The sequence below is a fragment of the Schistocerca serialis genome, chromosome 5, assembly GCF_023864345.2.
Source record: "Schistocerca serialis cubense isolate TAMUIC-IGC-003099 chromosome 5, iqSchSeri2.2, whole genome shotgun sequence".
NCBI lineage: Eukaryota > Metazoa > Arthropoda > Insecta > Orthoptera > Acrididae > Schistocerca > Schistocerca serialis.
The window spans coordinates 285,547,899-285,692,077 of NC_064642.1; the positions used below are offsets into that span (position 1 = coordinate 285,547,899).

General features: G+C 42.0%; 1 protein-coding gene across 1 annotated transcript; it reads left to right on the plus strand.

Moving 5' to 3' along the window:
- Positions 1-55,943: 55,943 nt before the first annotated feature.
- On the plus strand, positions 55,944-109,333 carry LOC126481903 (uncharacterized). The gene is made up of 3 exons (XM_050105860.1): positions 55,944-55,963; positions 66,842-67,172; positions 109,328-109,333. The coding sequence occupies exons 1-3, from the start codon at positions 55,944-55,946 to the stop codon at positions 109,331-109,333; spliced, it is 357 nt and encodes a 118-aa protein (XP_049961817.1).
- Positions 109,334-144,179: the final 34,846 nt, after the last annotated feature.

The following is a 144,179-nucleotide window of genomic DNA, read 5'->3' on the forward strand; positions in this document are numbered from 1 at the left end:
CATTAAAAGTGAAACAGCGATCAGTACGTACCACGAGAGCTGGCCCTCTTGTTCTGTTGACCACCATTTGCCCATACATGACTATCGTTCCATCTGTGTATCCATTTGGTGGTCATTTACGTGTCTAAATTGTCTATATTATTTATCAAAACACGCGGAGATATTGTGTAACGTATGGTTTAAGGGCACTTGGCACCTATGGGTGACTGTTGTTCAATCTTTGTACCCACTTGGTGCAAAACACAATGAACCCACAAATTAAGTGCCGCATTGTTATTGAGTTGCCTGTATTATCTCTCAAAAAGTCATCTTACTTCCGCTGAAATCAATATCCTACCTGTCAGAGTCCGATGATTAGGGCACAGCGTATGCGATTATGGGAGGCTACCTCTAGGTTCTGGAACCATCACACCAGACGCTTCGCTTATGTACATCCTGTACAACACTTCTTCTAGCAGAGAGTATTCAGAAATTTTGATATTACCTTTTATTTCCTGGATAGTAATATTGTTAACACTTTCCATATCCTCCTGGGTGCTTGTTGCCAACTCTTGTCCCATATTTTAGCGAAATTTGCATGTAAAACTTTAAGTTTTCCCCTTAAGCAAATGACTGAGCATTAAATGTAATTATTCCATAAGTTTTAAATTCTGCAAATGGCTTTTCTGTTGCTAGATGTACAACATTGTTGCTCTCACATTAGTTACAATGCAGAAATTCTTAAGCAAATCCATATGGGAATGGAGGCTAATAAACAGATTTTTCGAATATCCTTTAATACTGTAAACGAGCTTGGATCCATCATTTTCTGTGAGTACTCCAAAATATGTACATAGCTGTTTTTTCTGTAGCAGGTTGTATTCTCCTTCTGCGGAAAACTAAATTCAGAAGTCTTCTGGACGACGCCCCCTTGGATGTTACTTGCATGCAAGTGTGTGCACAGGATAGCACTCTGGTCACTGGAATATGTCATGTGTTGTATCGGTTTTAGTTGAAGAAAGAAAAGTTTTAGAGAAAATACAACGCAAATTTATACATGCAAATAATATTGTAGTGCTTAATTTTAGGGTCCATTTTGCCTTGCGACAAGTGCTTAGGAGATCAAACAATGTTTGCGTTTATGTATCAAGTATACCTGTATACCTGTAAATCACACAATTATTGCCAGTATCTTTTCGTATTTTGATAAATAATCCACACAATTTTGACATGGAAATGACGTTGTGGCACCTAATTTGGAGGTTCATTGTACCTCGCAGCAAGTGGATACAAAGATCAAGCTGCAATTATATTTGGGCACCAAGAGAACAACATGTTACTGGATACTGATTGGCTGTTTCACTTTTAATGGCGGTAATGCATTGTGCTGGTACTGGGAAAGCTAATGTGTGCGAGTGCGTGCAGCATGTGCATGTGTATGTATGTGTGCGTGTGTGTGTGTGTGTGTGTGTGTGTGTGTGTGTGTGTGTGTGTGTGTGTGTGTGTTCGTGTGTGTGTTGGTTTAGGAGAGAGCGAAATAAATGTGGGCGTATTTGTGTGTGTGCACACTTGCACCAAATCCCCAACTGTTCGCCTCTCCTCACAACCGGCCGTTATATGCACACAACTGTGGCATGTGACATATCAAAGACAGCAAAGCTTTTAAAAAGAGAGCCAGAAGCTCCATAGATGCACCACTCCAAGGAAATAAATGCAGGAAATGTGCACTAGGGTACTAAAAATAATCTGAAAAGGTATTGAAAAAGGAAGATCATGCAGAAACAAAGATATCTGTGATAATTGGTGTATAGCTGGATATACATTACGTGAACTGTACATCACTAAGGAAGAATAATTATTCTTTAGTGCAAAGTAGATGTACATCACATGAAACAACCTTCTGTTCCTTCTCCACGCGTCAACACGTTTTCTGCATCCATTGTGAAAAATTGGTGTAATTTCGACTTCATGGATGTTAATGTCAATTGACAGAACCACTACTAATTTCCTCCTGTTCTGCAGACTGTATCGTTCGCCAAGAAACACATTTAACACGACGCTTCCAGATTACAATTGTGTCATGTGTTTTATAAGGAGTATATCACAGTTGTAAATGGATGATTTTTTAAAGAATATTCAGCGTCACCCTCTTTCATAAAAAAGTAATCTTCATTTCCTACATCTACATCTACATAGATAGTTCGCAACCTACAGTACTGCGTGGAACTTACCTGCAATATATATTGGCGGCAGGGGAAACGTGTGGCAGCTACAGGGAGGAGTGGTGGTGGCCGTATTAAGTCCTACTCTCTCATATAGTTAACTGTGTGAGACGTAATATGAAGCGATTTTAAAAAACGCGCAAATTAAGCTGAGTCGGAGAGAGAGGTGGAGGGGATTGCGCCAGTTACGTTTGGCGAGAAATAGCATTGAGTTATAATGGAGCGCTCGACCTCACAGCATATTGCATACGCTGCCAAAGCATTTTATCAAAACGGTAGTTCGTACCAGCTAGCACGTCATGTATTCTGCAATCACTTCAACATTAATAGGAATCGGCCAGTGACATCTGCCTGTCTGATTAAAACGTGGTTTGAGAACTTTGAGGAGACGGCGTCAACGACAAAGAAGAAATCTGGGAGACCAAAAACTGTGCCCTGACCTGAAAAAATCGAACGTGTAAGAGTTTCCACTGAGAGAAGCCCTCGTTGCTGAGCTCGCCGGCACAGCGCTATACTTCGGATTTCAAACAGAACGATAACAAGAATTTTACACCATAATTTGCACTTGCATCCATACAAAATCCAAATGGTTCAGGCCCTTAAAGAAACAGATTATGTAAGCCGAAGCCGGTTCTGCATAGAATTTTTGGACATGATAAATCAAGACGAGGACATTGTAAACCGTTTGTGAATGAGAGATGAACCACACTTCCATGACTCCGGTTATGTGAACAAGCAGAATTTCCGAATTTGGAGTTGCGTTCATGCTAGAGAACTGCATCAGCAACCGTTGCACTCCGCAAAAGTTACTGTGAGGTGCGCCATGTCTTCATTAGGTATCATAGGGCCAAATTTTTTTTGAAGATGGCCTTCGCAATGCTGTAACAGTGACTTCGCAGACATACGCAGATATGTTGGAAAACGTTTTTTACTCCACGACTTGCACACTAAGAAGTGAACGATAAGACGTTTTCCAGCAGGACGGAGCAACCTCCCACATTGCTCGAGTACTCATGAATATTGTGAATCGTTTGCTTCCAAATCATGTGATTTCCCGAAATGGGGATATTGCATGGCCCTCTCGTTCACCGGATATTACAACATGTGACTTTCTTGTTGGGTTATCTGAAACGCAAACTTTACTAAGGTAGCCCCCTCGAACATTTGAAGTCCTGAAAGAACGGATCCGACAGGAAGTTATTTCAATCCCACTGACAAAGATGCGCAATGTGATGAGTCACTTTATCGTCTGGCTGGAGGAATGTGTGCATCCAAACGTACGCCATCTTACTGGAGCTATCTGCAAAAAATAACCGACGTTTTACTATGGCAGAAATGCTTTGCATGTATTTTAAGACTATGGAATAAAAAAATTAATGAAGTGTGTTTACTTAACTGCCTTATAAAAGCTGCTTTTTGTTATGGCTCACCCTGTGCATGCATTTTCTTTACTCAGGTACAAAGGGGCACATAGGTTCACAAATAAATATCTTGCAACACACCATTATTTGTTGGTCATGCATTCACCTACACTATGTGATCAAAAGCATCCGGAAACCTGGCTGAAAATGGCTTACAAGTTCGTGGCGGCCTTAATTGGTAATGCTGGAATTCACTATGGTGTTGGCCCACCCTTAGCCTTGATGACAGCTTCCACTCTCGCAGGCACACGTTCAGTGAGGTGCTGGAAGATTTCTTGGGGAATGGCAGTGCTGCACTGAGGAGAGGTACCGATGTCGGTTGGTGAGGCCTGGCACGAAGTCAGCGTTCCAAAACTTCCCAAAGGTGTTTCGTAGGATTCAGGTCAGGACTCTGTGCAGGCCGGTCCATTACAGGGATGTTAACGTCGTATAACCACTCCGTCACAGGTCGTGCCTTATGAACAGGTGCCCCGAGTTGCTCTTCAACAGTGGGAAACAAGAAGGTGCTTATAACATCAGTGTAGGCCTATGCTGTGATAGTGTCACGCAAAAAAACAAGGGGTGCAAACCTCCTCCATGAAAAACAAAAACACACCATAACACCAACACCTCCGAATTTTACTGTTGGCACTGGCAGATGACGTTCACTGGGCATTCACCAAACCCACAGCCTGCCATCGGATGGCCATATCTCCACACAACGTTTTTCCACTGTTTAATCGTTCAATGTCTACGCTCCTTACCACAAGCGAGGAATAGTTTGGCATTTACAGGCGTGATGTGTGCCATATGAGTAACCGATCGACCATGAAATCCAAGTTTTCTCACCTTCCGCCTAACTGTTATCATACTTGCAGTGGATCCTGATACAATTTGGAATTCCTGTGTGATGGTATGGATAAATGTCTGCCTATTTCACATTAAGATCCTGTTCAGCTGTCGACGGTCTTTGTCAGTCGACAGACGAGGTCGGCCTGTATGCTTTTGTACTGTACGTGTCTCTTCACGTTTCCACTTCACTATCACATCGGAAACAGTGGGCCTAGGGATGTTTAGGAGTGTGGTCGTGTACAGACGTATGACACATGTGACACCCAATCACCTGCCCACTTTCGAAGTCTGTAAGTTCCGCAGAGCTCCCAATTCTGCTCTCTCACGGTGTCTAATGACTACTGAGTGACGTGTCAGCACAGCATGGAATTCAACCTTTACACAACGACACAAGCTCAGCACAATACGCTGTGGGGTGGTAGGACTGGACCAAGTGACACATCAGGCAGTCACCATCTACAGTTGCACTGAACCTTTATTTGGCACATTTAAATAAGACAAATAACAAATAAAACCATCAACACATTTTTAAAATTACCATTTAGTTAAGAGCAAGTTACTTCAAAATTTAAACATTCATAAACCACGGCACTTATGGCCTATTACACATTTAGTGAAATGAGTTAAAATTTATTTACTCAAAAACTATGATCAACCTGAAGAACAATTTACTAAAATTTAACGAGAAATTCCTTTACATTCATTAAGAGAATCAATTTCAAACTATTTAAACGCACACTAACAACTGGCCTCTCAGTAACGTGTAAGAATTTATGAAACTACTCATTTAGAATTAGACTCGTGTCTCTCAGAAACACTGTCACTTCAGATAGAAACGTAACAATAATGTTATTGCAATTCGCAGCAAAATATATCCAGGAAAATTTTATCGATATATATATATATATATATATCTATAGCAATTGGCCAGCTTAACTCCGTCGCTCGATATAAATATAATAACCATGCGGCACTTAGACAAGGACCAGCAAAACTGTTTACAATGGTGGTTGACACTGACAATCTACAAGCAGAATGTATCAGCTCTCTAGGCCCTAGTAAATGTTAATCATCACATCACACACAGCCCTTACTAGAACCTTGCGTACTAAGCAAGTTGAAATTAACACATTCGAGGACAGACTCAGTAGGACTAGCAACGGCCGGCCAAGAAAATGAAGTCAATCTCTGAACCCCGTAGTCGATTCCAGCCACAATTTACAGCACAAGCGGAGACATGTAGCAAGCGAAATACACCAAAGGCTTCCCAGTAACGCGACTGCTTCCACGCCGGCGATATTTCCTATGGCGCCGTCACCCGGGTAAACAGAAAAGTTTAGATGTGCTCTTCCTGCTGCCTCGCACGGCACCTGTACTGTCCACCAGACTTGGCAAACGACGTTACTGCTAGGCGTCCCAAAGCAATATCCACGCTACTTGCTAGAGCTTACCCCTCGCTCCCCAATCGGCCCTGTAGGTGGCGCCACCGCGCGCTCTGCGGCCACCACCGGAAAGATGACCCATACCGGCGATGGGAATATCGCAGATCGAGCCACAGGATTCACTGAGGTCGCTCATATGGAGTACCTGGCAGTAGGTGGTTGCACAATGCACCTAACATGAAAAACGTTTGTTTTTGGGGGAGTCCGAATATGGTTGATCACATAGTGTATTTGTTGATCTGTTGTCTGTTGCTGTACCTGGGGATAATCCATAGTAGAATAAGTCTTAATATGCAGTTTTGAATGACATGTTTAGTAAAATGATTCCAATTTTTTAAAGTTTGTTTTTCTGTTTTAAACATGTTAAGTAATACTGCAATGATATATAGAAGCACTTTGAAAAGCAGTACTTAGTGAAAGGAATCAGAATTGTGTGTGTGTGTGTGTGTGTGTGTGTGTGTGTGTGTGTGTGTGTGTGTGTGTGTGTGTGTGTGTGAGTGAGTGAGTGAGTGTGTGGGCAGTCACCTTTTACAGTTATCAAACTATTTTTAGACAATGTGAATTGTAACAAGACATAGGATCAGTGAGGGAACGTGATAGGAAATATGTTAATTGGAACCCTACCCAAAAGTGTGAAGGAAACTGTTCCTAAAAGACCCTTACTGAGCAATGCAATTGAACATATAAAGAACCCTATTTTGCTCATTAATAATTTCAGAGTTGCACCCCTCCAGATCCTCAGCTAAACTGCAAATGAAATTGTTCTCAAGGAATTCTCATTAAACAGTGTAATTAATAATACCATTTTGTGTGATAAGAACTTTGTAAAAGCACCTACACATACCCCACCAAAGTGGAAATGTAATTGAAGTGTGTATATGAGGTTTTACTTGACAGAATGAGTGTATTTATATGTCATACACGCATCCGTAGTGTAATTTCCCAATAAATGGGACTCAGTTCGATTTAATAGCTACAATAATTGAGTAAACCCCATACAATAATGCACCCGCTCCCTTTTTCTTATGCTGGGAGCCTGGTCCAGCTTGATAAAGGTTAAAAGTATAGTTGTTGGTGTAGGGAGAGGATGGCGTAGATCTCGACCTTGACCTTGATCTTAGAGCGGTAGGTGGGGAGGGACTGCGGTTGACCCATCAGTCAGAGTGGCTCAGTATTAGTACAACCACACTACTGTAGAAAAGCCAAGGAATATCTTTACTGTAATTCATGAGATATGAAAAAGTCTACATGCCATTCTAATAAAGAGTGGCTCAATAGCACAAGGAAAGAAGCAATAGCAATGTGGATGCATGTAAATGAAGACTGTGTGGGTTATCAATACAATAATTGAGTAAACCCCATACAATAATGCACCCACTCACTTTCTCTTATGCTGGGAGCCTGGTCCAGCTTCATAAAGGTTGTGAGTATAGTTGTTGGTGTAGGGAGAGGCTGGCGTTGATCTCGACCTTCACCTTGATGCTAGAGGGGGAGGTGGGGAGGGACTGCGATTGACCCATCAGTCAGAGTGGCTCAGTATTAGTACAACCCCACTACTGTAGAAAAGCCGAGGAATATCTTTACTGTAATTCATGAGATATGAAAAAGTCTACATGCCAGCCTAAAAGAGAGTGGCTCAACAGCACAAGGAAAGAAGCATTAGCAATGTGGATGCATGTAAATGAAGACTGTGTGGGTTAGGAAAGTGTTCAGGAGGCCTTTATCGATTAGTGGATGTCAAATGGATAATGCTGTTGAAGATAACGATGATGATGATAATACATTTATAGAGGACAGAACACAGACGAGTTGAATATCGTTCTGGCCATGTTACCGAAAGTTTTTGGGCGTTTCCTCAACATCCTTGCTTCTGTCTTGCTCACCATTGTTTCTTGAAACGATGATAAAAGTTTCGATGCAGTGGAGCTTCTTAGCAAAATATTTCACCTAATGTTAATGCTTCAAGTAGAAATAATATAACTGATGGAAAACCAAATTAATACATTATAGAGCATTTTAGAAAGATTCATCAGATTTCACAGGACTGTAGCTGCTACGTCATTAAATATAGAAAGTTAGGGTAGATTTTAAAGTACGCATCGAAAAATAGAAATTTAGTGTGGCATCAGTTGTAAGTTGCTGGTAGGGATCTTTGTGGTGTAGCTAATTCGGTCATTCGCTCGTTCATTACGGATAGTGTGCCGAGATGAGACGGATCAGTATGTCAACAAAAACTGCTTTTGCTGTCCGTTTCAGCAGGTGCAATTGAGACGCAACTGTTACGCAAAATTTTAATCTAGTGTACCGCAGCGCACACCCTACAGTTCAAAGTGTTCGTCGACGGCGTCAGCAGTTTCAAGATTCTGGTTCGTTCACGTAAGGGAAAATTTACAAGTCACCCTGTGTAGCTTTTCAAGGCCCAGAATGTATTCAGCAGTGTTTTTCACAGAGGAACAGACCGTGTGACAGTTGAGAGTTAAGCGATTCTTAGGTGTCTATGTCACATTTTTTACGGCGATGTTTCAGTTGCTACAAGCCCTTCATGATCGCAACAAACAACAATGTTTAGGATTTTGTTAATTAGTTCTGGGAATGTGGATGGAAGAAAAGAACTTCCTTCACATTTGGTATTCAGTGACTATAAGTCCGCTTCAAGTGGCAAGCCGAACGATCACAACGTAGTTGATCACGAGAGTGTTTCCATAGGTTCATGAGATTTACACCGTTTCCAGAGAAAATTTTTAAGATCCGTTCCTTTTTACGGGAAAGGTTGCAGAAATTATGCTTCTGGGTATGTTGAAGACAGGGATTTTTCCATAATTATACGTCTCTGGTCACCAGCGTTCTGTGAAGAAGGTATTTCACTAATAACCAAAACTTCCTGGGTCCCAGGTTTGAACCCAGCCACTGCACAACTTTTGAATTAAAATCATCAGCAATGGCGGTCAAATGCTTCCGGCATAAAGAGTGACCCTCATTCTCCCAACGGCCTTGTCAAAGAGGGTGGAGTAGCGGGCAGTGGTTCAGGGGCCTGCCTTTCTCTTGGGGTGGGAAACTGTCCCTGCAAGGCGGAAGAACCAGCAAAAATCTAAAGCATGAGGATACTGAACTCAATGGAAAACACTGAATTAAAAACAGATAATATTTATCCTCATGACATGCGACCCGAAACTGAAACCTTTGTCATGAAGATGGTATACACCTTGATTGGGAGGAGTCAATAAAATGTTGAATGATAAACTTATTCTAATTGCTTGAATTTATTACTATATCAGAACTCAGGCAATTAAAAGTTAAGATAAAAAGATACTCAAATATTCTCATTGACAGTTAACCCTTCATACACAATAATGGCAACGTGTGCAAACCTTTTAATAAGCAATTGATAATGGTGACGTGTGGGAACGCAAATCTGACGAATTTAACATGGGAGTCGGGGGTGGGGGATGGGGGGACGTGTTGTGAAATTCGTTAATACAGAACATAACTACTGAAGGTAATATGTAGAACTATTGAAGGTAATATGTTACACCTGTTGTGCAATTTGGGAGCACACTGTTCATGCTTCTCAGTCTGCAGAGCGAGGCTATAAGATTGTTAAGTTGTTAATTGACTTGAAATTCCTTACGTCTCATGCAGTAGCAGCTCTGTCTCACGGTAATGTAGGTTTCAGTGACTGAAGTACTGGGACTTCAATCAGTGGCAGCGCCAGTGGCCCTCTCCAACAGCTAAATGATTGGTGACCTGAAAATTTTCTAAGTCCGCCAATTCATATAGTTGTTGGCTGAAACTGATGAAGGTGTCAGAGTTGTAGCAGCAGTGCTCCAGGACAAGGCTCTAATTGAACTGGTTCCTAAGATGAGACGAGGGAGACATATGAGGCAAGTGATCTCTGTGGAAAAGTGCCTGACAAGGAAACTTCGCTTTGTCGCGTTTTTCGTTACACACTTAATTTGATTGGCTGGGCTATGAACCTTATGAGCGCCGACCAATCAGAATGGTTCTTACAGAGTACACGTCCCCTTCTCTGGGTTATGTTCCATTTTGTTAACCCATGATCTCCGTTCTACCAATCTCCTCTGGAAAAAAGTCGCTCCTCACTATTCCTGTCTCTCTCCTTGATCAATGAAGCAATTTTCCGTCGTGATTGTCAGGCTTCCCAGCATCTCTGGAAAAAGCTAAGAGGAATCAATGTCTGTAGATCTCAGGTCCTTAAACTAAGTTTCTTGTAACAGCTACGCATTCGGGCGCCGTCTCAGGCTTTGCTTGGATTTCTCTTTCCACCTAAAAGATACCGATTTCCAGCGACCTTCCCAAAAGTCAGCTTAGGCATTCGGCTGACAGTAATGCACTTCGTTACAAATTTTTACCCACAGTACCCCATAAGACATTCACACCAGCAATCGGTACAGCTCGTCCTAACTGTTGCCCATCTGTTCCTTAATTTTTTTTTTTTTATCATCGAGTTAAGCCTCCTATGGACTACATGCTAACAACCAAATTCATTTTAGTGTCTAGGTCTTGTTCTTGTTCCAGCTTTGACTTCCTGCCAGTATCTTCTGAGCCCACCAAGAAGTGCCTGTTTATACTCTTCGGATAATAGTCCTCTCCGTCTTTTGGGCGTTGATGGCATTTTAAAACCTTGGTAGTTGTTCACCAATCTTCTAAATTTGTTCCACCTAGGAATTTCTCTCTCTGAGGTACCAATCTGCCTAACATCTTTTTCACATTCTTCGAACCATTTTGGCCTTGTTTTCTTAGGTTGAATGAAACTCCATATTCTTTTAGTTAGTCACCGACCATCCTCATGAGATGACCGTAAAATAACAATCGTCTCTTCTTAATGGATGCTGTGATAGGTTCTGTCTTGCTGTATAGGTCCTCATTTGCTCTCATTCGCCATTGTCCATCAACCCATCTGTTACATAGGATTTTCCTTAATATCCTACGCTCTCGCTTTTGCAGCCGCTTAGCATGACCTTGTCTATTCATGGTCAAAGTTTCGGACGCATATAGGCCCTCAGGTTTTGCAACTGTATTATAACTTCGGAACTTGGTCCCTGTACTTAAAGACTTGTTTTTATAGGTATTCTTTGTCAGTTGGTATGCTTGGTCTAACTTTCTCATCTTGGCATTCTTCTAATCCATTCTCCTGGATGACTTCACCGAGATACCTGAAATTCTTAACTCGCTCGATTTTTCCCAGATTGGTGGTCATCCATTCAGGGCCATCACAGATGTTCGTCATGGCCAGTTTCTCAATTATTACTGACACATTTAAAATTATGTTAAAATATTGTGTGCTTTACTCATGCCAGTTCATGTACAACAGTACATAGATAACAGACTACAAGAAAACAGCAAATACATAAATAAATAAATGTTGTCCATCTGCACGGTAGTACTGTGGAGTGTGACAAGGGAGTGTGTAGGCCCAGCCGTGGCAATAACTGCGTCCCAACGCTAGCCTTCTAAGAAGAGCCCAGCAGCATACCGGCGTTGGCCTCTGGAGCCATATTGTCCAATGTGTCTCCAAAAATGTATCCTTACTTACAACAAGAATGCAGTTCTGTCCTACATTACTATGTAGGCTGACAACACTTTTCCATTTATTATACATTTATTTTTCCAAGTGCAATTAATTATTCAGGTTGAAGGTGGATCGCTAATATGAATTTTCACGAATTTGCGTATACGTGTCCCACAAAAATGATCTCTCCATTGGCAAAAAGAATCTGTATTAGTTCTCCATTTAGATCTCCAGGAGGGGACTGCCGAGTACTATGTGACCACGAGAAAATGATGGAATAATCAACGATGGGATAACATCATACGAGTTGGAACATAGGATTTCAGAAGTTTGAACATAGCATAAAAGCTAGAAAATATGAAAAGGAAAATGCCAAGACTCGGTCTAGACTTGGTTGGAGCCAGTGAAGTGAAATGGAAAGAAGATAAGGATATCTGGTCAGGCGAATATAGGATAGTATCAACAGCAGCAGAAAATAGCATATGGGGGTAGGATTAGTGATGATTAAGAGGGCAGGAGAGAAGTGAGCTACTGTGAATAGCTCAGAGATAGGACTGCCGTCAGCAGATTCGGCAAGAAACCAATGCTCACAACGATAGTTCAGGACTACATGCCAACGTCGCAAGCACGGGATGAAGAAATAAAGGAAGTTGTAAGGTGGCTATAATTTCGCATTTACAAGCGCTCATGTACATACTTTGCCGTGATCTGCAACCACAATCAGGTATCATTTCATAGGTTGCATATCGTATATACACTCCTGGAAATTGAAATAAGAACACCGTGAATTCATTATCCTAGGAAGGGGAAACTTTATTGACACATTCCTGGGGTCAGATACATCACATGATCACACTGACAGAACCACAGGCACATAGACACAGGCAACAGAGCATGCACAATGTCGGCACTAGTACAGTGTATATCCACCTTTCGCAGCAATGCAGGCTGCTATTCTCCCATGGAGACGATCGTAGAGATGCTGGATGTAGTCCTGTGGAACGGCTTGCCATGCCATTTCCACCTGGCGCCTCAGTTGAACCAGCGTTCGTGCTGGACGTGCAGATCGCGTGAGACGACGCTTCATCCAGTCCCAAACATGCTCAATGGGGGACAGATCCGGAGATCTTGCTGGCCAGGGTAGTTGACTTACACCTTCTAGAGCACGTTGGGTGGCACGGGATACATGCGGACGTGCATTGTCCTGCTGGAACAGCAAGTTCCCTTGCCGGTCTAGGAATGGTAGAACGATGGGTTCGATGACGGTTTGGATGTACCGTGCACTATTCAGTGTCCCCTCGACGATCACCAATGGTGTACGGCCAGTGTAGGAGATCGCTCCCCACACCATGATACCGGGTGTTGGCCCTGTGTGCCTCGGTCGTATGCAGTCGTGATTGTGGCGCTCACCTACACGGCGCCAAACACGCATACGACCATCATTGGCACCAAGGCAGAAGCGACTCTCATTGCTGAAGACGACACGTCTCCATTCGTCCCTCCATTCACGCCTGTCGCGACACCACTGGAGGCGGGCTGCACGATGTTGGGGCGTGAGCGGAAGACGGCCTAACGGTGTGCAGGACCGTAGCCCAGCTTCATGGAGACGGTTGCGAATGGTCCTCACCGATACCCCAGGAGCAACAGTGTCCCTAATTTGCTGGGAAGTGGCGGTGTGGTCCCCTACGGCACTGCGTAGGATCCTACGGTCTTGGCGTGCATCCGTGCGTCGCTGCGGTCCGGTCCCAGGTCGACGGGCACGTGCACCTTCCGCCGACCACTGGCGACAACATCGATGTACGGTGGAGACCTCACGCCCCACGTGTTGAGCAATTCGGCGGTACGTCCACCCGGCCTCCCGCATGCCCACTATACGCCCTCGCTCAAAGTCCGTCAACTGCACATACGGTTCACGTCCACGCTGTCGCGGCATGCTACCAGTGTTAAAGACTGCGATGGAGCTCCGTATGCCACGGCAAACTGGCTGACACTGACGGCGGCGGTGCACAAATGCTGCGCAGCTAGCGCCATTCGACGGCCAACACCGCGGTTCCTGGTGTGTCCGCTGTGCCGTGCGTGTGATCATTGCTTGTACAGCCCTCTCGCAGTGTCCGGAGCAAGTATGGTGGGTCTGACACACCGGTGTCAATGTGTTCTTTTTTCCATTTCCAGGAGTGTATGAATACTTAAAGAGAATGACATTTTCACGTACGCCTTGTAAATATTTGTTAACGCTTTTGGATGAAATGTGACGGCATGTCTTTATTATCAAAACGACGTAATGAATAATTGCCTGTACTAGTAGAGGTTGGAACGCCAGTGGAGATGAAACGGCAGTCGAAACTCAAGCCCCGATGGAAGGCCCGCACAGGTGTGTTGGTCCTGCTCAAACACAGGAAGCAGCAAGACAGACATTGGAGCACCTGAGCGTTGGAGCACAATAGAGTCGTGGCCGACCTGTATTGTAGCGAGATCGGAAGGATAACCGGGAACTCTGCAAATCTTGGATGCAGCTGAGAGGAATGAGGAAGCGTCACCTCGGAAATTACGCAGGCTCTGTTGTTTCCATGGTTTTTTACTCAGCAGCGTACCATTGTATGAGTATAGGTATTTCCTCGCAAACTTTCCGCGCTGGACGACAAAAGACTAAAATATGGTTGGACGGCGTTCGCAAGAATCTGTAGAGAGGGAGAATATTCCGTGCTTTTGTGAAGATGATTCGCCTTGTGCAGCTACGAAGGAGGGGAGCCGAGTCTTGCTGGGAAGCCAGCCAAGGAGAGGGAGAGGTCTTCCATTTTGAGCGCCCACGTTGGACAGAGGCTCAGTATCAGCTTTGTTGGTACAGGCGGACTTGCCGTCGTTGCTCTCAGGAGAGTTTATAGTTAGAATGGTTAGGCACTGTACTGTTGAGAATTTAAACGATTCTGGATTTCGCCTCCGGGTTGGAAGTCGTTGTTGAGTACGCATCGTTCAGTGATTGAGAGCATTTCTTCTTCCTATATTTACGTTGAGACGTTATTTGAACTCCGTCACGTGGCTGGGAGTTCGCGTTTCTCATCTGTAGAACACAGAGAGGAGAAGACAGTATTAGAGTGTTCGCGTTTCTCATCTGTAGAACACAGAGAGGAGAAGACAGTATTAGAGTGTATTAGTCAGAGGACTGTCTTCTGCCGTCCTAGTGTTTGAAAGAGTTTTATGTTGTGGCTGGAATTCTTCCATCGTCGCAGACATGTACGAGAACCATCACGCAGACGAACCGGACGCAGTACATACGGTGATATTTCTAATTGCTTCGGCTTAGTAGGGATATAAGGCTAAACAGCTGTGACCACGCTAGTTTATTTCCACTGGGGTTCCATACCACCTTAGATCATCTTTGAAAGTAGTGTCTTCTAGTGTTTGGTACGTAGATGATGTCAGTCATTACGCGTTATTTATGTCAGATCGCGTGGCCATAAAAAGGGACGGAGTTGGGCAATTGACCAGCAAAAAAGTGTTCAAATGTGTGTTAAATCTTGTGGGACTTAACTGCTAAGGTCATCAGTCCATAATCTTACACACTACTTAACCTAAATTATCTTAAGGACAAACACACACACCCATGCCCGACGGAGGACTCGAACCTCCGCCGAGACCAGCCGCACAGTCCATGACTGCAGCGCCTGAGACCGCTCGGCTAATCCCGCGCGGCAAGTTGATCAGCAATTTTAGTCAGGAAATATAAACAACTGTAAAAGAAAGGGTTGTTTTTTTAGTCTACAATAAAGGTATAATAAGAAACAACATTTATCATTTAGTAGTATTAGTTGCCTGAATCATTCATTTATGTTATGGTTGTAATTTATATGTTAAAGAGCATTAAGAGATCCTAAGATCTGCTTCAGGGGATTGTCAGACATGTCCAGATCATCATTTTAGCGTTCAATATATTCCGTTGCGCACGTGCATTTTACACCCGCCTGGAGTAGCATCTTGGAAAGTATAAGAGATTATTAATTCATTTTGTAAAACGAGATGAAAATCTGATAGTCATAAGGGACTGTAACACTATTCTAGGGGAAGGAATAGAAAAAGGGCTACGCGAGAATATGTGATTTGCTGTAGCAATGAGAAATTAGAGAGATTGATTGAATCCTGCAATAAATTACAGGTGGTAATAGCGAATACTCTGTTGAAAAGTCACAAGGACGGGAGGGGTGGGGGGGTTATTCTTCGAAAAGGCTGAGCAGATATAGACTGAGATAACAATTTAGTAATGATAAAGTGTAGAACCAAGTTTAAGAAGATCGTCCGAAAGAAGTAGTGTGGAAGGAAGTAAGATACTGAATGTCTGAGGGATGACGAGAGGCATTTGAAGTTCACTAAGGGTGTGGATGCTGTGATAACGGACAACAGAGGAGGCAGCTCAGTTCGAGAGGAGTGGACATCTAAGGTAATGACAGATGTTGGTCAGACAAACACAGGTACAAGGAAGGTAACTGTGAAGAAACCTTGGGCAACAGCTAAAGTATTTCAAGTGAACGACGAAAGAAGAAAGTACGAAAAAGGTTCAGGGAAAGATGTGCATACCGAAATATAAATTCCATTAGTAATTAAATAAATAGAAAATTCAGGGCAGCCGAGGCGAAATGGAACCACGAAAGATGCGAAGAAATCAAGAAAGAAATCGTCATTGGGAGGACTGATTCAGCAAAGATATAAAAACCTTCGGTGAAATTAAATACAAGGGTGGTAATATTAGGAGTGCAATGGGAAGTCCTCTGTTAAACACAGAAGAGAGAGCAGATATAAGGAAAGAGCATAGTGAAGGCCTGTATGAGCGAGAGGACCCGTCTCATGAGATCGTGGAAGAAGAAGCTGGAGTCGATTGGAATGATATAGGTGATTCAGTACAGATTTGGAATTTAAAAGAACTCTGGAAGATTTGAGCCAAATGAGGCAGATGTGGCAGATGAGATTCCGTTGGAATTTCTAAAATATTAGGGGAAGTGGGTAACAAATGAATATTCAGCTTTGTGTGGGAAGTATGAGACGGGCGATGTACCGTCAGAGTACCGGAAAAAGGTTATCCACAAAATTCCGATAGTGCGAAGATAGCAAGAGCCGACAAGTGCGAGAACTGTGGCATTATCAGATCAACAACTCAAACATCCAAGTTGCTGACAGGAAGAATATACGGACGAATGGAAAAGGAAATTGAGGATCAGTTGGGTGACGAACAGTTTGGCTTTAGGAAAGGTAAAGGTGCCAGAGAGGCAGTTCCGACGTTGCGGTTGATAATCGAAACAAGAGTGATGAAAAATGAAGAGACGTTCATAGGAACTGTCGACCTGGAAAAAGCGTTCGACAGTGTAAAAATGTGCAAGATGTTCAAAATTCTGAGAAAAATTTGGGAAGCTATAAGGAAAGACGTGCAATATTCAATGTGCGCAGGAACCGTGACGGAACATAAAGAACGAGGCACTCGGATTAAAGAGGCTGTAAGACAGGCGCGTACTCTTTCACCCCTGCTGTTCAACCTGTACGTAGAATAAGCAATGACAGAAACAAAAGAAAGTTTCAAGAGTGGGATTAAAATTCAGGGTGAATGGATATCAATGATAAGATTCGCTGATGATCTTGCTATCCTCAGTGAAATTGAAGCAGAATTACAGTCTGTGCATGAGTGGAATGGACAGTGTAGTGACTACGGAATATGGGGTGAGGGAAAATCGGAGAAAGACGAAAGTAATGAGAACTAGGAGAAATGAGAACAGCGAGAAACTTAACATCAAAATTTGTATTCACGAGGAAGATGAAGTTATGGAATTCAGCTAGTTAGGCAGCAAAATATTCCATGGTGGACGGGGCAGGGAGGACATAAAAAGCAGACTAGAGCTGGAAAAAGGGCATTCATAGCCAAGAGACGACCACTAGAATCAAAAATAGGCATTAATCTGACGAATAAATGTCTGAGAAGGTACGCCTGGAACACAGAATTGTGTGGTAGTGAGTTACGGACGTTGGGGAAACCAGAGCGGAAGAGAATCGATGCATTTGAGATGTGATGTAACAAAATAATGTTGAAAATCAGGTGGACTGGTAAGATAAGGAATGAGGAGGTTCTCTGCGCAATCTGCGAGGAAAAGAATGTATGGGGAACGCCGACAAGAAGACGGACAGGATGATAGAACATTTGTTAAGAAATCATCAGTTAACTTCCTTGGTACTGGAGGGAGCTGTAGAGTGTAAGCGCTTTAGAGGAAGACAGAGATTGGGATACATCCAGGAAATAAACGAGTACGATGGTTGTAATAGCTAGTCTGAGATGAAAAGGTTAGCACAGGAGAGGAATTCGTGGAGGGGCAGCAACAATATAGTCAGAAGACTGGTGGCTCTCATAAAAAAGACCTTTCTGAAAAGCCGTCAGGTTGGTAGAATGAATTAGCATTATGCAGCGGTGTGTGTGCTGATATGATACTTGGTATCAGCGCACGCTCCGCTGGAAAGAGAAACTTCATTCTGAAAACAATCCCCCCAGTCTGTGGCTAAGCAATGTCTCTGCGGTATTCTTTCATCCAGGGGTGCTAGATCCGCAAGTTCTGCAGCAGTAATTCTGTGTGGTTGGGAAGATAGGAGAGGACGGGTCGTGAGTAGTGCTCAGATACACTCCTGGAAATGGAAAAAAGAACACATGGACACCGGTGTGTCAGACCCACCATACTTGCTCCGGACACTGCGAGAGGGCTGTACAAGCAATGATCACACGCACGGCACAGCGGACACACCAGGAACCGCGGTGTTGGCCGTCGAATGGCGCTAGCTGCGCAGCATTTGTGCACCGCCGCCGTCAGTGTCAGCCAGTTTGCCGTGGCATACGGAGCTCCATCGCAGTCTTTAACACTGGTAGCATGCCGCGACAGCGTGGACGTGAACCGTATGTGCAGTTGACGGACTTTGAGCGAGGGCGTATAGTGGGCATGCGGGAGGCCGGGTGGACGTACCGCCGAATTGCTCAACACGTGGGGCGTGAGGCCTCCACAGTACATCAATGTTGTCGCCAGTGGTCGGCGGAAGGTGCACGTGCCCGTCGACCTGGGACCGGACCGCAGCGACGCACGGATGCACGCCAAGACCGTAGGATCCTACGCAGTGCCGTAGGGGACCGCACCGCCACTTCCCAGCAAATTAGGGACACTGTTGCTCCTGGGGTATCGGCGAGGACCATTCGCAACCGTCTCCATGAAGCTGGGCTACGGTCCCGCACACCGTTAGGCCGTCTTCCGCTCACGCCCCAACATCGTGCAGCCCGCCTCTAGTGGTGTCGCGACAGGCGTGAATGGAGGGACGAATGGAGACGTGTCGTCTTCAGCGATGAGAGTCGCTTCTGCCTTGGTGCCAATGATGGTCGTATGCGTGTTTGGCGCCGTGCAGGTGAGCGCCACAATCAGGACTGCATACGACCGAGGCACACAGGGCCAACACCCGGCATCATGGTGTGGGGAGCGATCTCCTACACTGGCCGTACACCACTGGTGATCGTCGAGGGGGCACTGAATAGTGCACGGTACATCCAAACCGTCATCGAACCCATCGTCCTACCATTCCTAGACCGGCAAAGGAACTTGCTGTTCCAACAGGACAATGCACGTCCGCATGTATCCCGTGCCACCCAACGTGCTCTAGAAGGTGTAAGTCAACTACCCTGGCCAGCAAGATCTCCGGATCTGTCCCCCATTGAGCATGTTTGGGACTGGATGAAGCGTCGTCTCACGCGGTCTGCACGTCCAGCACGAACGCTGGTCCAACTGAGGCGCCAGGTGGAAATGGCATGGCAAGCCGTTCCACAGGACTACATCCAGCATCTCTACGATCGTCTCCGTGGGAGAATAGTAACCTGCATTGCTGCGAAAGGTGGATATACACTGTACTAGTGCCGAGATTGTGCATGCTCTGTTGCCTGTGTCTATGTGCCTGTGGTTCTGTCAGTGTGATCATGTGATGTATCTGACCCCAGGAATGTGTCAATAAAGTTTCCCCTTCCTGGGACAATGAATTCACGGTGTTCTTGTTTCAATTTCCAGGAGTGTATGTCAGATGTTAAAGCACTTGCCTGCAAAAAGGCAAAGTTTCCCGATTCGAGTCCTGCTGCAACACACAGATCTACTCTGCCAGGATGTTTCACTTTGTACTTAGTTTTCAAAATACAACAAACAACTTTTTGAATTATCTTATCTTTTTTTGTTGAATTATGGTAATCGTTATTGTATCTCGTGTACAGTACAGAAAATCTAGAATGGGTCACATTCACTTCTGGCACTAAGAAGTACGCATAAACCAAACGATACTGCAAAACATTTCGTTCGCTTAGAGACGCCATCACCTTATTATTACAGAGGTCTCTACCGCTTCCTTCTATTAGAAGGCATTAGTGTTAGGAGTAGAGCTCTTTCTGCTTTAGGCTGACTTTCCTCTCCGTAGACCCGATTGTCTCAAAAGAAAATACGGGCAACAGGTATTGGGAATACTGCGTAGGCGTAAGTGCGTGAGGGGGGAAAGCGACAGAGAAAATCGCTCTGAAACAAGAGTTTGTTCTGCGGCAGAGTTATTACGCACGCGCCAATACGTATTAGCGGCACAAAGAGACGGCCATGTTTGAGTTCATTACGTCAGCTGCTTGCCGCGCGGCTCGCCCGAGGGTCCGCTCCCATCGGATGGCGCCGTGGCGTATTTCATCTCTGGATGCAATGCGGGCGCGCTCTTTTATTTGACCGCGGAGCGTTTCAGAATGTAAACACCGAAAATGGAGTTCTCTGAGGTTCCCGGCATTGGCCCGCGGGGGGAGAGCGAGCAGTTCCGATTCGCGAGAGGCGAGAGAGAGGCGCCTCTCGCAGTCTCCCCTCCCCCCCCCTCCCCCTAGAGCCCACAGCTCGGCAAACAGGCGGCGCTTCTCAATCTCCCCACAGGCTAGGTTCCCCGCCGGATAACTCGCACGGCGCGGCTGCAGTCATAGCGGCTTCATTACAGACCGGCCGGTTGCCAGCGCCGCCTCTCCCGCTTGTACTTTAACCCGTACGCTTTTATAGCCACACCAGTTGGAGCACTGCCGTACGAGGACAGTTAGTTATCACTGGTACAGTGCAATAATGACCTGTAGGTACAGTAAGGGGAGGTGACGCTACAGGCTTTTGCTGTACGAGTACATTGCTTTGAAGCTGGCGGCGTCATTTTAGTAGACCCTAAACATTAGCAGTCTACTGATTACGACTGCTTCGTGTTCTTCTGTCTTGTCCACGAAACATCTCTTTTAAATACGAAATATTACAGTGCCTTCATGAATAATACAGTGCAGGAAGGAGGCTTCAGACGTTTTCTGTTCCTAAAAGCGTATTTGATCCAGTAATACGACTCGTTTGGGCATGTTAAAGTAATTTTCTTTTTGTTACATGTTTAGAATAACGAAGAAGTGAAGCATGTGATGTGAAAAGGCTGCTTTCGTAATCCAGCATTTTTTTTTTTTTTAATTTTCCTTAATACGGGATGACGGAACTGATGCTCCATCTACTTCCTCTTCCCGAAAGTGCAGAGAACGTATTTTGCTACTTCTGGACGCTGTGCAATATTTCCTTCTCGTAGCGTTCAGCCAGAGCGCTCTTGTATTGATAGGAAAACTAAAGTCATACTACAGAAATAAAACCACTACTGTAAAAATAACTAGAGCAATTAACATTCAGGCGTGTAGAAGAAAATATTGCTTCATCGAGTCCTCTTACGAATGAAACGAGATTCCTTTACACTTTGACTTTAATCAGAACGACTAGTATACCTGTAAATGATGCAATTTCTGGGATTACTAAGGTGGCAAACGTCATGACAACTCCCTTTATTAGACCACCGTGGATAACGATCAAGTGCGAAATTTATACATGGACGCAAGCGTATTCTCCTATAAAGTGAATCATTAATTTATTACTCGGTATCTGGCACCACAAGAATCCTATACTTCCGAAATATATATATTAACATAAGTTTAGCATCACTCAGATATGTCGAGCAGGTGTTGCTACTCTGGTTACTCCTGTATCGACTGTAAACACACACACGCACACGCACACACAAACACAGGTACTATGAGTGCTACCTGCGAATAGAACTCCACACTCGAATTGATTGCAGCTTTTCAGTAGAAAGTAAAACACCAGGAGCGACACATTGGCAGTAGAGTGAACATCCATCGTGCTAAGAAGGACAATAGAGACCAAAGATCGGATACCCACTATCATGCAACGCGCTGAAGGCTTGTCAACCACGTTAATAGCTGGACATGTTCATCGGAGTCAAAGTGACGTGGTGCGAGCATTTAATCGGTTCTAATTGGCAGTTAGTGTTAAGGACTTACACCGCACCGTCCATCCATACTCGACAGGTGCACAGGATGACCGATATCTATGATTTTTGAGTCGAAGACACCCTGTCGGAGTGCTCCAGAACTGTACCTGAAGTGCAAAGAGGCTACAGGACGTCATGTATCGTACAAACCGTTAGAGACGACTGCATGATACGAATCGCCATTTTCGACAGCCCTGCCCATCACCACGACGTTTACGACAACATTATGGACTCCGATGCCAGATATGCAAAAATCATGTAGAAATGGATGCCCCTCGTTTCCTGTCGGACGTTGTTTACGCACGAAACTCGAACCTGTTCCTAGCCTGATGATTACCAGTAACATGTTTGGAGGTAAGTTGGTAACATCAAAGCCTCTAACTCTGTCCACCATAAACAACAAGTTGGTGGCGGAGTAATGTTCAGGGATGGGATTACAGAGCGCCACAGCACACTTCTCATGGTTGCTGAGGGCAGTATCTGTGCTCTATGGTACAGGGACGAGATTCTGCAATCCTACGACCGTACCGCCAAAATTTTGATGACAATTTCATTTTGACGGACGATAAAACGCGTACCCGCTATGAAAAGTGTATCAAACCAATTGAAACGAGCCGTTATGGGGCATCGACAACGAGGTCCGCTCAGTGCGACCTACATCGAACTGCCATTGAAGTGTGGGACAATTTGAAGCAAGACTCATCGATTATATGGCACAATAGATTCAATTCAAGGTTTATCCGAGAGAGGGGACAGTCCACCACTTAGTGACTTTCCCCAAGAATGCAGTGAAATTCCTCCCCCCCCCCCCCTACCCCCCCAAACAAATGGGAATGGACGATTTTCCGTTACACAATTGTTTGTTTCTCTGATTTAGACATTGGATACACTGAAAATGAGTATATACTAGTGCCTCAGAGCGAGTGTTTGTTTTCTGAGCCACGAATTTCGAAATAAAGGGATGATGCAAATCTTTTACTTCGCTGTTGCTAAATATGTATGGGAACTGCAGCTACATGCTAATCACCTCCTCACTACCTCTCCTTCCCTCTCTGCCACCTTCAGCCTTTTTTATTGATACTGCATATGAAACTTTAAAATAAACCTTAAAATAAATGGGTAAATCAGTTGGGACCATTGGTATATGGGAGTAGCAGAGTACTAGCAATTCTATGCCACTTTGTTTGTGTGGGTTCCAATATTCAGGGGCAAGCATACGTTCATAAGGAAACCTATTGTTCTCTTGATTGATTTATAACTCCCGGGTGTTGATTTATGACCCTCTTTCTGAGAAATACCCCACCTCTCCCCCTCCTACCCCTACATCTCTGGAAAATCCTCAACCCTCCCCACTCCACCTCAACAATACAAGCAGGAGTTTGAAATCAAATTAATTAACTACGTTAGTTAAATAGATCACTTAATTACCTCCTTCCCCCACTGGCTAATCCCCCAGCGCACCACTCCACTCCCCCGCTTCCCCCCCATCCAAGAAAAAAATTAACAGGAAAACTACTCAGTCTGTGCAGAACTATTGGTGTCGAATGTGCAAAATCTAATTACATAATTATACTGCTGCAGATTGGAGGTGTTCTCTTGCTGGATAATTTACGAGTGTGTGCTCACCTTGATGTGCAGGGACCGACTGAGAAAGAAAGAAATTGGCGTGAAAAATCGCTTGGTGTATGTTGAGCTGGTGGACTGGAAAGATACAATTACAGGAAATTGAACTACATTGCAGAGGACATAATAATGTATTTTCTATTTATAAAATTGAATTTTCATACCACTTTTCAGGGTTTGTTCCCTTTGTTTGGCGGCTAAGGCTCGTCATTTTTTAATTTTGCAAGATGTAAATCTTTTTTCCGAGGTATTTTACAAGATGTACAAATGTAAACAGTTCATTCTTCTTGAATCTTGCAATATATACCATCATGAAATCGATGTGAACATAACTCACCAGTTGTAATTTCACTGTTAGAACCCTTCCAATTGTGTCTTTGTTCCGATCGCAGGCAGATGTGCCCTTAACTGCAGCCACACTGACTGAGACCCACACACACCATCTGCTCAAATCCACAGCACACTCAGATTGTAACACCACAGCACGCTGTGAAGGACCACCCACCATCTACCATTAAGTGCACATATCCCAGTATTAGTACACTGACAGTTCCAAGACTTGCGATCAATACTGAAATATCACTATACATACTGAGAGCAAAGAGAGCACCGCTGCCTGTGACAGTGAACGCAAACTTCATATTTGTCACCCTCTGACAGCCAGGGCACCCACAGCAACAGTCCCCTTTGTGTACAGCTGCATCCCTTGCCGGGGAATTCCCACTTCAAGTGGCTACCCTGAGTTGCAGTACCTGCACAGTCTCCTCCCGAACAAAGACCATCCACGCCAGGTCAGTGGAAGCAGCTGCTCCATGTGTTTGTATGCTGTACAGATACTGATTGAGTTAGCTCACAATACCACCAGCAGAGAACACTGGGAAAAGCAATCCCTTCTTCCCCTCCCCCTCATTCACTAGTTACTTCCTGTCAGACAGACCATCAGGTGGCAGTAATTCTTTTATACTGATACCTGGGAAGTTCCTGTTTAAATATATTGTTCTCTTTCTATCCCTCCCTCTCTGTCTGTCTGTCTGTCTGTTTCTCTCTCTCTCTTTCTTTCTTTCCCTCTCGTGGCTGCTTCGTGCCCAGTGAGCGTCTGTCATGTACTACACTAACGTCTCTTCTCTCCTGAATAATGCATTGGATACCTGGTAACTCCCCAGCTGTGGATGTCTTTGAAATAGTACATCTGTCCTACCCCCCATTCTATCAAATTGATTGACAAATTAATTAAATCAGTACTGTCTCTGTGAGATAGCTTTCCTTGCTTCCCACTGGCGGATACTAGGACTGGCGTATTTAATGGAAAATTCTGGTGCTACCCAGAACTTAATTCGACAACTGCCCATTTCCCAAACCCTACTCTTCCACCTTCTGGATTTTTTCCTGGCATCCAGTTGATTGATTCTGACACAGGTAGGTCGTTTGACAGGGAATCCATTGTGCTGGACGTAGCTGAAAATTTCAAACTTTATCTCAGTTGCACGCAATGTCCTTAAAAATTTTGCACGAGACAAGGCATGGAGTTGGACTGGTGAGTGTATGTGCTCGCAATTTACACTATCCGAAACAGTTAATTGATCTGCTGGGAATTTGACGTTGCTATTGGTTTGTAAAGCTTTATATAATCTCTATGTTGGCTCTCTCAGCTGCACTAGGATGACAAATGAGGAGGACGTAGCATCTACCAACGATAGGATTGTAGTAATAACGAACCACTCCCACCTTTCTGCTGTAAGACGTAGTCTGATAGACTATATTGATAAGCAGCAAACACCGCACACTTAAACCACGTTCCGTTTCATAGTGGTAGCTGTCATGTTTAGATGTTGGAGATTGCTGAAACACCCCGGTGCCCACAAGCAGCACCCCAGATCAGGGGTTGTACAGCGCTAGTGTTCACCAATTATACCAGGTCTGCAGCCAGACTGGGCCTGCCAGAGAGGACCGCCCAGCTGTGGAAGGTGTCCAGCATGAGTCGAGTGGTACGAATTCAGAAGTTATCAATACGTCTAAGCCAACACTTGTCAGTGAGTGGTACTGAATCCTCTCAAATATTCACCTAAATATCGGACAATAATCGCAACACACACGTCGAGAAGGCTGCCCAACAGTTACTGAGTAATACTCCGTTATTCACCCGACCAGAGGGCGACACGGTGAGATCAACCGCATCTCTGTACCCAACCTGATCTATCCAGAAGGCTCAGCGGCAACTCGCCCCTTAAACCAGGAATGTCCATTTGTTCTGGCTACCGGCTACCTCCACCACGCGCCTGCATACGAGCCAGAGCCATCCTAAGAGACCAGCCACATATTTATCTATGTAATTATAATTGAATATTACGAACGTAGTGCCAATATTGTGACGTTCGACAATGAACGAAGTATCAGAAATATACCCTCCTGACGACGGTGGCTCTTTTGGCTAAAGATGTGCTGAAATCGCAGTTGTACACATCAGATGTACCGGTATGCTATGACTGAACATAGTCGTTTCTTTTGCACATGTTGGAGTACTAACCACAGTAACGTTACGCCGCAAAGGCGTAACACATTTGACAAATAGCGTGATTACCATTTATAGCTACAGCATCTGAAAATTTATGGTATGTCCAAACCCACACCACAACGATGTAGTTTCGCATGGCCTATCATAACTTCACAGTATCAACACCCTCCCACCAAATCGTTGTTACAGCATGTTTGTCGAGGTATAAAGGGAGCAATAACAATTAAAATGCTGTCATATCTTTTATTTATGTTACGTACATTCTTGCACGATAGCCAGAGTTCACCAGAGTAGGAAGAACTAATACCTCCAGCCAAATCACAGGCATTCAGTAATTCTCTCGAAATCCCATCATGTTCCGACAGCACTGTTCCACTGTTATAAAGCTGTCTAGTCCTATATCCATCACTGACTAGGTAGAGAACTATCACAACGAGAAAAATAGCACACTAACTTAAAAGAGGAAATACACAACCATGCAGACTATATGTGTACTGCACAAAGAAATTCAGAAGCTTAATACCTACTATTCATCGATATCAAATGAGGCTCTCTAAATATCCTCTTTTACATGTCCTAATCGCCTTTATTGTATTCCTATGATAATCACGCTAGAAATACACCAGAGTAATGGTTCAGAGTCTTTGATGACAGCGGTTCTAGGCGCTACAGTCTGGAACCGCGCGACCGCTACGGTCGCAGGTTCGAATCCTGCCTCGGGCATGGATGTGTGTCATGTCCTTAGCCTAGTTAGGTTTAAGTAGTTCTATGTTCTTGAGGACTGATGACCTCAGAAGTTAAGTCCCATAGTGCTCAGAGCCATTTTTTTCCTTCGATGACAACTCAGTGTCTCTATCTCTTCTCATCATTTTTGTAACATCCAACGGAATACAGCTGTCAACCACAAAAACTTCTCTCATTTCACCTGGCAGAGAACTCAATAACGTTTTATTGCTTTTCTTTTTTCTGTTATATCAGAAACAAATGTTGCGTTTTGACATCGACAATTCATGGTGATCCCACTCAATATGCACGTACTGATCCATTGCAGCAGGCAGCTAGTGACTTAAATCGCTTCCACAGACCTGTGTAAAGTTTTGTCGCCTGTACTGGAGGAAGACTATATCCCATAGACTATCAGTCACAATACAGGGTTCTTGTGTTGTTTCATAAGCAGTTTGATACATTTTTTTTTTGTAACACATCAAAGCAGTGTATGACTACGGATGTGTACACATCGATACAATTTGTTTTTCTACCATGACGTTGAGGTATATCATAGACATTTAACCAACATTAGCACGTTTCGATCTATAGAATCTCACAGAAAGCTGAACATCACGTGGTGTAAACTAAGCTGCTCCACAACACACACAATGGTTGAAATAGAAGACAGAGGCAACGTTGCTTATTGACAAAAATATGGACGATATCTTAATATATGGGAACTGGAAGAGTTTTGCGACATTGAGGACAGTTTATAAACATCTATTCAAAGGTGATGACCCTTATGTTTAATCTTATCTTCAACAGTGGTGGAGTAACGGATGTCTCAGTATACTGTTTTCAAAGAGACCCAGAGAATTGATACTGGTGATGCATATTGCACCAAGGTACATGATCGCTGCCGGCCGCGGTGGTCTAGCGGTTCTAGGCGCGCAGTCCGGAACCGCGCGACTGCTACGGTCGCAGGTTCGAATCCTGCCTCGGGCATGGATGTTTGTGATGTCCTTAGGTTAGTTAGGTTTAAGTAGTTCTAAGTTCTAGGGGACTGATGACCGCAGATGTTAAGTCCCATAGTACTCAGAACCATTTGAACCATTTTTGAACATGATCGCTGTTTCGGTGTCCTACATGGTACTCATCCTGATCCCCAAATCTTTGGACACCACACCTTTCATTTTTATAAACTACAATGCATAAACACAAGTGGAACAAGGGGTATTCTGCAAGACTTAAACCCATAGAGCACTGATAGTATGCACAATCAGTTATCAATCCTATTGGTAGAGGAATGGAATAATTTTCATACACCTAGGCGAACATGTAAGTACCCTCACCCCTCCACATTTTTGTCGCATTTTCATCAGTTTTTTCTTTATTTTCCGTTAATTGTCGTGATTTTTACCACGTTTTCCACAATTTAACTCATTTTAATCAATTATTCAAGGTCCAAACCACCACTCTCGACGAGTTGTCACTATAACAAGACATCTCATGCCGTCGATCTCGTGATGCTATCAACCAGTGACATCGCAGTATGATTCTCAGTCTCTGTATCATCGCTAAGTCACCCCCTCCATTACTTTGAGAGGGGCTTATGCATGTGGACATACTGCGAACACTGTTATAGTACTATCCTGTGCCATGGGTCTTCCACGTGAAACCGACACAGGCGTACACCCACACATACAGGAAAATAGCGCAGTTGCGCTAGATGTTGACAACTGTACTACTTTTACAAGCACTTTTGGATTTCATGATCACTTGAGAGGAAGTGAAATAAAATCGGTAAAATTACGGAAACTGACGGAAAATAAATATAAATTAAGGGAAAATATGCCATAATGTGGAGAAATGTAGCGAGAATGAGGAAGTACTTACATGTCTGCTTGGTGCAGGAATATTCTTGTACATGGAAACGAGTATTTGACAGCAAGAGTAATACGAGAAAAAGGTGACATGGAAGCAGTGGCAAACAGGGAAATAGACGTTTTCGGTGGAGAGCGATAAGTAGGCTGGAATAGGTTGTTTAACGCGAATGACCATCAAATGCAGAGTAATAAATTTATGTATGTCGAATCACAAGCCCAGGTATGACCTAAAGGTTATCGAATACTACCTCACAGATTTTTATAAAGTGTCCTCAGCCAACGAGCATTGTATTAGCAGCTTGGGGGTTGCAATATAGAACTACAGAGTGGATCGCACGTCTGACCCTGTGCAAGACTGTTTACGTGTTATAACCACTAACAGTATTTACAATGTTCTTCTCTGCACCCTCTACCATTCACAACCATACGTTACAGAACAGTTGTTGCACGGTGTTTAACAACATTCTGCCGTATGTCTGTTGAGGTAATAGTGATACATACCAGTTGACTGCTGTCTTTGATGCTTTCCTGGAAAAGACAACCATTTGACTCTAAATTGAGATGAATCTGCATTAGTTTCCGAACTGTAATCAGTTGTGAACAGTGGGCGCTATATAGTACATGGATCACAAAGAATCTATGTTTTCCTTCGGTGTAGTAGGTGGTAGTTTTATCATATTAAAGTTTGTGACCATAGTGAGCGGGACAGGAAAACTGCAGGGTGGATGTATGTGATGTGTTGGAAATATATTTCATGCATTGGAGTGTTAACAGCGTTTCATTTCACGTGATTTAATATTGTAGCATGCTTAAGTGAAGAATCATGTAGGCTTAGTATTGAGTGTTTATGTTGTAAAATCATTTCTCCCTTCCCAGTAATTTCTTGGTGTGGAATCCAAAGACCACAACAGTCCTACAGAACTGACAGTACAAGTGATTTACGTACAATGTTTCAAACTCCCTCTATCTGATGCTCCGTTATTTATAAATCATACGTTTCTTTTTCTTTTTAATCGGCTGTTATATCACCACAATACTTTCAAATGTATTAGGCTCGTATCTACTATAGACTGATAAGAAGTGCTAAACTCCTCAGCATGCAAGCATCTAGAGAGATGGTGTGCAATTGGATGGATGGGTGATCTGAGTAAGACAGGTATGGAACAGTCTTCAGAGAGCGGCAGTTATAGTATTGCAGTGGGAATACCCACCTATACCACTAGCGTCGGTCAGTACAAGTTTGGAACACGGATTACACTCTTTGCACAAGCAAAATATCGAAGTTTATCCATTACGTGGATCTCAGCTAATTCTCTTCCTTCACGAGACGTGAAATGTAGTGGATACAGTACCCTTACACTTGTGGTCAGTTCCAAATTAAATCGGAGACAATGTTGCAGGGAGGGTTGGTTACAGACAGAGGAAGAGTTATGAAATGCATAGATACAGGCCATATGCAGTATTGCTCAGGGTCCTTAGTCGATAGGTTCAATGAAGGGATAGCTCGTTTCAAAACAGATGGCAGAGTCTCCAACTTCATCCTACAAATGTGAGAATACTTTGCGACTGCCATCCACAAGGAGGATGATGGCAGATAGTAATAAAATATTACCGAATTTATAAAGCGCTTTTGGTAAGGAACGCAGTTTTGGCACCTCCACTTTGCTGATGGCTATTTACTACTCTAAGAAACGGTATTTTTCTCATCTTATGTAAGCAGTGTAACAGGTCACAATATGTCCACGGGTATTTCACTCTTGCAGAGTACGGGAGAGGGCGGTTTGGCAATGATATAGAAATTGAGAACCATGCTGCAATGGCTATGGTTGACGTCATCGCGAGATCAACTCCATGAGACATTTTGGTGACGTCACAACTCGTCGATAGGGGTGGCTTCCGCCTCAAATAATTGAGTCAAATGCGTCAAATTGCGGAAAACGTGGTAGAATTTCGACAACCGATGGAAAATACGTAAAAATGATAAAAATACGACAAAAATGTAGAGGGATGGGGGTACTTACACGCTCGCTTTTGTGTATGAAAATCATTTCGATGTTCCATCGGTGGGGTTAACAACGATGTTGCGTACTATCCGTGCTCCATGTATTTAAGTCCTGCTGAATAACCCCTTGTTCCACATGCGGTTGTGCATTGTAAGTCATAGAAATGAAAGAGGCAATGTCCAAGGATTTGGGGATCAGGCTGAGTACCAGGTAGGACACCGAAACGGTGATCATGTACCTAGGTGCTATATGCATCACCAGTATCAATCAATTCTCAAGGTCTCTTCTAAAACAGAACATCGAGACATCTGCTACTTCATCACAGTGAAAGATGCTGTTAAACATAAGGGACATCACCTTTTAATAGTTGTTTGTAAACCGTCTACACTGTCGCAAAACTTTTCCAGTTTCCATAAATTGAGATGCCTTCCAAACTTTTATCAATAAGAAACACCGTCTAACTTTTATTTCAACCATTGTGTGTGTTGTGGAGCAGCTTAGTTTACCCCATGCGATGTTCAGTTTTCTGTGAGAGAAAATGCATTGGAACGTGTTAATGTTCGTTTAGTACCTGATACATTTCTCAAAGTCATGGTAGAAAAACAAAATGTACAGATGTGTACACAGCTGTAACCATGCCATACTTCGATGTGTTACAGCAAAAAACAACGTATCAAACTGGCGTGTCACATAAGCCACCAAATGCCGACGCCACACACTAACAAACTGCCGTCGGGTTGGTTGCCAGCTCACCGGCTGCGACTGCATAACGTTCCGATTGCGTCACTTGCAGCACGACCTGCAGAGGACCTTCACATACACCGGACTACAGTACAGAGGGCGTGTAAATCAGCAAGAGAGGTCACTCATACCATGAACCTCTTGCTGCATCATCCAGTGTTACGGGTAGCCACTCAGGACGAAGTGCACCGTCGCCATTTCGGTATTTAGAATACGGCAATTACGACGCAACCAGCCAACAGGGGAAGTCTGATCTGCATGTAGCAACGCCGACTGCACATTGCCGTCGCCATCAAGGGGCCTCGGAACCAGCTCACGGGCCTCTTGGTATTCTGCCAGGGTCACATGGCAAGACTGTATCAAACGTGAACCTGCTCGGACTTATTTAATTGTCAGTCTGTTCCTATGTGCTCCGCTCAAGGACAGCGAGAACTTAACGTTTGACAGTCAACAGATATAGAACGAACTCTGACTGAAACCCTTATTTTTGTTGTTCCAAATACTTGCGTTTAGTTGTGAACTTATTTTCCTGTTAGGAAAGAGTTGCAAAGTTGGGCACTTGTTTCTTTTGATATCAACGAAGACCATTTGTGTTGAATTCATTGTGTTCTTAAATGCAGAGGATGAACTACATGCTTATGTGTTTCTTGTATGAGTTCAAAGTTCAGGATACTTCATCAAACTGTTTATGGAATCTTCTACTATGACAGACAGTCTGTGGGATGTGGTCTCTAACACGGGTGACAACACTTTACACACGTCTGTGGAAGGGGCTCCGATCACTGACAGCCTGTCCAGTCATAAGAGAAATATAGACCTGGTGTGGAAAATTGTGATTTCAGCATAACGATAGCCTAAGGAGGATGAAAGATTTTACATGGAAAATTATGTCCAGTCATAAGAATAATATAGATTTACTTGGCAAATTGATGTTTCCATAGCCACAGTCGACAGCAGAATGTATTTTTGATGCTTCACTATTTGTCCTATGTCACCGGATTGGCGCAGTGTTCGTAATAATTAAATATAATTACATTGATAAATATGTGGCTGGTTTCCTAGGACAGCTCTGCTTGGCCTGCTGGCGCATGGTGGAGGTAGCCAGATGAAATGGACATTTCTGGCTTAGGTGCGACCCGCCACTGAATCTGCCAAATCGGTCAGGCGGAATACGTGGATGCAGCTGACATCACCGTATCGCCCTCTGGGAGGGTAATTAGCGGACTAATAAGCAATATATGTTGCGCAGCCTTCGTATGGTGTGTGTTGCAATTATTATCTAATACTGAGATATTTGAGAGGATTCAGTATGGATCACTGACAAGTGTTGGCGCTGAACAAATTGATAACATCAGAATTCCTGTTGCTCCGCTCATCCCGGACACCTACCACGGCCGGGTGGTCCTCTCCGGCGGCCATTTCCGGCTGCAAATGTGGCATGATCGCTAAGATGCATGTACATGGAGGCAACTAGTGTTGTGCGACCTCTGGCCTAGGGTGCGCCTGGATTGTATGAGTGTTTCAGCAATCTGCGACATCTAACTGTGACAGCTACTACACGGAATACGATGTAGTTACAGTGTGCAGTGTTTACTGCTTCTCAACACAGTCCAGTAGTCTGTCTTGCAGCGGAAATATGAGAACGATTCATTGTCACATGGTATACGCTTCCTCATCTTCCTACTCATTTTCCGTCCAGGTGAAGCTGGGAGAACCAACTGAGGGATTACATTGTGCTTTGAAAACCAATAGCAACGTCTAATTCCTTACTGATCAATTTCTTGTTTTCGAAAGTGTTACACACACACGCACGCACACACACACACACACACACACACACACACACACATGACTCCAACTCCATGCCCCGTCTCCCACAAACTGTTTAAGGACAATGCATGTAATTGAGCTGAAATTTAAAACTTCTTAGCTATCTCCAGCATAACGGAATTCCTGTCAAACGATCTACCTGCGCCAGTACCCACAAACAGGATGCAAAGGAAAAAATCGAGAAGGGGGAAGAGTAGGGTTCGGAAACTGGGCGGTTGTGGGATCGAATGCCAGATAGCCTCAGAATTTCCCATCATATGTGACAGTCGTACTATCTACACACACAGTATCAATTTAATTAATTAGTCAGTCAGTCTGATAGAGTGTGTTTCGACAGGCATTTCACAGGTATCAATACCAAAGTGCTGTCGTCATCTGATGTGGGGGAGAGGAATAGAGGATTGGAGGGAGTAGATGTGAGGAGGTTGCTTCTCTTAGCGTCCTCTGTCGATGGTAATGTGAACTAACTCAGTCACTGTCTACAGTACACAGCGGTTGAGCACAGATAGCAGCTGCTCCAACTCACCTTGTGTGGAAGGCATTTGTTTGATAGTAATAAAAAAATAAATCTTGAGTGGAGCTCTGTGTGCTCAGTTTCCATAGTGTAATTTCTCTGCATAATCAATCTGCTACTACCCAGAGATATGCGCTTAAGTATACAGGGTACTTTTGCGCCTCAATATTATGTAAAAATCAACACCTACTTCTCTTAGGCACTGTTTATAATGTATTTGTTTCACAGGTTTTTTTTTGATATCAGATAATGCAGCACACTCTCTAAACAAATTACAAGTATTTGGAATATTCTTGAAGCTTCTTACGGCTATTAAAAAGTTACAAAGAAATTGATGCAATTTTTTTCCAACATGCTTCCTCAGATATTATGTATATTACAAGGATGAAAATGTTATTTTTTCTATAATTCAGTTGATTTTGCAGTAAAGCTTAAGTCTAATACATAAATATGGAGTATTGCAAGTTACAGAAAAAAATTAGAGCAATGATTTATAAACTTTAGGAAATATTTGTACCTGAAATCTGAAAAATACAACCTTTGGCAAATTGTGAATGAAGATATGAGTCCAATTAAACCGTGCCTCAGAACATTCCTGAAGCATAGTCTTCATCCTGCAGCATTTCTTCATCTTCAAGCTTCTTCTTGGCATTCCTTTTACAACTTCTTGCTTCTTTGGTAACTTGAAGAGCGAATCTTTCAGCTTCATGCACCCATTGTCTCTCACATGCAAGCAGTTGTTCTTCCGTATTAGAGCCACATTTTATGTCTAAATTTCTTAGGACTTCCAACCTTCCATGACTGAAACATATCACTGTATCTATTACACCAACTTTTAATGCATTTAGTCCTACAAAAACATTCTTGGGTAATCTTTCCCATATGCATTGGTTGAAACTTTCAGTTGTATTCTGAGTGCCCCTTTGAAGATATTTCCTAAGTAAAAAAGGGTCACTTAGGTCTCTAAAAGTTGGTTTTGTTTCATTCATAACAGGACCAGGAAGTGAATGCTTATGATGGTATATTTGACCTCTTTCTTTTACTTTTTGGTAACCACACCAAGAATCTGCTCCGTTAGGGCAAAGTTCGTGAACGTGGTGGTCATCTGTGAACAACGTATGAAAGTAGGTGGCCCATACAGCTTTTCTCATTGCTGTAGCATCATTTAGAGGTGCAGTTTGTCTAATGGCCAGCTCATAATAACTCTGAAGAAGGTCTACTTCAGTTTCTGTCCATCAGGCTTGGCCAGACAGAGATTTTCCTCCAGATAGCAACCTTCTTTTCATTTCTCTTCGTAGCTTCCTCAATTTAGCACCCATCCTGTTTTGCACATGTCCTCAACACTACAGTTTTGTTACCAAGGTATCACAATAAACATTGAACTCATTACTTTTATCAAAAGCTTTTGAGTCCCTAACACCTAGGTACTTCCTATACCTAACGTTATAAATGGGCACCGACCTCTGAAATATTTTGAGAGCTCCATCACACTCCACACCTCCACTGTAACCATCATAATTCTTGGAACAATAATGTTCAGTATGTCCTTGAGTGTTAGCATGGGAGGTGTGACAGTACATAGATAAGCACTCAACGTCAACAACTTTTCTATTCTCCAGAGAAGTAGCACTTCCAATACCATTCAAGGAACGATGTCCTCGACATTGCCATGTCCCATCAAGTGCAACAACAATGATTGTGGTTTCACTAATATTTACAGTTTCTTCTACTGCACGTTTCATAGACGCCATAGACACAACCGTCAAGGCACCTAAAAGTATTTTTATGTATTTGCTGAACCTGATGGGAAGAGGAGGAAGGTCCATCAAACCACAAAATGTTTGAGCAGCCTTTTTTCCTTTTACTATTGCAAACATTGCATACACTAACTTCAAATTCACATCATATGAATTATGCACAATGTTCGACGTCATTTTCGAAGTAGATTTATTGCAGGATCTACACAGAACAACTGATTTTGACGCTAAACCCGTCCTGCTACTTTGTTGTTCAGTTATTTCCAGACAGTCTACACCACCACATTGTTTACATTTCGCCACTTCCTTTAGCAAAGAAGGTAAGATGCCCACATCAACAGAAACAAATTCACTACAAACAGCGTCATTGTTAACACAAAAATTTGAATCACCAGGAGGCGTGCCATGTGAGAGTTTCTTCCCTGAAGACTGATAGATAGGTTACTTTCAACAGTGTGGCTTGCTTTGTTTGTTCCCCAATCGAACACTCCCTATCACAAAGTTCTATTAATTTTCTGTAGCCCAACCACCTTTTTTATACATTAGCTGAACAGTCAACACCGTGGCCTATCATTTCATTTATTTACTTAAGATCCAATAATCATTATTTAATCAGCTCAATCTTACACTCAATTTTTTTTATTTTGTTTCCTAACATTCACTTAAAAGAGCTTATGCAAAGACAAACACCAAAAAATTTAAACAACAATATTAAAGCTATTTTAGAAGCAATCTCCATCGAACAAAGCTGCTTTGCAACCCTTAAGTTGAAATTAAAATAAAAAAAAACCGCACACAATACCAGAAGACAGTTCTTTTACAATAATCTGTAAACTAACAAGTCGAAATGACAGTTGCCATTAAATTTCCCCAGGTTAAATCAGTCTCTTAAAAGCATTTACGAGAGCACTTAATAACAAATAATTCAACCAAATATCAAGCATTAAATGATCAGATTAAGGTCATTTATAGTTAGTTAACCAAAAGAAATGAAATTTATAAAATTCAGTTTACCAAGAACTGTTACTGGCATATTAACCTGATAGCTGTCCATTATTTCCAGTAATTGCTACATAGTGCCAATACACATAGTCTTCAAGCAGGAGAAATTCCAGAGTACTATATAACCGTACACAGTGAGATCTTACAATAACAGAAAAGATAACCTTTTATCAAAATACCATGTACAGACTAACGTTACCTAAAATTACTTAACATCTACCCATCCCTTGGACGGGTCGTGCCTTTGTACTATCCATACCACACTTGTCAGGTCTGACTACCAGAACAACAGGTCCTTCTCGACCCACAGCAGGTTACAGTTCGTGCTTTATTTCCACAAACCAAATCAACTTGTTGGTTATTGGCGCTGTCTATGTTTCTCCCCCTCTTAGAAGATCAGCTTCTCGCACAGTTCTACGATATTCTAGAACAAGATCACTTCATCGGGTGAAACTGAAACCAGTCCTCCCGTTTTCAGTTACTAGAATTTTCAAAAGTTCCAAAAGCGTCACACTGTCATTCTATACAAGATGGCTACTATGAGGTGCCGTCTTCTTCCTCCGCACTAGCGAAAGTCTCAGCACGTGCCTTCCTTGACAAACTCATGCTCCTCTGCTCCCAGTAGTCCACTCGCCAGCCGTTACGCTCGCCAACTCCTCCTGCGCGTGTAGAGCCACTTCTGCTTCTCGCCCTCGCCCTCGCGCCTCTCTTTCGCTGGCCTCGCACACATTATCCAAAGACGTTCTATGAAGCTAAGCCAGTCACTCCATGCAAGCGGAAATCTCGAACCGTCTAACTTCCCCTGAAGCCTCAAGTCCTCTTCCTTGCTTTTTTTGTATTATATCAGTAATTCTTTTAGTAGTTACACTGATGGTTACATCAATTACAAAATAAAATCCAAAACAAGGTCTCATCGTGACCCCAGAAAAAGACTCCACCTTTCCTCTTTACCGGTACCCTTACCCAGCAGACTGTCTTATGACGCCTTAATCTGGGATATGTGCTCTCTGTGAGTCTTTCCATGCGCCACGGCCTGCACCAGGAGAGAGCTGGGGTCAGCTTTTTAATAACCCCACAGGGACTCACAAAGCTGGGCAACATTTTCCCCATTACTTCATCAGCCCCTTTGCTTGTGACACAAAAATTCTTAATGAACCCCCTTGGGCAGTCTCCCCTGATTATATGTTGCCACCCCTCTAAGGTGCGTGACTAATATGTTGGCCTCACCTTGCGCCAGACTGCTTCATCCGTGGCAAGATCATATTTTTCTGGTAATAGATTGTCAATTTACCACAAGTCAGATAACGGAGGTTTATCAGCATCAACTTAACTGGAGAGGTCTTATGACTGTCGTGGCTGGCAGCACTGAAAGCATAACTCAGCCACGGAATCAAATGATCCCAGAGTGTCTGATCTTGATGGTGATATGCAATCAATGCTGCTGTAAGATTCCTATTAACTCTTTCTGAAAATGATGACTGCAGATAGTAAGGAGTGGTGTTTATGTGATCAATGGCCTGGTTGAAACAAAATCTCCTGAACTGGCTAGAAGCGAATGCAGGTGCATTGTTGTTGACTAGACTCTTTGGCGGCCCAAACCTAGCAAGAATATTTCACAAGGTTCTTATACTAACAGCAGCCATCATTCGTTTGTTGGTATCAAGCACACAAATCTGGAAAACGCACCCACAACCACGAACGAATATGTTACCTTCCTTTGATCTGGGAAATGGGCCCAAGACGTCAATAAACAATTTATCAATAGGAGCCTGATCCCTTGTCGATGCCAGCCAGGCCTCAAATGTGCCATTACTAGGTTCACTAATCTTACAAACCTAGTACTGTCCCACCAAATTCCGTATATCTTTATACCTTCCCTTCCACACAAAATTTGTATTTATTTTTCTTTGAGTTTTGTAAACCCCTAAATGACCACCCACCAAAGACATGATAATATCTAAACACAGGTGTCAGTAATTCCTTGGGCTAGACTATTTCCCCTTTGCCATTGAGCGGCCAAAAGCACAAGAGCGAACTCCAGAGGAAATACCCCTTTACACTCTCTCCCCTTTGAAATCGTTTCTTAATAATCTTTCCCTTTCCTAACCCTGACAGACGCCCACTTCCTGAAAGAGCTCCGGCAGACTCATCAACATATTACTGATCTTGATAACTACTTCGCTTTCCTGACATCCTTCCCCATTTTCCTTGTCTAACTCATCCTCAGGTTCCTCCTGGAATATACGGCTCAAACTGTCCGCTATGAAATTTTCACTCCCCCTGATGTGCTTCACCTCAAATTTGAATTCTGATAAGCGGACCACCCATCGAGCAATTCCATTTATTTTCCGTGCGAGAGCCAGTGACCAGTTCAATGCCTGATTGTTGGTTTCCAATATAAAGCTTTTATGTTCAAGATAGAAACGAACTTCTGCATCGCAAATAGAACAGCTAAAGCTTCCAGGTCATACACGGAGTACCGAGCTTCCAACTCAGACAATGGTCTGGACGCTTACGCTATCAGTCGACGTCGCCCACTGTCTTCTTGTAAGCGATTCCAGTCATTAAGGCATCAGTTTGACAGAAATTCCTTCTCAAAATCGAGAACTGCTAGTACTGCAGCGTTGGTGAGTGCGTGCGTCTACGAAGGCAGCCTGCTGCGACTCGTCCAGACGAATAATTTCCGTATTTACGTAATTCGTTGAGGGATGCCCTAACTGAGCAAAATTTGCCACGAATTTTCTAAAAAAAATTCACCATCGCTACAAATTTAGCGACCCCTTTCATTGTTTTAGGGGGAGGAAATTTCTGAATAGTCATTGTTCACACTTGATCAAGCTGAATCCCCTTTTCCAAAATGATAAGACTCAAGAATGATGCCCGGGAATGTGCCAAGCTAACGTTTGATGGCTTTACAGCGAGGCCAGCTTCTCTTAAACGCTGTAGCACTTGGCCTACCTGCTGCAGCTGCTTCTCCAGGGAAGTACTATAAATAATCACATCATCCAAGTAACGGAACAGGAACTTAAAGTCATCAAATACAGTTTCTAACAACAGAGAGCAAAGCAGCACCCCTCGCTAACCCGAAAGGAACTCCCTAGAACTCAAAAATGTTCCAATCAGTACAAAAGACCGTGGCCGCCTTCGACTCTTTAGTTGAAGGTATTTGGTAGTATTCCTGGTTCAAATCTAAGATGGTAATATACATAGCTCCTGGTAACGGGTCTGATTGTAAAATCACTTTCTTATTTAACTATCTATAGTCCAGCGGTCGAAAAACCCCTCCTCTGGGTGTAGGAACCAGAAATATAGGCGACGCATAAGGCGAATTATATGGCCAAATAGCCCCTTGTTGTAATAGTTTATGGGTAATCTTCCTGAGTTCCTGCATTTTAGGAGGAGACAACATGTACGGCATCTGCTTCATTGGATAGTGGTCAGTGATATTCGATACGACTAGTCACACCCAATCTATCTGTCTGTATATCTCGGTATGTTTCCAGGAGCTTACCAAATTCCTTCTTTTCTTTGGGCGGTAGTTCCCCTACATCAAACTGCTACAGAATCGAACCCGGATCTACTTGTACCTCATTAACCCCTTCCCCAGCCAATGGTTATAGAACAGTTGGGCCTTCCCTGGCTGGAATCTAAATGAACGTTGCCCTGCCGCCCAATCATAGTTTAATCCTACCTTTTTGAGCAAAGTCATTCCTATTATCTAGTCATTGTATAGTTTTTCATCCACCATATCCTCGTTTTCCTCGAACAGACCTGGATACTAATTTTTACAACAATTTCTCCAACTATCCTCTGTGCTGACCCTTCTGCACATCGTATTTCATATCACGTTTGCGTAACTTCGGAAGCTTACACACCCCAAGATTAGCCTCGTATCACTGCTCCTCCATTATGGAAAGAACTTCCCGAATCCAGCAAGATACACACTGGTTCGTGATTTACACTAGCACCTATAAAGAGAAAACTACCGTTGCTTATAATTCTTATCCTATTACATTGTTTAACAGGCACTTTCCTCCTGGTGGGATTAGCCCATCGTTCTAGTCATAATTCCGGCTCGTCTCTCTTTACCTTCTGAGGATAATCACGCGCCATATGCCCCTCTTTGCGACACCTGAAACATGCGCCACTCCCCCTTGCTACCTTGTCCTTCATCCGTCTCACTGGTTCTCAACTTGGCTACAAAGTCTTTCCATTTCTACAAGGTTGTACCCGTCCATTCTCGTACAATGCCTTCGCCCAGGCAGGTAATTAGACAGTCTCAGTGGTCCCTGAATTTGTAAACAATGAATCAATGATTGCATGCATCAGTCTTTTCGGGACATACTCACAACAAATAATTTCTTGGAATTATTTAACAGACCTCTGCTGCTGAATAACCTCGTTCATCTTTTCCCGCAATATTCCTCTGCCGCGCGGGGTAGCAACGCTGTCTTGGTGTCTTGCTACGGTTCGCACGGCTCCCACCGTCAGAGGTTCGAGTTCTCCCTTGGGTATGTGTGTGTGTGTGTGTGTGTGTGTGTGTGTGTGTGTTGTTATAAGCGTAAGTTAGTTTAAGTTAGATAAAGCAGTTTTGTCCCATAGGAACTTACCACATATTTCCAGTATTCCTCTGCTCTGGGGATACAAAATTTTGAGAACGTCAGCGTCCCTCTGATTATATATGTCACTTAATTTCATTACTTCCTGAAATGACCATAATGTATCTTTGAATTGCGAAAGTGTTTCTACCGCCAGAGTCCCTGTCTTCTGCAACACTGGTAGCAACGGGTTCAGCAACTTCGCAAACTGATCCTCGCCTATATTTCTTGCTTCTCATCGTTTTTGTTGTTTACCACTGCTGCAGATATTTAAACTCACCTGCTTCTTCAAACATGTGGTTATCGATTTGCAGAGTTTCCCATCTTTTTGTTCTGTAATTTCTTTCTACCTTCATGAATTTTCTTTTCACATCTTTTGCTCCTTATCCAGCTTCCTTTGCTTTTTGAAACAGTTTTTCTGCCAGTCCTTTAAGGTCATCTGGATTGCTACATCTGCAAAGGTCAGTACATGTATTTTTGCTCCTATTTTAATCCCCTCTTCTGCTTCACTTCCTGCTTCCAGCGCTTCCTGTATTACAATGCTGAACAAGAAGGGTGATATTCCGTCTCCTTCCCTGACTCCTGTTTTCATGTCAAACGCATTGGAGTGTTCCTCACACATTTTCACCCTTTCGAGAATTTCAGCGTCACTTTCACAAGATTTATAATCTTCTTCGGTATTCCGAACCTCAAAAATTTTCTCCCACAACTTATCTCTGGATATACTGTCATAGGCTTTCTTAAAATAATTAAAAACAATATTGTCATTCTTTTGTTATACTCTCAATATTAGGATATGGCTGTTTTCAATATGAATATCTGGTCAGTAGTTGAATGATTCTTCGTAAATCCCCCTTGTCCTCATTTGTTATCTCTTTTAAATAAGATTATAATTTTTGTGGAGGGTCTTGGAGAATACTTTATAGGCATTGCTAATTAATGAGATGCCTCTGTAGTTCCTGCATCGTTGTTTGTCACCCTTTTCATGAATTGGTAGTGTTATCGCTTCTGTCCACTCCTTTGGCATTCTTTCTTCATTCCAGAAGTTCGTAATATGTTTGTGTATCTGTTTCGCAATTTTTATTCTTGCCTTCTTCAACATATCAGCTCTTATCATCTATGCCTGTAGCTGTGTTGTTTTTTGGTGGTTTGATAGAATCTATTGTCTCTTTCACTGTCGGCGGTTTCACGAAGGGATCTACATTTTGATAATCATGTTCTTGCTCCATTTCTGCACTTATCTGCAACGTTTAGAAGCTCCTCAAAATATTCCCTCCAAATTTCCATACCTTTGAATCTTTCCAGAACTGTAATGCAACTTTTATCTTTAATGCGATACATCTGTGATATATATCCTTTTCTGATAAATCTAACTGAGCTGTAAAAATCTCTTGCATTCCCTGCACTTTTATCCTCCTCTGCTCTTTTGATTAAACTATCCACATGTTCCCACGTTTTCCTTCTGAGAAGATTTTTAGTTTCTCTATTAACATTTTCATATGCTTCTTTACTTTCGTTGGATTCCTCTTCTAGGTTTTTTTCCTTCGCTGCTCTTCTTTCTTTCATTTTTTACTCACATTCTTCCGAAAACCTTGTATTTATCTTTCTTATTTTTCTTTTTCTGCATACTTCTAGTGCTGGTTCTTCCACATTTATTTTTATCATTTCACAGTGGTCTTCAGTGTCAAGGTTGTCTTCCATTGTAAGAACATCAAATTATTTTGCAACTTCATGACAAACTCCTGTGCTTTGCCGCTATCCTTCAATCTATGTCAATGTTATGGTCTTTTATGCTCTTTCCGCCCCTTGGCTTTTCTGTGGCTATTCTTTGGCATACCTCTGCTGCGACTAGACAAAGGTCTGTATTTTCCTCGGGTCCCCTTGTGGTTTTCACATTCATTATATTGCTTTTATGTCTTCGATCTACCAGGACAGGGTCTTTTTGATTTTTTTGTTCTTACATTTAATGATACCCAGGTTTCCTTGTGAAAGTCCTTCCGAGGAAAGTGTGTGCTCATAACCCTTAGGTTGTCTGCACTTTCACAGTTTAGTAGCCTCACTCTGTTATCATTACTTTCAACACGTAGGCTTGCAGTCCCAGCTTTTCCTGTCCAGATGTTCTCTCGTCCAACTTTAGCATTGACATCTCCCACAATGACCTTCATATCATATCTTGGTGTCTGTCTTATTAATTACCTCTTCGTAGATTTCATAAAAACTTTCTTTTCGTCCCCTGATTCCTCGGCCGGAGCATATAGTGCAACTATTGTTATATTTGTGAATCTACCTTTTAGTCTCATGACAGCTTTACTGTCGTCAGTCGGTTGGAAACCAATCACAGCCGCTACTAAACTTTTGCTGGCTATGAAACCTAATCCCTTCTGAAACTTTCCATCTTCTGATCCATATTCTGATCCATCTTCTGTAGTATAGAATGTGCCTGTCCGTTTCCAGTTTTCCTTTTCCTGGATATCTAATTTCGTGCGATGCTACCAGATCCTTTTCATATCTGTCGAGTTCTTCTGACAGGTATTGAGAGCTCCAGGTGTTGCCAAAGTCCTAATGTACCATGTTCCAACGCGTAAGTCCTTCTTCGTAAGCTGTTTTCTAGATTCTTTGTTTCTATTTTCCTCCGAGGCATTTTCTTGACGTTTCGTAGCATGTTCTTTTTTATGGGACAGGTTGTTAGCATGGTGCCCAACCCCCAACCTGGAGGACCACTCCAGTTATTTTTTCATGGTGAGTATTTTGTTTCCTCACTACCCTCCGACTCTGCTGGCGGCAGAGCCAGCGAGTTTTCCCCAATTCCAATGCGACGTGCCTGATGTAGGTAACTGGCAAATCCGAACAAGGGGATTCTTCTAAAAATGTAATGAAAAATAATGTTAGTATTTTGCAGCACACTATCAAGGTACTCAAACCAAAGTAAACGAACTTTTTGTTTGTTTTAGAAACAGAGAACGCATCAGATGTGCTATGCTTGTCTGAACATCATGTGATCAAAGATTTGGGAAAAGCAAACGTAAGTGGGTGTAAGCTTTCATCATATGTAACTAGAGACAATGTGGAAGAAACAGCAATTGCCCTATAAGTTATAGCTCAGCGTATTCAGTCAGAGGGTTAGCTACCCTCTGCAATAAAAAAAAATGCGTTAACGGATCAACGAATAACCTGAACGTGTGTAATGTGACGCCCACCACAAACATATACAACGAACGAAATAAAACAAAATGAGATCAACAAAGAATTTTAAAAAAAGGATAGCGTCTTTGACTCATAATCAAAATGTCTTCTGTCCCAGTTTCGAATCCTGACGCTGCTTAAATTTTGATTAATAATCAGCATTGGCGGCCGAGGAATTCCTACATAAGAAGTCACCCCACATACTGCCAACGGCCTTGTCAAAGAGGGCGGAAGAGCGGACAGAAGTTCAGGACACTCTCTTGTCCTAGGGGTGGGAAACTGCCCCTAAAACACGGAAGAACGAGCAATGATCAACGGCATGAGGATGCAACAGTAGGCAATGGAAACCACTACATGAAAGACGGGTAATTTGTATCCACAGGACATGTGGTCTGTAACTGAAGAAGTGACACGATGATCTCTCCATTAGCAAAAGATTCCGGAAAAGTCCCCCATTTGGATATCCGGGAGGAGACTGCCAAGGGGGAGGTTTCCATGAGAAAAAGATTGAATAATCAACGGAAGGATAACGTGCTACGAGTCGGGGTGTGGAATGTCAGACGCTTGAAGTGATAGGGAAACTATAAAATATGAAAAGGAAAATGCAGATCCTTAATCTAGATATATTAGGGGTCAGTGAAGTGAAGTGGGAAGACGACAAGGATTTCTGGTCAGATGAGTATAGGGTAATATCAACTGCAGCAGAAAATGGTATAACGGGAGTGGGCTTCGTTATGAATAGGAAGGGAGGGCAGAAAGAGTGTCACTATGAAAAGTTAAGCGGTAGGGTTGTCCTTATCAGAATAGACAGCAAACCAACACCGACAACGATAGTTCAGGTATACATGGCGTCGTCGCAAGTTGAAGATGAAGAGACGAGAAAGTGTATGAGGATATTGAAAATATAAAACAGTATGTAAAGGGAGATGAAAATCTTATTTTCATGGGAGACTGGAATGCAGTTGTAGGGGAAGGAGAAGAAGAAAAGGTTACAGGAGTTTGGGACTAGGAACGAGAGAGGAGAAAGGCTAATTAAGTTTTCTAACAAGTCTCAGGTAGTAATAGCAAATACCCTGTGCAAGAATCACAAGAGGAGGAGATATACAGGGAAAAGGCTGGGTGATACGGGATGATTTCAGTTAGATTACATCATGGTCAGACAGAAATTCTGAAAGCAGATACTGGATTATAAGGCGTATCCAGGAGAAGATGTAGACTCGGATCACAATATAGTAGTGATGAAGATTAGCCTGAAGTTTAAGAGATTAGTCAGGAAGAATCAATATGCAAAGAAGTGGGATACTGGAGTACTAAGGAATGACGAGATACGGCGAAAGCTCTCTAGGGCTAGATATACAGCAATAAGGAATAGCTCAATAGGCAGTACAGTTGAAGAGGAATGGACGTATCTAAAAAGGACCATCACAGAAGTTGGGAAGGAAAACATAGGGACAAAGAAAGTAACTGCGAAGAAACCGTGGGTAACAGAAAAAATACTTCAATTGATCGATGAAAGGGGGAAGTACAAAAACGTTCCGGGAAACTCAGGAATAGAGAAATACAAGTCTTTGAGAAATGAAATAAGTAGGAAGTACGGGGAAGCTAAGACGAAATGGCTGTGGGAAGAACGTGAAGACATCGAGAAAAGAAATGATTGTCGAAGGAATGACTCAGCATACAGGAAAGTCGAAACAAGCTTCGGTGACATTAAAAGCAAGAGTGATAACATTAAAAGTGCAACGGAAATTCCACTGTTAGATGCAGAGGAGAGAGCGGATAGGTGGAAAGAATACATTGGAAGCTTCTATGAGGGGGAAGATTTGTTTGATATGATAGAAGAAGAAACAGGAGTCGATTTAGAAGAGATATGGGATCCAGTATTAGAATCGAAATTTAAAAGAGCTTCGGCGTACTTAAGATCAAATAAGGCAGAAGGGATAATAACTTTCCATTAGAATTTCTAAAATCATAGGGGGAAGTGGCAACAAAACGAATATTCTCGTGTGTGGAGATTGAAGGTGTCTGGCGACATACCATCTGACTTTCGGAAAAGCATCATCTACACAATTCCGAACACGGCAAGAGCTGATAAGTGCGACAATTACAGCAGAATCAGCTTAACAGCTCAGGCATCCAAGTTGCTTACAAGAATAATGTACAGAAGAAAGGAAAAGAAAATTGAAGATGAGCTAGATGACGATCAGTTTGGCTTTAGGAAAAGTAAAGGGACGAGAGAGGCAATTCTGACGTTGCGGCTGATAATGGAAGCAAAGCCAAAGAAAAATCAAGGCACTTTCATAGGATTTGTCGACCTGGAAAAAGCGTTCGACAGTGTAAAATGGTGCAAGATGTTCGAAATTCCAAGAAAAGTAGGGGTGAGCTATAGGGAGAGTCTGGTCATATACAAAATGTACAGCAACCAAGAAGGAATATTAAGAGTGGACGTCCAAGAAAGAAGTGCTCGTATTAAAAAGGGTGTAAGACAAGGATATAGACTATCACCCCTACTGTTCAATGTGTACATCGAGGAAGCAATGATGGAAATAAGAGAGAGGTTCAGGAGTGGAATTAAAATTAAGGTGAAAGGATATCAGTGATACAATTCGTTGATGAAATTGGTATCCTGAGTGAAAGTGAAGAAGAATTACATGATCTGCTGAACGGAATAAACAGTCTAATGAGCACAGAGTATGTATTGAGAGTAAATCGAAGAAAGACGAAGGTAATGAGAAATAGAAGAAAGGTCAACAGCGAGAAACTTAACATCAAGTAGATCAAGTTAAGGTTTTCTGCTACTTTTGCAGTAAAATAATCATTGACAGACGGAGCAAGGAGGACATCAAAAGCAGACTAGCAATGGCAAAAGGACATTCGTGGCCAAGAGAAGTATACTAATATCAATTATTGGACTTAATTTGAGGAAAAAATTTCTGAGAATGTACGTCTGGCGTACAGCATTGTATGGTAGTGAATCATGGACTGTGCGAAAACCGGAACAGAAGAGAATCGAAGCATTTGAGATGTGGTGCTACAGACGAATGTTGAAAATTATGTGGACTGATATGGTAAGCAATGAAGAGGTTCTGTACAGAATCGGAGAAGAAAGAAATATGTGGAAAACACTGATAAGGAGAAGGGACAGGATGATAGGACTTCTGTTAAGACATGAGGGAATGACTTCCATGGTACTATAGGGAGCCGTGAGGAAAACATAGATTGGAATACATCCAGCAAATAATTAAGGACGCAGGTTGCAAGTACTATCCTGAGATGAAGAGGTTGGCACAGAAGAAGAATCCGTGGCGGGCCGCATCAAACCAGTCAGAAGACTGTTGATGATAAAAAAAAAAAAAAAATCCTAGTGCGAAAAATTTTATTTCTGAGAAACTTGGATTCCTTGTTTTGCTCTATGTCTGACAGAGGGATTTCAATGTAGATTTTTCTGAAAGAGTCTGATAGGAAGAATGATCTTGAAATATTACACGCTTTTTGTAGTTTGACATCAGTTATTGTTTTTCTTATTTGTGTAGTACAGGAAAGCATCTCACTGATAGATAATTATTTGATAGACCAAGATAAATTTAATTAAATAAACATTAATCCTATTAAGAACCGTCTTTCTGATCATAATGCACAGCTGTTTACGATATATGGCATTGCTCCATACAGTAATGCAAAATATCCTCCAAAATGGTACACTGAATTAACAATTTAACGATTGCTAATTTTTGGGAAAGCTTTCAGCTGTTAGAGTGGAATGAGATGTGCCGGGAACCTGACACTAATTTAAAACATAACTTATTTCAGTTCTTAAAAATATCTCTAAGAAAACAGTGAATAATAAAGAAATGGCTTAAAGGGATAAAAAATTCGTGTAACCGGAAAAGGGAACTGTACCTAATAGCAGTAAAGAGCAATGACCCAGAAACAGCTAAATATTATAAAAACTATTGTACTGTATTAAGGAAAGTTATTAAACAGTTCATAATTACTTTATTATGCCTGAGATTAGCAACTCTGATAATAAAACTAAAACAATTTGGAAGGAAAACAGGGCAACCAAGGGCACAGGAAGAGTGAGTTACCATCAAAATGAATGAAAAGTTGATTTAAAGTCAGAAGTTGAAAATATTTTTAACAGTCATTTCTTAAACGTTGTGGAGGAAATGGGATCCTGATGTTTATTAGAAAAGGCAAAGCTATATGTGGAAGAGGCAATACCCATGGATAAAACATTCTCGGGTTTCAAGCTACGTCAAGTGGTTTACTGCCCACGAGTTTTCGGCAGAGATGTCCTCTGCCATTGTCAAGTTGATGACTGTCGTGTGGTTGTCATTGCCGCTCGCTCGTGACGTCACTCGTGGCGTCACTGGTGCTCGGTCCCGCACCATATATGGTAATGTTTTGGCCGCGCGACTACCGGGCCCGCTTCAACTTCCTCAACACCGGATCCCACACTGTACTCAGCTGCAGTCCACCGTCTCTTCTGAATGTGCTGTCAGAGATTCTAATCTCTAGGCCTCGTTTATCACGCTATCCCAAAAGCCATTAGTCCGCTTAATAACAGACGTCTCATCGATTACAATTCGGTGCCCGTTTTCCAGAGCATGTTCTGCTACAGCTGACTTTTCGGGACAGCGCAGACTGTAACACCTTTCATGTTCTATACGGCGCTGTTCAATAGTGCGAACAGTCTGGGCGGCATAGAACTGCCCACATCCACACGGTATCTTGTAAATTCCTGGCGTTCTGAGGCCTACATCGACTTTCACAGATTTCATTAGTTGCCGGATCTTTGCCGGAGGCCTAAAGATTGTGTCTCTTTTATGGCTCTTCAGGGGCCCTGTTGTCGAACCACAAAACGGTAAGATTGCAACCTGCTTGGTGTCTTCTTCAGAGGTCTTCTTCCTTTGAGGCTAGGATGACACTGCTTGTGAGATCTGATTGTTGTTGTAACCGTTTTCCTTAAAAACTTCGCGTAAGTGGCTCAATTCTCTCGGCAAGTTTTCAGCGTCTGAGACTCGTTGGCATGCGCATTCCGAGTTCCTATTGGTCCTCAGCAAAATAGAAGGCATAGTCTGAAGGTATATAAATCCCTACCCCCCCCCCCCCCCCCCCTCACTCAGCCATCATCAGTCTTTGACAGGATGTAGTTGTGTCCTTAACAAGAGGTTATAAAAGTTCTTATTTCTTGCTGTTGCAGCGTTCATTTCCAAAATGCTGGCTGAATTAGAGTGTCACCTGGAAGCTGAAAGTTGGCAGCAGCAAGCCAAAGGGGTTGTGCTACCATCACATAAGTACATCTCAAAATTCTTTGTGTGATGGTTTATATATTTAGAAAACATCTCTTAAAGCTGCCAAAAATTTCGGCCGTGTGGCCAAATAACTTTCATTTCTTCTTCTTCTAATATTTCGGCTGTATACCGTCCAGCCTTCATCAGAGCAAGCCGAGGTGACTGACGCTCCAGCTCTTGCTCCATCCTTTGAAACCTACAGACTGCACCATTGCGTATGAGACCATAGAAACACAAGGCGCCAGAGACTTTGATTGGGGGCAAAGAGCTATAACAGTTAGATCTGTGGCTGCACGTTCGATTGACACGGTGATAACCGGTGTATCGCTGCAAGCAGCACTGTAGCAATGTCTTTGTGAGTTTATTACAGAAAGTGCCATATTCCATGATTGGTCCAAGTTGAAGCCGCTATCTCTATTAACTAAATTCGTCGCCAACAGATTTCAGTTGTTTCTTTTACTGCTGAGTCCCAGAATGATGAAGGTGAGGCTAAAATTTCGACATTATCGTACATCACAGGTTGTGAGAGATGGGTGTACCTGTGGTGCTCTGTGCTTTTCTCATGAACTGCACATGTCGTGTATCTGACGTATGAATGACCACACTCACAGGGGATCTTGTAAAATTGCTATTTCACGCGAGAAAATTTATGACATTGACGAAATGAAGTGATTTATTACGATACATCTGAAGAATTCTTAAAAGTATCGTTTAAGAGTTCATTTTCGACTAAGATAGTGCGAGGTTAAGATTTTTTAAACTTCATTAGAATTTTTCAGGACTTATATTCCTTTCGAGCAGCATTTTTATGTCTGTTGAGATTCCAGTTCGAGGCATTAAGCTGTAATATGTCACGCTAAGTGATGTAAGATTCTGTTATATATTGCAATATACTGTACAGAAACGGTACTTAGCCTTACTGTTAGTGAAGTCAAGTCTCGGGAAGTTACAGAAAGAGCGTCATTCTGCAAAGGATACAGGCAAACACACGAACGTAGACCTAGCAACAATCGGTACCTTAGTTGTAAACTGGCGAAGCTGCTTTGGGAACGAACCAGAGCTCCAAGCGCAAATATAGAGTTGTTGTTGTTGTTGTGGTCTTCTGTCCTGAGACTGGTTTGATGCAGCTCTCCATGCTACTCTATTCTGTGCAAGTTTCATCATCTCCCAGTACCTACTGCAACCCACATCCTTCTGAATCTGCTTAATGTATTCATCTCTTGGTCTCCCTCTACGATTTGTACCCTCCACGCTGCCCTCCAATACTAAATTGGTGATCCCTTGATGCCTCAAAACATGTCCTACCAATCGGTCCCTTCTTCTCGTCAAGTTGTGCCAAAAACTCCTCCCCAATTCTATTCAATACCTCCTCATTAGTTATGTGATCTACCCATCTATTTTCAGCACTCTTCTGTAGCACCACATTTCGAAAGCTTCTATTCTCTTCCTGTCCAAACTATTTATCGTCCATGTTTCACTTCCATACATGGCTACAATCCATAGAAATACTTTCAGAAACGACTTTCTGACACTTAAAAATCTATACTCGATGTTAAAAAATTTCTCTTCTTCAGAAACGCTTTCCTTGCCATTGCCAGTCTACATTTTATATCTTCTCTACTTCGACCATCATCAGTTATTTTGCTCCCCAAATAGCAAAACTCCTTTACTACTTTAAGTGTCTCATTTCCTAATATAATTCCCTCAGCATCACCCGACTTAATTCGACTACATTCCATTACCCTCGTTTTGCTTTTGTTGATGTTCATCTTATATCCTCCTTTCAAGACACTGTTCATTCCATTCAACTGCTCTTCCAAGTCGTATGCTGTCTCTGACAGAATTACAATGTCATCGGCGAACCTCAAAGAAAGAGAGTATTCCAATCAACATTGCCAAAAGCTTTCTCTAAGTCTACAAATGCTAGAAACGTGGGTTTGGCTTTCCTTAATCTTTCTTCTAAGATATGTCGTAGAGTCAGTATTGCCTCACGTGTTCCAATATTTCTACGGAATCCAAATTGATCTTCCCCGATGTCGGCTTCTACCAGTTTTTCCATTCGTCTGTAAAGAATTCGTGTTAGTATTTTGCAGCTGTGACTTATTAAACTGATAGTTCGGTAATTTTCACATCTGTCAACACCTGATTTCTTTGGGATTGGAATTATTATATTCTTCTTGAAGTGTGAGGGTACTTCGCCTGTCTCATACATCTTCCTCACCAGATGGTAGAGTTTTGTCAGGACTGGCTATCCCAAGGCCGTCAGTAGTTCTAATGGAATGTTGTCTGCTCCCGGGGCCTTGTTTCGGCTCAGGTCTTTCAGTGCTCTGTCAAACTCTTCACGCAGTATCGTATCTCCCATTTCATCTTCATCTACATTCTCTTCCATTTCTATAATATTGTCCTCGAGTACATCGCCCTTGTATAGACCCTCTATATACTTCTTCCGTCTTTCTGCTTTCCCTTCTTTGGTTAGACCTGGGTTTCCATTTGAGCTCTTGATATTCATACAAGTGGCTCTCCTTTCTCCAAAGGTCTCTTTAATTTTCCTGTAGGCAGTATCTACCTTACCCCTAGTGATATAAGCCTCTACATCCTTACATTTGTCCTCTAGCCAACCCTGCTTAGCCATTTTGCACTTCCTGTCGATCTCATTTTTGAGACGTTTGTCTTCCTTTTTGCCTGCTTCATTTACTGCACTTTTATATTTTCTCCCTTCATCAATTAAATTCAATATTTCTTCTGTTACCCAAGGATTTCTACTAGCCCTCGTCTTTTGACCTACTTGATCCCCTGCTGCCTTCACTACTTCATCATTTAGAACTACCCATTCTTCTTATACTGTACTTCTTTCCCCCACTGCTGTCAATTGTTCCCCTACGCTCTCCCTGATACTCTGTACAACCTCTGGTTTAGTCAATTTAGCCAGGTCCCATCTCCTTAAATTCCCACCTTTTTGCAATTTCTTCAATTTTAATCTGCAGTTCATAGCCAATAGATTGTGGTCAGAGTTCACATCTGCCCCTGGAAATATCTTACAATTTAAAACCTTGTTCCTAAATCTCTGTCTTACCATTATATAATCTATCTGATACCTTTTAGTATCTGCGGGATTCTTCCATGTATACAACCTTCTTTTATGATTCTTGAACCAAGTGTTAGCTATGATTAAGTTATGCTCTGTGCAAAATTCTACCAGACGGCTTCCTCTTTCATTTCTTAGCCCCAATCCGTATTTACCTACTATGTTTCCTTCTCTCCCTTTTCCTACACTCGAATTCCAGTCACCCATGACTATTAAATTTTCGTCTCCCTTCACTATCTGAATAATTTCTTTCATCTCATCATATATTTCATCAATCTCTTCATCATCTGCAGAGCTAGTTGGCATATAAACTTGTACTACTGTAGTAGGCGTGGGCTTCGTGTCTATCTTGGCCACAATAATGCGGTCACTACGCTGTTTGCAGTAGCTTACCCGCACGCCTATTTTTTTAAATTCATTATTAAACCTACTCGTGCATTACCTCTATTTGATTTTGTATTTATAACCCTGTATTCAACTGACCAATAGTCTTGTTCCTCCTGCCACCGAACTTCACTAATTCCCACTATATCTACCTTTAACCTATCCATTTCTCTTTTTAAATTTTCTACCCTGCCTGCTCGATTAAGGGATCTGACATTCCACGCTCCGATCCGTGGAACGCCAGTTTTCTTTCTCCTGATAACAAAGTCCTCTTGAGTAGTCCCCGCTTGGAGATCCGAATGGGGGACTATTTTACCTCCGGAATATTTTACCCAAGAGGACGCCATCATCATTTAACCATACAGTAAAGCTGCATGCCCTCGGGAAAAATTACGGGTGTAGTTTCCCCTTGCTTTCAGCCGTGCGCAGTACCAGCACAGCAAGGCCGTTTTGGTTATTGTTACAAGGCCAGTTCAGTCAATCATCCATACTGTTGCCCCTGCAACTACTGAAAAGGCTGCTGCCCCTCTTCAGGAACCACACATTTGTCTGGCCTCTCAACAGATACCCCTCCGTTGTGGTTGCACCTACGGTACGGCCATCTGTATCGCTGAGGCACGCAAGCCTCCCCACCAACGGCAAGGTCCATGGTTCATAGAGTATTGAAGCTGAAATCGTTGTAGGCTCATAAATCTGACTAAGTCCGGAAATAAGGTCAGCCAAAATTCTTACAGAGGACCTAACCATGTCGAGGAAGGATAGAATAAATGCAGTGGAGTTTTTATTGCCGTCAGAATAGTTTATCTTGTAGTGAAACTGAAGTAAATCGTTTCTGTAACTAAGTAGGGTAGAGGTTATACTTTAAAACAGGATTAAATCAATACGAGTAACTGATTCCCCTTACCGACTCTCTGACTCATGTGATACAGTTGCTGAACAGTTCCAGTCTTGTTTCAAATAAGTATCGAGGTGACTTTCATCTACACTCCATATGTTGGCAAGACACACAGGTTTAAAGCCGGCGGAAGGCATAAAACCTCATCAGAAATTGTAATGAATGTTTTCTCAGGAAATCATTTTGAACAATTACTTCGGGGGCCCCACTCGACGTGTAAATGGTTGCTAAAACATACTTAACCTCTTAGCAACAAATAATCCTGAGGAAATAGGGAGCATCATGACGGATACATAGATTAGTGGTAACAAGGTTTTGTGGAGATTTAATGGTAGCTTTTTATTATTATTGGGTTTTGAAAATATTATCTAATTTTATATTATTTCGGTTTTTAAAATGTTTGTACTCAAATGCAAGTCTGAATCAAATTAAAATTATCTTTGGCTAAATGAGTCGTCAATTAAAACAAGAAAATTACTTACTTGAAAAATCATGTAAAATATTTTTTAAATATTGAAATTTAAATGCATTTACCACCATAATAATTAATGATTAATATTTTTTAGCTAGGCTCCTCTACCAGGTTTGTCTGTTGGCGAGTATAATTTTCGGACGTGATTTCCGTCTCAAAGTTATCGGACTTGGTTTTTTGAAAAGTCAAATTTTAGATGCAGCCTCTATTCTGAAAGCAAACCAAACGTATTACACTGATTAGTGCCGTTAATACGGATCATTCACTAACTGACATCCCCACACAAAGTAAGCCACATTTAACTATCAAATTCATGAAAAAAGCTTAGAGAAAAAAGACATGATTAGTCCTAATAACAAACACAATGCAATTAAATGGCTATTATAATGCAAAATGAATGCAAATAACAAAATCTCTACGTAACGTAGACAAAGCAATATATTTGATGACCGCACGAGACAATGGATGAAAAGGAAGAAGAGAGAACAAAAGAAGTAGCAAGTCCTTGTTCGATTAAATTACATAGATAATCCAATTACAGAGATATTAATGTCATTGTAATCGCAATGTCTATTCTCAGCGATAAAATCGTCTCAACGTTACTGCGCGAAAACATACAGTCACGAAATCCGCTAACACTTGGGGAAATATTACACAGTCCCATAAATTTTTAAACGTTTGTCAAGTCGTTGTAAAAAGTTTTAAAAAATTACATCGCTTCATTAACTTTTAGTCTTTACATTGTCTTTTTTGCATCAATTCACTGTATATTGTTGGAGCTGGATCCTGTTTTAGCTTTTCAGCCGGCCGGAGTGGTAGTGCGGTTCTAGGCGCTACAGTATGGAGCCGAGCGACCGCTCTGGTCGCGGGTTCGAATCCTGCCTCGGGCATTGATGTGTACGATGTCCTTAGGTTAGTTAGGTTTAATTAGTTCTAGGCGACTGATGACCTCAGAAATTAAGTCGCATAGCGCTCAGAGCCATTGGGCCATTTACCTTTGCAAGGAATGTAATTTGCGTTCCCATTTTGGTGCGATCTTGCTGGAACCTGGCGAAACGACAGGGAAGATATTGGCATCCAGTTCCTTTTTTCACAAGCAAAGTTTTCTCATAAAATTTACAAACATTACATATTGCCAAAATCAAATGGCTCTGAGCACTATGGGACTCAACTGCTGAGGTCATTAGTCCCCTAGAAACTTAGAACTAGTTAAACCTAACTAACCTAAGGACTTCACACACATCCATGCCCGAGGCAGGATTCGAACCTGCGACCGTAGCGGTCTCGCGGTTCCAGACTGCAGCGCCAGAACCGCGCGGCCACTTCGGCCGGCTGCCAAAATCAGATCATTTAGTCCATTAATCAGAATCAACAAATTACATCTTTAGGAAAAAACACCAAGGTATAAATTTGCATTTTTGACAGTTATTTTTCCTTGTGATTTGGAGTTTTGAGATGTTCATATTAAACACTTAGGAATCATCGCATGGGTTTTAGTTACAGAAATACGTGTGGTTTTTGAAACAGTTTATAATAATCACTCAGTTGAACACTATTCATTCTTGCTCGACAGTTGTAAAGGCGACGTATTGTAGGCGAAGTCAGTCGTGCTGCAGCATTCGCCGTTGCTGTTGTGTAGAGCGGCCACGGCGGCGTGCTCGCGATGTTGACATCTGCAGACGGGTGAGTCACGAAGATCTGCGACGGAGGAAGAAGATTGCGGAGTTCTGGACCGGTTGTGCTTCATGAGATCCAGTCAGATCAGGATACGGGGATTACACGAAACATTCGTAGATTGGGGCCAGTAACACAATTTTTAATACACATTACCTAAGAAGAATTTTGATTAGTACGTAGCTGTACTCACTAGCGACACTAATTTACGTCAGTTCGTTCGGTGATAGCTGAGTTACATAGTAGACATGTTTGCGTTGTGATAGAAAAGGTCTAATGTATGCTTTTTGTTCATGCACTTTACTGTCAGTTGACATCACGTTCGTGTTAGTTTCGGTTTCCACGCATTCAGTAGTGTCCTCAGAATACCGTACATTACACATATTTGTAAAGTATTTATCGAAGCTTTCGTTTCTTAAGCGCTTAGCTTCGCGTCGGCGTGTAATAAAGTCACACCTGACCTCACATTCACAAAGTTCTAGCGCTACAGTCTGTTTCACAGTTTATGTGCGATGCACGTTATCTGAGTTTCATTTTAAAGCAACAGCTCCTCACTGTGTTTCACTTCAGCGGGTCATCGCATCACTTCAGTGCTGTCGCCTGGGTGAGTCCACAAATTAAGTTCACCCGCCACTAAGAGCATCGTCCATATTCGACGTTAGTGCAAAGTGTTTCTGTTTATTTCAACAGGCGATATTGTATTATCACGCATATAACGTCTCTTTATAACACATATTTCTCTTTGCTCTTGTATAAAGAGTCCTCCCGTGAAATGCAAATTTAAGTGCACTACTTCACCACGGACAGTGCTGTTTACCATTGACAACTTACTACTCAGCCCTTGTCGGTATGCGTCATGTTACTTACAAATGTGCTCAAAGAAAAATCCCACAGCTTATGTACTCTGTTGTAGGTACTAACTATATGATTTACATAGTGCTTATGTTCTGTAATTTCTAACATTTCCCTCTTACAAATCTTCACGACATTAATTTCGTTGTGTGGCTGTTTACGGTAGTGAAGCCTAGCTTTACAGTGTGTTTTTAGTATACAATGGGAGGTTATTCGTTACTACTGGAGCTAAGGACATCACTGATTGTTTTTACCTCACACAAACTTGTGTGTACCGTTGAAATTAGTTTCAAGAAATAGTGCAGAATAGAAGTCTGCTTACGGCACAATGTTGCCATTTCACTACTATCCAACTAAAATCTCAGGACTTTTATTGCTTCACTTTAAAAAAACGACCCACAGTATCTTGCAGTTTATGTTTACAAACCACATATTAGGAATAAACAGAAAAATTATTTTACACAAAAAATCATAGCATCTAAACGAAACTTAAAATCTACTGTTAAAAAAACTTTATCATCTACGTGGTTTCTACCCTTTTTTTGTTTACTTAGAATTACATAGCAAAAGAACTGGAATAATTGCATCCATAAAAACTGTTACTACGATTACATGAAAACAAATTTCTTGTTTAATTTTCTCTTTATAATATTAATGAAATGACTTCACTTAAAAGATTATTCCTGAACTTCTACTACTAACGTGAAAGTTTGTTATTCAGCAAAAAATTTACTTAAGATTTACCTATGCACATGAAGAAAATAAATTTGTCTTGAGACTACTATGTACACTGTGAAATGCCTTACATACTAACACATTTAAAAATTCTTATAATAGTTACATAGGTACATCCACTCTAGGAAATGTTTACTCAGTAAAATATTTCTTTATATCCTGGTGTGTGTATAAACCTTTGATCTTGTTTGATTCTGAATGTGCTAGCAGATAGCTACAACCATGTGGTTTTGCTATTACTTTAAATAGTCCAGAAAATAACATTTGCCACTTCTTATTTCTTTTCTTCTTTGTTAAAGGTCTGTACTTTAGGTAGCATTGTGTCATATCGACATTTCGTCAGTTTTGCCCGATTTGTTAGAGAAATGACAGCTTGCCTTATTTTCTCTTTCCAACTTAATTCTTCTCTTGGTATACAGGGCAAGGGTGAAGACCATTCATTATTTTCTTTAGCATTATACATACGCTCATTTAGAGTATATTTTATTGAGATATGGGATAGGTTGCTTACTACTTCGTAATATTTTTTTATTAAATCTACCCATTTAGTTTGTTGTTTTGAGGCATATGTTCTTACAAAACGGTTAAACTCGCGAAAAGTTCTCTCTATTGGACCTGATTCGGCATGAAAAGAGGATATGAAAAATCGTTTTATACCATTTTCACTCAAAAAGAACTCCAACTTTCTGCTTGTAAAATTCGAAGGATTATCTGTTACTACGGCTTCAGGTTTTCCGACTTGTGGAATGTACTCTTTAGTGATTCTGTTAATGATTGGTCCTGTTGTTACTGACTTCATTGTATACAGTTTTACATGCTTAGAGAAAACATCTAGAACTGCTAATATGTACTTTACTCCTCCTCGTGCTGTGGGAACAGATCCTGCAACATCGATGGATGCTAGGTCGTGTGGTTGCCTAGGAATAATCTAATGTAATGGCTGGTCACATCCCACTCTAACATGCGACGGATTTCATTCGATACAGCCTCTCTGTTGTCCCACGGGACAGAATAGGTAGAGTGGCAAAATATTTCGTGAGGATTTACTTGCATTGGATACACATATCTTTTAATTATACCGGGCTTTTCATCAAAAACAGATATATATTTATTCGAAGGTTAATCAGTTCGTTCTGTTGTACAGTTTTTAAATAAACTGATTAATAAACTTTGCTTCGTGTTTCTTGTCTGCAAGACTGTATATCACATTGCTGTTGATTGGGCTGTGTCTGATCTGTCAACATAGGAAATTGATTGTCACGTAAAACTGCTTCTGGTTTTATGTATTTGATTAGGATTCCTTGACATAACTTACTGTGTAGCGGTTTGCATTTAATGAGCGGTAGGGGTATCCCCTTCCCATTCACTTTTAATACACATGTACCACAAGAAAGGTCAAGTACTGCATGTCTTTCTTGTAAGAAATCTACTCCACGTATGCAGCTGACTAGTAAACATTCAGAAACCAGGAATGTGCTCCCTATACCTCCATTACCTTCCACAACTAATACATGAGTCTACATACGTACTCCCTTTGACTTATTTACAAACGCACCAATGATCCTACAATTGTGTACCTGCAGCGTATGTGGTGTCTGAAGTTCAAAAATATTATTATAGAATTCTAAACCCATACAATTTGTAACCGCGCCCGGGTGGACAGTAACTGTGGTCGGTATTCCACCTACTACTGTGTGAAATGCAGCTTGGCTTGTTTCCTTTTCGGTTAGTTTACACAAATGGTATTCTTCACAAAGTTCATCACTCAGATTTTTGCCCTGATTGTACTTTATTAAATACACGCTCTCACGCCATTTGCCCGCTGTTTCTTCCGCGACCGCCATATGAGCGCTGTATGAGGTCGCATCTAGTTTAACGCTTCGGAAGTGCTGGGCATAGTGTTGCCCACCACTTCTATAATTCTTACTGGTGGCTGTTGCCTCCAGTTTTGTCCAGAAATATTGTGTTCAGCGGCACTGTTCGGTGGTGCAGGAGCGCCAGATGATTGGGTATTGGTTCCTGTATTGGGACGCCAATTACCGTTTGACTGCTGTGGTAACGGTTGCCAGCGGTTTGGTTGATTATTGTTATTACTATTGTGATTACTGTACCCTGGATGATATCTCTTGTCTTGCCTACGCCTCTTATTAAAAGGAGGAGAATTTCTTCCATCCCTTTGTCCTAGGTTATTATTACCGTTGTAGGATTGAGGCAAACTGTTCCAGTTTTTGTTACCATTACCATTTTTATTGTGGTATTGGTAATAGTTATTACTGTTGTTTGTTACTTGAGTATTACTGCCCCCGTTCAACTTCGCTTCTTCATGCAGCAGGCCAATAGAATCAAACGTTGAAATGAAAAGTTATACGTATGAATCTGGTACATGAAGTAGTTTATCGTTTATTGAGACTGATAATTTTAATTTTAAAAGCCATATGACTTCTCTTTGGCCATTGGTTTATTCCAGTATTTCGTCTTATTTTACCTACATATTGTACATCTCGGGATTATACACCTCACGCCTTAAACGTTCTTGTGTTTATGCTGACCATTACTTATTTAGAAAAGCTCTCTCGGATTCCTCATAAGTATGGCAATAATATATTACTTCACTTGCCCATAAGGCTCCATCACCTTGAATATGGGTAGCGACAAACTGTATTTTCTGTTTATAATTCCATGATTTTGGTAGTATACCACTGAAGCTTTTGATAAAAATAACGGTGTGGTAGTTTGCGATACGGTGTAAAATTTTGGAATTGTTTGTTTTTAGTAGACTCTCTTCCACAAGTATGTTAGAAAGAGAACTGGCACCCCAGGTTTACAAGCTACGTGAACGGGTTGCGGACTGGGCACTGTTGCCGAACAGCTGATTAATGTCGCTGCTCGAGATGTCACAGTCTGCGTCTCTGGCAACTTATTGACACGTTAATCAGACTCACCTGCTGCGTTTTGTTCGCTGTAAGCTCCTTTTTTTAACGTGTCTACTTCTTGTGGAAGTGTCTGTTTTCATTCACCTAACATGTTTGCTGCAGACAAAGCTTCGTTTGTCGCTTTCTTTACGGTTACAAGCATTTCGTACTGTAAACATTCTTGAAATTGGTTATCTTTCATGGTCAGTCAGTTCACAGAGTCAAGAGTAAAGTGATTGCCTTTATCTACAAACTTAACTGCTACAAATTTCTCCTGTTCGATAGTGAGTGGCTGTACTTGTGTAGTCATTTGCTGCACAGAATTTTCTGATGTATTTTGTGCTGCATTAACTTGCATGCCCTGCTTGGTTACATCATTGACAGCTTAACAATTTTGTATTAAGGCAAGTGCTTGTATGTTTTTCACATTTCATCTAATTCATCACTAATATTTTTGAAATTACTTTCAATTTTACTAAATTTTCTATCAAGGTCGTCACGAATTTGGGTGGCAACATTTTCTTGCATCTGATTGGCTATGGCGTTCAAATTTTCGTGTACTAATGTGGTTATATTATTCTGTATTTCAGTGGACGCAGTTTGAAGTTTTCTGTTTAAATTATCAGTCAGATTTTGAAATTTTGTGTCTAAACTAACAGTCATACTAGTTTGGGTTTTAGTGGCTGCAGTTTTGCATGTAAGTCTGACACATTTTTCTGAACTTCTTTAAAGTGTGCATTTTGTTCATGAACTGCGTAATGTAAGCCTTGCATCTGTTCTCTGAAAAATGTGAACTCCTCAGCGAAGTTAGTAGGTGCTGATTCACTCTGGGTGGGTTCTTGAGTATCTTTAGTCGTAGGTACATTTTCACCACCCGCCAATAATTCATTATTTTGCGTTTCGCTACTCTTCATATCTCGCTCTTCAATGCGCGAAAACACACAGTCACGAAATCCGCTAACACTTTGGGAAACAATACAGATTGACTGAATATAGCAACTTCCAAACGCACCAAAAATAAACGCAAAGTACGTCTGTTCAAAAGAAGCAAATAAAAATTCATTCAGCGTCTTTCTACGAGACAGTCTCACTCCTTCCGACCTGACTATGTGACCATAGACCAGTGTGGTTTGAAATTAGTCAGTGTATCGACTGCAGTTGAGAGATATACTCTAAAGAAATTAGTAAGTGATGGTACTGATTCCCCATGGTACACGAACTGGTCAGCAAGCTGTTGCGGAAGCTTCGAAAGGAGCATGCCAAATTTAAAAGAGCTCAAAATCCCTGAGAGTGGCGAAGTTTTACAGATACTCAATATTTAGCGCGGACTTCAGTGAGATATGCTTTTAATAATTTTCACAACGGAACTCTGTCTCGATACCTGGCAGATAACAAAAAAATATGCTGGTCATATTTAAAGTACACTAGCGGCAAGACACAGTCGAAACCTTTACTGAATGATAACAATGGTGATGTCACTGATGACAGTGCCACTAACGCAGCGTAACTAAACGCAGATTTCCGAAACTCCTTCGACGAAGAAGACGAAGTAAATATTCCACAATTAGAATCTAGAGCTGTTACCAACATGTGTAAATTACTTTATGAGAGGATGGCCTCTGGTCCAGATTGTATACCAATCAGTTTTCGTTCAAAGTATGCTGATACGACAGTTCCATACTTAACAATTATATATAAACGCTCAATAGCACAAAGATCAATACCCAGAGACTATAAAATTGCACAAGTCACACCAATGCCCACGAAAAGTAAAATTTTTGGATCTTGTACTGTGTTCGAACGTATTAATTACCTCAAAAGAAACGATTTATTGACAAATAGCATGGATTCAAAAAATATCGTTCTTACGAAACACAACTAGTTCTTTATTCGCACGAAGTAATGGCTGATGTCGACAGTGCATGTAAAAGTGAGCCCATATTTTTAGATTTCCAGAAGGCTTTTGACACTGTTCCTCATATGTTACTTCTAATCAAACTGCATTCCTGTGGAGTATCGTCTCAGCTATGCGACTGGATTCGTGAGTTCCTGTCAGAAAGGCCGCAGTTCGCAGTAACTGACAAAAAATCATAGAGTAAAGCAGAACTAATATCTAGCATTCCCCAAGATAGTGTTATAGGCCCTCTGCTACGACATAGGAGACAATCTGAGCAGACTTCTTAGATTGTTTTCTGATGATGCTCTCATTTACTGTCTTGTAAGGTCATCAGGTGATTAAAACCAATTGAAAAATGACATAGACAAGATATCTATGTAGCTAGAAAGACTCTAAATAATGAAAAATGTGAAGTCATGAACATGATTATTAAAATAAATCCACTAAACTTTGGTTACACGATAAATCACACAAATCTAAAGGCTGTAAATTCATACTTACCGACTACAATTACGAGTAGCTTAAACTGGAACGATCACATACATAATGTTGTGGGGAAAGCAAACCAAAGGCTGTGGTTTTTTTACAAAGCACTTATAAGTGTAAGAGTTCTACTAAAGAGACTACTTACAGTACGCTTCTCCGCCCACTTCTGGAGTATTGCTTTGCAGTATGGGGCCCGCCTGAAGTAGGACTGAGGGAACACATCGAAAAAGCTAGATGAAGTGCAGCTCGTTTCTATTATTGTGAAATAGCTGAGAGATTACCACAGACATGATACGTGAATTGGAATGCCAGTCATTAAAACAAAGGTACCTTTCGTTGCGGTAGGATATTCTCGTGAAACTTCGATCACCAACATTCTCCTCCGATATCCTGTTGGCGCCCACCTACATAGCGAGAAGTTATCATCATGATCAGAAAAGAGAAATCAGAGCTCGCCCAAAAAGATTCAAGTGCTCGATTTTCTCGTGCTTCGTTAGAACTGTAGAGAAATAGCTGAAGGTGGATCGATGAACCCTTTGCCAGCCCCTTAATTGTTAATGGCAGAGTAATATGTAGCTGCAGATGTAGAATAAATTCTGTTTCCACACAGTTAGTCGCCTGTCTCAAGACAAAGATTCAGTTTCTAACTGCAATGTTTGTCTTATTGTGTTTACCTTTTAATATAAGATTATCCCTCTTAGTGAGCAGATTACGACAGGAATTTGAATTTTTAAATTAGGTGGATAATTACACGAAATACTGAAAATCAAATTTTTTGCTGCCTCTGAAAGCCGTTAGACACGCGACGTGCACCTGGTACTGGGTTCCGTGGTAGCGGTTTAGTAATATAGTCATTTATACAGAAACAATCCTGTATCGAGCAGCATATAACGACCTAAATATTCTTTCATATGTGTTCCACGTTTCTTCTGTTGACACGTTCCTCCTCATACTGTTTACTGTGAATACAGGGCGGTTTTCTTCAGAACGTGCCAAAATTTAACTGGACATAGAGGATGCTCCACTGAAAAATTTTAAGTAAGGAACCTGTGGTCGGGGAAACCAACTGAAGGATATAATACGAATAAAATCACATTACTGTGTACTTTTTTATTTATTTTAATTACAGTTAACTGCAAATTCCATCACTGACACAACGAACCCACCATTTGTACTGTATCTTACAAAAGTCTGCTGAAATTGATGGCCATCAACCTCAATGTAAGCATGACATAGGCGAACAAGTTTCTGACGCACCCTGACAATTATCACTTGTGTGTTTCGAATTACTTCACGGGCAGCTACAGTTCTGGCTAATGATCCCATCTCCTATCCACCGGGGTCTCATACACAAGCTGGATTCGCATTCGGGAGGAAGACAGTTCAATCCCGCGTCCGGCCATCCTGATTTAGGTTTTCCGTGATTTCCCTAAATCGCTGTAGGCAAATGCCGGGAGGGTTCCTTTGTAAGGGCACGGGCGACTTCCTTCCCCGTCCTTCCCTAATCCGATGAGACTGCTGTCCTCCCTGTCTGGTCTCCTCCCCCGAACAACCCAACCCCCAACCCCACTCATACACATGTTACTTTAGATATCCCTGTAGGAAATAATCACGGGTATTCAGGTCAGGTGACCTCTCAGGCCGTCGAACAGGAACTCCTCTTCCAATTCAGCGACCAGGACATACAGCGTTGAGATAGTTGCGGACATCCACACTGGGGTTCAAATGGCTCTGAGCACTATTGGACTTAACATCTGAGGTTATCAGTCCCCTAGAATTTAGAACTACTTAAACCTAACTAACCTAAGGACACCACACATCCATGCCAGAGGCAGGATTGGAACCTGCGACAGTAGCAGTCGCGCGGGTCCGGACTGATGCGCCTAGAACCACTCGGCCACTGCGGACGGCTATCCACACTGAAGTAAGGCGATGCACCGTTATGCTGAATGGGCCTGTCCTTGATTAATAGTAATTCTGTCATTAGAAAATGTAAATACCACACAACAGAGCCACCTCATGCATCATGACTTCCTAGTAATCAGGCTCGTCCTCCTTGTTTGCTTGCAGGAAATACAGAACTTACATGTGAATAAACAGCACAGTACGGGAAAACCTGTAAGCATGCTAGTTGTAAATAAGCTGGAAAACAGTAATGCTAGACAAAGCGTTAGACAAGTTTACTTCCATATCTCCTTAAGGTGGCTTCTCCGACCCCAGGTTCCCCATCTCAAATTGTCCAGTGGAGCAATCTCCATGTCCCGCTACAATTTTGCACCCTCTTACGGAAATATCCTGAATAACCTTTGGTCCATAACTAGATATGTACCTAACTAGACTCGAAAATTAAGTTTCATATTTTGGTGCAATTCAGGGTAAATGCGTTTAGAAAGTCCGGATACATCGTTCTTAAATATGACAAGGCAGGCAAAAATGAGAATAAAGGATCCGACTAGTAAATCGGAGTTCCGTGGTTCCTTAATTTTCTGAGAAGTAGGAAACGGGTCCTGCAACAATTTGTCTATTATAAATACTTTGGTTTCCACGGCCGGTGTCAGTCTCATTAACATCCTTCTAGGAGTACTGGAGCGTCTTCTTCTATTATAGCTTAAATACTGCGAGGGCATGGTGAAATGCGCCCGTATTTTTTATGTGAAAATTCTCAAATCTTACTAAATGAAACAAAAGTTCTTTACGTTCCACATCTTTGTTCTTTATATCTACACATTTATTACTTAAGCTAGTCACGGTTTTGACGAACACGTTTCTCTCAACGAGAGAATAGGTTCGTGATACCGTTACTGTAGAATTTTTGTTGCCGAAGCCACAACCTCACCACTTGTCCATCAAAGTGAAGTCTTTGGAGGTGTCCTTTAGCTTTTTGAAACAGGCAAAAATCGCATGGGGCCAAGTTGGGACTATATGGAAGATGATCGATGAGAGTGAACCCAAGTCGCCGGACTGTTGCAGATCTCGCAGTGTTCTGGCATTGACACGTTAAAGGAGAGAGTGCTCCAAGTGTGGACGAAGTTTTCGGCAGTTAGAAGTTGGATTATAGCATGCATCAGCTTTCAGCACACCCCCGTAAAATCAACTGACGTTCCGAAAGTATTGTAGCTGCATTCATGAGGGCAAAGGCTGTGAGGAACACCGCGACAACACGGCTGAAACGACGGTTTGAAACCTTCCCTTGGAAAAATTTATTTATTACACGGGCTGGTAAACTCCTTACGTTATTTGAGTTTCAAACAGCTGAGGAAAACTGAACGTACTCAGACATTTCTCTCTTTACTTATTCTGATCAACACTAAACTCACACACAATATTTTTAGCGCAACACAATCTGAATTTCAATAGTCCACAAAAATCTTCGTTATTCGGACTACTGCAGGACAGCGAGCACCAATACTTCCAGCTAAATAAAAGATTCCAACTACTGAAGGCACTAACTACTGGTAGGCATAGTTAGCAAATTAAAGATTTTGATAGAGAACAAACAATGTATTTACCTTAATAGTGTTCAAAATTCATAATATATGTATCAGTTCATGACATCAAGACTTACAAATTTACTCTTTCTGATGGGCACTCGTCCAGATCATCCGCTCTCAAAACTCCGCCATCTCTCTCCCCACATCCACCACTGCTGGCGGCTCACCTCCAACGGCGCAACGCTACAATAGCGGATATTCCAGCAATGCAAACCAGGCACAGACTTCACACAGCACAGTCAGGGATTTTCATATAGAGCGCTACATGACGTTACCAACATAAAAACCTAAAAAGCCTACTTACAGGTTTATCTACTGTTTTACTTGTGTTATAAGAAGAAGCGGCGGTATATACAAACGATTCTAATGACTGTATCGATGATGTAATTGTTTTGAAAGATTAGAGGTTAGCGGCCTGGCGACGTGAGGTCACGAGAGACGGAATTTCTTCGACGCCGTTATCAGTCGGGTGTGAGCCGCCCTCGTTGACCTTTGAGTGCGACTCTGCGGCCAGCAGCGGCGTGCAGGCGGCGGCCGCCGTCAGCTCTCACGTGGCCTGTTTCTCGCGCCAATCCAATCTTTCTAGAGTGGGCGCCCAGGAGGGCAGCCGTAACGGCGTGCTCGACGACGGCGGCGGCGGCGGCGGCGGCGGCAGCGGCGGAGGAGACGGCCGTCGGTCAGGCGCGAGGGCGGCCGAAGCTGCGGGCGTGGCGGACCAGGGAGGCGCTGGCGGCGGCGGCGGCGGCGGCGGGGGCGGCGGGGCGGCGACTCATTACTGGAAAGCAGGCGGCGAGCCGGCAGCCCGGGGGGCCACTGCTCGAGCCGCGGGTCGCAGCCGAGGAGAGGTGGGCCGGCCGCCTGCTTGTGGCGTTCCATTTACGAAAGCAGTCGCATCCAGGTCACCTTCAGCGACGGTGACGGCTCACTCCACGCACGCGAACAGCTCCCAAAAATACTGGACTGAAGTACCGAGAAGAGGAGGGAGCGATGGAATCAAATTTCATTCGGATAGAGGGTACGTGATATTTCAGTGATTAAGAAATCGAATCGAAATTACAAAGAACTTGGCAGTATGAGTCCACACGCAAGTAGTTGACCCCGTGTGGTCTGGATGCATGCACTGATTCGGACGGTGAGGATCTCGGGCAAACTGGCAAAGAATTGTTGTGTCTGGTCCTTGATACCTGCGCTGTGACGGAGTTGACGTCCGAGCTCGTCCCACACGTGTTATACAATGTCTAGTTCCATTAATTTGACCACTGCCTAGTTCGACGTCATCGTGCTATACTCACTCACAGACAGCAGGTGGCAACACCATCAGTTGAATAGGAATGTGGAAATGAGAATGGATTAATAATTTCTCGAATAATTGAAAAATTGATTGTAAAGAATAGCTGAGAAAATTTTGAAGGTAATTTATCAATATGTGCACAATCCTGGGTGAACTTTATCTCATTCCATTATCAACAGACCTTGAATATCGTTATATTGAAGATCAATAAACATAATTTACATTACGTACTGCTGCTTCCAGTAGTGTGTGTGGTACCAAATAATCACCGCAGCCATTGAAATGGTCGATCTCTCTGTTCAAATGTTCAAATGTGTGTGAAATCTTATGGAACTTAACTGCTAAGGTCATAATTCCTTAAGCTTACACACTACTTAACCTAAATTATCCTAAGGACAAACACACACACCCATGCCCGAGGGAGGACTCGAACCTCAGCCGGGACCAGCCGCACAGTCCATGACTGCAGCGCCTAAGACCGCTCGGCTAATCCCGCGCGGCGGTCGATCTGTCTATAATTTCTTAAACAAACACGAAGCACAATACTTTTAGTATATGTGAACCAAGTTCAATAGATGCGTATCAAATCTGAGTCATTACCTTCACATTAATTACATTGTGTTTAGTGTGACAATGTCGATGCAGGAACGCCGCTCCAGATACGTCGTTAATTATTCTTGTCTGCACCGAACCTCTTGATGTAGGGTCTCAGCGGCGAGTGAAATGATGAACAGGTAGGAGTTGAACTCATAACCGTGCGAAAAATATTTCTTTTTTAATAACTTTTATAATACTTTTCATAAACAGTTAAAATATTTTTAAGAATGCTGGTACGACGGATCCAAGCACACGTCCGTCCATTACGACTTTCCGAAACAAAAGGGGTGAAGATAAATGAATTAATAAACTGAAGAGCATATTTCTTACATTTTTTCATACAGTTATTTAACAATGTATCAAAACATTATCATTAACACAAAACAACTCGTTAATTTACTTTTAGCGGTGTCTTTGGTTAATAGCTCATTCAGTTTACATATAGCTTATATGTGTGTGTGAAATCCTATGGGACTTAACTGCAAAGGTCATCAGTCCCTAAGCTTACACACTACTTAACCTGAATTATCCTAAGGACAAACAAACAAACCCATGCCCGAAGGAGGACTCGAACTTCCGGCGGGACCAGCCGCATAGTCCATGACTGCAGCGCCTAAGACCGCTCGGCTAATCCCGCGCGGCATATAGCTTATATATAAGAAAAGAAAAGAAAGAAAAATAGTATGATTCAGTATACAGTGGAGAGTATATAAAGCGCGTCGAGGGATGCGGAAAACAATGCGGTCATTGTCATGATGCGGAAAGGAAACAATTTACCTAATACATTAAATGAATTCGCAACTGCGGATATGGACAACCATCAGCTGTAGATGGAATGACGACAATGAAACTTTATGGCGGACCGGGACTCGAATCCGATTTCCTGCTTATCGCAAGCGGTCGCCTTAGCATTGTCTATCCGTGCACGACCTACGGCTAGTTTGTTGACACGTGGTTGCCGACAAGTGGAATTTTGGGTCTGGTCGTGGGTCGTGCGTGGACAGCCAAATGGTAAGGCGACTGCTAGAGATAAACGGGAAATACGGGCTCGAGTCCCGGTCCGGCACAAATTTTCGTTATCGTCATTCCATTCTACAGCCGATGGTTGTCCGTATCCGTAGTCGGAAATAGCCTGTGCATGTTCAAAGGTATATTGCATCGTAATTCGGAATAACACAGGCACTGCAATATTGAATTGCTCTACCTGATATCTGAAAGGGCATAATCATTGCCTTTCGAGCCAAGAGTGCAAGCGTTTCTGGAAAGGCTAGGTTTGTAAACTGTTCGCGTGGCGCCGTGGTTAATGTATACCAACATAGCGAAATGGCGCTACCGAAAACCTGCACCGAGGCAGCTGTGATGCACCACGGGCCACAGATGACAGGAGTGAACGACGGCTGTGGAGATGTGTTCTGAGGTGCAATTATTGAGCATCTGACTGCCCAGATGACCAGATAAACCATGCGGCTACAAATAGGGTCTCCTCAACTACCGTTCAGCAAACGTTGCTGGGTACGGGCCTTCGCAGCAGGTGCCTGGTTCATGCACTCATGCTGACAGCTGCTCATTGGCAACCTGGGCTAGAATTTTCACGCATGCACTGTAAGTGGACGTCCATGGGTCATGACAGGCGGGGTTTCAGACGACCGTTTCCGTGTACGGCGTGAAACGTCTGAAAGTAAACACGAGGCAACAATCATCGGATTTTTCCAGGCCGCAGGAGGGAGCGTTATGTTTTGGGGAATATTTTAGTATTCTGGATGGTAGAATGGATCAGCACAAGTATCCATCCATCCTTAGGGACCATGTCTACTCCTACATGCAGTTTGTTTACCGGCGGCACGACGGCGCCTCCAGCGGGACAATGCAATGTGTCACACAGCTCACAGAGTACGCGTGTTGTTCGGAGAGCACCAGAGTGATATTACCGTACTCCTCTGTTAAGGGTCTTATCTGAGGACCTTCCTCATCTGGGCAGTACCTCAGCAACACGACACAGTTCTTAGAGACACGTGCCACATTTATGATACCGTTTTCCTGTTAAAAAAGGGCACCATAATAGTAGCACATGAGGACGTAGGATGCCTACAACGTAACGTTCGACCATAAAAATTCCCTCAGTAACTGTGTCCTGAAGGCATTACCGATGGCTCCCCACACCATTACATCAGCAGTGGCACCGCTTCATCACCATTCCACGATTCCAGATGATGTCACCACTGAAAATCCAAGCATTTGGATTGTGGTGTTAACAGCAGTGCATGCGTGGGGTCGTAGATCTTTAGTGCGGCTGCTACTAGTCTCCGAGCAGTGGTGCTGGATGACACAGTTGTTGCAGGAAGTACATTACTTGTTCTCAGATGGCACAGCAGCTACGAAGGTGTTAAGAAGTGTCTGAGACAATACAGAAATCCTCCCTTGTGGTGCTCAGACTCGGTCGATCGACAGCTTGACGACGGATATGCATGCTCTCACATTTCCATGCAGTCCAGCATCAGGCCACTGACACATTCGACTGTTGACAAACCGTGCTGCGGCTCGCGTTGGTGCTGTGAGTAGGTTTCTGCCAGATTGTATCGTTTAGTCGGCATGGTTGTGTTGTTTGTCTTCTTCTCGTGTTCACTGGTGACACTCGGTTTCATAAGCATTGCCTGTCCGCTAATGACAGCAGTGGCGCTTATCGATATGCAGTTCTCCTGCCATACCTTTGGGACGACCTGGTGCTACTTCCGTTTGGTGTGTGTCTGGAGTTCAGTTGGGGCGCAGGAGCAGCGAGGTCCGCGCAAAGTGACAACACACCGGGACCACTAGCGGCGTGTCTGGACTGCCGGATCGAAGGGCATGGTCACGAGGGTGCACGACCTCGTCGAAACCGGATCCTGCATGTTTAAGTTGAGTGCATTGCAATTCGCATAGAGAAACCTCCACCATTGTGAAATATCGTTATTCTCCAGTGGCTTGGGTTCGTGTTGCTGCTCGTAGTGTCACTGAGGCGAAAAGCAGCGAGTGGAGTACCTGGGGAAGGCGTATCTGATTAGCTTTCCTGAGCTTCTAATGACTATTTACTTTATTCATCTTCTTCCATTTGTAAGTTCAAACAGCGTTATTTTTCTGTCTTGTGGACTCTAACGCCCCAGTTACCTGCCCTGGGGGTTAATGTATGTAACAGCAGTGTACATTTCCTCACCTTGCCCCCACTGTCCGGTGAGGCGTGTAAGTTTGACAGATTCTTCATTGTAGGTTGGGTGACGACGTTCTTCTACCTCTGCGGGAGTCATTACTTCTTGTCCCAGATGCTCTAAGCACAGTACTCTGTGGGCAGAGCCCAGACCACAGGTTCCGGCTTTGGCCTAATTTTACTACTTGCGTTTGTTTTGTTGAATGTCAGGTAGCCTCACCAAGATTATCATTAGTCGCTCGTTAGACTGCCACTAGTCCGAGTTACCATCTTGTGATCTGAATGCAACTCTTGGTTGCCTTTCTCTTCACCCGTGAAAATGTTTTTGGTGTGACCTACTCAGAGGTCGATTCCTGGAGAACTGTCTGTCACTGGCCCTTGTGTTTTATTTTATTATTGTATTATTAAGTTACCATCATTTGTCTCACCTGTTTGGTCATCTGTTGTTTTTTCAAATTAACTTTTGCTTTGCCATTCGCCGTTTCACAGTATATTTATAAATTTTTTTTATAATTGCCATTTTGGCGTTAAAGGCCTTCAGCCGTGATTGTGGTTACTTGCTTTAAAATTCTGATTGCAACGACATTGGCTTGTTTTCAAAAATTGTTTGCTGTCTGTATGTAATGTATGTTTGTTAAATTGTTTTAATAATTGCCATTTTGGGCGTTAAAGGCCTTCGGCTGTGATAGTGGTTTCTTGCCTTAAAATTCTGATTGCGACCACATTGGCTTGTCTTCAAAAGCATTGGCCGTCTGTATTTTATGTATTTTGTTTTATTTTTGATAATTGCCATTTTTCGCGTTAAAGGTCTTCAGCCGTGATTGTGGTCATATGCCTTAAAAGTCTGATTGCGACCTCATTGGCTTGTTTTCAAAAATTATTTACTAAAATAAATGAGTGAAATTGCCAAGCAAACCAATAGTAACTGATTCGGGCCCCGTCAACAATCGTAACCCAATCCTGTCTTCCTTAATTACCGGGTTTCATGGAGACCCAAAGTAAGGTTATTTTTAAGTGCTGTTAGGTGTTGGTAACGCTGTCTTACACACGTACGAGGCATATCCAGGTCCTTCGTAGATATCACTCAACGTCTGGCGCTGTTCACTTTACTGGTACACACTATCGTGCCTGGTAGCAACACTGAACACGAACAACAATGATGCACTCAGATGACCGTTCTAACAGACAGAGAGAATTGTAACTCTAATTAATTACACATCGACGGCAGTGTGTAGCTATAGAAAGGTACACAGGTTCCTGGTGCTTCACTTTTTTGTCAGGCAGTGTAGTGCGCGCGGACGAAACCGAGTAACGTCCTAGACAGCGATCGATATTTCGACAGATCAACACCCCAACATTTTCAAAGTACAAATTTCAGCCTTCAAAATGGATGAGTCTTCACCTGCTGAAATACTCGCGATTGTGGAACTTATTTGAACGGAATTGATTTTGTTGTGACAGTGCTTCCATTTCTTCTATTTAAAAAAAACCACTAGTTACAAGCTACGTGCAGTTTGAGAATTCGGCACACAACGAAGACTTCTGGATGGGTCCGGTTAAGCAAAGAATAAACATGAATTACTTTGTGAGTCAAGCCCAAGGACATCTAAATTCCAGAATGAGATTTTCACTCTGCAGCGGAGTGTGCGCTGATATTTTACATCTAAATTCTCGGAAAGCCTTTTACACGGTAATCCACTGGAGACTGTTGTTCAAATGGTTCAAATGGCTCTGAGCACTATGGGACTTAACTTCTGAGGTCATCAGTCCCCTAGAACTTAGAACTACTTAAACCTAACTAACCTAAGAACATCACACACATCCATGCCCGAGGCAGGATTCGAACCTGCGACCGTAGCGAGACTTGTAAATTTGTGGGAAGATCTTATGGAACCAAACTGCTTAGGTCATCGGACCCTAAACTTACACACTACTTAATCTAATTTAAACTAACTTACGCTATGGACAATAGTAACACCTGTGCCGAACTTCCGACGGGGTGAGCCGCGTACACCGTGACAAGGCGTCCTAGGCGATACGGCTACCCCAGGTGGCTGAAGGCTGTTGTTACAGAAGGTACAATATTATGAAACAGGTTTTCAGGTATGTCAGTGGCTCGAAGACCTCTTAAGTAACCAAACCCAGGGTGATGTTCTCATCATTGAGAAGAGTATCGTGAGGAGTGGTCTTGGGAAGTGTGATAGGACTGCTATTACACACATCCAAAAAAGTTTAGCATCACCCCGGTTCCCAGAACTCCCGAAGATAGACGTTGACTGTGGATATTGTATCACAGACACAGTCCCGCCCAAAGAATTAAACAACCATGCATGAGCAGCGCCTATTAGACGATCAGTTCCAGTCATTGCACCAGGAAGGAGGTACACGGCTCGTTCAACCATGCCTAGACGGTCAATAACGCGGTTCGATCTCGTCCGCATTGTTACTTTGTGCCAGGAAGGGCTCTCAACAAGGGAAGTGTCCAGGCGTCTCGGAGTGAACAAAAGTGATGTTGTTCGGACATGGAGGAGATACAGAGAGACGGGAAATGTCGATGACATGCCTTGCCCAGGCCGCCCAAGAGCTACTACTGCAGTGGATGACCGCTACCTACGGATTATGGCTCGGAGAAACCCTGACAGCACCGCCACCACGTTGAATAATGCTTTTTGTGCTGCCACAGGACGTCATGTTACGACTAAAACTGTGCGCAATAGGCTGCATGATGCTCAACTTCACTCCCGACGCCCATGGCGAGGTCCATCTTCGCAACCACTACACCACGCAGCGCGGTACAGATGGCCCCAACAACATGCCGAATGGACTGATCACGATTGGCATCACATTCTCTTCATCGATGCGTGTGGCATATGTCTTCACCAGACAATCGTTGGAGACGTGTTTGGAGGCAACCCGGTCAGGCTGAATGCCTTAGACACACTATCCAGTGAGTGCAGCAAGGGGGAGGTTCCCTTCTGTTTTGGGGTGGAATTATGTGGGGCCGACGTACGCCGCTGGTGGTCATGGAAGGCGCCGAAACGGCTGTGCGATGCGGGAGTGCCATCCTCCGACCGATAGTGCAACCATATCGACAGCATATTGGCGAGGCATTCGTCTTCATGGACGACAAATCGCGCCCCCATCGTGCACATCTTGTGAATGACTTCCTTCAGGATAACGACGTCGCTCGACTAGAGTGACCAGCATGTTTTCCAGACTTGAACCCTATCGAACATGCCTGGGATAGATTGAAAAGGGCTGTTTATGGACGACGTGACCCACCAACCACTCTGAGGGATCTACGCCGAATCGCCGTTGAGGAGTGTGACAATCTGGAACAACAGTGCCTTGATGAACTTGTGGATAGTATGCCACGACGAATACGGACATGTACCAATGCAAGACGACGTGCTACTGGGTATTAGAGGTACCGGTGTGTACAGCAATCTGGATCACGATCTCTGAAGGTCTCGCTGTATGATGATACGACATGCAATGTGTGGTTTTCATGAGCAATAAAGAGGGCGGAAATGATGTTTATGTTGATCTCTATTCCAATTTTCTGTACAGGTTCCGGAACTCTCGGAACCGAGCTGATGCAAAACTTTTGGTGTGTGTATGTTTATATATACGTAAATGATCCAGCGGACAGAGTGGGCAGCAATCGATGATTGTTTGCTGTTGATGCTGTGGCGTTCTGAAAGATATCGAAGTTGAGTGACTGTAGGAGGATGCAAGTTGACTGAGAAAAAGTAAATGTAGAAAAGTGTAAGTTAATGCGGGAGATCGGGATAAATAAAACCCGTAATGTACGGATACAGCATTAGTAGTGTCTTGCTTCACGGTCACGTCGTTTAAATATCTTTGCGTAACTTTGCAAAGCGATATGAGATGGAACGAGCACCTGAAGACCGTCGTGGATAAGGCGAATGATCGACTTCCGTTAATTGAAAGTATTTTGGGAAAGTGTGGTTTAACTGTTAAGGAGACACCACAATGGACGCTAGTGCAACCTACTCTTGAGTGCTGCTCCAGTGTTTGAGATCTTTACTAGGTCGGATTAAAGGAAGATGTCGAAGCAATTCATGGGCGGGCTGCCAGGTTAGAACAGCACGCAAGTGTTACGTAGATGCTTTGGGAACTCAATGGGAATCTCTGGTGTAAAGGCGACGTTGTTTTCGAGGAAGACTGTGGAAAAAATTAGAGAAACGCCATTTGAAGCTGATTGCAGATGTGTCCTACCACGAAGATAAGGTACGCGAAATTAGAGCTCATATAGAGGCATACAGATAGTCGTTTTTCCGTCGTTCCGTCTGCGAGTGGAACAGGAAAGGGAAAGACTGGTAGTCGTACGGGGTACCCATCGCCACACACTGTACGGTGGCTTGCGGAATATGTATGTAGATGTAAATTGTACTGCTGTGAACAGTCCAGCCGGAGTCAAACATCAATAACAATTTTGCAGCGAAATTCGCCAACAAGAGGGTAACCGGCGTGTGCAGTTGTAAACACACAGACTGAATGCGACACCGGCTTGCTGTTGCTGCACAGACAGCTTTATCCCGTCCCTGAAACTAATGGAGTACGCCATGCTACCTAACATGGCGGTAGGGGGCTTGTCTCCCTCCTGCTGTTGTATGCTGGCTGCCTGCTGCTAACATGTCGTGACACCAATTGCGAGAGTGAGCAACAGTCTCGATCTCTGGGCCACTTTCTACAATTGATTGGTAAATCTTGGGATTTAAGCAGTTCCAATATCGATACGCATAAATGGAAATGTACAGAAGATGTGCTTAATTAAGCAGCCGCATGATCAAAACTTTGGTGACCTGACGCCCAGATTTCTGTGTCAGAGTTTTGTAAACTGTTGTAGGGGATATACTGTTCAAAAATGGTTCAAATGGTTCTGAGCACTATGGGACTTAACTGCCGAGGTCATCAGCCCGTTAGAACTTAGAACTACTTAAACCTAGCTAACCTAAGGACATCACACACATCCATGCCCGAGGCAGGATTCGAACCTGTGACCGTAGCGGGATATACTGTTCACGGAGCAGAGTGAAGTAATCATGAAAAATACTAAAGCCTTTCCCGAAGGGTTCCATTGTCGGTACAGTGTTTTAAGATCTCAATACTGCACCTCTGTTACATCTGTTAGGTGGGGCAGACATTGTAGAAGGGATTTTTGCGTTCGTAGCTTTTATTCTAACAGCTGTGCCTTCGGATTCCAAGGCGGTATTTGAGGAAAAGATTTTCGTCTCCAATAATTATCTGAATAAATTTCTTTTATCTCAACATACATTTCCTCAATCTCCTCCTCGTCTGCGGAGCTAGTTGGCTTATGAACTTATACTACTGTGGTGGGTGTGGGCTTCGTATCTATCTTGGCTACAATAATGCGTTCACTATGGTGTTCATGGCAGCTTACCCCCTTTCCTATTTTTTATTCGTTATTAAACCCAGCCGACCGGTGTGGCCGAGCGGTTCTAGGCGCTTCAGTGTCGAATCGCGCGACAGCTACGGTCGAGATTCGAATCCTGCCTCTGGCATGGATGTGTGTGATGTCCTTAGGTTAGTTAGGTTTAAGTAGTTCTAAGATCTAGGGGACTGATGACCTCGGCAGTTAAGTCCCATACTGCGTAGAGCCATTTGAACCATTTATTAAACATACTCCTGCATTACCCTATTTGATTTCGTATTTATAAGCCTGTATTCACGTGACCAGAAGTCCTGTTCCTCCTGCCACGGATCTTGACTAATTCCCACTATATCTAACTTTAGCCTATCCATTTACCTATTTAAATTTTCTAACCTACCTGCCCGATTTAGGGATCTGACATTACACGCTCCGATCCGTAGAACGCCAGTTTTGTTTCTGCTGATAACGACGTCTCCTGAGTAGTCCCCGCCAGGAGATTCGAATGGGGGACTAATTTAGCTCCGAAATATTTTACCCAAGAGGATGCCATCCCGTCGGGAGAAACTACGGCTGTAGTTTCCCCTTGCTTTCAGCCGTTCGCTGTACCAGCACAGCAAGGCCGTTTTGGCGGATGTTACAAGACCAGATCAATCAATCATCCAGACTGTTGCCCCTGTAACTACTGAAAAATCTGCTTTCACTCTTCAACAACCACACGGTTGTCTGGCATCTTAGCAGATAACCGTCCATTGTGGTTGCACCTACGGTACGGCTATCCGTATCGCTGAGGGACGCAAGCCTCCCCACCAACGGCAAGGTCCGTGGTTCAATGGGGGTTCGATTTAACGCTCGCTGTTGTTGAACGTATGAGGGAATAACGAGTGGAGGAACGAAACTTACAACAGCTGTAATGCTTTCCTGACTTCACATTTACTGGAGTTGGCTTCACATTGCCCCCAATAAGACACTGTAAGGTATCTTCTTTCTGATTTGATATGGAGACTTTTAAAAGAGGGACACATTGTGCCCTCGTCTTCTTACCTACTTGATCGTCTGCTGCCCTCACTACTTCATCCCTCAGAGCTACCCATTCTTCTTCTTCTGTATTTATTTCCCCCATTCCTGTCAATTGTTCCCTTATGCTCTCCCTGAAACTCTGTACAACCTCTGGTTTAGTCAGTTTATCCAGGTCCCCTCTCCTTAAATTAGCACCTTTTTGTAGTTTCTTCTGTTTTAATCTACAATTCATAACCAATAGATTGTGGTCAGAGTCCACATCTGCCTCTGGAAATGTCATACAATTTAAAACCTGGTTCCTAAATCTCTGTCTTACCTTTATATAATCTATCTGATACCTTTTAGTATCTCCAGGATTCTTCCATGTATACAACCTTCTTTTATTATTCTTGAACCAAGTGTTAGCTATGATTAAGTTATGCTCTGTGCAAAATTCTACCAGACGGCTTCCTCTTTCATTTCTTCCTCCAATCCGTATTCACCTACTATGTTTCCTTCTCTCCCTTTTCCTACTGACGAATTCCAGTCACCCATGACTATCTGCAGTACCACATCTCAAATGCTTTGATTCTCTGTTGTGGCTTTCCCAAAGTCATGTTTCACAGGCATACAGTGCTGTGCTCCAAACGTACTTCTCAGAAATTTGGTCCTCTAATTAAGACCTATGTTAAATAATAGTGGACTTCTCTTGGCCAGGAATGTCCCTTTTTGCCAATGTTAGTCTCCTTTTGAAGTCCTACTTGCTCCGTCCGTCATTGGTTATTTTGCCGCCTACGTAGAACAGTACCGTAACTTCATCTGCTTGGTGACCATCAATCCTGATGTTAAGTTTCTCAGTGTTCTCATTTCTGCTGCTTCTCATTACTTTCGTCTTTCTTCGGTTTACTCTGAATTCATACGCTGTACTCATTGGACTCTTCTTTACATTCAGCAGATCATGTAATTCTTCTTCACTTTCACTCAGGATAGCAATGTCATAAGCGAATCGTATCAGAGATATCCTTTTATCTTGAATTTTAATTCCACTCCTGAACCTTTCTTTTATTTCCAGAACTGCTTCTCGATGTATATGTTGAACAGTAGTGCCGAAAGACTACACCCCTGTATTCCTTCTTGGTTCTTGTACATATTGTATATTTCCCATTTCTCAGTATAGCTTACCTCTCTTTTTCTCAGAATTTCAAACATCTTGGACCATTTTACATTGTCAAACACTTTTCCAGGTCAACAGATACTATAAACGTGTCTTGATTTTTCTTTAGTCTTGATTCCATAATAAACCGCAACGTCAGAATTGCCTCTTTGGTGTCTTTACCTTTCCTGAAGCCAAACTTATCGTCATTTGACACATCCTCTATTTTCTTTTCCATTCTTCTGTATATTATTCTTGTCAGCAACTTGGATGCATGAGGTGTTAAGCTAATTGTGCGATAATTCTAGCACTTTTGCAGTATTCGGAATTGTGTGGATAATATTTTGATGAAAGTCAGCTGGTATCTCGTCATCGACAGGGGATTGAGCATTAGAATCAGAGCTGAAAAAAGCTTTGGAGGGATTAAGATTGAATGAGGCAGAAGAGAAGAATAACATCCTACAATAATTTGTGAAACTATTGGGGGGAAGTGATAACAAAACAACTATTCACCTGTTTCTTCTTCGTCTTCAACGTACTCTTTCCACTTATCCGCTCTCTCCTCTGAATTTAACAGTGGAATTCCCGTTGCATTCTTGATGTTACCACACCTGCTTTTAATTTCATTGAAGGCTGTTTTGGCATTCCAATATGCTATGGGAGTCCTTTCGACAATCATTTCTTTTTCTATTTCTTCTAATTTTTAATGCAGCCATTTCGTCTTCTCTTCCATGCGCTTCCTATTTGTTTCATTCGTCAGTGACTTGTATTTCTGTAGTCCTGAATATCCCTGAACATATTTGTACTTCCTTCTTTCATCTATCAAATGATGTATATTAACTGAATCTTCCGTCGGTTCTTGGTAGAACAACAATATAATAAATGAAAAGCGCTAGTTTGCATTTGTTCTACAGTATTACATTTTCCGTTTTCGGCTTACAAGGCCTTCTTCAGAATTTTAATTAGTAATGTCACCAAAGAAGTTACAAAGTTTGTAAACAACATTGGAAGAGAAGTTACACATCTAGACTGAAGCGGAAACGTACAGTGAATAACACAGTATTGTGGTAATACAATGCAAAAAGTAAAAAGTTGATCAGCAAATAAATTAAAACTGAGTAAACCGGAAAAACGTTCATGGGAAACATGAACAGCAAGCCTCCATAACAATTTACATTAATAAAGAAACCAATAAAATAAAATAAAATTATTACTTGACAAGGCTACTTCAGGAGGTAGAAATAATCGAGAGTGACACACAAACCAATGAAAAGAAGAAAGAATTACCAATGTTGCTACAGAATATATAACGAGCGTAAGCAAAGTCTATAAGATAAAGAGGAAGAAATGAATGAATGCTGGAAAATGGAGGAATGTGGGGGAACATACAGAAAATGCAATCTTTGAGAGCGTGATGGGACTGAATTCCAAAAAGTAAAAATGATGAACAATACACAAATACAAAAGGAGCAAACACGAAAAACATTAACACTATACTCAAAAGTGTGCCTGTGTAACCTTTTGCATTAGTCCACTTTTAAAATAAACTATCAAGCACCTTTTCCGTTTCTGTTTCATTTCAAAATATTTTCCTGTTTACTATGTTTTAGTTTATTTACTGTTCAGCGTTTTTACTTTTTGCGTTGCATTACCACCACACTGTGTTATTTACTGTAGTTTTCTGCTTCAGTCTAGATGTGTAACTTCCCTTCCAATGATTTTTACAAACTTTGTAACTTCTTTGGTGACATTACTCATTAAAATTCTAAAGAAGCCTTGTAGGCCGAAAACCGGTTAACGCAATAAAAATAATACCGCAGAACAAAAGCATACTAGCACTTTTCATTTATCAACTGAAGTATCTCTCCCGTTACCCTTGCTTTCTTCGCAGTTAACTTCTTTGTACCTATGTTTTTCTTTCCAACTTCTGTTGATTGCCCTTTTCAGATATATCCATTACTCTTCAACTATACTGCCTACTGAGCTATTTCATATCGCTTTATCTATATCCTTAGAGAATTTCAAGTTCCTTAGTACTAATGTATCCCATTTATTTGCGTATTGCTTCTTCCTGACTAATCTCTTAAATTTCGGCATATTCTTCACCACTACTACATTGTGAGCTGAATTTATAACTGCTCCTGGGTACGCCTTACAATCCAGTATAAGATTTCGGAGTCTTTGTCTGATCATGATGTAATATAACTGAAATTTTCCCTTGTCACCCGGCCGTTTCCAAGTATACCTCCTCCTCTTGTGATTCTTCTACAGAGTATTCGCTATTACTAGCTGAAATTTATAAGAGAACTCTATTAGTATTTCTCCTCTCTCATTCCTTGTCCAAACCCCATATTCTCCTGCAACCATTTCTTCCACTTCTTCCCCTAACACTGCAGTCCAGTCCCACAGGAGCCAGGAGTATTAGATTTTCATATCCGTTTACGTACTGTACTACCGGTTCAATATTCTCGTATACCTTTCTCTATCTCTCCATCTTCAGCTGGCGACATGGGTATATATACCTGAACTACCGTTGTCGGTGTCGGTTTGCTGTCGATTCTGAGAAGAACATCCCTGTCACTGAACTGTTCGCAGTAACACATTCTCTGCCCTATATTCCTATTCATAACAAATCCTTCTACCACTATTCCATTTTCCGCTGCCGTTGATATTACACTATACTCATCGGACCAGAAATTCTTGTCTTCTTTCCATTTCACTTCTCTGACACCTATTATATCTAGACTGAGCATTCGCATTTCCCTTTTCAGATTTTCTAACTTCCCTACCACAATCAAGCTTCTGACATTCCGCGCCCCAACTCGAAGAACGTTACTTTATTGGTTATTCAGTCTTTTTCTCTTGGTCACCTCCCCCTTGACAGTCCGCTCTCAAAGATCCGAATGGGGTACTATTTTGGAATCTTCAGCCAATGGACAGATCATCGTGACACTTTTCCAATTACGGGCTACATGTCCTGTGGATATACGTTATTTGTCTTTAATACAGTGGTTTCCATTGCCTTCTGGATCCTCATGCCTTTGATCATTGCTGATTCTTCCATCTTCAGGAGCAGTTTTCCTCCCATGAACCTTTGTTCTCTCCTCCGCCCTCTTTGACAAAGCCGTTGGTTGAATGAGGGTGACTTGTTATGCCAAAGTCCATTATGCTGGGAGTCGACTATGAAACTAAATAAGTCACCATTATGTGGGAACTTGGGGATGAAACCCTGAAACTGTCTGTGTTTGTCAGTGTGCTGACAGTTTGTGCCAGATAAAAATTATATTATGTCTTCAGTGCGCCAAAAGTAATGAAATAATACTGAACATTTGTGTTCATGATCTATGTTGTTGATAAATGTGAAATATAAAACCAAATTGTGAGACTGCGTTGCTATTTAAATGCTGCGCGTTCACAGTTTTCCTCTCTTACCCTCCTCGCGCTCAGACAGCACGGCATGGAGGGGCAATACGTGCAGCAAGGCTGAGCGCTTTGGCAGTCGTGCCTGAGCGTGACCAGTGAGCCGAAATCTTGACCACCCCTGGTGTAAACGATCGGCTGATCCGCCAGCCGCACACAGTACACGGAGCACAGACCATCTGCGAGAGTGCGCATCATTCCTTAGCGGTGAACAGACATAATCTGGAAAAAGTAAATACAAGTACCAATACAACCACCAAAGTGCATGCTGTAAATCAACTATCTGATGGCGAACGTTGAAATTGTGGAGTTAAACCCTAATGAAAGGTAACAAGCCTCTCCTTCCCCTCGATATAATAATTGCATCGCTGGAAATTTCTTACCACTCGAAGATGTTGTGAATGAGGAAGACAGTGGTCATAATTTCTATAAATTCGGAGTCCAGCCCACCATCTACACTCAGTTATGTGAGGGCATGCCAAAAAGTAATGCCTCTGAATTTTTTATGTGAAGGCTCTTAAAGCTTTTTAAACAAAACGAACTTCGTTAACATCTTACATCTTTATTGTTCATGTCCATATATTTAGTTTTCAACCTAGCCACCCTGCTGACGAAACACATTTCTCCCAATAAGAGACCAGTTTCTTGATACCGTCCCTGTGGAATGTTTGACTTCATTGAGAGAGCGACTACCTCACCTCTGTTTGCACTAGTCCATCGCTATCAATGTGAGGTCCTCGAGGTCTTCTTCAAGTTTCTGAAACAGATGAAAGTGGGTTGGAACCAAGTCAGTACTCTATGGAGGATGATCAAGGACAGTGAAAATAATGCGTCGCATCATTATAGATATTGCAGCACACATGTGTAGTCAGGCATTGTAACGCCAAAGGAGCAGGTGCTCTATGTGTGGACCAACTCTTCGAATTCGCACTTTCTGTTTTCTGAGTGTCTCACAGTGCACCGGTATAGTTACACCACCATGTTGTAAGCTCCAATCTGAAGGCCTCTAGTGGTAGAGCATTGAAACTTAGGTCACTGAAACAGGAAAGTCGACCAAGTAATACGCATGACGTGTAACGCCGGAACTGATTTTGAGAACAAAATAAAAAATTCGAGAGAGTTACTTTTCAGCATGCCCTCTTGAAGTGGAGAAATCCTTCGTGTGACACCTTGGCAGCAAAGGTACTCTCTTCAACACCCAGACAGCTGGAGTTCCCTTCAGACTCTAAGCATCAACTATTCTCTCATTGATCACCTGGCAGCGAAATGTTCTCTAATTTCAGTCTTCGAAAACATGGATACTTCTCTCAGTGTAGGAATTTCGCCGGCCAATTGCAGCTGATCTTGTGAGTTCTAACCATTAATAAATTTATGAATAGGTTTAACAACTCCGATTCTCATGGCTATTCAACGACGATCAGGTATGGGTAGGAAGGAAAACATCTCTCGCACTGCATGGCAGGTTTCCAACCCTGGTCAGCCGAATAGCTTCCACATAGAAATGCATGCCAAAGAGCAGTTTCTACAGAAATACCTATTGCGAGCAATCAGAATCTCATTTACTAGGATTTCAAATTAACATTCTTTCTTGGCGTGACCTCAGAGAAAACAGTTCGTCTCATGGCTCACTGTCCTGATGGCTACATCTGGCTTAGATCTTGTCTATCTTAAAAGGATTTCTCCTCATATCTCACACAAAACAAATTATCGTCAGACAGGCTGCCACCAGGTTACCTGTTGTACTGAGATGGGATGTACAGAATTATCTTATTACCACCTTCTCTGGAGTGCTGGTTTCATCTCCATACATGTTTATGAGCCCCCTGGACCTCTCAAGTAAACTTCGATGTTGCGTGAACTACCTAAGAAATCTCAAAGGATGCAGAAAACGGCTGATACTCCCTCACGACAGTAAAAGGAAAGAAGTAGAAGAAGTAATTAGCTGAACAGTCATTGGAAATACAGAAAATTGTTTTCAGTTATAATGCAGGGTTAAGGAAAACGCTATTGCTGGCTATTAGGATATGCAAATTACATTAAAAAATTCGTTGCATGACACTTTGGAAATAAAGTTCCATGTAACCAAACATCTAGGGTTTACTTTGAGTCTCAGGGTATGTCCATTGGATGTCATGGTAGGACAGTGTCGTACTGGTGGGACGTGAACAATGACACTGAAAGTATGAGATCATAAAAGACCATAAATGTAACAGAAGACACATAAGAGCCTTGAATTTAGGCAAATGGCAGTCTGAATGGAGTGCAAGACAGATGTACGTCATTTTCCCAAGTATTAGGAATATGCCTGGTATGTGCCAGATTGGCTCTATGAGAGGTATCTTGCATCTGTTAACATATCATGGTTTTTAACCATACGTCTACATAGACCAGAATGTAGTAACACACTAAGCTGGCAATGTGGGGGTGAAGCTTCTGCTATTCATGCGGCCAGTAGGTCGTATGTGTATCTATTTTCACCAGAATGACAATATACGCCACCAGCTGAACCCAAGATGTTGCGGAACCAAAGAAGAGAAAGAGTATGGCAAATAAATGAAGGAGTAGACAGTATTTGTCTTCTCACATACCAAGTCAGAAAAATAGGTGCAATGTTCTCACGGCCAAGACACTGCTTAAGAGTGCTGATATCATTTGTTGAATAAAATTTAAAAGTTTTGAAATGTTAAAAATATTATCTTTGCACAAATATGTAAAATTTGTAAGGTGTCAAGATTTTACAGTCCTTACATGAGCTTGATCTGTAATGACAGTATGATACAATATGAGATCCTCAGAAAATAATAATTATATTATACCAACAAAAGGCAATTGCAGTAATCTTTTGTACCAAAAACTGACAAAACAATATCTACCAATATATGGACAGGGGCATGAATAAGTAAGTTAAAGTGAAACGCATTTGGAGACAAACCGAGCAGGTGCTTAATGGCATCGGAAAAACCCACTTAACATGAGAATGGCAAGCTTCAGCACTGGAAGGGATAAGGCCAGAACAATACACTATTCCTTTTAACGTAAATACAGCCAGGGCCAAGGGTAAGTGGCTGGACGGCTTTAACAGAACTAGGCTGTAACCCGGCAATAAAAATAAAATTCACCTTTAATGAGATGGCGATTGGCTGAAGCCATACTGGGCAATGCAGACGTGACACGGTGGGGAGATCCCCATTATATAAAAGCATTTTGAGAACTAAAATTTCTAGATATCTGTCTCACCTCACGGCGGACCTCACAAATGTGTGGAAATTACTGAAGGTGTTGAGAGCTTTGTTTTCCGCGAAGTGTGGACGATACGCTTCACATGTCATGGCAATAGACAGCAAAGAGGTAGTTAATGATTCCTGCAGGAATTTTTGTGGGCAAAGAAACTGTGCACGTTGCTCCAACCCTTAACGAGTGTGCAATAGCCATTATTTTGACTAGGGAAAAAATAATGTTCTGCGGAATGCAGGGAAGTTGAGACTGAGTGAATTCAGTCAAGGCCAGAGTAGGGAATTAGTGTTTCAGATCCTGCACGGAGACAACACTGTTCCATGTGCCGCTTGGTGAAGTACTATCGCGCATTAGGCCACAGTAAATGTTGAGTTGAGATTTTGCTCACTCCAACATGCGTACACTTTTACCAAGCTAGGTTACTATCCTACTCTCACATTGAGTACATGAGAGTTTTTTCATTGGTTCAAAAAGTAAATTTATTCTCCAGCAACTCAGTGCATTGAGTAGCAATGAAAATGTAGATGTAAATGAGCTGATGAAAATTTTTAATCATTTTTTCCTATGACAAACATTTTTCATGTGTAAAGACAATGATTTTAATAATCTTCAGTTCGATATGTCCAAGAGTTAAATATTTTGTTATTGAGTGTTAAAAGTAATTGAACATGATTTTTGTTATCACTTGAACCCTGAAAGCACAGTTGATAAACTATATGTAAATAAAATAAGGGAATAGCTGTTTTTTCTTTCTAGAATAGACCCCAAACTTTCACTTTTATTAATTCATGCATTCTAGTTAGATGACAGCACCATTTATAATGAATTTTGTTACGATCCGCACCTGATATTAGCTGTCTCACAGTGCCACATTTATATAGAATGTCTGTTTAACACACTTTGTTTGAGAAGACAGTTCAGATTATTCGTCCATTTGCACGCTAAGTGGTAAGCTAAGTTTGCACACATTAGTACACTCACTGTGCAGACACAAAGTGCGGATAATCTCACAAATATTCGAATTAAATTAAACTTAAGGAGAGGTAAAAGAACCTTGTGTGTCCCTGAAACGCTCTCTCAAGTGAATGAATACACAAGAAGTTCTCAATCCTAGACAATACACTAAACAAGTATAACGGTAACAGAGCCATGGGACGTAAATATAACGCGAAAGAAACCTACTGTGCATTACTCTTTAATTTAACAGCTGCGAACATTATTTTGTGCTTTCGATTACATGAAAAACGAAGTAGCGCGATTGACTTTTCGACAACAACCGCACGTATTGCTTAACTTTGATGCATTGATTTCAGGAGAAAGTTAATACTGTTACTCTTCTGTGCTTTCCAGGATTTACACTTTATTCCTTGTTTATTTCTCATTTGAAATAGAGATATCAAGCTTCTGTTGAGTCTCTTATGTGTTTTTAATTTGCTTTATTTTGCTTTGTTGGTGAACAAAGTCGGACTAACACAGTCCCTGGTGTTACTCGCTGATAACAGGAACTAAACCTTTTTGTGGGGAGCATAATAACTGATGACGGTTGAAGCAGACAGGATATAAAATGTAGACTAGCTATGGCAAGGAAACTTTTCTGAAGAAGAGAAATTTGTTAACATCGACTATAAATTTAAGTCTCAGGAAGTCTTTTCTGAAAGCATTTGTATGGAGTGTAGCCATGTGTGGAAGTGAAACATGGACGATAAATAGTTTAGACAAGAAGGTAATAGAAGCTTTCGAAATGTGGTGCTACAGAAGAATGCTGAAGATAAGATGTGTATGTAAATCACTTAAGTAATTGGGAGATACTGAATAGAATTGGGGAGAAGAGGAATTTGTGGCTCAGCTTGACAAGAAAAAGGGATCGGTTGGTAGGACACATTCTGAGGCGTCAAGGAATCAACATTTTAGTATTGGAGAGAAGAGTGGAGTGTAAAAATCGTACGGGGGGACCAAGAGATGAATACGCTAAGCGGATTCAGAAGGATGTAGGTCGCAGTAGTTACTCGGAGATGAAAAAGCTTGCACAGGATGGTATAGCATGGAGAGCTGCATCAAAGCAGCCTCTGGACTGAAGACAACAACAACAAACAATCTATCTTGTATTCAATCTCTGATTGGATCCAATTATTAGCTGCTTTACCAACTAATTATAAGTACCAGTTGAAGGGAATTTTCTTGCGTAAATAAGTTCCTTCAAGTTCAAAACAGTTAACACAAGATTACTTGTTGTAGCAGACAGAATACAAATGGTGGAATATGTCGCAGTTTCTAGCCGAACTGGCAAAAGATCAGTACCCCCGACACAACGAATGTATCATGTACTCAGAACACTTGTACCTTTGTAAAGCGAAGCTATTACCTCGATACAGTTGCAAATGCCCTTACGTTACAGTGCTGTATTGAACTTAATCTCCTCGACTAGGCATATATCTCTTTTGTAGTACAGCACACTGTAATTTTGTCTTTTAATTCGTCCAGTCAGCACGAAACAATGCTCGCACGTACTAATTCATTTTCTTGCACAAAAAATATCTTTCTCACAGTATTTAGATGATATTTAACATAAAGTAACAGAGAGCACAATATCCACTTCTTAGCCATAGTATTCCAGGTGGAAGTATCTGCTATCAGAGTGAGAGTGGAGAAGAATCTGCGTAGATGATACCCCAACTCTCATCTATATCGACTCTTGTTTCCTCTCCTGTTATGTCATAAGACAAGTATTCCCCCTCAAACAGTGCTTCAGTGTACTCTCTCATCTGTATTTAAAGGAGGAGTTCTCAATGTAATGTTAACGTTACCGCCCTTGCTTTTAATTTCACCGTATGTTATTTTAACTTTTTTGTATGCCGAGTCAGTCCTTCCAGCAATCATTTCTCTTTCAGTTTCTTCACATTTTTCATGCAGCCATTTCACAAGCGCTTCCCTGCGCTTCCTGTTCATTTCATTCATAAGTGACTTGTGTCTCTGTATTTGCCTGAACATTTTTGTACTACCTTCTTGCGTCTATTCCTCGGTTATCCGTGGTTACTTCGCAGTTACCTTCCTAGCATCGATATTTTGCTTTCCAACTTCTGTGGCTGACGTTTTTAGAGATGTCCTTTGCCATTCAACTGAATTGACTATTGCGCTATTCATTATCGCAATATCTATAGCATTAGAGAAATTTACGTGTACACTATGTGATCAAAAGTATTCGGACACCCCCAAAAAGGACATTTTTCATATTAGGTGCGTTGTGCTGCCACCTACTCCCAGATACACCATATCAGCGACCTCAGTAGTCATTAGACAACGTGAGGGAGCAGACTGGGGCGCTCCGCGGAACTCACGAACTTCGAACGTGGTCAGATGACGGTGTCACTTGTGTCATACATCTGCACGCGACATTTCCACACTAATAACATCCCTAGCTCCACTGTTTCCGATGTGATAGTGAAGTGGAAACGTGAAGAGGCACGTACAGCAAAAAAGCGTACAGGCCGACCTTGTCTGTTGACTGAAAGAGACCGCCGACAGTTGATGAGGGTCGTAATGTGTAATAGGCAGACGTCTATCCAGACCATCATATAGGAATTCCAATCTGTATCTACCCCCATGAACCATGGACATTGCCGTTGGTGGAGATGCTTGCGTGCCTCAGCGATACAGGTGGCCGTACCGTAGGTGCAACCACAACGGAGGGGTGTCTGTTGAGAGGCCAGACAAACGTGTGTTTCCTGAAAAGGGGCAGCAGGCTTTCCAGTAGTTGCGAGGGCAACAGTCTGGATGATTGACTGATCTGGCCTTGTAACACTAACCAAAACGGCCTTGCTGTGCTGGTACTGCGAACGGCTGAAAGCAAGGGGAAACTACAGCCGTAATTTTTCCCGAGGGCATGCAGCTTTACTGTATGATTAAATGATGATGGCGTTCTCTTGGGTACAATATTCCGAAGGTAAAACAGTCCCCCATTCGGATCTCCGGGCGGGGACTACTCAGGAGGACGTCGTTACCAGGAGAAAGAAAACTGGCGTTCTACGGATCGGAGCGTGGAATGTCAGATCCCTTAATCGGGCAGGTAGGTTAGAAAATTTAAAAAGGGAAATGGATAGGTTAAAGTTAGATATAGTGGGAATTAGTGAAGTTCGGTGGCAGGAGCAACAAGACTTTTGTACAGATAAATACAGGGTTATAAACACAAAATCAAATAGGGGTAATGCAGGAGTAGGTTTAATAATGAATAAGAAAATAGGAGTGCCGGTAAGCTACTACAAACAGTTTAGTGAACGCATTATTGTGGCCAAGACAGACACGAAGCTCATGACTACTACGGTAGTACAAGCTTATATGCCAACTGGCTCTGCAGATGATGAAGAGATTGATGAAATGTATGATGAGATAAAAGAAATTATTCAGGTAGTGAAGGGAGACGAAAATTTAAGTCATGGGTGACTGGAATTCGAGAGTAGGAAAAGGGAGAGAAGGAAACATAGTGTGCGAATATGGATTGGGGGAGAGAAATGAAAGAGGAAGACGCCTGACAGAATTTTGCACAGAGCATAACTTAATCATAGCTAACACTTGGTTCAGAACCAAAAAGAAGGTTGTATACATGGAAGAATCCTGGAGGTACTAAAAGGTATCAGATAGATTATATAATGGTAAGACAGAGATTTAGGAACAAGGTTTTAAATTGTAAGACATTTCCAGGGGCAGATGTGAACTCTGACCACAATCTATTGGTTATGAACTGTAGATTAAAACTGAAGAAACTACAAAAAGGTTGGAATTTAAGGAGATGGTACCTGGATAAACTGACTAAACCAGAGGTTGTACAGAGTTTCAGGGAGAGACTAAGGGAACAATTGACAGGAATGGGAGAAAGAAATGCAGTAGAAGAAGAATGGGTAGCTCTGAGGGATGAAGTAGCGAAGGCGGCAGAGGATCAAGTAGGTAAAAAGACAAGGGCTAGTAGAAATCCTTGGGTAACAGAAGAAATAATGAACTTAACTGATGAAAGGAAAAAAATATAAAAACGCAGTAAATGAAACAGGCAAAAAGGAATACAAACGTCTCAAAAATGAGATCAACAGGAAGTGCAAAATGGCTAAGCAGGGATGGCTAGAGGACAAACGTAAGGCTGTAGAGGCTTATCTCACAAGGGCTAAGATAGATACCGCCTACAGGAAAATTAAAGAGACCTTTGGAGAAAGGAGAGCCACTTGTATGAATATCAAGAGGTCAGATGGAAACCCAGTACTAAGCAAAGAAGGGATAGCAGAAAGGTGGAAGGAGTATATAGAGGGTTTATACATGGGCGATGTACTTGAGGACAATATCATAAAATTGAAGAGGATGTAGATGAAGATGAAATGGGAGATACGATACTGCGTGAAGAGTATGACAGAGCACTGAAAGACCTGAGTCGAAACAAGGCCCCCCGAGTAGACAACATTCCATTGGAACTACTGACGGCCTTGGGAGAGCCAGTCATGACAAAACTCTACCATCTGGTGAGCAAGATGTATGAGACAGGCAAAATACCCTCAGACTTGAAGAAGAATATAATAATTCCAATCCCAAAGAAAGCAGGTGCTGACAGATGTGAAAATTACCGAACTATCAGTTTAATAAGTCACTGCTGCAAAATACTAACGCGAATAATTTACAGACGAATGGAAAAACTGGTAGAAGCCAACCTCGGGGAAGATCAGTTTGGATTCCGCAGAAATGTTGGAACACGTGAGGCAATACTGGCCCTGCGACTTATCTTGGAAATTAGATTAAGGAAAGGCAAATCTACGTTTCTCGCGTTTGTAGACTTAGAGAAAGTTTTTGACAATGTTGACTGGAATACTCTGTTTGAAATTCTAAAGAAGGCAGGGGTAAATTACAGGGAGGAAAGGCTATTTACAATTTGTACAGAAACCAGATGGCAGTTATAAGAGTCGAGGGGTATGGTAGTGAAGCAGTGGTTGGGAAGGGAGTGAGACAGGGTTGTAGCCTGTCCCCGATGTTATTCAATCTGTATATTGAGCAAGCAGTAAAGGAAGCAAAAGAGAAATTCGGAGTAGGTATTAAAATCCATGGAGAAGAAATAAAAACTTTGAGGTTCGCCGATGACATAGTAATTCTGTCAGAGACAGCAAAGGACTTGGAAGAGCAGCTGAACGAAATGGACAGTGTCTTGAAAGGAGGATATAAGATGAACATCAACAAAAGCAAAACGAGGATAATGGAACGTAGTCGAATTAAGTCGGGTGATGCTGAGGGAATTAGATTAGGAAATGAGACACTTAAAGTAGTAAAGGAGTTTTGCTATTTGGGGCTCAAAATAACTGATGATGGTCGAAGTAGAGACGATATAAAATGTAGACTGGCAATGGCAAGGAAAGTGTTTCTGAAGAAGAGAAATTTGTCAACATCGAGTATAGATTTAAGTGTCAGGACGTCGTTTCTGAAAGTATTTGTGTGGAGTGTAGCCACGTATGGAAGTGAAACATGGACGATAAATTGTTTGGACAAGAAGAACATAGAAGCTTTCGAAATGTGGTGCTACAGAAGAATGATGAACATTAGATGGGTAGATCACATAACTAATGAGGAGGTATTGAACACAATTGTGGAGGAGGTTGTGGCACAACTTGACAAGAAGAAGGGATCGGTTGGTAGGACATGTTCTGAGGCATCAAGGGATCACCAGTTTAGTATTGGAGGGCAGCGTGGAGGGTAAAAATCGTAGAGGGAGACCAAGAGATGAATACAGTAAACAGATTCAGAAGGATGTAGGTTGCAGTAGGTACTGGGAGATGAAGAAGCTTGTGCAGGATAGAGTAGCATGGAGAGCTGCATCAAACCAGTCTCAGGACTGAAGACAACAACAACAACATCAAGATCTACTTCAAGTGCTATGACAGTTAGGCGGAATGTGAGAAAACTTGGATTTCATGTTCGAGCGGCTGCTCATAAGCCACACATCACGACGGTAAATGTCAAACGACGCCTCGCTTGGTGTAAGATATGGCGAATGCCCGCTGAACGTCATCTGCCAGCTTGTGTAGTGCCAACAGTAAAGTTGGGTGGGCATGGTGTTATGATGTTGTCGTGTTTATCATGGAAGGGGCTTGCACCCCTTGTAGCTTTGCGTGGCACTATCAAAGCACAGGCCTACATTGATGTTTTAAGCAACTTCTTGCTTCCCACTGTTGAAGACCAATTCGGGGATGGCGATTGCATATGCCAACACGATAGAGCACCTGTTCGTAATGCACGGCCTGTGGCGGAGTGGTTATACGACAATAACATCACTGTAATGGACTGGCCTCCAGAGAGTCCTGACCTGACTCCCATAGAACTCCATTGGGATCTTTTGGAACGCCGACTTCGTGCCAGGCCTCATCGACCGACATCGATACCTCACCTCAGTGCAGCACTCCGTGAAAAATGGTCTGCCATTCCCCAAGAAATCTTCCAACACCTGACTGAGCGTATGCCTGCGAGAGTGGAAGCTGTCATCAAGGCTAAGGTTAGGCCAACAACATTGAATTCCCGTATTACCGATGGAAGGCGCCATGCACTTGTAAGTCATTTTCAGCCAGGTGTCCCGATACTTTTGATCACATAGTGTGTCTCTTTATTCCTTTGTACTTCAGTATTACGTTTCTTTGCGCAATGATTCTTCCTGACTATTCTCTTAATTTTCAGCCTACTGTTCATCATTATTAAATTGTGGTCTGAGTTTATACCTGCTCCTGGGTACGCGTCACAATCCAGTATCTGATTTCTGAATGTGTGGCTGACCACGATGTAATCTGGAATCTTCCCATATCCCTCGGCTTTCTGAAAGTATACCTCCTCCTCTTGCGATTCTTGAGCAGAGTATTCGTTATTACTAGAAAAATTCACTTAATTAGTCTTTCTCCTCTCTAATTTCTAGTACCAAGCACAAATGCTCACGGAAGCCTTTCTTCTTCTCTTTCCCCTACAACCGCATTCCAGTTCTCCATGAATATTACATTTTCATCTCCTGTCTCTTCATCTTCAGCTTGCGACGTACGCATGGATTTTAATAACTACTCCGATGGTTCAAATGGCTCTGAGCACCATTGGACTTAACTACTGAGGTCATCAGTCCCCTAGAACTCAGAACTACTTAAACCAAACTAACCTAAGGACATCACACACATCCATGCCCGAGGCAGGATTCGAACCTGCGACCGTAGCGGTCACGCGGTTCCAAACTGACGCGCTTAGAACCGCACGGCCACACCGGCCGGCACTACTCCGAATTTTTCTTTTGCTTGTGTACGTAAACTATTGTTGTCAGTGTTGGTTTGCTGTCGATTCTTACTGCAACAAGCCTGGCACTGAACTGTAGCTCACACTCCGCGCTAGTTTCCCACTCACCATGAATCCATCTCCATGTATACCATTTTCTGCTGCTGGTGATATTGCCCGATACTGATCCATCCAAAAATCCTTGTCTTCTATCCGTTTCACTTCACTGACTCTCACTGTACCTTTGTATTTCCCTTTTTAGGTTTTCTAGCTTCTCTACCGCGTTCAATCTTCTGACGTTCCACGCCCCGATTCGTAGAACGTTATCCTTTCTTTGGGTATCCAGTCTTTTTCTCATGGTCACCTCCCCCTTGGCAGTCTCCTCCCGGAGATCCAAATGGGGAGCTATTCTGGAATCTTTTGCCAATGGAGACATCATCATGAAACGTTTTCAGTTACAAGCCACATGTCCTGTGGATACCCATTATGTGTGTTTATTGCAGTGGTGCCCATTGTCATCTGCATCTCCGTGGCGTTGATCATTGCTGTTTCTTTGATAGTGCTCTTTGATAGAGCCATTTCCTGAAGGAGGGTGGCTTCTTTTGCCGGAAGTTTCGACCGTCATTTACTATTATTATTCAAAATTTAAGAGGTGGCGGAATTCGAAAACGGGACAGTGAAAGTATTGATTAATAATCAAAGAAGCTACTCCCACACCACGGGTAAAAACGTATCAACTACTTGGTGTAAATGAATGAAACTGTGGGAGCATGTTGCGAGTCTCCCATTCCTGCTCTAAACGTCGGACTTTACTTGGGGCGTGACTACAGCGTCAAACCGGGCTGGCTCCGCATCACGAGGCAACTGAAGGACCGTGAAAATCCAGTGTGTCATTCGCCGAGTAGCTAAGGTACACTGTGGCAGTATTCTTCATTAACACGTGTCCCACAGGCATTTGGATGAGTTCACACGGGGAAATATCATGGGGAAACTGGAAGAAGACGAAATGCGACGAGCATAACCCAGGAGTTTGGTGTTCCTCATACCATTATTTCACATGAATGGAGAGCGTTCCGAACCACAGGCACTGCTTCTAGTAGGAAAGGAGATGATCGAACACGGCCAACTACAGCAGCAGGTGACAGCTATATTGTGAAACAGGCAACAGCGTCCCACATCAGAGTGCTGGTGCATTTGCAACCACGTTTAATTATACTGCAAGGCAAACAATCAGAAGATCCACAGTGGCACGGCGATTGCATGGGGGTGCTCTCATTGCCCGACGACCAGTACGTTGTGTTCCGTTGACACCGACACAGTTCGCGATGGTGCCAAGAGCACAGGGACTGTACCAGGAATGCAGTCGCGTGGTTTTCTCGGTTGAGACCAGGTGCAATAAGAGAAGTGATTTTGGACGTACGGTCTTACAGCGAGACATGGAAACACATAGAGCACCCAGAAATATTGACGTACATGATCGTTTTAGTAGTAAATGTGTTATCGTGTGGGGAGGCAGAATCTTACATAGGCGTACTGATGTGAAGATGTTTGAAGACTGTGCACGAACCGATCAGCGTTATTGCGACACTCTACTCCTCCCTCATGTGCATCTTTTCAGGGGCTTATCCAGCCTTGACTTGATTTTTAGGGATGACAAAGCCCCAGTGCAACCGCAAGCGCAAGCGTAGGTCCCCTAGGGAAGAGAGGGTATTCGGCGAATAGCCTGCCCTTGCTATTCCCCCGACTTAAGCCCCATCGAACACTTGTGGGGTGCGTTGAGGAGATCTATTGCAACACGTCCACACGCACAAACGACCATTCACTAGTTCTTAACCTCATTGTTGCAGGAATGGCATCCCATACGACAAGAACTCCACACCAACCTTGAGTTCAGCATGCACTGTTGCGCGTGGTGACCACACGCCACATTAAGATCCACTTATATAGTCTTGTGTAATGTCCAGGGGACTATCGTGAATCGCAATGACTTCAGTATAATTATTGTCTTTGAATAAAGGCGTCATTTCTGTTCGTATGATTGTGTATACCTTTCAGATACCTCTTGTACTGTACTGTAGCAGTTGTGTCTATGTATGGTCCCAGATTCGTAGAGATACGTTACATGACAATGACGGATCATGCGAAAGTTAGTTTTGCCATTACATTCTGCGAAACAGTGTATTTTGGCACGTCAGTTTAATTTCCTCGGGGGAGCTGATAGTAGTTTGCGGTACATTATTTTCATACATACATTTACAAATTACAATCTACAAATATAAATGGATATTTACAAAAAAAATTTATTGGCACATATTATTTTTTATTACCGTTTATTACTGAAATTTTTTATCCAATTCCTATACATTACCATGTATCATTGACTTTTGCTAATTACATTCACATAAAGAGTAGCAGTATAAATGCAACTTACATTATTTAAATATACATAACATTCACTCCAATATATTCGTAATGGATTCTTGTTACAGTAGCATCTGTTGCATTGTGCATGTACAGTTCTCTGAATGAAGATTTGAGCTTCCGACATGTTTTCCTCCTGTTAACAACGCTTCTGCGCGTCAGACGGAATTTTCTTTTGAGTTATTGTATACCATCCTAATATGATTAATAAAAAAAATACAATGAATCAAACCTAGGAAAATAAAAATTTGGAAAAATTCATACGTCTATAGTAAAAATTGGTATTTGGAAGACCCAGGCATCAAATAACGCATAAGTTATAGAAATTTGTAATATTTCCACAATAAAGTCTCTAATGCAAACACTCTTGTTACACCACTACAGAAACGAAAACATATAAACAATAAAAAAGAAAATCATAAAAACATTCTTAGAGACCAAATTGCGTACTTATTTTGGTGAAGCATCAGCCACAATAAGGGACTGTATTTTCTGTAGTTTATTAGATTACTTGTCTGAAATGTCCAGAATTTTGGAAATTAAGATAGATTCCATAAACGAAATGAGGAAAACTTTATCATTTACTTTATTAAAAAAGAAAGACTTTTGATGATTCACTTTCCCAGTTAAGATTTATTTTACAGGCACTCGATTAGATGCATCGTATACAGTGGCTGAAAACATACAAATAAATATATTTTACGGGTTATTTATGGATTTTAAAGTGAAATAATTACCATTTTGAATATTTTATAATAGCAATTGTGTAAAATTTCAAACGACCTAAACTAAACACATTATACTGCAAAAGTAATTTTGTAATCAGAGCTTTTAATAATTAACAAATAAAATAGAAGGCTTACTGACAGTACTAGTTTATACAACTCAGTTACGAAACAATAATTCAACACGAAAATACTCCAGTTGGGTGCATCACCGCATCATACTGTAAAATGAATAAAAGTAAATCATTTTGCATTGTAATGGGGTACTGCACGAAGAAAGATTTTGTTCATGTTGACACAAGCTGATGGTTGCCTACGCACTTTTATAAATGTATTAATTCAAAGGATGAGGAGATCTTTGATACATATATGTGACACGTAAAATAACAGTTCAATATGAAAATACTTAGTGTTTAGTTTAAAAATAAAAGGGAAAATTATTCTGATGACGAGGAGTAGGATATCTCACTAATGTACGTCTTCCCACCTATAATACTATAGTGGTGATGCCTTTTCATTTCAAATGGAAAACAAAATATTTCCATTGGATGTTAACGAGCGTTGTTTGAAGTGTGATAATATTTAGGCTTTTGCTCTTGGTTGCAAGGATGGAAATATTTGTTATATACGCATATTGATAAGCACACGTTGCATATAGTCTCCGTAAAAATCCCAAATATAACAACAGATGTAGTCTTCTGTTTTGCCGTCTGGATTTTTAATTAGCAACTATTAACATCTTTCTTACCTATAACCCTTTCTTAACTACATCTTGGTATTATCCTGTATGGATCTACCAATGAATATAAGTAGAGACAGAGACTTTCTTCTGGTACGGACACATTGCACGTAGGCCCTAGCCCTTCCCAGACTTTTTTTTTCTCCAGCAGCTGTCACCTTACGTTATTAGGCAACATTACCGTGATTAAAGTGTCCTCTGTCCTCATTTACCTTCCAAGAAACTTCTGATATTGCAGATATTAATTTTTCTTAGCTTATGCGCAAATATTTAATTTTCGCGACTTAATCTTCAGTTGAAAATTAAATTCAGGATTTTTTCTCAGACAAGCTGCCGGCAGGGGGCCATTATCACTTTGAAGACAGCAAACAGCTCAGGCTTGGGTAATTTACGGGTTCCAGTTTCGAGGCAAAAACAAATAACTCGAGTCAACAGCAACAGTAATTGGTTAGCATGCAAACTTCTGTCAGTGACACTAAAAACGTCTATTCGTTACGTCTTGGCTGCAAAGAACAACACGTAACGTAGTTATACGATGGACATGAAGAAGGCAGCCGTAAATATGACTTACTGATACTTTATTTTGGAATGCTCGAGGCTGCAGATACTTTCTGTCATTTACACATGTTTGCTGATTTGTCTCACAACGCCGCTCTCAGATACATACTAAATCTTAAAACTGCAACACCATAAAGACGGCATGTAGAAAACAAAAGTCAAATCGGCATGTACTACATGCTTGGATATGGAAATGACCAGCATATTAGGACCAATACTGTTCCTGATGGTCTATACATCAATGACTTTCCCAGTAGTGTTACTTATGGTGAAAAATTCTCTTCGCTGATGACAGCAATATTATAGCCATTGAAAAACAAGAGAACTCCTTGCCAAGAAGCAAATGAAACTCTCAAGGAAATTTATGATTGGTCAATAAGCAATAAAGTGACACTGAACATAGAGAAAACTAATGCCATGAATTTTAGTTTGAAGAGGAAAAATGACAATGTTAAATTAAATGTAGATGGCACCTCTATAGACTGTGTAACAAATGCAAAATTTCTAGGAATGAATATTGGTTCTCAGTTGGAGTGTGAACACACAATGGAACTTGCAAAGAGAATGTCATCAGCATGTTATGCCCTTAGAATCCTATCGTCAGAGTATAACATGCAGTGTCTTTTAGGTACATATTATTCATATGTACACTCATTTCTTAGCTATGGCCTTCTTTTTTGGGGAACAAATCCACAAAATATGAACACATTTTCAAACTCCAGAAAAGAGCCATAAGGATAATAACCAAAGATACTAGTCGAGCTCATTGTAAAGATCTGTTCAGATCACTGGGGATCTTTACTGCTCCATATGAATACATTTACCATTCAGATGTACACATAAAAAATAGCATTGGTAATTGCTGCACAAACAGCTCTTTCCATGACCATGAAACAAGAGATAGACTCAACTTACATTTACCAAGAAAAAATAAACATAAAGCTCAAAACAGCATTTTCTACCAAGGAATAAAACTATACAATAAATCACCAAAAAAGAATAAAGACATTGCAAAAAAGACAGCTAAAAAGTACCTGTTATGGAATAAATTTTATACATTGAAGGATTACTTAGCTAAAAACAGAGTAGGGGTTTGATAAAAAAAATGTTATACAAATAAATAATAATAATGTTGATTATAAAATATCCAACATTCCACTTTATGATGTTTTTCTTATTTTTCCTTTCTAGAAACACTTATCCCCAAGCTATGCATAGCACAATACAAACACCTCTTTCTGCGCTCAACATCTCACTCTTTATGGAGGGATGCTGACTCAGTCATTCAGGATAGCAAATGGGAAGTTGCGGTACAGAAAATGGCCCAGAGATCACGAGTTGTGTGTGTGTGTGTGTGTGTGTGTGTGTGTGTGTGTGTGTAGTGAGCAAAGTCTTATGAAACAATGTGTGTATAGTGTGTGCAGTGACTGATAGTGAGATATTAGTGAACAGTATGGCATTACATTATTTAATAAGTTATTTGTAAAAAAAGTTTTGTATACCAGGAGTAAATCTAATGATTGTCTCTAACTAGAAATCTGTAAATATATGTGTATAAAAATTGGCTTATTTTAAATTGATCTAAATTTTTAAATACTATGACATGCCGTATATCCTTGTAAAAAGAGATCTACGGATTAATAAAGCTACTACTACTATAACTACTGCTACTACTACTACTCTTATTCTATTGCAACTGTGAAAAAGAAGCGGGAGTGACGCTATCTACATTCTGTATGTGAAGAAAAACTACGCAGCTCATCTCTCAGTCAGATATCGTATTTAAATGATGTCTCTTTGTGGAAAGAGCATGTATAGTTGTGTAAAAGAACACTACATTTTTGCCATGAGACGGGAACACAACGTTGTGAACGAAACTTAACGGGAAAAAATTATTTAGAAAAATACGGCACGTAGCGCGTTTTTCAAATAGGTAAATAGTCGCTACCGGTCTTAAAAGAAGATATCAGTAATAAATCGCTGAAAAGACTTAAATAAATACAGTTTTAGTGAAAAAAATTGTGCCTTTATGAATGCAATAGCCACTACGAGGAAGATTATTTTTAACGCTCTACGAAAAACGGTTGCATTTTCTCCTTTCCCAGACTCAAAACGTCTTTTAGATACTTGTTTCAGCTTTTGCCTGCAGTCGCAATCTGGAGATACGCACTAGAATTTCGGTCACACGAGTTGGAGACGGAATTCATTATTCACAGCATTTTAAGCGTTTTTCTTGGAAAATGTACCAACTATGCCTCAGTGATTTTGTGAGGCGTATCATAAACATTTTGGTGTAAATTCAGTATCACTCTACTCACCGTAGGTCTTTGCCAACTGTGTGGGAATTCCACATTTCTCCATTTATCATTTGCCTATCAACTATACTCCTTCTTTCAACCTTCGAAACCCGTAGTCACAATCTTTTGTGTCAATCTTCCTCCATTTTACACACTTCTAGGCTATTCTGTGATCCATACAGTTTTTCATTCTAATGTTTCCATTCGCTAGTTGTTCCTCGTTTTCCTGTAGCTTTCTTCTCATTTTTATCTTCTGTTCACCATATTTTTTTGAACTGTCCTACTGACAATCCACTTGATTTACTTCACGCTTCATTAAATGATATTGCTTCTTTCTTTCTACTTCTACTTACTTCTTACATCATATATCTTTGAAATCCAAGTAGTTTTCCTTTACATGTTTGTTTCCTAACTTGGTTATGAAGAGTTTAAAATATTCTCTGGCCTACTTCCATGATTAAATTTTTCCTGCTCCAAATTCTTCCGTATTCTCAACATTTTCAAAATAACCTACTGACGCCAACTGCACTCTACAGCATAACAACAAGGTCAACAATAACGGATAGAAATGTCGATAACATTAGAAATCGATTCAAAAATCAAGAATGTTGGAATATAATGTTACATGACTCACGAACTCCAAAAAGTCAAAAATAAGACGCATTTGAAGTGTCCCACGCTTTGTGATAAACAAATTATTCAAAAATTGAATAATTATTGGAGGTATAACTGAAAACGGGAGCTCTATGGTCGTTTCGAGTGTAAACTTGTTATTGAAATTAAAACTGAGATCGCAAAAAGATACTGTTGTATCCTTTCATCTGTGCTATAAGATCCTGCCTCGGTGTGTCAACATGGCAACAGTGCATGACCTATGTTGTGTGGCCGAAGAGCCTCATAATTGTACCACGTGAAGAAGTAGACATTAAATCCTGGTTATTTAGTCACTCATGCTTTCATCCACCTTTCAAACACGATGCAAATGATTATACAAAGAATTAAACCTTTACTTTTCTTAACTCGTCATCATTGTTAGATGATATCTGAGATTTCATGCACTGTGACTTACGGTTAAGTGGAAGCTTTTACACAAATTTTCACACAACGTACCTCATACCTCATACCTAATACCTCGTCACCTTTGGTCAGAGTGATCGATCTCTTAATTGTGTCATAACTGCAAACAATACTCAGTACTTCTAGTGACTGGCCAACTAACTGCTTCTTTTCTTCCTTTCTTTTATTCTGACGAGAGCATTGTTATTTCTCTGCAGAGTTGAAAGACTCCAAGCTGACTGAGACGACATACAAGTTTACCTAATGGGGCCAGGAGAGGCCATAACTATGTTCAGTGTTAAGGACTGACTTTCAGTGCAGGTAATCCAAAGTGGAATTCACTTGCCCAGCTCCACGCTCCAGGCGATCCTTATCCTTTTAGGAGAGATGAAAATGTAAGCTAAGTGCAGCCTTTCAGAGATGCTGCAATGCGAGAATCACTGTTTGCCTCAGCAGCAATAGCACAGAAAAACGTTAGTTTTAAATCCATTTTCTGATGGGTTCACAGTGTTTGTTTTTTTGGAGCGCATCCTTTCTTGTGTGCGTCTGTATGTAAGCCTTCGGTTTGTTACATTCATAATTGGCCTATGCAGTGAGAGAGGTTTTCTGGTTCCCTCCTCACACCTTGACACGTTGGTTAATAAAAGCAAAATACACAGGAGTAGAAGCTTGTCTGATTTATTTACAAAATTATTATTGGATGGGAGTCGCAATGTCTGCTGCTATTGACCCGTGAAATTCTTACTTTGGCAGAAATAAAGAAGTTTCAGAGTTGTGTGATTGAGAACACATGCCACTGGGAATCGATTAGTGAACACACACCTTGCGGGATCCGGTGTTTGAAGATTAAAGACTTGCCGCCATCGAGACTTACTATTGTATAGAGGGAAGTCTTCACTTTAGTACTGTGTATAGAGGGTGACCTCAACGTAAAATTCACAGCCATTACTGCTCCTGCGTTCCACTTTCACATTGCATGAGTGTACTAAGAATGGACCTGTGTCACAACTACTGATTAAGTAGGGAATCAGTGTTAGTTAACTCCCATCAGGGGCTAACTGCAAAGTTTTAACGTTATGCAGCCATCTGGTTGCTTCCATCGTGCCTTTAGGCAATCTTATTGGTATTCATACTTGTTTTTCTGAGTTCCTCCTTTAATCCACTAATCACTGTTGCAGTCATTGGCCATATCCAAGATTTATTCTCATAATTATGCTTTTATCGTGTGTACCCTTCTGTGCCAAGGTTAGTTTTCACAATTACAATCCTTTGACCATTTAATAAATGTGAATTTGATTACCCCAGCGAGTAATTCATATGCTGAAGGTTTTGATAATAAACCTGATTTTTTAGTTACCACTTGTTCCTGTCATAGATAGATGATCCCTCCCCTCATTAGTAATGGGTGGCTGTAATTAAAGTACAGCTATTCATCGAAGTCCAATCTGGACTATAATTATCACATGGCAATGAAACTTGGTCGATAAGCTAACTGGCACCCCACATTACCCTTATTATTTCAAAGATCCGCATTAGTTGGCAGTGTACTAGGTGGCCTATTCCCTGATAGTATATGTAACTAGACAGGTGTAGTGTAAAACTAGGACATACTGAAATGAAATGGCTAATTTGACCATATGCATCCAGAACATGCGTGTTTATAGTTTTAATCAGGTAATAAACTATTTGAGCTGATCGTGCATTGCAAAACTCGTGCTTAGCCATTACCAATGAAGAATTGATAGCAGAGAGGGCTTTGCATCCACTGAATGAGATTTTTGACCATTTAAACGGTTTGATTTGATGACTGCACGACACAAAGCTTTACGCCTCGCCTGGGCCCGTCAGCACCGACATTGGACTGTTGATGACTGGAAACATTTTGCCTGGTCGGACGAGTCTCGTTTCAAATTGTGTCGAACGGATGGACGTGTACGGGTATGGAGACAACTTCATAAATCCACGGACCCTGCATGTCAGCACGGGACTGTTAAAGCTGGTGGACTCTCTGTAATGGTGTGCGGTGTGTGCAGTTGGAGTGATATGGAATCTTTGATGCGTCTAGATACTACTCTGACAGGTGACACTTAACATACGCATCCTGTCTGATCACCTGCTCCATTGATGTCCACTGTGTATTTAGACGGACTTGGAAAATTCCAGCATGACAATGCGACACCCCACACGTCGAGAATTGCTACAGAGTGGCTCGAGGAACACTCTTCTGAGTTTAAACACTTTCACTGGCCACCAAGCTCCCCAGACATAAACATTATTGAGCATACCTGCCATGCCTTGCAACGTGCTGTTCAGAGGAGATTCCACCTCCTCGTACACTTACGGATTTATGGATAGCCCTGCAGGATTCAAGGGCTCAGTTCCATTCAGCATTACTTTAGACGTTAGTCGAGTCCTTCTGGGTGCCCGCGGGGACACTACACGATACTAGGTAGGCCTACAAGTTTTTTTGACTCTTTAGTTGTATATTCCAAGCCACATTTACAAACCAAAGCAACATCAGCTCTGCGGCTGAAATATAAATCTTACACTTCAGAAAAAAACAACATCGGTGAATTTATAACAGCACGGAGATGAATGAAGCAAACACTGACGCTATAACCGTCTTCGGCGCATTTAGTGATAGCAACTATTGTGTGCCTGTTCTGCTCTGCGGAACCGTTTGGTTGGCTATCTACATGCGGAGTTATATAAGTAACCACTCTCAAAGAAATATCGCTACGTAAACGTAATCTTCATCACAGGGCATAGACTGAGTTGATCCAACCCTCCCCTTATGCACTGCAGCCTGTGCTGAGTAGCGTGGAACTCTACCAAACACGGTCAGCTTTCTCAGGTTACCTTCCATTCAGAAAGCTGTTGCACTCAGCGACTGTTGTTGACTTGTAAATTATAGATTGCCGCCATCAGTCGTACTTTTTAAACTTTATTGTGCAGATCTAGATTTCGGCTGGAGGGGGCCCAGTCTCTCTCGTGAGGCAACAGCATGTTCATTCGACTGAACGCAGCTGCACGATACACCAGCCATGGTTTACAGGAGGAGAAGATACAGCAGGAGGACAAGACTTCCAGTATATAAAACTGTTGACACCTTCAGTATTGTACCAAATGATGTAGTTCAAGAAGAGCTCCTGAGTGGTCCTATGACATTTCTGCATTCTCATTGCACTGTTATTTTCGCTCAATGCATGTAATGCCCGACCAACAGGCATTACATGCACTGAGCGAAAATAGTACTGAATTGTGAATGGCTAGCTTCTAGCCGGAATCTAGATCTGCACAATAAAATTTAAAAAGGATGACTGATCGCTGAAATCTATAATTTACAGTCAGATTTCTTCTCAGAGACAGAATCACAGCTAAAGTGTCTTCATCTATACCACATCAAATCGAGAGAAGGAATGTGTACGAGTAATGGCGAACTATTGTCGAACTAGCAAGACCAGATGTTACTCATACGCGAACGAGTACAGTCTGTCGAGAGCAAAACTCTCTCGCCAGAGACTTAAGTTTGTCACAGCACATAGCAAAGCGGTTGCTAAAGAACTGTAGTCGAAATATGGAAACTATAGTGAGTAAGATTTCATGGATTATGGCAAATATAAGCATCGTGATGCACAAAAAGAGAAAATCTACTGTGAAAAAATGGAAGTTCTGAGTAACAGAGAAGATGGCAAAATATATAGATGCATTAGCATTACACCGTCAGTGGGAACGCTCTGTGATAGAATTATAAAAGATGATCTGGGGAATGAAATTGTAACAGGGGAGAACAGAGTGACTTCACTACAGGTCGACCCTTTGTAGATGACACATTTACCATAAAAGAGGCAACTAAAAAAAAGAGCCAGTCCAAGAATCGCACGTATTACTTTCGTAGAATCACAGAAATAGTGACACCGTACCAATAAAGAATCTATTTTTACATCCTAACAAGAGCCCCCGCCCTTCCCTCCCCCCCCTCCCCCCTCTCCAATAAAGAGGACGTATGTTCATTCTGAAGAAATATGTTGCTGCTGTCAAAAATGATTAAGAGTTTTTAGAGACAAGAATTAAAAAAAGAAAAATCAGCTGACTAATAAGACTAACCAAAGGCCATAACAAGGTTATATATAACATCTACTGTTTTCAAATATAATCTAAATAAAGTTCTTAAAGAATGAATGGAATGGTGTGGAGGAATGAGCCTAGACATAGATGAAGTTTACCTATTAAGTTTTCTATTCATCGACGATCAAATAATATTGGCTGCCGATGACTATAATGTGGAAAATGTGATGAAGAATGTCTTAGAAACATATAGTAAGGCCGGAATAACAATAAGTTTGTTTCTGAAACAAAATTCCTGTCTGTAGAAAATAAACATGTTATTATGAAAAATGGAAAAATTACTGAGGCATGAGAAAAAAATAACTATCTGGGAGTCAGAATCTCAGACCAGAGTTCTAGTGAAAAGAAATAATACAGAGGACAACACAAGGTAAACAATGAATAAGTTTGATGTCTTCCTTTGGTCACATAAAATTGACAAATAAAAAAGAAATGTCATGTAGAACAATAACACAAAGTATTTGTTCATTTGGAGGGAATCCTAGAAAATGACAAAACAAGACGTAAGAATACCTAAGACTATTGTGCTGCGAACAAGCCATGTAACGGCGCACTCCAATGCCCGCTTCACCCAGTACTTCGCGCAAGAACGGGTCGTGGGTCCCAGTCGCTCCAGAGGCCGCGAGTCGTGAAGGAAGATCGATAGTGCCACCTGGAAACGGAACGGATAACATCGAGGCAGCAAGGCAGTAGGGTTACGGGCATTAATACTAGGTGAGGCCTGCTGTTAAAGCGTGGCGCATTGTTTGGCTGGAGAAGCAGACGGTGTTTGCCTTTAGACGTCCAGAAGGCACGTCAGCTGGGTACCGGAAGCGTTTGCGGAAGAATGATTTTCGTAACGATGACTGGAAGGCTCTAAACTGTAACATTACGTTGTGCTGATGTCTGTGTCTGTGTCGACATTAGCGTATTGCTGCACTTATGAGAGATTGGTTACTGTGGAACTGTAAACTGATATGTTGTCTACGGTGTCTTATGGTCATAGTGGGGTGTCTGTGCTGTCACGCTATCACGCTGACTAGTGTGTTGTAGATTATATTGAGTACCCATTTGTAAATGAAATATATTGCAACGTGGGACGCACACTCAAGGATACTTCAACACAATAAAAACAAAGCAATAATTACCAATGAAACGCAAATTCTGGCTTGTAATTACCAACAGATTTTATTTAATAATTGAATGACAACAGCAAACAGCTGTTACCCCAGAATAATAATGTAGTTGTCCTAGAATTTAAAACTTTACTAAACAGACAATATGCCTACGGGCATTAAGAACCATGCAAACAATAAATGGTTTACTGAGAAAAACTCCCACAAAAGCAGGACGCCTTTCCAAATATATCAGCAGAAACAACTCATAATTTCTGTTTCTGAAACGGTTTTAACCGTAGTACAATGAATGGCATCTTTCAGGTATTGCAAAATTTCGGTGACAAGTAATGGCACATCAGAGGTGTGGGAAAACTGCAACTCATATCAAGCCTAAATGAAAGATGAGAGGAACGGTGAAGAAGGCAAGACGGACGCGTCGGCGTCACCAGGAGCACATAATAAGATATTCAACTTAAATTCGCCGATGAACTGGAATCTACTAATAAACACAGCGACCCCGCTATCGATACAATTCAAACTGGTCTCCGCCAAGGCGTCGTCCCTTAGTTAAACCACCAGCCACAACGGAAGACGCGCACCACTGATTATACCACTAAACAAAAAAATAAAACCACGCAGCAGTTGGGCAGTATCCGGAATAACACAATCCTGAAACGTTAGAAAAATTTCAAAAGAGGAATACAAATACTCTTTGCAGCCACATTAAATTACTTGCAGCCACTGCCTACAATAAGAGTACACTCTCTATTTGCACAGGAACCAAGATAAACTGAAATTCACCATGGGAACACTGCAGAATGCGTAGAAACCAGAACACGTACTCTGAATTATAATCCTAAAAAATAATTACATACAAGAAGAAAAACAATGTCATAAATCTCTTAATTGTACTAAAGAATGCCACCATAGGTAACCACTGACCAATAAGTTGTGCACCAGTGGTCAATACGAAACAGATAACATGGGCGTCCAAACACTGGGAGAGGCTTGAACTGCAAACAGCACGAAATTCAATATACAGATACGCAGCAGAACTTTAAGAACCTGAATAATTCCCACTGTTTGATTCTGTAACGTATCCGCTAGCAGGGTGAGCCACGTAAACACGTTCACATCGTGTAGCAGCACAGGCGAGACCATATCCTTCTCACTAGACGCAGTAGACACACGCCGACGACACGCACGTATCCGTCTGCAGTCCCACTGCCCACGTGACTGAGAGACGCAGTGCATACGCGAAGAGCGGCCGCCGACAACCAGACTCCACACATGTGCGCCAGCCAGCCGACCAAAACCATCCCTCACCACAGCGTCGTGCGGATACGTATCCGAAAGCGACCAAAGAGGAAAACAACGTCCACGCGATACAGAGTCGATCGCAGAGATCTGAAATGAATTCAGATAAGCGACTGGCGCCAACGGCGCCCCGTGTTATATTAAGTAAAGATTTTCATTTTATGTATTCGCTTGTGCTCTTTTAAGGTTTTCATTATTCTTTCGGGGCGAGAGCTTATTTTCCTGAATTTATCTTGTTATATCAGGTGTTAAGTCATTTTAAAATCTGAGCCCAAAACTCATAATTTTTTCTCTTTTAAGCGTGCATTCTGGTAGGTACATAGTTCATCATTGTTCACAAATTTAACTACAGTTGGTCCACGCTTGCACAACACCTAGCCGAACTTCACTCTCACCCAAATTCTGTGCCACATGGCGCAAATTGATTTTTTGAGAATAAATTGTAGAGTTTTCAGGCGATCAAAGTCCCTAAATAGAGAAATCAGAAAGTTGATGAAAACTCCCAAGTACACCACCGAGGAGCGTTAAGGACACGTGATGAGATTACGGGATGAACGACGGTTGAAGAAAGCATTGTGTAGGCAACTCCGTACAAGGAAAAAGATGAACACCCTCTGCAAAGTGGAAACGTCGAGGATATTCAAACGAAGAAATTTGAAAGATAATTTTTAGATGGATCGAGAGCATTGAGTACGAGATTTCAAGAGCCGTCTTCGAGAGGACGACGGAATTGGATCAGAGATGGGTCGCGTCTTCTGCATAAACGGCCTTGCGCACTAACAGTTGGGAGAATGAACCCCTCCCTTCCTCCCCGAAGAAGGACTCACTACAAAGTGCTACCTCTATGTCTGCTGTGTACGTGAAGCGATAAATGCCAATCTCGTGTGCCGCGAAATCGATATTCAAGGTTCTTTTTCGCGGAACATCAAGTCATTTGTCCACCATAAATTATGTCTCAACAATGTGTATTTTTGGTTTTCTTCTGCTTTTGCCATGCGTTATCTGACATGACTAACACATAAAGCCTACCCATTTTGCTGCACACTGCTCTCCAGCTGACTTTCATTATTCAATTATGTGTCTTTTTAATGTTTTATTCTTTTTTGTTTTAGCCCTAAACTCACTGATATGAGTTAGACAAAGACAAATTTACTTGTTTACTAGTGTGATATTTATTGTCTCATTATAGTTAGTTTTCATATGATATTCATCACTTCCTTTTACATATAGTTTTGCTTAATGTTGATTTTACTTATTTGGCAATCATGACATATTTAAATTTCATTCCTCTGGTAAATGTCTTATTGTTTCGTCAATCAAATTCAGTTTTCAGTTTTAAAGCAAGATTCATTTAAACTCTGGGACCTGTCTCACAGAAACAAATGCTTAACTTGTAAACTGTTAGCCGTAAGTTACTAATGGTGGTTGTTTGTTTGATCGTTTGCAACTTGCTTGTTTGCTCATTTGCCTACTTGCTTGTTTGCTTATTCTTGCATTGTTTGCTCCGTTTTTCTTTCAATGTCGATCATAGTTTGTCTATGTTCTTTTTCTGCAAAAATTTTACAGATTCTGCGTCGTCGTCGTGGTTAAAGACTGCTTGGGTGTGTCCTTGCATGGCAAAACCACTCCCTGCACAGTCTTTTCTCCGAGCTGTATGTGTGATGAAGGGTCTCTACATGAGTCTCTTCATCATTTTGTTTATCATTTAACTTAATGAAGCCCCCCCCCCCCCCTCTGGCACCACAATTCTGGGCGCAAACTGTAAACTACATAAATTAGAGACTCAGCAGCTGAGTGTGTGTAGAGTGGCCACAAGCTATATTATCTTTATTTCACATCACAATTTACTAAGATTTTTGGTAATTATCGGGGCCCCGCACGCGTATTCAATACATCTATGTGCAGTATGTCAGTACACACATCCTTCCTCCTCTCACCTGATGAATGAAAAACATGAATGAGAGTTTACAAATGGCTCAAATGGCTCTGAGCACTATGGGACTCAACTGCTGTGGTCATAAGTCCCCTAGAACTTAGAACTACTTAAACCTAACTAACCTAAGGACAGCACACAACACCCAGCCATCACGAGGCAGAGAAAATCCCTGACCCCGCCGGGAATCGAACCCGGGAACCCGGGCGTGGGAAGCGAGAACGCTACCGCACGACCACGAGATGCGGGCTGAGAGTTTACAAAGTAAACTTCAGTATCTAGATCTGTGGGAGTAAAAGTAGTCTGCTACTGTGGCAGAATACTCAACCCTATAAAGCCGGCCGGAGTGGCCGAGCGATTCTAGACGCTTCAGTCTGGAACCGCGCACCCGCTGCGGTCGCAGGTTAGAATCCTGCCTCAGGCATGGATGTGTGTGATGTCCTTAGGTGAGTTAGGTTTAAGTAGTTCTGAGTTCTAGGGGACTGATGACCTCAGGTGTTAAGTCCCATAGTGCTCAGAGCCATTTGAAACCAACCTTATAAAGCACGTCCCAGGTAGCAAAGAAGTTTCTGTTTGCGTTGGACGAAGCTCTTGTACACGTTGGCACCACACAATAGGGAGCTCTCCGGGCACTTCCGGAAGAACGGAGCACGTGGGTTCCAAAAGTGTTCGCTGAGCAGTGTTCTGGAAGACACGAGATGGGCGACATCGACTAAGTGTGCCTATTCATAGTTGAGTCATTACCTTATTTTTGTAGATTTCAGCTCGAGTCAAAATTAGCGTCCTACTCTCATCGCTCATGGCTCGTTGACCGGAATACGGAATTTTTCAGGTTAACTTCGGAACGATATAACCAGCTGCTCTTGGCCACGCATGCAAGCCATTGTTCTGCTCTACCTCTGTTCATATATGTGGGATCGTGATGAATCTTCTTAGTTCAGTCTGATTTACTTCGTTCTTGATCTCACGAATACAGTATAATTGAAAAAATTTCTGAAACTTCGCTAACTTAGATCTCGGTTCATAATCTAGTTTCCACGTATCTTTGTCGTCTCAGCACTAGTTAAATACGGATCTGAGAGTCCTAAGTCCGCAGATCGTTTCTCACAATGGTATATCCCGTCCAACCGCTTAGCTGTTCTGAATATTAGCACTCACTTTATTCAGAATTTCTGTTTGTGACGATCAAGTGTTTGCGGATTGCGAGAGTCGTTACAAGTCACAGTTACTGATTCTCGGGGTACAACTTGCAAATTAGTTTCAGATCCTCTTCAATGGTGCAACGATTGACAACTTATTGTTATCGTTGTATTCTTGTTCACTTGCTTCGTGCACTCAATCTAAGGGAACCGTTTGCCAACTACGTGCACACTGGCGAAGTTTTTCTTCATTATTATGTATGTCCTGAATTTCTATTATATGTATGTGTATATGTGCGTGAATGTCGCGATTGAAGGATTCCTCTGACCTTTCCATAATTAATAACTGATGTTAAATCGTGATGGGGTCTCCAAGATGCAGTTAGTTGTAAATGTGACTTAGTAATTCAGCCTAGAGTGTTATGAACAACAGTAACCGTCACTAATTTGTTAGTTGTTTAGGTTATTATTTTGTTCAGTTGTCCATGAATAAATGCAATATATTTACCACAGCGCATGCTTACGTTTTTCCACGCAAACGTCCATTTTGTGTCCTACTGCTGTCCTTTGTGCAACAGATAAATATGGACAAGTTATTTATTTAATATTTATTCAGCTATCTTCACTGTGCGGATCATTCACCGACAGATACCCTTCAGAAGGCCGCTGTTTTGTCTTGGTCTTCGGTCTGACCATCGTTTTTATGCAACTCTCGTGTACAAGTCCCTTTATCCCTGTATAACTACTGCAAACTGAACCTGTTTACTGTAGCCACGAATTCAGTATTTCTTCATTAGTTATACGATATACTCTCATAATCTGCGACGTTCTTCTGTAGCACACACTTCCAAATTTTCTCTTCTCTTCTTGTCTGTACTGTTTATTGTGTGTATTTCGTTCTTGTACCAGGCGACACTACAGACAAATATTTTCAGAGAAGATTCCCTAACATTTAACCCTGGTAGTACCAACATATTTTCCATAACAAGTACTTCCAAGGGGTGAGGTACTTTATTACCACCTCAAAAAATATAAAAATTGCGGAGTTCTTTAGTTATCGTTAAGTTTTATTTACAACATATTTTTTAAAAAGTATATCGGTGTGTAAGAATGGTCCTGAACTTGAGTAGTAAGAGTATGAAATTTGTTGTGAAAAGTCACGTTTACTTCTAAGACTCAATTTTTTAATTATGTTTAGCTGAAAAATCAGAACAGTTACGGAATCTGGTATAAGAAATCACTAAAAACAACTTTTTTCAACATTTCGAACTATAAAGTACATGAGTAGATTACAATATTGGTACTGAGAGCGTTAAATTTTTATTCAGTGTTAACGAACTTATCATGCTTTATCTTGTTATTGAGAGTTTACATCTTACATTTTCGCCAATTGTTTTTCTACTCCAGTGGCAACCCTCATGTACTACTTTCAGTGTCTTATTTCCTAATCTACGAATATTTCCCTCAGCTTCGCCTCATTTGAATCGACTACATTCCATTGCTCTTGTTTTACAGTTGTTGATACTAATTTTGTAAGCTTAAAGTTCTTATTTCTTCTCCGTGAACTCCAATTCCATTTTTAAGTTTCTCTTTCATTCTTATTGCTTCTCTTTCTATAGATTAAGAAAGTTGTAGAAAGGCATCTCTATACTGAATTCTCCTTTCATGTCCTCCGACTACAGTCTGTTGTAAGTATAAGTTACACATAAACTTTCGTTCTCTGTATCTTATACCTGATATCTTCAGAATTTCAAAAGAATGCATTCCAGTCAATACTGTAAGTAGCTTTCTCACAATCTACATTACTCATCGTATGTAGTTGTTCCTCGAGCATAAAATCGGGCGCGATGTTCCGAATAGCATCAAACTGGCAGGAACCAGTAATATATAAACAATCATTCCCTAGGTGTTACTACTGCTTTAATATCACAGCGTTTGCTATTTTGTAATCGCTGACGTAGTAGCTAAGACACTGTCTTGATATAGTTGACAGATGTGCTATGATAGTAATCTCTAAATGAAATTTATTTGTTTAACTACGTACGAAAGGAGGATAATTGTTCTCAAGAGAACGAAGGGAGTTGGCGGATATTGAAGAGAGCTGAATCACAGTTCATTCAAGTACAAAAGTCATGGCATAACAGCGAAACACGGCATCAGCGTTCTTTACCAGTAACGCAGCGTCCCGTAACTGCCGTCAATGGGCGGTAGCAAACTGCGTACTTTTTTTTAGGTGGTAGGGAAGGGGTGGATGGCGGTAGGGGGAGGCGACCGCATTCATTACAGAGGACTCGGTGCGGTAGCCTTTCACATCCGGTAGCTTTGTTTGGAACAGCACGCGTTTTAAACGCAACCAGTTAATGTTTGGCAAATATCGCTCTCCTAAATAAATGAGCGTTAATCTGCGTAGCGAACAATCGATTCGAGCCACAATCACGATCAAGGCGAGTGCCTGATTAGCTGCCTATTAGTTGCTCGTTGACAAATACGTCACGGCCCCTCATCACACAACCCGATTACCCTCTGATTACCTGTTTGTTTCCGAGGGGCCTTGACAGAGGAGATTCTCCAAATTGAAGCCGTCCATTCATTCAGAACAGAAAGGAAGCGTTCGGTTAGAGTGTTAGACAATCTGGAATCGAATAGGTGTTCCAAATTATTGGAAAATCCCATTCATGTAGCACCGAGAGATTGTACTGCTCCAGATGAAGCTAGGCGCCATCGCAGTTGTGACAGCAATAGGAGTAACCAAAATACATGTCCCACTGGGAATATCAGTGTGGCAGTGCAAAACGGATGTTAACAGTGTCTTATCTTTTTCGTTCCAACTATAAATTAGTCATTTCTAACAAGTCTCTTTATTCGTTTTATAGCTTTAAACGCCTGTTTTGCCCTTTACATTGCAAAAATCCCCAGTGAGGTTTAATGGATATTCCCTTATAAAGTTTATAGCCCGTTAAAGGATGTATTAGGTTCAACTAAGAATTATCACGTGTTCAAATCTTCTTTTGGACGTCCTTGCTTCTGTTTTGTTTGTGGCTGTATATCAAATATTACGAATGCAAAACACATGACACACGTTCAATATTCTACGATATGTTTTATTCAAGTAACTGGTTTTTGGCTGTCAGGCAATTTTTATGTAAAAAGATGTTCTTTAATAAAGATAAATAGATCTGTCTACGAATTTTGTGAGACAGATTTTAAACTAGATATATCCAACGGGTATCTCATTTTGGTTGTCAAGGATAACACTTATTAACTTTCTGTGTAAATTAAAGTGAGAAGAATTATTTTGTAAAAAATGTGAAGTACAAACCATCTATCTCAAATAAAATTTATGACCAGTGATTTAATGAACTCGACAAATTGCAGCAGTTCCTCAGAGAAGAGAAAGTGAATTGAGCAAAATACAGTAAACACGTTTCAAGAGCCTGACTGAAAAACGTAATTACTGTCCTAAGAAGTGTAATCTGTAGTTAAGCACACGATGAGACAAAACTGTTAGATGAAACAACTGTAATGATGGAAAGTAAAACTATAGGGGAAGTGAATCCACAGTAACTCAAATGAAATAAAGTATGGGACATATAAGTAAGAAGGGTAAAAGCCTTTTAGAATTTGAGCAGATAGCTGGTCTTCAACAGCTTGGGTACAAAATTGGTTGCCACAAAATGGAAGCAAATTCTAAACTTAAAAAGAAATATCTACAAAACAAAAGGCGTTTCGAAATACCCAAAATAGAGGCACTGAAAAGCAGTCATCAAACGAGAGTGTCTTTCTGGCACTGAAACACTCGTTTGAACACAGAGACGTTGAATAAATCCAAAAAAGGGATAACAAAAATAGTCAGGAGGATTTTAGGTCCAAATTACAGTACAGAAGGAACATACACATTATGAGCATATAAAGGAACTGAAAAGTATACCAACATTTATTCAGATATGACAGACAAAGGCTAAAATTCTATTGGCATATTAAAAAGAACGAAACCAACCATTTGACAGCCCCTGGAATTCCACAACAGTCGCAGTGAAGGGGATATTAAAACTATAATAGGAATCCGTGCTGGAAATCAAGACCTGAAGGCGGCTGCAATAACACAACCTCATATACAAGACAGAAAAATTATCGCTCAGGAGATTCACGACTGGACAGTTGCCCTGGCAGAAAAAAACCAACAACATCATAACAGCTTGTTCTTACGAGCGGGAAAGAAATCATTCCGCGAGAATGAAAATAGTATGGACAAAAAGAAAAACCAAAAGGTAACTCTGAAAAATGCCCGTTGCTGTACATCGCGTGTTACAGTAAGCTCCAACGGCGAATGGTAGTAACAATAATAATAATCGATATAAATAAAAATGAAAATATTTATGGATTATGCCGTCGGATCTTGGAGGAACACAGAAATATTAATAACCGGAATACAAAGTGTCAATGTTTCAAAATAATATTTATTTGATATTTCGTTATGAACCGGCTTTCGGCTTCTTAGGCCATCGTCAGATAACTTAATACTAAACCGAGTGTCCAACAATATCAGCGAGAATTCATAGCTGTCCTAAGATATGTGTCATTTTATGATTCTGTCGATACAAAACACAAGCATAATGTAATACCTAAATAGACAGTGAACAAATAAAACTTGTTGTTGTTGTGGTCTTCAGTCCTGCGACTGGTTTGATGCAGCTCTCCATGCTACTATGTCCTGTGCAAGCTTCTTCACCTCACAATACCTACTGCAACCTACATCCTTCTGAATCTGTTTAGTGTACTCATCTCTTGGTCTCCCTCTACGATTTTTACCCTCCACGCTGCCCTCCAATACTGAGTTGGTGATCCCTCGATGTCTCAGAACATGTCCTACCAACCGATCCCTTCTTCTAGTCAAGTTGTGCCACAAACTCCTCTTCTCCCCAATTCTATTCAATACCACCTCATTAGTTATGTGATCAACCCATCTAACCTTCAGCATTCTTCTGTAGCACCACATTTCGAAAGCTTCTATTCTCTTCTTGTCTAAGCTATTTATCGTCCACGTTTCACTTCCATACATAGCTACACTCCATACAAATACTTTCAGAAACGACTTCCTGACACTTAAATCTATACTCGATGTTACCAAATTTCTCTTCTTAAGAAACGCTTTCCTTGCCATTGCCAGTCTACATTTTATATCCTCTCTACTTCGACCATCATCAGTTATTTTGCTCCCCAAATAGCAAAACTCCTTTACTACTTTAAGTGTCTCATTTCCTAATCTAATTCCCTCAGCATCACCCGACTTAATTCAACTGCATTCCATTATCCTCGTTTTGCTGTTGTTGATGTTCATCTTATATCCTCCTTTCAAGACACTGTCCATTCCGTTCAACTGCTCTTCCAAGTCCTTTGATGTCTATGACAGAATTACAATGTCATCGGCGAACCTCAAAGTTTTTATTTCTTCTCCATGGATTTTAATACCTACTCCGAACTCTTCTTTTGTTTCCTTTATTGCTTGCTCAATATACTGATTGAATAACATCGGGGATAGGCTACAACCCTGTCTCACTCCCTTCCCAACCACTGCTTCACTATCATACCCCTCGACTCTTATAACTGCCATCTGCTATCTGTACAAATTGTAAATAGCCTTTCGCTCTCTGTACTTTACCCCTACCACCTTCAGAATATGAAAGAGAGTATTCCAATCAACATTGTCAAAAGCTTTCTCTAAGTCTACAAATGCTAGAAACGTAGGTTTGCCATTCCTTAATCTTTCTTCTAAGATAAGTCATAAGGTCAGTATTGCCTCACGTGTTCCAACATTTCTGCATAATCTAAACTGACCTTCCCCGAGGTCAGCTTCTATCAGTTTTTCCATTTGTCTGTAAATAATTCGCGTTAGTATTTTGCAGCAGTGACTTATTAAACTGATAGTTCGGTAATTTCAACATCTGTCAACACCTGCTTTCTTTGGGATTTGGATTATTATTTTCTTCCTAAGTCTGAGGGTATTTCGCCTGTCTCATACATCTTGCTCACCAGATGGTAGAGTTTTGTCATGACTGGCTCTCCCAAGGTTGTCAGTAGTTCTAATGGAATGTTGTCTACTCCGGGGGCCTTGTTTCGACTCAGGTCTTTCAGTGCTCTGTCAAACTCTTCACGCAATATCATATCTCCCATTTCATCTTCATCTACATCCTCTTCCATTTCCATAATATTGTCCTCAAGTACATCGCCCTTGTATAGACCCTCTGTATACTCCTTCCACCTTTCTGCTTTCCCTTCTTTGCTTAGAACTGGGTTTCCATCTGAGCTCTTGATATTCATACAAGTGGTTCTCCTTTCTCCAAAGGTCTCTTTAATTTTCCTGTAGGCAGTATCTATCTTACCCCTAGTGAGATAAGCCTCTACATCCTTACATTTGTCCCCTACCCATACCTGCTTAGCCATTTTGCACTTCCTGTCGATCTCATTTTGGAGACGTTTGTATTCCTTTTTGCCTGCTTCATTTACTGCATTTTTATATTTTCTCCTTTCATCAATTAAATTCAATATTTCTTCTGTTACCCAAGGGTTTCTACTAGCCCTCGTCTTTTTACCTATTTGATCCTCTGCTGCCTTCACTGTTTCATCCCTCAAAGCTACCGATTCTTCTTCTACTGTATTTCTTTCCCCCATTCCTGTCAATTGTTCCCTTATGCTCTCCCTGATTTCTGTGCAATCTCTGACTCTTTCGGTTTATCCAGGTCACATCTCCTTATATTCTCACATTTTTGCAGTTTCTTCAGTTTTAATCTATAGTTCACAACCAATAGATTGTGGTCAGAGTCCACATCTGCTCCTGGAAATGTCTTGCAATTTAAAACCTGGTTCCTAAATCTCTGTCATACCATTATATAAGCTATCTGATTCCTTTTAGTATCTCCAGGGTTCTTCCATGTATACCACCTTCTTTGATGATTCTTAAACCAAGTATTAGCTATGATTAAGTTATGCTCTGCGCAAAATTCTACCAGGCGGCTTCCTCTTTCAGTTCTCAGCCCCAATCCATATTCACCTACTATGTTTCCTTCTCTCCCTTTTCCTACTGACGAATTCCAGTCACCCATGACTATTAAATTTTCGGTTCCCTTCACTACCTGAATAATTTCTTTTATCTCATGATACATTTCATCAACTTCTTCGTCATCTGCAGAGCTAGTTCGCATATAAACTTGTACTACTGTAGTAGGCGTGGGCTTCGTGTCTATCTTGGCCACAATAATGCGTTCACTATGCTGTTTGTAGTAGCTTACCCGTACTTATGTTACAATATATTCAAATATTAAAAGTACGTAAATGTACAAACCAACAATGTTCTGCAAGGGAGTAACGGCACAGGCTAGTATGTCATATGGACAAACTGGTGAATGTGGCTAACAGACCGCATTAAGGGAGGAAGAGAAGTCTATGGAATGTGAGTGTGGAACAATTACAACAAACTTAATACCTAACGGTGAGAGAAATAGTAACTGGCTGCTACTTTAATAAGGGTGAGTAATGGAACTATGTTTGGTCATTAAGGACTAAGTCAGGATTCTTTGATTGGTAGTTAGTAACGGCCAGAATTTCAAGTACTGTTAGTTTCTTTCCTTTAACATCTTTATGGAGAACATCACATTTAACATAATATAAATGACATTCATTCGGAGCATGTTAGTAAATGTGGAATCTTTCTATAAATTCCAATCAGTTCTTGAGGTGGAATCTTATCTTTACTGTTGACGGAAGGTGGGCAGCAGTATTCGTAGCGTAAAAAGCTGGAGTAAATTTCCTGGGGTTTAGTTTCCCGGCAAGAACCCGCGAAGTCCTACCCACATGCTGCATGGGGTCCTCACAATCTCTAAGCGAACCATACACAGGGGGGTTGTAGTATATTCCTAGAGTCATCATTTATCAGTGCTTCTTGAAACTTTGTTACTAGACTTTCTCGGAATAGTTTATGTCTCTCTTCAAGAGTCTTCCAGTTCAGTTCCCTCAGTGTCTCTGCGACACTCTCCCACGGAACAAACAAGCCTGAGAACATTCGTTCTTCCCTTCTCTGCATGCGTTCAATACTCCCTGTTACTCCTATTTGGTAACCGTTCAATTCGCTTGAGCAATATTCTAGAGCCGGTCGCTGGAGTGATTTGCAAGCAATCCCCTGTATAGATTGATTGCACTTCTCCAGTATTCTACCAATAAACCGATAAACCGAAGTCTACCACCGGCTTTACTCACAACTCAGCCTATATTCCTACAAAGTGTTACATCCAGGTATTTGTGTGAGTTGCCCGATTCCAACAGTGATTCATTAATATTATAGTCATAGGATACTAGGTTTTCCTGTCTTATGAAGTGCACAGTTTTACATTTCTGACCATTTAAAGCAAGTTGCCAATCTTTGCAGCACTTTGAAATCTTACCAAGATATGACTGAATATTTATGCAGCTTCTTCCAGGCAGTACTTTATCAAAGATAACTGCATCATCTGCAATAAGTGGGAGATTACTATTAATATTGCTGCAAGGTCATTGATATACAACATGAAAAGCAAGAAAACTTCTCTGGGGCATACCTGAAGTTATTTCTACGCACATCAAAAAACGTTTTGCATCACCCCAGTTGCCAGAACTCCTGAAGAAAGACGTTGATGTGGATATTGTATTACAGACACAGTCCCTTTGACTGTTTAGAGATGTCACTAAACCCGCCCAAACATGTAAACAACCATGAATGAGCAGCGCCTATTAGACAGATGGGGTCCGACAGCCGATCAGTTCCACTCATTCCACCAGGAAGGAGGTACACAGTTCGTGTTCTCTGTAGTTCAACCACGCCTAAACCGCCAGTACCGTGGTTCGATCGCGTCCGCATTGTTACTTTGTGCCAGGAAGGGCTCTCAACAAGGGAAGTGTCCAGGCGTCTCAGAGTGAACCAAAGCGATGTTGTTCGGACATGGAGGAGATACAGAGAGATTATGTAGGAAAGTAAATCCAACAGCAATAGAGAGTTTTTTAAACCTTGTCAAGGAACAAGAGTGGCAGGCTGTTTATAGTGCCTATAGAATACATGATAAATATATTGCTCATGCTCTTTGAGAGTTGTTTCCCATTAGAACGTTCTAAAAGGGGTACTAGGCAGCCCAGGTGGCTGACTAGTGGGATAAGGATATCATGTACAAAAAAAGCAGGAATTACATCAGAGTGTTAGAAGTAGTCACAATCAAGTTACAGAAGCCCATTACAAGCAGTATTGTGAGGTGCTTAAAATATTATTAGGAAGGTAAAGAGTATGTGGTATGCAAATAGAATAGCTAATTCACAGGATAAAATTAAAACCATATGGTCAATTGTGAAGGACGTGTCTGGTCAGCAGCGCAAGGTCGACGACATAGTCAGTTCGTCTGAACATTGCTGGTGAACTAAATAAAAATTTAGTTTCTACAGGAAATCAAATAACTCTCTTGGCAAATGCCTTTTCGAGATTGATGTCTGAAACACTCCTCTGTGATACAGACAAGGGGGAGATTGAGTCAATAATTACATAACTGAAGACTAAGGACTCTCATGGATATTTTGGAGTGCCTATCACAATATTAAGACATTGTTCTGCACGTGTTAGCCCTGTATTTCGCCATATTTGTGATTTTACCTTTAGGAATGGCCAGATTCCTGATGATTAAAGTACTCAGCAGTAAAGGCACTTTATAAAAAGGGAGAAAGGGATAATGCAGACAATTTTAGACCTATTTCTATTCCGACAGTGTTTGTTAAAATTAATTGGAAAGGATATGCATGTAAGGATAATTGATCATTTTATATCACACGATTTGCTATCAAATGTACAGTTCAGCTTTAGAAGTTGTTTAACGACTGAAAAAGCTATATTCTCTCTTTTCTGTGAGGTACTGGATGGTTTAAACAAAAGGTTTCGAACGCTAGGCATATTTTTTTATTTTACTAAGATGTTTGATTGTGTTTATCACAAAATAATGCTCCAGAAGTTGGACCATTATGGAATACAGGTAGTAGCTCACAATTGGTTCACCTCTTACTTTATCTACAGACAGCAAAAGGTCATTATTCACAGTGTTGAGACTGTGTGTGATGTGGGGTCTGAATGGGGTACAGCAAAATGGGGAGTGTCTCAGGGATCAGTGTTGGGCCCACTCCGGTTCCTTATTTATATAAATGATATGCTCTCTAGTATTACGGGTAACTCTAAAATATTTCTGTTTGCTGATGACACTAGCTTGGTAGTAAAGGATGTTGCGTGCAACAATGGCTCGGTTTCACATAGTGCTTTTCATCACCTAATAAGTTCATGGCCTGAATAAAATAAACTAACGCTAATATCACAGTAAGACGCAGTTTTTACAGTTTCTAGCACATAATTCAACAAAACATGTCGTTTTAATTTCAGAGAATGGGCATATGATTAGTGGAACTGAACAGTTCAAATTTCTTGGTGTTCAGATAAATAGTAAACTGTCGCGAAATGCCTACATTCAGGATCTTGTTCAAAGACTTAATGCTGCCATTTTCACTGTTGTAAAGGTATCTGAAGTGAGTGATCGTTCGACACGAAAATTAGCCTACTTTGCTTATTTTCATTCGCTTATGTCGTATGGTGTTTTATTTTGGGTTAACTCTTCCCATTCTAAAAGGATATTTTTGGCTCAGAAACGGGCGGTTGGGGTAATAAGTGGTGTAACCTGTTGTGGAACCCTGTTCAAGAGTCTGAGTGTTTTAACAGTGGCCTCGCAAAAAATATATATATATATTCCTTACTTTCATTTCTTGTTTCCAATATTAGTTTATTCCCAAGAGTAAGCAACTGTCACTCAGTTAATACTTGGCAGAAATCAAACCTGCATTTGGATCGGACTTCCTTAACTCTTGTGCAGAAAGTGTACGGTATACTGCAGCATCGAATTTCAATAAGCTACCACTCGAATTCTAAAATCTTATCAGTAAACCAGGCGCATTCAAATCGAAACTAAAGAGTTTCCTCATGGGGCACTGCTTCTATTCTGTCGAAGATTTCCTTGAGAAATTAAGCTGATTCTTGTTGTATTATTGATTGCGTTTACTTATACTTATGGATTGACTTTTTTCGGATTTATAAATATTTTTATCTGTTATTACTTTTATGTTGCAGCTTCATGTACTGACACGTTCCATGACCTTGGAGATTTTCTCCTAAATTTGGTCGTATGGAACTTCACGCGTAAATAAAAAAAGAAGGAACTGTCGATTACATGCCTCGTCACGCAGCCCAAGGGCTACTACTGCAGTGGATGACAGCTACCTACGGATTATGGCTTGGAGGAACCCTGACAGCAACGCCACCATGTTGAATAATGCTTTTCGTGCAGCCTCAGGACGTCGTGTTAAGACTCAAATTGTGCGCAATAGGCTGCATGACGGCTAACTTCGCTCCCAACGTCCATGGTTAGGTTCATCTTTGCAAATCACGACACTATGCAGCGCGGTACAGATGGCCCCAGAAACATGCCGAATGGACCGCTCTGGATCGGCATCACGCTCTCTTCACCAATGAGTGTCGCATATGCCTTCAACCAGGCAATCGTTGGAGACTAGTTTGGAGGCAACCAGTCAGGTTGAACGTCTTAGACAATCTGTCCAGCAGGTGGAGCAAGTTGGAGGTTCCCTAATGTTTTGGGGTGGCTTTGTGTGGGGCCGACGAACGCCGCTGGTAGTCATGGAAGGTGCCGTAACGGCTGTACGATACGTGAATGCCATCGTCTGACCGATAGTGCAACTATATCTTCAGCATATTGCCAAAGCATTCGTCTTCATGGACAACAATTCGCGCCTCCATCGTGCACATCTTATGAATTACTTCTTTCAGGATAAGGACGTCGTTCGAATAGAGTGGCTAGCATATTCTCCAGACATGGACAATATCGAACATGCGCGGGATAGATTGAAAAGGTCTGTTTATGGACGACGTGACCCACAAACCACTCTGAGGGATCTAAGCCGAATCGCCGTTGAGGAGTGGGACAATGTGGACCAACAGTGCCTTGTTGAACTTGTAGGTAGTATGCCAAGACGCATACAGGGATGCATCAATGCAAGAGGACGTGCTACTGGGTATTAGAGGTACCGTTGTGTACAGCAATCTTTACCACCACCTCTGAAGGTCTCGCTGTATGGTGATACAACATGCTTTGTGTGATTTTCATGAGCAATGAAAAGGGCGGAAATGATGTTTGTGTTGATCTCTGTTCCAGTTTTCTGTACAGGTTCCGGAACTCTAGGAACCGAGGTGATGCAAAACTTTTTTTTGATGCGTGTGCATCTGACGATGGCTCTCCATCCAAGATAACATGGTGCGTCCTCCCTATCAAAAATTCCTCAATCCAGTCTCAAATTCCCTTGAGTCTCCATATGATCACATTTTTGATAATGAGCGTAGGTGCGATACTGAGTCAAATGCGTTTTGGAAATTGAGGAACTCTTTATCTACTTGACTCCCGTGATCAAAGGCTCTTAGTGTGTCATGTGAGAAAAGTGCGACTTGGGTTTCACATTATCGACATTTTCGAAACCCATGCTGGTTGGGACTGAGGGTGTCATTCTGTTCAAGTACCTCATTGTGTCTGAGCTCAGAATATGTTCTCAGATTCTACAACAAATCGATGTCAAGGATAGTGGGCGGCAGTTTTGTGGTTCACTCCTAGCACCCTGTTAGACGGGTGTGACCTGTGCTTTTTTTCCAAGAAATGGGCACATTTTGTTTTTATAGTGGTCTACGACAGAAGAAAGTTAGAAATTAGCAAACTCAGCCGCAAATTCAGTATAGAAACTGATAGGGATTCCATCAAGCCCTGGAGCTTTTCCCAGTTTTAACGATTTCAGCTGTTTCTCAACATCACTGACACTAGTACTTATTTCATTCATCTTTTCAGTCGTACGACGATTAAATTGTGACAATTCTCCTGGGTTTTCCTTTGTAAAGGAATGTTTAAAAAAGAAGTTAAGCATTTCAGCCTTTGCTTTTCTGCCCTCAATTTCAGTCCTTGTCTCACTCGCGAACGCATTTCATTTGGCATCTCGCTATCTATATTCCTATGCTTTGTTTTACAGCTATTTTGCAGCAGTCTTTGTTCCTTTAGAAGCTTCTTTACAGTTGCATCCCATGGAGGCTCCCTCCCATTATGAACTATTCTGATGGGTACACATCTATCTTGCGAGTGGTCAACTTTTTTTTTTAAATCTTGGGCCGTAGTTTCTCTACATATTTTGCCCTCTGCTGAAAGTTTCCAGTTCCTCATAGAGATATGACCCTATTGATTTTCATCTAGCTTACTGAACATCTATACCTTTTAGCTTGTTTTAGTTGTCCTCTGTACATTGGTAATCATTTTTGCCACAACCGCATCATGGTCACTGATACCAGTGTCGATGTGGACATCCTCAAAGAGGTCAGGTCATTAGATCCAATGTATTTTTATCATGGATGGGGTTCCTGATTATCTATTCTAGGTAGTTTTCAGAGAAGGCAGTTAGTAATGTTTCACAGGAAGTCGTATCACACCCACCACTAATAAACTTGTAATTTTGACAAATAATTGTTGGATGATTATAATATCCATGACATACAGCCGAAGTGAGGTTTTTCTCTAAAGTTTTCGCTTACGTCAGGTGACGGGTCTGGTGATCGATAGAAGGGTCTAATTATCATTTTATGCCCACCCTTGATACTGAATCTCACATGCAGCTTCAATTTCTATTTCGGATAGGTGGAATTGAGTTTTTTGCCTTCTGCGATAAATACACCATCTCCATTCCCATTTGCCTGCCATTTCGATATACATGCAGTTTCCCCAAAACGTCACTGCTATCAAATTCACGTTTCAACCAGCTGTCTGTACCTAATATTATGTGAGCTACACTGCTCTTCAGGGGCGCTTCAAACTCTGGCACTTCGTTGCGAATGCTTTGGCAGTTAACCAATAACACTGTCAACTGTTGGGGGAATTTCTTTCGATCAAACAGTGATACTTCTGGGTTTCCTACAGCTATCGTTATCCGGATTGGATAGACAGTCGTCTAAGCTACACAGCCTTTGTGTTCAACCCAAACTCACTCAGCTACCTGAATAGCAGTCTCTGACGTGTAGTGCACATTCATGGGGTCCATATAGTTCTCAACCCCACGGCGCAAGTCCGGGATGTTGCAGTCTAGTTCGACACAGAACCTTTTGAGCCTCTGATTCAGTCTCTCCAATCGTCCCAGATCGAAAGTGCCACCATCGTTTCTGGCGGCAGTGCCACAAATAGTGAGCTTCGTTGAAAATCGATGCAGAAGATTGGTCTTTTCAACTTTCTCTGCCAGTCGCTGGAATGACCCTAGTATGACCTCGGAGCCCAGACGACAGGCATCATTTGTTCCAACGTGCCTCACAATCGGCAACTTATTGCACTCTGTTCCCTCAATGGCTGCTGGAATAGCCTTTTCAAGACGTTGAATGAGGCCTCCGGGCATACACACTGAGTGCACCTGCTGTCCTTTCTTGTCCCTTGCTGCCATTTTCCTAAGGACTACCATAATTCGCTCTACGTCTGAACTGTCGCCTACTAATAGATCCTACCCTTTTGCATTTGCTTCCTTTTCACACCGGACGAAACAGGTTTCCCCAAAACAGCTGACGTGAGTCCCACTAGCTCAGTTTCATATGAGTCCCACTGCTTCAGTTTCGTTTTGAATGAAAGGCAGCACCTCAAACTTGTTGGCTAGGGGTCGGTGCAACACATTGAGTCCTCCGTGACCGCCGTCCTCTCTGTACAGGACGGCTAGATTTACCGTTGACACGCCACTCACAGTCAAGTGGACGAGTAACGGCAGATCCTGTACCTTCTACAGGGGAAACAGGATCCACAGGAGAGGACAGTACTTGAGGTATCCCTGGCCTGGGTCACAGGCACACGGATCAACCAACTCATCCCGTGTTCGAGGACAGCATTCACAGTGGGGCTCCATTTTGGCTGATGCAATGTATTACAACGTAGTGAACAAATAGCTTTAAGTCCGCTGATTACGCTTTAATCTGTGAAGCTAGAAAGTTGCTAATTCTCTATAAGAACTGAAGCGAATACAAAAAATAATATTTCTATCAAGGCAACACGAAAATTTGCTGTAAAAAATATTAGTTTCCAAAAATGTTTTGAGATTAATTATAGTTGTTAGCAAACTCGAGAACAGAGTAGTTTATGATTAGCGTAGATAATATATAGGGCTACCTCTCTTTATGGGAAAACCAGATGTAATACAATATGTTAGATAGAATATCTACTACAGAATCTAAACCACAAACTCTGATTTACTGCAAATTACTCGTAGATTATGTAAAGGAGAATGGTAGCTTCCTAAGATTCTCAAAAATGCACGTTTATTTGCGGTGATATACAACGAAATTCAGAGGTGATGTATTCTTTTACAGTAAATGTAAACCAGAAACGCTGATTTGCTACGAAGTTAGTTTAGTATCAAAATATCCGTATCGGTAACTTTCAAAGCATAGTTTTGTAAGCGTCCGAAAATTATCAAACACAACGTGCTTCTCTATTAATTATACAATGATATTAGAGAACGATTGTTTTGAACGAGGATAGACCTACTGTTCTCAAAAATTTTAAAAGAGTGCAAATAAATTCAAGCCTACAATTGACGATAACAGTACTCGCGAATGTTCGAAATTTCGCAATATACCACAATAGAAACCGGTATTGATACAGTTAATGAAAGATTGAGCAAAAGCAACGCGATCAGTAAAATATGTTCGAATCTAGAACTTCAAATTCGCGCACGGATCTTGTACATACGGTCTTACACAAAGCAAAATTCCGAAGTCGGCTTTTATACATAAATAAACGTGCATATGGTACGGATTTTTTACTTAGCTGTTTCTGTGAACGCTTATATAATGACGTGCCCAAGAAAAAAACTGCAGCGTGAGTTTATCTCGGTCAAAATAGCTAAAATGTGCACAACGCCAACGAAATACATTTACTGCCTGTTGCAGCTAACAATGTCTTCTTTTTGCTGAGTACGTTGTCAATTAGTGTAGGACTATAACCATCGCTGTATGTTATTTCTTTAATTATTTTTCATTCATTTTCAAAATCTTATTTGGTTTGCGGTATAGATAGTAGGCGGTGAACAACGGAGTGGAAGGCTGTGTGTTTGTGTGTTATGAGATGCTGAAAACTGCCTGGTGTTACTGTGTCTGTTAAGGTTACTACCCTGTATATTTTAAACAATTGCTCCTGCTTACTGATATCAATGGTGGGGTTGATAGTATCTCCTCCCAACTCCATTCTAAACTTGATTTCACTGTGGTATGAATTCAAATTTATTTAATTCTCTTGTGGTACACTTCCACATCATCCACATACCTAGTCCAATGTCGTATTTTAGAACTTAGAGGCTCTTTATCTATAAATGTTTGCTCAAAATTATCCATGAACATTTCAGCTAATAAGGGGCTCAGTGGGGATCCAATTGCTAATCCGTCGGACTGACTGTATAGGACATGCTGAAGTTGGAAATAATTTTGCTTTAAGCACGTTTCAGTTTACATCCTCACATTTTATGTCTCCACTGGATCTGTTCTTGTTTTAAGTAACCATTCTGTTAAAATTTCCAGTGTCGCTGCAACAGGAATATTAGAAAATAGGCTGCTAACACCAAACGATGTTACACTACTGGCCATTAAAATTGCTACACCAGGAAGAAATGTAGATGATAAACGGATATTCATTGGACAAATATATTATACTACAACTGACACTTGATTACATTTTCACGCAGTTTGGGTGCATAGATCCTGAGAAATCAGTACCCAGAACAACCACCTGTGGCCGTAATAACGGCCTTGATACGCATGGGCATTGAGTCAAACAAGACTTGGGTGGCGTGTACAGGTACAGCTGCCCATGCAGCTTCAACACGATACCACAGTTCATCAAGAGTAGTGACTGGCGAATTGTGACGAGCCAGTTGCTCGCCCACCATTCACCAGACGTTTTCAATTGGTGAGAGATCTGGAGAATGTGCTGGCCAGGGCAGCGGTCGAACATTTTCTGAATCCAGAAAGGCCCGTACAGGACCTGCAACATGCGGTCATGCATTATCCTGCTGAAATGTAGAGTTTCGCACGGATCGAATGAAAGGTAGAGCCACAGGCCCTAACACATCTGAAATGTAACGTCCACTGTTCAAAGTGCCGTCAATGCGAACAAGAGGTGACCGAGACGTGTAACCATTGGCACCCCATACCATTACGCCGGGTGATACGCCAGTATGGCGAGGACGAATACACGCTTCCAATGTACGTTCACCGCGATGTCGCCAAACACGGATGCGACCATCATGATGCTGTAAACAGAACCTGGATTCATCCGAAAAAATGAAGTTTTGCCATTTGTGCACCCAGGTTCGTCGTTGAGTACACCATCGCAGGCACTCCTGTCTGTGATGCAGCGTCAAGGGTAACCGCACCCATGGTCACCGAGCTCATAGTTAATGCTGCTGCAAACGTCATCGAACTGTTCGTGCAGATGGTTGTCCGTTACAGCTATGCGGATAAGATGCCTGTCATCTCGAGTGCTAGTGATACGAGGCCGTTGGGATCCAGCACGGCTTTCCGTATTACCCTCCTGAACCCACCGATTCCATATTCTGCTAACAGTCATTGGATCTCGACCTACGCGAGCAGCAATGTCGCGATAAGATAAACCGCAATCGCGATAGGCTATAATCCGACCTTTACCAAAGTCGGAAACGTGATGGTACGCATTTCTCCTCCTCACACGAGGAATCAAAAGGTGTCGTGTGCGGCGCCAACCTTGTGTGAATGTTCTGGAAACCTAATCATTTGCATATCAAAGCATCTTCTTCCTGTTGGTTAAATTTCGCATCTGTAGCACGTCATCTTCGTGGTGTAGCAATTTTAGTGGTCAGTAGTGTAGTTTTGCGGTAGGTGGCGTAGGTAATCTTTAGTCTTTCGCTAATGCAAGTGATTAAGTATTCCCAGTCTTAGAAGAAATTTAGATTTTGTTTTAATTGGTGAATCCAGCTCTTCTGCTAGTTTATGGAAAGGTGCTGAAATTGAGGGCACAACTCCGTGAAGCTTAGGTAACCCATACAATTTGGGTTCCGGTTCATAACGAACTATCCAACAAATATTATTGTGGACCATTAATAGCATGTATATAAATAAATTTGTAATATATAAATTTGAAAAGTTCTTGACCGATCTACTTAAAATTTTCACGCAATATTCTAATGGACTTTCGGACGGACATGGGCTACACAAATGGGATTCAAAAACAAAGAACAGATTTCAGTTCTTCATTACAGAAAACTATGAAAGGTAGACACACTCCGCATATTACTGGATAGAGGAAGGTTCAAAGTTTCACGTTCGCACAGACACTATACCATACACTCAACATGAGCCCTGTGCGTTTCTCGAGAAACATCGATACAGCAGTCCCTTTCGTTCCACACAAGAAATCAATAGGCCCCTTTTTGTTGAATCGATGACGACTTCATCAGTTAGATTTCTCAGTTCTTTAAGAAAGGTGAAACAAAGACTCAGACTTTTATATTCCCACAGAAAAAGGAATCACAAAGTGTGAGGTCTGGTGACCTGGGAGGCCAAAACCAATAAACAAGCTCTTGTTGTTCACCTCTTCCAGTGTTGTAAAGATGTTACCGCAGCTCACCGTGAAACTGAGGCTGGGCGTACCATGCACAAAAATGAGATTGTTGGAATCTTAGTGAAGTCGAGGAAACAACCAGTTTTGCAGCATGTCGAAGTATAACGTTTTTGTCACAGTTTCCTTCGCAAAAAGGAAGGTGCATGAACTCTGTGAATAGAAACGGCACAAAAAACATTCTGTATCGACGAGTCTCCTTAATTCGTCCGGGAAGATGAGTCGTTACGAAAAAGTGTCAACTGTCACATACTGGAGAGCTGAAACGCAAAATGCTACCTTCTGCTATGGTCGCGAGGAAGCAATTGCTGCACTAACGGTGACTTGCGAGGTTTCGTATGCAGGAGTCGTTTTAGAACACGCCACACCGTTCTCTGAGGAGATAGCAGTTCCTGGCCAACCCGTCTTGCCGAATTCCTAGGACTCCGCTTGAACGCATCTCTGATACTCTCGACATTTTCATCAGAAGTAGGTGGCCGACAAGTGCTCTTCCCTTTGCATATGCAGCCACGTTCCAAGAATTTTGTATACATTATAAAAGTGCGTGTGCAGAAACGGCTTGTTGTTGAATCGCCGGCGGAATGCACGTTGCACTTGAACAATGGTTTGACTTCGTGCAAATTCCAACACATAAAATGATTTCTCTTGTGGTGTAGTCGCCATGTTGCTACAAACAAACAATAGCCCAGTTGGGTCAGAACTTTAAACTTTCCTCTTTCCAGTGACGCGAGCAATTTGCTTCTATCTTTTATGGTTTGCCTGTAATAAACAACTGAAATCTGTTCTTTCTTTTTGAGCCACCCAGTATACGTTAGTAGGAAAGTTATATTTATGGCTGGTCGGCTTATGATTAGAATACTACCATAGAAACTGAATTGACAATAACAATAAACAAGGCTTAACATCAGCAACAGGGGAGGGGGGGGGAGAGGAGATTGAAGAGGGGTGCGAGAAAATAGACAGAAACGGAAAAGGAGAGGATGGAGAGAGAGGAGGTGGAGGATGGGCATAGAACGGGGAGAGGAAGTGATGGACGGAGAGGGGAGAGGAGGTGGCTGGGAAGAAGGAGAGAGGGGGAGAGGAATATGGACAGAGAAAGGGCAGGAGGAGAAGATGGACGAAGAGACGAGGAGAGAGAGAAGGGTAATAAGAGATGGACAAAGTGAGATAGAGAGAGAGAGAGAGGGAGAGAGAGAGAGAGAGAGAGAGAGAGAGAGAGAGAGAGAGGAGAAAATGGTCGAGAGAGTGGGGAAGAGGTGACGAATAGACGGAAGATGGAGGAGATGAAGACTTCTAATAAACCCCAAGATCAGGAACGCCTGAAGACTGGTTGAAGCAGTCAGATGGTTCAAAAGGCTCTGAGCACTATGGGACTTAACAGCTGAGGTCATCAGTCCCCTAGAACGTAGAACTACTTAAACCTAACTAACCCAAGGACATCACACACATCCATGCACGAGGCAGGATTCGAACTTTCGACTGTAGCGGTCGCGCGGTTCCAGACTGAAGCGCCTAGAACCGCTCGGCCACCTGCCACCACGACCGGCTTGAAGCAGTCTTATAAAGAGTAAAACTAGAGTACTCGTGGTAATTTAGTGACAGTACAAGTTTTACCAACCTGAAGAACATAATGAAACAAACCACACATAAGAGAAAAAGCTTAATAGGAACAAAGAAACTAATTTTGTTTTATTGAGAAATGTTTACCTGCCTGAGGGCATAGATATTCTTTCGGTAACCGCGTATTCTTCTCCAGAAGCATTAAATGAACATCTGCAGTCAATTAAAATGTTTAATCATTCTAAGCGCAGTAACTTTTCCGTTTGAGTTGGCAAAGATTGTCGATTCCGTAATGAATTGTTGAAGTGGTCAATGTTTTCGGTGTACGAAAATAAAGAGGAAGCGTGATTTTTTTCCGTTCTAGAAGTGGAGCACAGCACAGATAGAGTAGTAGCCGGCTATACACAGAAACGCAATCATCTGCAAAGAGAAAGCGTTCGTTCGCTGGCCAGCGTCAGCGCAGAGAGAAGCCCACGGACAGTGTTATTTGCTTTCAATATTTTGGCATTAAATTACGCAAAAACGAAAGACTTGTCCGTCGGAATTATTGGTATTTCGTGTCCCTGCACTCAAATTTTCCTTTTGATATCCAATATTCCTTCTGTTTATTGGGGGGAGGAGGTTTATTCTGATGCGGCAGAGTCAATGGCCTGCGGTTTAACACGAGAACAGATTGAAATATTAATTTAACTCGCAATGGTAGTTGAATAACGTTCTGATTTTCAGTACTATCATAAAGGGACAACAGCTGGTATCGAGAACTGCTTTCGCCCCCATGCCATCATGCTTCACGCGCAAATCTATCATTTGTGCTTCGGTCCCATTTGGGTACCTAATTATCTTAGCCTTTAGGTAAATTTCGCCAGAAAAGAGATGTTCTATCAAGATTCGCATAAATCCACATATAAATGTGCTCTAGTCTGAATGAAAGGCCGTGATTTAGAGACGCCGTCTCCAAGGCGCTCTCGAGAAAGCAATTTCGCCTCGGCAGCCGTGAGCTGCGTCTTATCTAAAGACCCCAAGTCCGTTTCATTAAATCGCCTCATCGCCGACGCAACGGCAAATGCTTTTAACCCTTATTAAGCTGATTCTCCCTTTCAGATAGCGCCAGAAGGTACATTAGTATTTTTATCGAGATTGGATCAGGTATAGAATGAACGACTTTGCGATCCATTCAGCGCGCTACATAACTAAAGCTGCCTGTCATTTGAACACGATAAGCAAGTTCTTTACTGACTTTTTCCATTCATGAAAAGAATATCGTCCACCGTCAAACTAGTGTGATCCCTTTTAGTTTCATTTTCGTAATTGATTCGTATCGAGTCCGTAATACTAATAGGTTGGTGCGTTCATAACGTTTCTGTTTTGCATGTTAGTATTCCGGTTGCTATGGGTTTATTCATCGATTGTATTTTTTTTTGTACTTCACTGTTGCTATTTAAGTTTACAGGTTGTCATTTTGTTGTCTGGGTATAGTGAGTGGAATTGTGGACGCTAGAAAATGGAATGCCAAGTAGAAAAATCGAAACATTTCCGACATATTCTTCTGCTCGAGCTCAGTAGGGGGGGTAACAGCTGCAGAGGCAGCCAGAAACATTTGCGCCGTGCACGGGGATTATGAAATTGGTCAGAGCACGGTAAGAAAATGCTTTTCTCGTTTTAAGGAGGATCGTTTTGACGTCAGGGACTCTCCACGTTCAGGAAGACCTTCGGGGTTTGATGAAGATCGTTTGAACGCATTAATCCACAACGATCTGCTCAGTGTACCTGATAATTGGTGACAGTGATTAACTGTGATGATTCCACCATCGTTCGACATTTGCATGCAATGTGGAGGGTTCAAAAATCGGGTGTAATAGTACCACATATTGTAAGCAAAAATTACAGAAAGTCAATGTGCATCTCTGCTTGCTCATCATCAATTGACTCGTGAACAAAACCGACCATTCCTAACCTGTAGCGTTACTGGCGACGGAGTATGCTACCTTTATGCTAACATAAGGAAAAGAAACTAGTGGTTGAGGTCAAACAAAGCAGAAACTCCCTGAACAAAGACCTGCGCGCATCCACAAAACATAATGTTATGCATCTGCTCGAACAGCGAGAGTGTAGTGTACTGAGAACTGCTTCCCCGAGGTGTAACCATCGCTGCTGACACTTAACAACAAATGAGGCGTCTTGCAGACGCAGTCGAAGAACAACAAGCAGGAAGACTGCCTGAAGAGATTTTACATTACGATAACGCCTACTCGCAGTCTGCAAGACAAACAAAAACCACTATACAGGAGATGGGCTGAGACGTCATTTCGCACCCACCTTAGTCACTTGATCTTGGGCCCTCAGATTTTCACCTTTTCCGCTCTCTATCGAACAACCTTCAAGGAAAATGCTCTCCTAAGGTGGCTCGATCATTTCTTCGCCTCAAAACCACGAGATTTCTACAGTCGCGGAATGGGAAAGTTACCCCAGTATTGGCAGACTGTTGTAAATAATGTAGTATATTATTGATGACTCAAGTCTACGCAATGTGTACTTGCTGTGTTTATGAAACACACGGAAAAATGCTACAAACGTACGCAACAATCTAAAATAAAACCGATTATTTGAAGCTAACCACTGCAGAATCGTAGTGACCTCCTTAAAAGGGTACAGTGGGGGATTTGTAGTGCTATATGTGGTGTAGAAATGGTACCAGGTTGTCACGTGCACCGTCACGCCCGGAAAAGATCATGAAGAGGTGTATATGAGATAGTCAGATTTGCAAAAAAAAGCAGTAAGATCGATCTACGCAGAGACGTGAGAGAATGACAGGTGTTTGTGCGCGTCTATGACCACACCGTGAATGAGCTTGCCCAGTTTGGTGCCGTATGAACACGAACTGTCCGACGGGTCTAAAAGGAATGGTGTATCACATTTAGCCATGTAACAGACGTAAGAACAGTGGTCGTAAACAGATCCTAAGTGACAGACAACAGAGTCATGGTCACACGTTATAAATAACATCCAGTACTAATTCCGACGGGAATTATGATTGAATACAGGTCTATTTCAATGAATTTTCCGGCCAACTTTGCGAAGGGAACTGTATGTGTAGTTATACACAGCCCAGTTACATTAATGTGAGTACTACCTGTGTTCGATGTCAGAGTGAAATAATCATTCACGGGTGGTAGCTGGCAGAACTAGCAGTGGAGGGTACATAGGCTTGAAAAATGTCGTGGCGGGGGGGGGGGGGGGGGGCGGGGGGAGGCTGGAGTCATTATCCTATTGTGGAAATGGAGCAATTTATCTGACCTCTGAAAGGGCATTGTGATAGTGTCCAGAGATCTTGGTGCCACAGTTAAGTCGGCAATGCACATCGACATAACAGACGTTAGGGACAGTTAGCAGTGACATCTGCAAAGACGTATGAGAGGTGCACCTGAAGACTAGGCCTCCCCTCTCAGTACTGCAACATCCTTGTACTGAGGTCAATATAGATCTGAAAGAGATCTGTCTCAGTTCGCGACCTCATCTGAAAGAATCAGCATCACAGTGTAGGACCAAAGTGCTGTTGAAATTTCTGATGACCATGTACTTTAGTAAATGTTGAATGTTATATCTCAAGTGAACAGTTCGTTCACAATGCATCAAGCAATGCTTTTCTAGTCAGATACAGTTATAAATTATCCAGTAATCCTGTGGCAAAGAAGTGTGCCAAATATGAGTATAGCTTTTATTCATTAGTGTAATAAACTGAACAATTATTTCGCGTCAACCAGTTTGATGAACCTTCTCCCAGAGCAATGAAAGACTTCACAATTACGCCAACACTAAATTAGTTCCGCCAGGTCACAATAAATGGCGACAACGACTGGGACTTCATCTACTCAAACTTCCTGCGTGTACATGAGTTGCACACGTTTTTCTTGATATTCCTGCCAAAAGTTCTATTATATTTGTGTGTGTACTATTTTCCATCACGTCAGCGCAGGTACGGGGAAGGTCTCAAACAGAAACTGCACAATTTAGTCGCAGCGGATTGAGCACCTGCTACTCACTGTCAACCAGTTGACGTTACTACTCAACAAAGAGGCAGCATCACTGCCGGTAGCTGCTCCACAATTTCGCATATACCAAGCCCGGACTTAGAATGGTCGGACTGCAGGACGCAATTAGAGGCACACTTTACCGCCTACAAAATACCACTTATGGAGCGCAGTGCTTGCATTTTTGTCCTCCGTTGGTCCCGAGGTTTATCAACTCTGTTCGAAACTGTGTGACGAAACTGTTCTTGAAAAAGTCATGTACGAAGATCTTGTGAACTTGCTAAACCAATACCATGACAATGAAATGCATGTAGAAGCTGCACAGTTTAAATTTTTTCGTCTGAAGCAGCAGCCTGCTCAGACACTCAAACAGTGGATAGCGGAAGTCAGACGTCTCACCAGACCAAACCAGAAGAGTTTAAGTGTTCATGTGGCAGTAATATAGTGAAATCATGTTAAGTGATGCTATCACTCAAAATGTACCAGATGCATACGTTGATACTGTTATTCTCATATTGTCAGTCACTAATTTAAAAACGATGTGCAAGAAATTCTAGTCCTTGGTACGTCTAGTCTGCCAGAAACTTTCCAGGAAGCGACAAAGTGTGTATCTTTCCATGTACTCATTTCAAAAAACAGTGCAGACAAATTTGGGTTAGTTTTATTTGATTTATTCAACTAAGGCATTCAGAGCAATGTGTTACAAATCAGTGCTTCTGTGCCTCGGCCAACGTTTCAGACTTGTGTAGTAAGTACAAGGAAATGTTAGAACCAGACAGAGGTGAGAGGAACGACTTTGAAGCACACATCGCTCTGAAGAACAATGTACAATTTTTTCTCGCATGATTTGTCCTTAATTCAATATATGAGAGCAAGTCGTTCAGGAATTACAAAGACGGCTGGACAAAGGGGTTATCCAGCCCATTTCTGGGAGGCAATGGGCGTCATTCTTGGTCGTTCTGAAGAAGCCATCAGGTACTTTTGCGTTTGTGTGCTGACTTTAAGGCAACAGTAAACATTCAGATAGTAGTGAATTCTCTTCCTCCTGCACGTCCAGAGGAACTGATGAACAGACTGAGATGGATTTCAGAGAGACATTGCGCACAGTTACCTCTGAACAAACAGTTAAAGCAATACTTTGCGATAAACACTCACTTTGGTTTGTTCCAGTTTCAAAGACCACCGTTTGGAAGTGCTTCAGTTCCTCGAATTTTTCAGCGATTCCTGGAATTGCGGAAGTTTTTTCGTGTGCTAACTATCGGATGATATTTTCGTCACAGGCTGCGGAACGTTTAGTAAATTTAGAGTCTTTGTTTCAATTTCTTTCTGCAGCTGACTTAAAATCCAACAAGGAAAAGTACCCCTTTTTCCAGGGAGACCTGAACTTTTTAGGTCACGTAACAAATGCGCAGGGTATACACACAACTACACATATCAAAAATAGTTTTGCATCATCCCGGTTCCCAGAACTCCCGAAGACAGACTTTGACTGTGGATATTGTATCGCAGACACAGTCCCTTTGACTGTTCAGAGATGTCACTAAACCCGCCCAAACATGTAAACAACCACGAATGAGCAGCGCCTATTAGACAGAGGGGTTCCGTCAGCCGATCAGTACCCGTCACTCCACCAGGAAGGAGATACACGGCTCGTGTTGTCTGTAGTTCAACCGTGCCTAGACCGTCAATACCGCGGTTCGATCGTGTCCGCATTGTTACTTTGTGGCAGAAAGAGCTCTCAACAAGGGAAGTGTCCCGGCGTCTCGGAGTGAACGAAAGCGATGCTGTTCGGACATGGGGGAGATACAGAGAGACAGGAACTGTCGATGACATGCATCGCTCAGGCCGCCCAAGGGCTGCTACTACAGTGGATGATAGCTAACTTCGGATTATGGCTAGGAGTAACCCTTACAGCAACGCCACGCTGTTGAATGATGCTTTCCGTGCAGCCACAGTACGTCGCGTTACGACTCAAACTGTGCGCAATAGGCCGCGTGATGCGCAACGGCACTCCCGACGTCCATGGCGAAGTTCATCATTGCAACGACGACACCATGCAGCGCGGTACAGATCGTCCCAACAACATGCCGAATGGACCGCTCAGGATTGGCATCACGTTCTCTTCGCCGACGAGCGTTGCATATGCCTTCGACGAGACAATCGTCGGAGACGTGTTTGGAGGCAACCCGGCCAGTCTGAACTCCTTAGACACACTGTCCAGCGAGTGCCGCAAGGTGGAGGTTCTCTGTTGTTTTGGGGTCGTATTATGTGGGGCCCAGGCACGCCGCTGGTGGTCATGGAAACCGCCGTAACGGCTGTTCGATACGTGAATGCCATCCTCCAACCGAAAGGTCAACCAAATCGGCAGCATATTGGCGATGCATTCGTCTTCGTGGACGACAATTCGCACCCCCATCTTGCACATCTTATGAATGACTTCCTTCAGGATAAGGACATCGCTAGAAAAGAGTGGCCAGCATGTTCTCCAGACATGAACCCTATCGCACATGCCTGGGATAGATTGATAAGGGGTGTTTATGGATGACGTGTCCCAGCGCATACTCTGAGGGATCTACGCCGAATTGCCTTTGGGGAGTGGGAGAATGTGGACCAATAGTGCCTTGATGAACTTGTGGATAGTGAGACACGACGCATACTGGCATGCATCAATGCAAGAGGACGTGCTACTGTGCATTAGAGGTACCGGTGTGTACAGCAATCTGGATCCCCACCTCTGAAGGTCTCGCTGTATGGCGGTATAACATGCAATATGTGGTTTTCATGAGCAATAAAAAGAGCAGAAATGATGTTTATGTTGATCTCCATTCCAATTTTCTGTGCAGGTTCCGGAATTCTCGGAGCAGAGGAGGTGCAAAACTTTTTTAATGTGTGTACATTGCACTTGGCTGTGATCACACATCTGCAAGCGCCCTGTAACGTTAAGGAGCCCCCATCAGTCATGGGTAAGCTGACCAATTACATAAAATTTATTTATAATGCTGCGTAGACTGCTGCTCTACTTAAACGACTGCAATGGAAAAATGTTCTTTTTCTGTGGTCCAAAGGATACTAAAAACGCATTTCACTAAGTGAAAGAAGCATTGATAAGTCGTTGGTTTTTGATTCACTTTGACCCAGTTAAGCCTGTCGTATTAGCGGTGGATGTATCTTCATACGGGATTGGAGCAGTGATCTCCCATAGCATTGGTTCTTATGAGAGACCTATATCTGTCTCCTCAAGAACCTTTAACAAACTACAGTATAACTACAGTCATCTTGAGAAAGAGACGCTAGTAGTCATCTATGGTGTTGAAATTCCACCAGTATTAGTGTGGTCAGAAGTTGTATTTGCAGACAGATTATCCGCCTCTCAGGGTCTTGTTCTATCTTTGCAAGACTGTTCCACCTCAGCCAACACAAAAATTACAACACTGGGCTCTGATGTTGTCTAATTATCAGTATGAGTTGTTGTACAGCCCACTGCTCACCATTCGAAAGCTGTCATGTTGGGTTGGTTGCCGGTCGGTACTGATAAAGCGTTCGTTTTGTCTGAGGAATCACGTTTTCAAAAGCGATTTCAAGACACTGAATGTCTTCAAAATTTTCATCTCGACTTTCAGCATGTTGCCACAGCAACTGCCTCTGATGCAGCTCTTCAGGTTGTTTTGCAATATGTGCACCATGGGTGGCTAGGCAGTTGGTGTGATTCTATTTTTCGCATCATCATGTGTTTTCCACGTGGTTGTGTATTCTGCTATTGCATACAGAGAACAATGGTGGATGGGCTGCGGTTCCTCAACCCCTACAGCAGAAAGTTCTATCTTTATTACACTACAGTCGCTGGGGCAAAGTTTGCACAAGGCAACTCTCCCGCCATCATTGTACTCGGGAGGGCATGGATGCTGAGAGTGAATAAATGACAGCTAACTGCAATGTTTGTGCTGATTTCTAAGTGGCCACGTCCATCTGGACCAAAATTCACGTCAGCCGATTTCCAACAATTCTGTGCTGCCAGTGGCGTACACCATTTGACCACTACACCTTTCCACCCAGAGTCTATTGGTGAAGCTGAATGGTTTGTTCCAACAATAAAATATCGCATGTAGAAACTCCGTTCCTCTTGAAATTTTTCTGACCGAATTGTTACACAGTGTAATGTACCATTTTCTGTTATATGCTCTTTGGAAACAATTCATTCCGCAAGCTCAGAGCAAATTTCAACTGCAGGATGAAGTATTTTACAAAGTCTTTGGCAACAAACAGCACTAACAACGAACAGTCATTACCAAAGCGATTTGTTTTTTATTGTTTTGCTAGGTTACTGGGGCACCACCAGAACCAGCTACACTATACGTACGAGTATGTCAGTGATTCTACCGAGGAATTGTTTTCCACAGATTCAGCACGTGGCTGGTGTCCTCATTTGAGTTTCAGCCTTCTCTCCACCACTCACGGCTCCTGCGATGCCGATGGAGACCGACATGCTGCCACCGCCACTGAAGACAACGATGTCATCAGTGTCAGCTTTCGACCGCTGCCCAAACAAATGCGCTGCAAACAGATGGTCAACGCACCATTTCGGAAGATGCACTGGCGGTCCAGCCGACTCGACCACGGTGTCTTCGTGTCTAAATGTGGGTGTGCATTATGCGACAGGTTTTTCCTGCTGGTGCTCCCGGTCGCCCTCGTGGTGGATACCATGGGGCGGACTGAGAGGCGTCATCGGCCATGTTATCCTCCTGCCTTCTCATGTCATCTGCAATCTGCATCCAGTCCGCCAACCCCCCTCACCACCCACCCCGCCGCCATTACTTGCATCCACCTTACTCGATGACAGTGTGGTGGTTTGACAGGGGGGGGGGGGGGATGTGGTACCGTTCTGTGATCGCAACGCACACCAAACATGGGGACACACTTCGATACCGCAGACATGAGCGAGGGCTCGCTGCAAACCTAAACAACATACGACGCCTTCACTCTGAACACTGCAGCAACGTTGTACTGAGACCAACATAGGGCCATGAATTCAAAATCTTTTCCCAAAATCGTGGCCTCACCTGGAGAAGTCTACATCATAGTTCAGGGCCAACAAGTTGTTGAAGTTTCTGATGGACTTGTACTTTAGTAAGTGTTGAACACAGCGCGTCAGGAGAACGGACTGTTAATTAGTGTATCAGGTGATGTTTCACTAGTCAATGACAGTAGTAAATCATTCAATATTTTCGTGGCAAAAAGAAATATGTCAGAGTTAAGTAAATCCTTTGTTCATTACCGAAATAAAGCAAACTAATATTTCAGGTGTTCTAGTTCGATGAGTCTTCTCCCAGAGCAATGAAAGAACCAACAGTTATGGCCAGACTAAAATAGTTTTCTCAGGTCACAACAGACATGATTATTGGCTTTCAGGCCAAAGAAGGAAGCATTTCCAAAACGGCGAAATTTGCGAACTGTTCGTCTGCTGCTGTGGTCGAAGTACACTAACGGTGGCAAAATGGGGCTGTCCGAAACCGACGCCGAGACAACTGGTGCATCACGGGTCATAGATAAACAGATGTGAATGACGGCTGCAGACATACGAGCGAACAGATGGGCAACTGTTGAGCAACTGACCCCTGATATGAACCAAGGGGCTACTGACACTGACTCCTCAACGACCGCCCAGCGAAAGCTGATGTACATGGGTCTTCACAGCAGGCCGCTGGTTCATGTGCTCTTAACCACTGCTGTTCATCGCCAACGAAAGCTGGAAAGTACACGCCCATACCGCAATTGGACGTCCACCGAGTGGCGGCAGGTGGCCTTTTCATATGAACCATGTTTCACGTTCCATCAGCGTGAAACTTTTCAAGGCAGACAACCTACAATAATTGTCGAATGGTCATACTGGGGAAGGGACCGTTATGGTCTGGGGAATGTTTTCTTGGCATTCAGTGGGTGATCTCGCAATTATGGAAGGCACAATGGATCAACACAAGTATTCCTTTACCCTTGGGGAAAATGTCCACCCCCATATGCAGTTCGTTTCTCCTCAGTACGATGGGATCTACCAGCAGAACAACGCAACGTGTCAAACAGTTCGCCGTATATGTACGCGATTCGAAGAGCACCACGATCAGTTGAGCGTACAATTCCTTGGCCAACAAAGTTCCGGGATTTAAGCCCAGTCGAGTATCTGTGGGACCACCTCAATGGGGCTACTCGCACCATGGATCCTCAACTGAGAAACCTACCGCAGCTGCCTATGGCACTGTAGTCAGCATGGCACCACATCACTATCATTACCTTCGAGAACCTCAATGATTTTCTTCCAACATGTCTCGAAAGGACTTGGAAGAGTATCTTAACGGAATGGACAGTGTCTTGAAAGGAGGATATAAGATGAACATCAACAAAAGCTAAACGAGGACAATGGAATGTAGTCGAATTAAGTCGGGTGATGCTGAGGGAATTAGATTAGGAAATAAGACACCTAATGTGGTAAAGGAGTTTTGCTATTTGGGGAGCAAAATAACTGATGATGGTCGATGTACAGAAGATATAAAATGCAGACTGACAATGTCAAGGAAAGCGTTTCTGGAGCAGAGAAATTTGTTAACATCGAGTGTAGATTTAAGTGTCAGGAAGTCGTTTCTGAAAGTTTTTGTATGGAGTGTAGCTATGTATGGAAGTGAAACGTGGGAGATACATACTTTAGATAAGAAGAGAATAGAAACTTTCGAAATGTGGTGCTACAGAAGAATGATGAACATTAGATGGGTAGATCACATAACTAATGAGGAGGTATTGAATAGAATTGGGGTGAAGAATGTGTGGCACAGCTTGACTAGAAGAAGGGGTCGGCTGGTAGGACATGTTCTGAGGCATCAAGGGATCACCAATTTAGTATTGGAGGGCAGCGTGGAGGGTAAAAATCGTAGAGGGAGACCAAGAGATGAATACACTAAACAGATTCAGAAGGATGTAGGTTGCAGTAGGTACTGGGAGATGAAACAGCTTGCACAGGATAGAGTAGCATGGAAAGCTGCATCAAACGAGTCTCAGGACTGAAGAACACAACAACAACAACATCTCTCGAAATGGTTCGCGCAGCTAGAGGTGGTTATTGAGGCTTTTGATTTATGAGTATAATGTATGTGTCGAGTGTCTCGCAAGGGTTCATTGCTCACAGTACCACACAAAGCTATACCTCTTCTGGTAGCCACACAACTCAGAAACTGGACAGTGACTCATAGGGTGTAATGTAGTCAGACTATTCGCAGTTTTGCCTTTTTTTCAACGATGTAAAGAGTTGACAAAGAGTTGACAATCCAGTGAGAAGTTTAACTCGCAGTGTGTAAATGACGTAACTGAGGATGATTTTGTAATGTTTTGTCTGTATTATTCGCAGCGTGACTTGGACCCAATCATTCAGGTTGCCGTGACGATGAGTATGCTCGGGACACTCGCGCTTTCCAAGATGACTGCATCTGTTCTTATACGTCTACGTGCATACGACCCTAATTTGACGAAAACTTAGTCACTCTTCTGCTCCAACTGGCCCATTAAGTCGTAGATTTTAAATCCACGAAAGTATCTCGGACCACCGGGAACCGCTGGTGAAACGTAGCAGCCAACAGCCCTGCAATTTGGTAGATCTATAGGATCTAATAGCCAAAAATTGGATCCAACTTGCTATGCCATACCTGCAGAAGCTAGCGTACATCCATACTCACCAAACTGAGGTGATAATTCATGGTGGAGCAGGTGCTACATGGTATTAAGGTGACGCCACTTTGGCAGTTCTGAGTTTTTGGGCTCTTGTGCGCATCTGCTAGCAGTATTTGGTACTATTTCGTTCACGCTTAGTTTTTTCGTTGTTGGAAAAATCTGATACCTTCGTCTGTCATATGTCCTACACCAGTGTCGTTTAGTTTTAAGTAAAAATTATTCCGTGACTTTGTATCTGTTTTTACTTGTCTTGGGACATAAGTCTTCTGACTAATATGATGCGGCTCCCTTCGAGCTCGGCTGTGCCAGCCTCTCATCGCAGCGTAGTACTTCTACCGAACTTCTTCAGTTACATGTTGGATGTATTCCAGTCTGTTTACTACATTCTTTACCCTTTACAGTACCCTAGATTCCCAACGATTCCCTGATAATTATCTAGCCTCGTTTTATCTTCTCCTTCTCTAGCTCAGTGGTCAGAGTGACTGAATGCCACGCCAGGGCCAGAGTTCTATTAGCAGCTGGGCTGAGATTTTATCCGCTTGCGGACTGGCTGTTGTTTTGTGCTGATCATCTCATCATCACTGATGCGTAAGTCGCCAAATTAGTGTCAAATAAAAATACTTGCGCTAGGTGGCCTAGCAACTCCATGTTGTTTCTCCTGGTCAGTAACGTGATACAATCATTCAATTTCATTCTTTGCATTTTTTTTTTGCCAGCTTGCTCAATATGTTTACTCCTAGCCGATTCTGCTGAAGACATCTAGTTTCTTATCAGTCCATCTGACTGTCAAGTCCAACTACAGTGTAACCCATGGTCTTGGGATAGTGTCTTTG

Coding starts and splice junctions, on each gene's coding strand:
- LOC126481903 (XM_050105860.1), top strand. CDS start 55,944: ATGTTGACATCTGCAGACGG. Junction 55,964..66,841: donor ATGTTGACATCTGCAGACGG/GTGAGTCACGAA, acceptor CTCTGCGGCCAG/CAGCGGCGTGCAGGCGGCGG.